The 125,802-nt window shown below is 41.0% G+C and overlaps 3 protein-coding genes across 6 annotated transcripts; 2 read left to right on the plus strand and 1 right to left on the minus strand.

Annotated features, from left to right (window-relative positions):
* The first annotated feature begins 1,709 nt into the window (after nt 1–1,709).
* YES1 (YES proto-oncogene 1, Src family tyrosine kinase) lies at nt 1,710–67,739 on the plus strand. The gene is made up of 12 exons (XM_045527896.1): nt 1,710–1,963; nt 43,208–43,459; nt 45,591–45,690; nt 48,418–48,516; nt 49,869–49,972; nt 50,066–50,215; nt 52,354–52,509; nt 52,675–52,854; nt 56,261–56,337; nt 57,664–57,817; nt 59,508–59,639; nt 65,148–67,739. The coding sequence occupies exons 2-12, from the start codon at nt 43,216–43,218 to the stop codon at nt 65,354–65,356; spliced, it is 1,605 nt and encodes a 534-aa protein (XP_045383852.1). The 5' UTR covers nt 1,710–1,963; nt 43,208–43,215; the 3' UTR covers nt 65,357–67,739.
* A 9,902-nt stretch (nt 67,740–77,641) lies between these two features.
* On the plus strand, nt 77,642–108,286 carry ENOSF1 (enolase superfamily member 1). 4 transcript variants are annotated; one of them, XM_045527897.1, is made up of 16 exons: nt 77,644–77,782; nt 83,131–83,239; nt 88,989–89,104; nt 90,786–90,872; nt 91,218–91,244; nt 93,656–93,728; nt 93,845–93,883; nt 94,340–94,422; nt 96,099–96,133; nt 98,467–98,554; nt 100,304–100,438; nt 104,100–104,141; nt 104,952–105,081; nt 105,371–105,470; nt 107,177–107,258; nt 107,889–108,286. In XM_045527897.1, exons 1-16 carry the CDS (start codon nt 77,699–77,701, stop codon nt 107,988–107,990), a joined length of 1,332 nt encoding a protein of 443 aa, XP_045383853.1. In that variant the 5' UTR covers nt 77,644–77,698; the 3' UTR covers nt 107,991–108,286. The 4 variants fall into 4 exon arrangements, 3 of the variants coding, with proteins under 3 accessions (XP_045383853.1, XP_045383855.1, XP_045383854.1); XM_045527898.1 differs by lacking the exons at nt 77,644–77,782; nt 88,989–89,104 and having other exon boundaries at nt 83,177–83,239; XR_006729301.1 differs by lacking the exons at nt 105,371–105,470; nt 107,177–107,258; nt 107,889–108,286 and having other exon boundaries at nt 77,642–77,782; nt 104,100–104,848; nt 104,952–105,044.
* A 466-nt stretch (nt 108,287–108,752) lies between these two features.
* On the minus strand, nt 108,753–119,170 carry TYMS (thymidylate synthetase). Its single transcript, XM_045527900.1, has 7 exons — nt 118,877–119,170; nt 116,560–116,633; nt 114,351–114,525; nt 112,004–112,105; nt 111,101–111,276; nt 110,656–110,727; nt 108,753–109,349 (listed from the first exon to the last, which is right to left on the minus strand). Exons 1-7 carry the CDS (start codon nt 119,079–119,081, stop codon nt 109,212–109,214), a joined length of 942 nt encoding a protein of 313 aa, XP_045383856.1. The 5' UTR covers nt 119,082–119,170; the 3' UTR covers nt 108,753–109,211.
* Between the last annotated feature and the right edge of the window lie 6,632 nt (nt 119,171–125,802).

Here is a 125,802-nt window from a genome sequence, read left to right on the forward strand (position 1 = left end):
CATGTAAGACTGAAAACTTTCCAGGTTATTTACAAACTGAAGCTTAGCACCAGATAATGAATATTTTAAACAAGAAAACAGGGAATGAGGTAATAAAAATCAAGATGAGGGTGACTCAATAAGTCAATGTAACCTATAACTTGTAGGTCAGATTTTGACACCCCCTCCCCACCCTGAAAACGCCATACAGAACGTCTTCAAAGGTACCTCACTCCTTAAACTGGGGTGAACTAGTATTTTAGAGCTGATTTTTTGAGACTGAGAGTTTAGGAAAACAACAAATATTATCTCTATTTTATTTAGAAGTTTAATAGCTCAAGGAATTTATTTTCTAGTTTTAAGAAAAGTTGAATATAAATCTACATGAAAATTTTAATGTTCAAGACAGTCAGTGGCAAATGAAGTTTTGAGAGCCAAATAAAATAAAGCACTGTTCCACATTATTATATGTACCTTTATGTTCATCTGAATGCCTATGCCTACCTTTGGCTCACGTGGTGAGCTGAAGAAAAATTTTTTCAAACCTTTATATGCATTTCCTTAAGTTCCTAGAATAGCACAATACTGACACGATTCTGCTGTTTCATATTTGTTGAAGATGATTCTGATTTCACTAAAAACCACAGACAAAGGAAACCAACAGTCCCACAATAATTTTGATAACCCTACCAAAGAGGAAACACAGAGAGGAAATTACTCTAGAGTCTGGCAGGGCAGAAGTGACTTCAGTAGAAGAGCCTCGAGGTTGAGCCCACGCAGACCTTGACTAACCCTCATCTTTACCCCAGTTCTGCATCCTCCCCCTTCTTCTTCAGCGACTGGCTCCAAGGCTAAGGGGAAAAGTGCATGGATTCGGATGAACACGATTCTAGTTGTGGCTGTTCCACTTTTGGGGTTGCAGTCTCAGTTTCTGCGGCTGTCAAGCAGGATACCTGTCCCAGTTTCCTCACTGGGATGTTGCCAGGATCATATAAGAATACGCTGTCCCAACATAAGCCCAAGCCACCATTACTGGGATAGTCGCCAACAAAACTCAGCTTCGGTTTCCCTCCGGCAAGGCTGGTTCGACCTACAGTCAACAGGAAGCGCCCGGGCCGGGGCCAGGCTCCCTGCCTAGGAAGGAGGCCAGACGCAAGCGTTTTTGGACGGCGTTCAGGGCGGTGATGGGGGTGTGAGTAACGCCCCCCGGCTCACGCGGTGGGGCCGAGATTTTACTACCAACGACAAAGGGTGAGGAAGCACAGTACCGACAAGCGAACAGCCAGCCAAGAAAACTCAACCCTGTCCTCCGCCACAAAAACAAAGCCCCAGAGCCCTGGGCACCACGGGGCGCCGGGCGAGGCTGAGGGGCGGAATCAGTGCGCCCCAGTCAGGACCCGCGCAGCCCGGCGGGCGGCCCGAGGGTCTGCGGGCGCGCGGGTGGGCAGCGGCGCCGTGGGCCTGCCCTCGGGGTGGAGAAGCGCCTCCTCCTCACGCCCCCTCAGCCTGCGCCGCCCCGGGAATCCGCCCCGGCCCCTGCCGCCATGTTGGGTCGGGAGAAGTGACTGGGACCGGCCGCCGACCCGGACGGCCGCGCGGCGGCCCGGAGCCCGCGGAGGGGACGCGGCGGGGCGCCGGCGCCGGAAAGCGAGGGGCGCGGGAGCCCGGCCGGCGCGGCGCGAGTTCCGGTGCGCGGGCGGCCGCGCGCAGGTAGCCGCGGCCCCCGCCTCCGCGAGGAGCGCAGGGGCGGAGCCGGCGGGAGAGGAGGTGGAGAGCCGGGCCGAGGGGAGGGCAGCCCGGGAATTCCCTCCTCCCGAAGTAGCGAGTCCCGGGCCGGCTGTGCCGTCGTCGCCGCTGCCGGGCGCCCCGGGACGAGGAGGTGGAGGAGGGAGAGGGCCCGTGGGCCTCGCCTCCGTCCGCCGCCCCCTCCCCGCCAGCCCGAGCCGCCGCAGCCCCGACTCATGAGAGCGCGGCCGGAGGGCAGGTAAGGACCTGGTGGGGCTCCGCGGGCGGAGGCGGCCGACCCCAGCCCGCGCAGCGCTAGGCCCCGGCGCCCGGAGGCGCCGCCGCTCCCCGCCCCTTCCAGCCCGGAGTCGGGAAGTTGGGGAGAAACTTCTCCCCTCCCCCGGCCCGGCTTGCCCGGCGGGCGTGTCTCCTCCTCGGCGCTACCTGCTCGCCCCTACTCGGTCTCCGCCCTAGTCCGGCTTGGGATCCTCAGAGCGCGGGGACTACCCCCCACCTCCCGCCCTCGTCTTCAAAGTAGTGTGGGCCCCCGGTGAGGTGGAGGCGAGGCTTATTTTTGTCCCTACAGCCCGAAGTACGGGGCGAGGGCAGTGGCCCCCTTCTGTCCTAGGGGTTGGGGGTCTGCGTGTCGGCTGACGACGGTGGCAGCTGCGCTGGGAGGACGAGGGTGCACGGGGCGAGTGGGAGAGCCTCTGGCTTCACTTGGTTTGATTGAAAACCGCAACATGTTAAAGTTTTCCTTTGTTTTGGATTGGGGGTTGGGAAATATACTATTCAGCGTCCACTTTTACAGTATCATGCCGCTCTGCCTCCCATTTGGTTCCGTTCTCTGCCCACATGTGTTAAAGAAAATTTTGGTTTAAAGTGTGTTTTCCTTGATAATTGCTTCCAGCTTTTGCTTTATTAGGCGTGGGCAGAGTTTTAAGCAGCTCTTCGAAAGTCGGGTCTGATATAGGGACTGCTTTAGTTTTTGTTTGTAGTGAGTAGGACACAACTTAATTCTGATTTGGTTGGATTATTTCCCGCATAATTAATTGAAACGGGCATGTAATGATATAGGGTCTAATCATTTATAAGCTATTAAAGTAAATAATGAAAATCTTTAGTAGAATGACAACTTTCTGCCGTTTATTCCACTGGTGTGTGTTTTCACGTAGATGATTTCACTTATATAGGATATGATTGCATTACTAGTATATTTGCTCGTTATAATTGTAGGATTATAGCGCCAAAGATATCTTGATAATTTTTAGTGTTTTTAAACCATCCTGTTAAATTTCTAAAGTTAAATTACACACTAAGGAAATTCGTACTAAATGTGTACATGTGACTGTACATTGAAGGAAAAGTACATGGTAAATTTCTAATAACTATCACAATGCTTGGCACACAGTGAACAGGAAACAGTTTGAATGGCTAGGTAATAAAGGAGTGTCTTGTATTAGAAGCCAAGGATCTTGTATGCATCACAGATGATTTTCGTATATTGTACTGTAAGAAAGTTTTATTTTACTAAGCCATTTATATGTTTTTTTTTTCCTTACAAATATGTGAGACCCCTGCCATAGTTGACATTTAAGAAAAGGAAATTAAATTGTGTTTTAATTTTTGGACATTAGCTAAACTTCAGTGGAGATTTTAAACACAGGTTGACAATTTAGAGGGTCCTAAATTTGAAAAAGACAATTGCTTTTGATGTGAATCTAAATTCAAGACAGTTTATATCCATGTTTCCAGGATTAAAGATAAAAGAGCTCTTAAAATATCTACCCTGCTGTAACCACTGTAATGTTATAATAGCTTTAATTTTGCAGTTAGTTTTTGCTGACTTCATAAACCACAAAATTGACTCCTTTCTGGTCAACTGAAAGTGAAATTACAGCTTTGACCTATCTTCCTGGGATAGGTGGAATTTGTCTTAACGGTTGAAGTATAATATTAATATATGGTCTCTTTTTTTTTAGTTCAGGAAATTCTCAAGCTAAAAAATCAATGTTCATGCAAATAAAACTCTTCTGTGGTATGTAATGGTAAGAGAATAAATGTGCTAAAAGAATACCAATGACCCAGTATAAGTGAAATATTACCAACCCGTGGTATGAGACTTGTTCATCAGAGTGCAAATTTGCATCATTTTAGGCAGTAAATAATTTATTATGATGGATTATTTTTCTTTTCTTTGTTTCTTCCTTTCTTTGAGATGGGTGGGGTCTTACTATATCACCCAGGCTGATCTGCACCTCCTGGGCTCCAGTGATCCCCTGGCCTCCCAAGTAGCCAGGACTACAGGTGCACATCACTACACCTGACTTTGGGTAATTTTTCTTTACAAATTCAGTGTAGGCATCATTTATTAGTTTTGTTAGCATTATATTAAGAAAGAAGCCTAATATAAAAAAATTTTTTAAGCAATTCTAAGCTCTGGTGTGTAAGAATGCGAGCTTGGGTGATAAAACTATATATTTTTTAAAAACCTGCAAGGAAATGATTCTGTAAAAGTGAAAATATGAGGTAAGGGAGTAGATTGTGATTGGGACCTGGCTTCTGAAGTGGTGGCAAAGTTCTTTTAACCTGGTGAGGGTTGCAGGGGTGTTGGTCTTAGTTCATGAAGCCATACATGCGTTTCTATGTGTGTGTTTTATTTTACGTGAACCTTTTTTTAAAAGACGTTTCTGTGTAATGTACTATATAAGGTGCTTGGATTAAGAATTTAATATTTGGTGACTGACTTTAGAACACTGCCTAGGCTGTCCTTTGCAAACAGGATTAGACTTACTAAATCATGATTGTCATATACCAGCTAGTATATAAGACTACCTCGAAAAAGTTACGTACTCGCTTCCAAATGTACAATAGCTAGAGAATTTTGAAAACAAAATTTTACATGAAGTTCTACTTGGTTTTCCTTAATATGTTAATTTGATAGAAGACATCAGGTTTTAATTATTTTAAATACTCTTCAGCTTGTATGTTGTAAGTGACAAATAGGTAATCAAAATATGTTGAGTGAATGGATACTGTTCTGTCATCAAATACCCTGTTTTTCAGAAGATTGTGTAACATAGCAGTTAAAACTCAATTATGGCATAAAGGTAGTAAATCTTGACTTTTATCCATTTCAGTTTACTAGGGCAGTAATTTTTTACATCAGTAATTTCAGCCTTAGTTTTTATATTCTTAAGGATGTCATGAAATTCTCAGCATAAAATAAGTTTTTGTTTAAGATTTATGAAGATGGATAGCACCTGAAGGAAGAATATGTTTTGTTTCAAAAGAAAACAAATGACAGTATGGTGCTGGAGTTTCAGAAATGCAGAGAATCATTGCTTTATGCTGTTTTACTTGCTTTACGTAATGGCTTGCTGTTTTAGTTACTGGTGTTGCTTTGCATTGTTGTAATGTAGAGTTGAAGAAATCACATCTGTGCCAAATTCTTATATCACAGGAACTGTCAGTCATGTTATAAAGTGATGTTTGTGGCTCTGGCTTTGTTGTGTGAATATTTACAGGAAGTTTCAGTAAGATCATCTATTGTTCAGAACCCTACATGGTTTAGGTCACCTTCAGTTCACATTTAAACAGGTTTATGATATAAATACAAGTTCTCTAGCGAGGTACAACTGCTGTTCTTTAAAGGAAATAATCTGTTCCTGTTAAAGTATCTTGACATCTTATTGGTAGTGTGCACGGCAGTTTGTGTATGGCTATGGTAGGGTATGTATTATCTCTTTTCTTCCTCTCAGCTGCTTCAGTGCCACAATTAGGCTGAGTATTGCTCAGCTGCAGCTGCTGGGTGATTATGAACCATCCAACTCCTGTCTAAACTCAGAGGCAGATTTAGCAAAAGGAGCTATAGTAACAGCAGAGGGTGAAAGAGAAGAGCCGGTGCTGCTGCCAATACCATTTTAACATGTTTGTATGCCAAGGAATCCTTGGCTGCAGCAGCACTACTGTTGTCTTGGAACTAGCAGACTCGGCAGTATATCCTGCTTTGGATTGGGTTTACCTTTAAGATCTGGAAGCCCACTCCAGGAAAGACAGAATCATGCAATTTCAGATTATAGAATGATGTACTATTGACGTACTAATGGACTGACTTACAAACCTCTGTGTCTCAACTCCCCCTAACCCCAACCTGGAGTAGCAGTGCCTTTCAGTTTCTGTTGCTTGAATGTACAGTAAGCTGTGAGACCGAAGGTTCCTTGAAGCATATAGCATATACTCCATTTTGCTTTAACCTCTGATTCTTAGAATTGCTGCTGTTACTGTTGTTTGGGGACTGGTAGGATTGCTGACATGCAGGTTCTCTGGACTCCGTACTTTCTCCTAGGAAGTGGAAGGCTCTCGAGGGATTATTTCTAGAACTGTAGTTACTTACACATTGGATATCCCCTGTGGCTACCTGAATTTTGCAGGTAGGAACCCTGCATTCTTTTCCTTTTGTTCTTTCTTTATTTCTGGTGTTTGAGAAGATGGACATCAACAATTGCAGATATAGTATCAGCTATATATGGCAAACCCCAGCCTGGAAGATGCCACAGGCAAATTTTGCTGCTTCTGAAATGTTGCTCCGTTTATAAACATGCCAAGCAGATAGCAGCAGCATGTTGTCCTCTCTCTTACCAGTACTGACTACTGAAAATCTAAAGACAACTTCTTTTACTAATGCTGGCTTTGAAACTTGGTGGTTCAGGGTTTGGCTGATTTGGGATGGGGCTTAAAGAGTATGAGAGAAGCAGCACTCACACTTGTGTAACCAGAAGGAAGAAAGAGGTACAGGAAGACTATACACTTGAACATTAATAAATATACATTGTCATTGTGGCACACACTTAGCAAGACATTGGCGTGATGACCTCTTTGTGCTCTCACAAAAGCCCATGTCAGAGCACCCTTCTCCTTGCATTGTAATTACTTCCATGCTTGTCTGTGATTTTTGACCTAGTGTTCACTGTGGTGAGAAGCTGTTTTATAGTAATCTTTGAGAACAGCCCCTTGCACAATAAATATTAAATAAATTTTGAATTATATATGGGGATGTGGTTCTGGGTGTATTTATATGACTTTATAACTATAGTCTTTTTCTATATACAACAAATACTTTAAGTACACTTCTACTAAAATATTGTAAAACTAGCTTAGTGCTTTTGCATAGGTTGAAGTTAAATAAATTCTTTAGATTTTGTTCTGAAGGTTTTGTTCTAGACGGAAGATGATTTTATAAAATAGTTTAAACAATCTTGCAAATGTGAATTTAAAGGTCATTTTGATATTCCTAATATAAACTGGAAACTCTTTGTAGTTGAAGTTAAATTAGTCTTTAATAAGATTTATTTTAAATAAATCTTTTTTACTATTTTAGTGAATAAAGAAGGTCCAGATTATGCAAAGGAAAAAAAATCCTAGATTTTTAAGAAATGGATTTGCTACACAGTAGTGACAGTCATTACAATTCTAATTATGACTTATGTTTGTGTCCACCTAGAACAAAAAGAAGTCCCGATTTTCTTGCTGTAATGTGTATAAAGGAATACATAGTTTGTAGGATAAGACTGCTGGGTTATTGGGGGTGAGAGTAGGGACAGGAAGGAAGTGCTAGGAGGAAAGTACTGACCACTGAAACTTCATGCTTGTCTGGTTTTCAGCCTCTGTTCCTAACAGTATGTGGAGTCTAGGTTTTCTTTAGCTGACTGACGAGGATCTTCATTTCTCTGATTTTTTAATATAAGTTTCATTTCTTAGCATTAAGTGGAATTTGGGGTGAGGTGGAAAAAGTTGATGGTTATTATGTATAAGTTAATACTTAACATTGTTTCATGGCAAGTTTATTGATTTCTAACATTTGTTCTGATGTGACTGGTATTTTACAGAGAAGGATAATTATAAAATAATAGCAATCAGGCATTTGGAAAGAAGCAGAGAAGGCAACATGGTGAAATAAGGAAAAAACTAGAAGGTAGAAGACCATCTGGATTTTAATTCCATTTCTGACAGTGAAGAGCTACATGGCCTTGGGCAGTTCAGTAAACTCATTAGGCCTCTGTTTTGTGATTTGAAACGAGAGGTAGTTGGGCCAGATATTTTCTAGTAGTTTTTCAGCCTATATAACTGTGTGCTTCCACTACACAATCAAAGATTTTGTAATGCAGTCATGCACTCTGTCTCACTCTGTCACCCAGGCTGGAGTGCAGTGGCACGATCATAGCTCACTGCAACCTTGAACTCCAGAGCTCAAATGATTCTCCTGCCTCAGCCTCCTGAGTAGCTGGGACAACAGGCACGTACCACCACCACACCCAGCTAATTTTAAATTTTTGTAGAGATGGGGTCTTCCTTTGTTGCCCAGGCTGGTGTTGAACTCTCGGCCTCGAGCGGTCCTACTGCCTCGGTCTCCCACAGTGCTGGGATTACAGGTGTGAGACACAGCCCAGCCATTTTTTAATCTTTTGTACTGTATCTTTCTGTACCTTTCCTAAGTTTAGATGTGTTTAGATAAACAATACTTACTGTTGTGTTAGAATTGCCTGCAGTATTCAATACAATAGCACGCTGTACAGTTTTGTAGCCTGGGAGCAATAGGCTATACCTTATAGCCTAGGTGTGTAGTAGGCTATACCATCCAGGTTTGTATAAGAACAGTTTATGATCACACAATGGCAAAATCACCTAACACATTTCTCAGAATGTATTTCTGTCATTAAGCAACACATAACTGAATTGATAAAACTGTAAGGAAGTGTTTCAGAGTCTAGAATTTGGAATAAAATTAGATATCAAATAAGTAAAAATTGTAGTAAAAAACTGACCCATGGACTTGGCATTGAACTTTCTCAGACAAACACAGTGTTATTCCACTCATTAAGCAAACATTTATTAAACCTATGGTGTGATGTTGTAAAAATGATTAAGGCATGACTGCTGCCCTCTAGGATTCCACGGTTGAGGTGGAACTGGCTATGATTATCAGGCTGTTAGAAGTTTTGTAGATTGGTAGATCTTTTTAGTGTGATAATCCATTATAATACTTTTGGGTTTTGATGGCATTAAGTGTGTCATACCTCTGAAACTGTAATAAATCCCTTTGCACTGGAAGGATTTAGCCTCGAGTAAATGGATTCAGTTCTCTAGGCAGAAAACTTGATTTAATATTTTTCTAGACATTAGTTCATTGCAGATGTTTTTGATGCAGATATACAGGCTCCACAACACTTACACAGAGGTTTTATTATGAGAAGACAAATTTGAAATCAAGGCTTTTTAAAAATATTTCAGACTCTTGCAATAAAATTAGAAAAATAACATACTGAAGTAGATAGTTATGATGTCACTTAACAGGTAAGCATGGCTATTTGGATGACAACTTTTCTACATTGTGTCAAGAAAATAGCCACTATCATGAAAACTCGCTTTTTTTTTTTTTTTTTTTAGGACAAGGTTTTACTCGGTTGTAACAGCTGGAGTGCACTGGCTCCATCATAGCTCAGTGATCCTCCTACCTCAGCCTCCTGAGTGGCTGGGACTACAGGTGCGTGCCACCATGCCCACTTGGCTCACTTTTTAAATTTTTTTGTAGAAACATGTTTTTGCAATATTGCCTAGGCTGGTCTCAAACTCCTGGCCTCAAAATGATACTCCACCTTAGCCTCCCAGAGTGCTAGGATTACAGACATGAGCCACCACCGCACCAGGCCTCAAAACTCACATTTAGTTTTTTTTTAATTGACAAAAGCATAGACTACTTGTTCTAGATATTTGCCTTTAATACGTATACGTAATATTTAGAACAAACAGGCAGGAGCATTTGAAAATGGTTAGCTTTTTAAGGTTTGTAAAATAGATTTTCTAAAAAGAAAGAAGAAAAGGAACAAACTAGAATTATAGGTAGATTGTGTTCTGAAAATTTATCAATTCTCTGAAAATCAAAATCTATTTTCCCAGAGAAAGTCTTTTCTGTAATGTAAGCCTTTTGATTTGATTTCTAGGCACCCCACTGCACTTAACCTATAAAAACCCAACAAAGAGGTGTAATAATGTTTTGGTGGTAAAATGTGTTCTGATCAAGTTTTAGTTTTTGTTTTTTTAAGTCTTCTCAGCTCTTTGGACAAGTAAGTGCTTTGGCCTACAAGTGCTATGATTATGAGGTGGAGGAACTGATAGCCTTGCTAATCACCCTCCCTCCCCACCTTCCTAGCTCCTCCCTATTTAAAAATCGCTCTGTTATGACTTCCATACTGGTATGCTTAGACTGTCTCAATGAGACATTGCTGTTAAGCTGAAGTTAAGTACAGAAGCCTCCCTGATTTCTCCCACCTGCTTGCTAGGCATTTATGAAACCTACCTCCTGCTCTAACCCTACAGGAGATAGTGTGAGTGATAGAAGAGCTTCAAAAGATTGAAAGTGAGAAACAAAAATAAGGCTTGGGAAAATGAGGAGTGATGTAATATGGAGTTAATAACTTTACCTTCTGTGTCCTTTTTATTTTCTACCCATTTACTCCCTCTGTTAGGCATGGGATAGGGAAAGAAGAAAGCCTGTCCTGTGACAGGTGCTGTGCTGTATTTTCATATGCATTTCCACATTTAACTTGAATCTTTGAAATGTGTTTCCAGAATACATAGGAAAGTCATAGACAAGATAGGTGTTTATTACAGATGAAGAAACTGAGGATCAGAAAGTATGTGTCGTTTGCTAAGGTCACATAACTAGTGGTTGGATAGAACTGGGATCTGAATCTGAGGCTGACTGACTACAAGCCTGTTCCCTATACCATGTACCTTTCTTAGGAATAAGGAGCAATGGTGGAAAGGGCATTTTGTATCTTTTACCTTCTCCATTAAACCATACATTTGAATTGTTGGCAAAGAATTTTCAATTATACTTTGTAATGGAAGTGGCTTTGTGGTACATGTTTCATAATAGATGTCAGATATTAATTAAGGTCAGATATTAATGATATTCATTAGCTGAAAGAGATGAGTTATCACACTAATAAAACTGTAGCAAATGTTGTTCTTTTGTAAGTTTGGGTTTATTATGTAATGGAAAAGATAGTATATACTAAGTCCAAAGCATTCTTTATCTTTTTATAAAATAAGATATTCAACCCAGATTAACAGAGTGTAAGCATGTTTTCCTAATCAAGTTTCTTTTTTCTCATCTTTTTAAATATATACAACTGACCTCGTGTCATCTTTTTCTATCTAAATTTAATTCATCAAATGAATGAAGCAACATGCAAAGGATGGGTTATTGCACTAACTAAACTATAGCAAATGCTGCCCATTTGTAGGTTTGTGTTTGTAAAGTCTGTATACAGTTAGTGTCTCCTTGTGTCTCTCTATATATACACTATATATTCTCACATAATAATATATGTATATATAGTTTGTACTCAAATCTGAGTCTTCTGCCTCAAAAGCTGGATGAAATGGCTACTGTACAATATTGCCTTCATTTCTGCTAATTATATCATTTATTCCTAGGTGAGTTAGTACAAATAAATGAAAGGTCTTTGTTGCTTAATGATTCTCTGTCACATTTCAGACACATGCTGCAGGAGAACCACTTTGTAATTTGCCCTGTCAGCAGATAGCAATTTCCTATGCCTCCGTACAGACTCAACAACCATTCAAGGCTGCACTTCCTTCTGGAGGAGACAATAGGATTCTTCCATACTGGCTTGTTCCTCATTATTATAGTGTTTCATACTGCTTTGTTCCTATAAATCTTACTGTAACATAAACGCCTCCCTTGTGGAAGAGTCTGTCTCATCTAAAGCTCAAAGTTAAGAATTTTATTTGCTATTCTTTTGCCACTGTGTCAAGTTCTTGCATTGACAATGATTTCCTTTACCACCTTCCAAGCCTTTTCTTCTTACGCTTCCTTTTATTCTTCAGTTGTATCCAAGAATGTACCCTTTGTCCTCCCTAATAAGTTGGAGCATTGTTTTCTAGTGGGAATACTAGCTTGATTTTGTAGCATTATTATCCCACAGAGGAGGATAATCTACAGTACAGCTCCTTCCATGTCATTCCAACAGTTTATCATTGCCCGTGTTTATTAAGCCCTCACATAAAGGTTGGCAGATAGGTTTTAAACTGTTGTTGTGCCAACTCTAAATGACTGGTATATCTGACACTGGAATTTAAGCTTCATTAGGGTAGGGATCTTTGTTTTGGTTACTGAAGTTACTCTAAGTGTCTAGAACAATGACACATAGTAGACACTTATTAAATATTTTTGAATGTAGGAACTGATACATGGTAGACACTTACCTTTGAATTCAGGAATGTGCAAAAGTCAGCAGGTAATGTGTGCCTTCCATGGGCATTGGGAGAAAGGAATATAAACAAGTACCTCCTCACTAAAAACTCACGCATTAACCACAGATGTTTTTTACTCAAGACTCCTTGGAGGCCAGGCACGGTGGCTCACGCCTGTAATCCTAGCACTCTGGGAGGCCGAGGCGGGTGGATCGCTCGAGGTCAGGAGTTCGAGACCAGCCTGAGCAAGAGCGAGACCTTGTCTCTACTAAAAATAGAAAGAAATTATCTGGCCAACTAAAAATATATATAGAAAAAATTAGCCAGGCATGGTGGCGCATGCCTGTAGTTCCAGCTACCCGGGAGGCTGAGGCAGTAGGATCGCTAAAGCCCAGGAGTTTGAGGTTGCTGTGAGCTAGGCTGACGCCACGGCACTCACTCTAGCCCGGGCAACAAAGTGAGACTCTGTCTCAAAAAAAAAAAAAAGACTCCTTGGAGTGGCAGGCCTAGTGCTACACTAGTACCATTAATGACCAGGATGAATTCAAATAAGGATTTTACTTGAGTCTGTTCGAGAAACTGAGGTTTAATATGTCAGTGACTTGTAAATGTGAAAGAGCAGTACTCAACTATCCCTAAGGATGGTTAACCCGCTTACAATAAGGGGGTTCTGTTTCTTTATATCATAATCTATAAATACATGTCAAGCAACCATGCTTCTTAAAAACTAGTGCACATGCTTCTTAAAAACTATGTTACATTGATGTAAACAAGTCATATGGATATATCTGGGTATAAGGAGAACTGGGAAAAGTAGTCCCTGGCAGGACAGCTATTTCCCAGTGAGAATTTTGTGTCATAGAAGGAAAGAATGGATTTGTGGTGAATTAGTGGCTGTCTTTGCCACAGGAGGGGACAGGAAGTAACCCAGTAGTTGAACAAGTTAGACATTTATATGGAAATACATTATTTGGTTGTACAAATGTGGTTAGAATATTTATTTGGAAGGTGGGGGCATAGATGATACCATCTTAATTCAAGCTACAATATTGGTATAAAAGCAAACTATTAAATAGTTATGATGGAAGTCTTCAAATATCCTGACGTAGTAAGAGTATGGTTTAAGATTCAAATGGGCAGTGTACCACTGAAAGGAATGAAAAGTCTGAAAATGCTCCAAACCTTTTACATGAAAAGTTTAGGAAGCATTCTGGTGGGAGAAGGGGTCAGAATAGAACCAGGAGTATATTTACATTTACATAGTACTTCCAGTGACTGAGGAAAGATATTAATTAGCCATATCACAGAATTTGGTGGGGTAGCGGCAGGTAGAAATTAGGGTGGAGCTAAAGCCCAATCCCCACCCCAAGTCACCTCACCACCTCCTCTTTTTCCCCACCCTCAACCCCATGGCTACTTCTACTGGGGCTTCGTTTTTGTTTTGTTTTATTTTAATGAATAGAGTGTATAAGTCATAAGGAGGAACTGATAATAAAGATCAAGTAGAAGAGAGGGCCATGAACCTCTTAGGATATTGTCAGAGGATAAATAGGATTTTTAGAATGACTGATGTTTAGAAGGAAGAACTAATGACAGTATAGATGATTCTTACAGATAAATTCACAGCTGGAATAAGAAGGAAATCATGAATCTTCAGTTTAGGAAAGTTAAAATAATAGATGACAGAGAATACTTAGCATATTTCCTTTTTGTCTTCTAACTTATGTAACAAGAGGTTGCCTTTTATTTTAAGTTTATTTTATTTAAGTAATTAATTTTTTTTTTTTTTTTTTAAACAGAGTCTTGCTCTGTTGCCCTGGGTAGAATGCAGTAGGTGTCATTGTAGCTCACTGCAACCTCAAACTCCTGGGCTCAAGTGATAAAAGATTGCTCTTTAAATTAGATAAACTAGAACAAAGAATAAGAAAATAGACAGTAAGAGGTCATCTAGTTTTAAATGATTTCAAGTCTCCAGGTCCAGAAGAATTATATGCCAAGGTTCTGAATGACATTTCTGATACTCCTAGGGCCCCACCAGTAACAGAGAAATCATGAAGATGGGTTGACATCCCAGAAAAATGATTAAGTGATGCCTTAAAGGGTGAATTTTAATAAATGCAGGCACTGAAAGTTGCATTTGATTCCTGACAGAATTCTAAAACAGTTTGCCAAACAGATGTTTGTTATTATTTATAAGCAATTGGAAGATTATAAAGAAGTAAATTTTAACAGTTACTTGTCCAGCAGTGCTTTTTTAAATCATTGAACCGTCTTATCTCTGGAGTACACTGCATATAGATCATTTGTCAGTGGTGTTTTCTTGTGTTGGTGAGTGGTCAGACCTGATAAGCTTAGCTTCCTTCTAACAGTATGGTTCACTGATTCCTTTTCTACTTTTTTTTTTTTTTGATCTGTTTTATCTTCCTCTTTCTATAATGAAGTCTTCTAATAACATGATAGTTATTGCTTTATCTTTTTGGTAATATTCAAAGCCAGGCATAGTAACAGGCTTAAAGTTCTTTTTATGTCTTTCCAGTTTTTTCATTTAGGGTGTTGAACTGGAATATATAAACGTGATTGTTTATCCATAAAATCTGTGAACATTGTTTTTTTTAGTTATATGTACAAATAAAGATACCTTAAAGTTATTTTAATTCACTTTTTGAATTGAAGACTACTGTGCATCTGACCATGTGGTGAACTGCTTATTCATAACCTTTGCCATAACCTATAAGAAAAAGACAAATAACCCAATAGTCCATAATAAAAATTTTCCAATTGTCCTAATAATGTCCTTTATAACAAAAATACAAAATCCAATCTAGAAACACATGTTGCATTTAGTTGTCATGTCTCTTTAGTCTCCTTTAATCTGAACAGTTCTTTATCTTTCATAACACTGGTATTTTTGAAAAGTAAGACTGCTTGTTTTGTATAATGTACATCAATGAGAATTTGTCTGATGCTTCCTCAAGAGTAGATTTAGATTATGGGATTGGGGCAGGAGTACCACATAAGGGGTATTGTGTCCTTCCTAGGACAGCACACCAGGAGGCACTGCATGTTAGTCTGTTCCATTAATGGCAGTATTAACTTTGATTGCTTAGTGAAGGTGATATCTGTCAGATTTTTTCACTGTAAGATTAACATTTTTCTTTTTAATTATTAAGTTGTAGGTGGGGAAACAGTTTTAGCTTTAATTGATGATTCTTGCCTGAATTAATTGTTACAGTAATAGTTGCAAAAATAACACTTTTCTGACTATCTTACTCCTATATATTTTTTTCTTTTTTTTCCTTAATTTTTTTTCCAATTTCTTTTTTTTTTTTTCCTATTCTTCACAGGCAGATTTCATGATGGAATTCTTCTATATTTATTAGGTGGGATTCTGTAAGTGAGAACCTTCCCTTCTCTCTCATTTATTATCACAATGACTTAAGGAGTCTTCTAGTCAACAGGTCATAATCTATTAGTGTCACTATTTTTTTATGCTCAAATTTATTCTGTATTTGGCCACCAAGAGCCTCTTCAAACTGAGGAAGGCAGAAGAGTCAAAGAAATGTAATAACAAAGCAGGATCAGAAAGAGACAACATAGCTGGCTTTAAAGATGGAGGAAGAAGACCATGAGCAAAGGAATGCAGACAGTACCTAGAAACTAGAAAAGGGCAAGGAAACTTAATCTCTTTGAATTACCAGAATGAAATGCAGCTCTGCTAATGACACCTTGATTTTAACTCAGCGAGACCTGTGTCAGACTTCTGAACTGTCAGATTTTAATAAATTTGTATTAAGCTACTAAATTTGTGGTAATTTGTTTTGTTATGGCTGCAATAGAAAATTAATGGACACTGAGACAAGATCTCCTGAGCTCACACACAACTCAGACTCTGCCACTTACTAATTTGTGACGTAGAACCAAAACCTACTTCACTTCTCAGGCCTAAGTTTCCTCATCTGTAAAACAGGGATGATAATAACACATATTATTGTCTATATTAAATGTTAGTGCATCTAATGCATTTACTAATATATAACTGTATTATTTAAATTTTAATATGGTGAGCATATAGGAAATTTGCAGTTAAAAAGAACAATGAAAACTTTTACTGGAAGGCTGAGGCTGGAGGATTGCTTGAGCTCAGGAGTTCAAGACCAGCCTAAACAACAGCAAGACCCTGTCTCTACTAAAAATAGGAAAAATTAGCCAGGCATTGAGGTGGGCACCTGTAGTATCAGCTGCTCAGGAGCCTGAGGCAAGAGGATCACTTGAGCCCAGGGGTTTGAGGTTGCAGTGAGCTACGATGATGCTACTGCTCTCTAGCCTAGGGGACAGAGCAAGATTCTGTGTAAAACAAAAAAAAAAAAAACAAACTTTTAATTTGAGAAGAAATTAGGCATTATATTTAGTAAATGTCCTATGGACATTTAGAATTCCAAGAAAAGTTTTGTCCATATGTGTGATAAAATATATCTTAAAATGAGCATTTTTTTTGTTAATCTGAAATTTGATTAGGAAAATTCCATCAATACCATGCCTATTTTATTTAATGTAAGAAAATGAATCTTTTCATTATCCTCAAAGGAAAGAGCTGAGTAACTTTTAGTGTTAATTGTATGTTACAAATGTTAATACCAGGTGAAAAATTAACAGCATGTGATACATATATAGAAGCTTAGAAAAATCTGTCGGAGTGGGGGATGGGAAGCAGATATGCTGTGAGCTCACTGGCTTCTTACTGTTTTATCCTGTTTTTTTTCAATTCAACTAACTTGAGCTTTTAGATTGTTATAACACTGCATCTATATTTACTGCTACAGTGCTATAAAAGGTTATATGATGATTTTTCCCACTTTTTTTTCCACTTTATTTAAAAGAGATTTCTTTTCTGTTTGGTTTAGAACAAGAGTTGGGGAAGAGATTTAGAGTGTGCTAGCTGAAGTTTTAAAATGTATTTTTGAGATCTTTTCCCAGCTTTCTCTTTGGGTCTTTAACTAAGCTAAAGTATGCTGTATGAGTCTTAACATTTTTAGAATGTCCTTAAGTCTTTTTCTTTTAAAAAAAAAAAAAAGTTTGCCTTTGTAGTCTGTTTTGCAGCATTAGCTATTGAGATTAGAAATTTAGAAAGATTTTTTTTTTTTTTTTTTTTTTGAGACAGAGTCTTGCTTTGTCCCCCAGGCTAGAGTACAGTGGCATCATGGTAGCTTGCTGAAACCTCGAACTCTTGGGCCCACGTCATCCTCCTGCCTCAACCTCCCAAGCAGCTGGGACTGCAGGCACATGCCACCACACCTGGCTGATTTCTTCTATTTTTGGTGGAGACGCTGCTTGCTGTTGTTTAGGTTGATTTTAAACTCCTGACCTTGAGTGATCCTCCCACCTCAGCCTCCTAGAGTGCTAGGATTACAGGCATGAGCCACCAGGCCCAGCCTAGAAAGATAAAATTAATGAGGAAAAAAATGATCCTTTTTACATGTTCTATGTTGATATCACACATTTTCCATTAATATAAAATTTCAAATCATAGAAGTATAAATTTAAACTTGTGACTAATTGCTAATATATTCTTATTGTAGCTAATTCACTTAAGTAAAGTAATTCTCTTGAAATGTTAATAATTTTCACTGAATAGATGGAGTAGTGAGCCCTAAATGTTTTGATTGCCTAGACTTTCTCATTTTTAGGAACTTTCCCACCATCTTCTGGTAAAAATGGGATCTGCCATGTTCCAGCAGTGATCTTGCTTCTTGGGATCCCAGAAAGGGGCAGCTGACCCAAGGCACACCAAAGTCCTTTAGGAATTTGGAATTGATACTTAGAGTCCCTCAGTGTGGCTCTAAAATGAAGATCATAACTCTAGAACTGTTGGCAGGCATGTTTTACCATGTGAAGTAAAGAGCCAAAAAAGTGCCACAGAAGAGAAGCAGATGAGCATAGTAGCAAAGATGAAAGATGCAGAGAGACAAACGTATGGAGGGCTTGGAGGAGAGATGGGAGGGAGGTGGGGGGACCAAATAGTTGGGGACGGGAGAGGATATGGGGAAGGCAGAGAGTGATGGATTAGGAGAAGGAGAGAATGAACAAACTATTGTAAATTTCTAGTACTCAGGTTTCTGGATCTGGTTTTCTCTTACGACCTTGAATTCAGTGAGACACTCCTATAACCTTTATAATAATTCCCCCCCCCCCTTTTTTTTAACCTACCTCCAGTCAGTTTTTTTCCTTGCAGGCAGAAGTCTTAACCAATGCAAACACCTGCTTTTGTTAGGGTATGTGCTGATTGCTTTGCATACGATATCAGTTAATACTTACAACCTTGCAAGATAGGAATTATTATTCCTGAAAAAAAAATGAGAAAATTCAGGCTTAGGAGAGGTTAAGTAATTTGTTCAAGGATTACAGTAGCTAATAAGTGACGGAACCAGAATTGAAATGTAGATCTAACTCCACAGTTTGTTTTCATGAACTCTGAAAATATTTATTGGGCATCACCTATGGGCCAGACACTAGGCTAAGCAGCCAGAGAGACAAAAACATTTTGCTGTCCCACAGCTTACAGTTCAGAGGAGGATAGAAACAAACAGGCAGTGACAATTCAGTATAGTAAATGCTGTGGGGGAGGAAATAAAATGTGCTATAAGAGCACATGGGAGGTCAGGAAAGATCATTGAACTTTTAAGCTCAAACCTGAAGGTTGTGTAGTCATAAGCCAAGCATAAGCAAAGAGGTAGGTTGTGCCAAGTATTTATGAAAACAATATGGTGCATTTGAAAATCTAAAAGAAATTTAGTATGCCAGAAACGTTAGACTGCAAGGAGAGGAAAAGAAAAGAGCCAGGAGAGGTAAGTAAAGCAAATCATGCAGGACCTACTATTTTATGCTAATGAGTTTGGATTTTATTTGGGAAGGAAGGTGGGGGCCAGGCTGATAATCAGATTTTCTTTTTTAGAAAACACAAACATTCTTCACATTACAGCCAGAAAAGATTGAAGAACTAACAGCAGAGGCATGGAAATCAGTTAAGAAGGCTTTTGCAATAAACCAGATAGTAAACGATAGTAGCCAAGGGAAGTTGTGACTAGTTGGGGGAGAAGTGGAAGAATTTTAGAGATTGCGGGGCAGTATGGCCAGATCTTGGTAACTGATTGGACACATGGGGCATAGGAGGGTGTCTTAGTTCATTTTCTGTTGCTTATGATATAATAACGCCTGAAACTGGATAATTTATAAAGAAAAGGAATTCATTTATTACAGTTCCGGGGACTCAGAAGTCCAGGTTCTAGGGGCCACATCTGCGAGGGTCTTCTTGCTGGTAGGGACTCTGCTACAGAGTCCTGAGGTGGCACATGGCAAGGGAGCTGAGCATATCAAGATGCTAAGCTGTCATCGTCATCTTATAAATCCACCAGTTCCACTCTCATGATAACTCATTAATCCATTAGCCCTTTCATCAATTAATCTATAAATGGATTAATCCATTTATGAGAGTAGAGCCTCATGATCCAGTCACCTCTTAAAAAGGCCCCACCTCTCAATACTGCCACGTTGGGGATTAAGTTTCAACATGAGTTTTGGAAGGGACATTCAAACCATAGCAGAGAGGTAGGAGTTAAAAATGACCCTCAGGTTTCTAAGGCAGTAGGGTGGATGGGATCCCTGTCCTTACCATTCACTGAGACATGGGTAACAAAGGATGAGTGGATTATGGTGGGAAAGATGACAGGTCCCATTTGGGACATGGTAAATTGGAGATTCCTAATAGATACCCAGTAGACAGCTGTACCAGGTAAAAGAGCCTTCTATAAAGTGTATCTTTTGACAAACAAGAGCTAACCTTTCATCATTGTCCTTTTGATTCCTAGAAAAGAATGTCTGTGGGCATCTAGTAAGTTTTGATATTTTAGAAGGTTGGAGAGACTTTTTCCAGGAATTTAAGAAGTATGGTCATGTTCTTTCCCAACAAATTGCTAGAAAATCATTGGTTGTCTTTGCCATTGTACTGTGTAATTACCATTATTTTGTAGACTTTTATTTTTAGGAGGAAAAACAGGCATATTTAAAAAGCAGAATTGGTACTTGCATATCCTCTTACCTAGTAGGTATCCATGGGATTATACTGGAATTGTTTGAATGAAACAAGTTAAGAAAATTGCATAGTGAATATTGAATACCTAGTGTATGGTTATTGATCTCTTGTCAGATGTGTAGTTTGCAGATACTTTCTCCCATTCTGTGAGTTGTCTCTTCACTTTTGTTGGTTGTTTCCTTTGCTGTGCAGAAGCTTTTTAGCTTGATGTGATCTCATTTGTCCTATTTTGCTTTGGTTGTCTGTGCTTTGGGGGTATTACTCAATAAATCTTTGCCCAGACCAATCTCCTAGAGAATTTCCCGAATGTTTTCTTTTAGTAGTTTGATAGTTTCAGGTCTTAGATTTAAGTCTTTAATCCATTTTGATTAGATTTTTGTCTGTGGTGAGAGATAGGGATCTAGTTTCATTCTTCTGCATATGGATATCAAGTTTTCTCAGCATGATTTATTGACGAGACCATCCTTCCGCCAGTGTATGTTCTTGACACCTTTGTTAAAAATTAGTTCACTGTGGATGTGTGGATTTATTTTAGGGTTCTCTATTCTGTTCCATTGCTATATGTGTCTGTTTTTATGTCAGTACTATGCTGTTTTGGTTACTGTAGCTCTGTAGTATCATTTGAAGTTAGGTAATGTGATTCTTTCTTCCAGTCCCCCCCCCCCCAGGATGGCTTTAGCTATCCTGGGTCTTCTGTGGTTCCATGTAAACTTTAGGGTTATTTTTTCTATTTCTGTGAAGCATGTCAGTGGTATTTTGATAGGGATTGCATTGAATCTGTAGATTGCTTTGGGTAGTATGTACATTTTAACGATATTGGTTCTTCCAGTTCATGAACTTGCATATCTATTTCTTTGTGTCCTCTTCAGACAATTAAAATTTTGAAGCAAACATTTTTAAACTTTGTATTAAACTGTAAAAAACCAAAATAAACTATTTGTTTCATGTAATGATATGATATTTTGCTTGAGAAGGAAGGGATACTAGGTAGCAAAATGAGCTATAAAGGACAGTGTTTTTAAAGAGCAGTTCAGTTGCCCTCTTAGTGTAACTGGAAGCACACTGGTCTCATAAAAGTGTGGTTATAACTCTTCTGTATATTTAAAATTATTTCAAAATAAACAGTTTTTTAATAACTGGAAAAAATGATTTTAAAAGGCTTTACATTAATTTGGAAGTTATTTTTATGCACAAGTTACAATTACATTCTTGGATACCAATCAGTTCTTTTATTTTTTTAGACAAGTCAAGCACAGCAATGAGAAGGGGGAAAAGCGTAATTAACTGTGAACCATCAATTGAAATAACTCACTACCTTCAGGCCAGCTAGGACTTGAGGATGAGAGAAATATTAGCTTGAGGATGCCAATTCCTGAAAAGAGGCTAGTGCTTTAGCAAAATGTAAGACCTGCACCAAAAGATACCAGAGGTCCGAAAGGACTGTAGTCTTTGATAGGTATAACAGATTAAACTGATTGACTTCTTGCCTTGCCTCCCCAAACTTATCTCCAGCCATGCTTTCCATCATGTGACTTATTTTGGTTTCTGAAACACACCTGGCTATTCCTTGCTTGCTGCTTTTTTTTTTTTTTTTTTTTTGAGATAGAGTCTTGCTCTGTCACCGAGGTAGAGTGCAGTGGCATCATCATCATAGCTTACTGCAACCTCAAACTCCTGGGCTCCAGGGATCCTCCTGCCTCAGCCTCCTGAGTAGCTGGGACTATAGGCTCATGCCAGTACGCCTGGCTACTTTTTCTATTTTTAGTAGAGATGGGGTCTTGCTCTTGCTCAGGCTTGTCTCAAACTCCTGGCCTCAAGCAATCCTCCCACCTCATCCTCCCCGAGTACTAGGATTACAGGCTTGAGGGAGCCACTGTGCCAGCTGCTTGTTGCTTTTATTGCTGAAAACTTCTTCCCAGATCTGTTATTTTCTTGTTATGGATTATAGTAATATTAACAAAAACCTACAAATTGTGCTTACATTTGTATAATTTGATTTTATATCAATTAAGCTTTTAAGTTTTAAATCTATTAAATAAAACATACACTGAAACTCAAGATTTTTTTTTTTTTTAGACAGAGTCTTGCTCTGTTGCCCAGGCAAGAGTGCCGTGGCGTCAGCCTAGCTCACAGCAACCTCAAACTCCTGGGCTCAGGCAATCCTTCTGCCTCAGCCTCCCAAGTAGCTGGGACTACAGGCATGTACCACAATGCCCGTCTAATTTTTTCTACGTATTTTAAGTTGTCCAGCTAATTTCTTTCTTTTTTTCTTTCTTTTTTTTTCTTTTTTAGTAGAGATGGGATCTCGCTCTTGCTCAGGCTGGTCTCGAACTCCTGAGCTCAAACGATCCTCCTGCCTCGGCCTCCCAGAGTGCTAGGATTACAGGCATGAACCACCACGCAAGGCCGAAACTCAAGATGTTATAGCAAAAGCATGGTGGAAACAAAGTAAATATCACAAGAATTTGGGGAAAATTAAAGAGTTTGGGGTCAATTTTATAAACTAAATCTAATTTATTCTGCTCTTTTTAGTCTTAAAAAGATTTTCTAAAACAGCAGAAGAGAGAAATACATTGTTGTAGAAATAGTAGCATGGTGTGTTTTTAAGTTTTAAAACCCCAGTTAAAGAAGAGTCCATGCAGTGTCTGAGGAACATTTAATTGACATAAGGACTTGAAAGTGGTATCTAATTATTCGCTGTAATTGCTGGTCAGAAATATAGACAAAAGACAGAAGGTAATGTGTGCAAATCTGAAAGGATAAAAATTCTTAAGGCAGGTGTAAGGTCAGCTTACTTTTTCAATAGTTGACTGGATTTGTGTAGGGGATGATGCCTAATAGTACTTTATAAATGCGTTTCTACCAACAAGCTGTCTTTAATAATTGCCTAATGTGGCTAAAAATAATTAACTGTTTCCTGGGATCTTCATAATTCAGAATTGTTCTATGTTAAATTTATTGTTTTTTTAAATCTTGAGGCTTCGCATTCATTTGTAAGTTATTTTTTATTACTATAATCCATAATAAAAAAGTTTATTGACAATTCTTTACATATTTTTTACATCAGGCTCTTCTCATGGCTGATCTAATAATGCCAGTCTTCTGAAGAAACCATGAGGCTCCAGGAATTTAGAATGAGGCTTGCTTTTTCTTTAAGGTCCGTTGTTTATTTATCTAAAGGGCAAAAAAAGAAAAGAAAAAAAGATGGTAGAAAATTGCTACCATTAGTGAGCCCTGCAAACTCAGTTTTCCATTGCTCACATTTTCTATTCTTTGACTCTTGGAAAATTAAGTTCTTTGTTTGCTTTTACAAGGCAAAGTGTGTGCCCTTTAACATAGTGCTGCTTCCTCCTCTGTTTTCTCTTCTTTCATGGTCCTGCCTACCTTTTGTGCTTTATGCTAAAGGGAGGGGATTTAAAAATGAAAGTTCGAGAAAAATCATTGGCCACATTTGTGGCCTGTCGAGCCCTGTGACCTATGGAGATTGTTCATTTCATATCTTATAAAATTACGTCTATAAAGTTATTTCTCTAAGATTTCTTAAAAATTTAAAACTTATTTGTAAATGGGAGCCATCTGGGCAAAATGCCAAACTAGGGCTTTTTTCCCCCCTAACTGAATAAAGCATGTAATGTCACAGTTGGTTAGCTTGTTAGTTTATAGAGATTATGTACATTTAAATTTTTTTAAAAGTTCAAAAATATGTTAAATCATTTGAGAATTTTTAATCAATAATAATGCAACATGGTCATGTGAGGGGCGGGGGGGGGCTATTTCCAATGTTAGTAGACTTGTACTGTAGGTTGAGCAGTGGAGCCATTATTTTGGCAGCATGTAGCCTCTTCCCCTTGAGCAAGACACTTAACCTTCCTCAGCTTTAGGTTCTTCAACTGTAAGATGTAGAGATTATACCTACTTGTCCTGGTTAACATATCAGGATTATTATGGGATCAAATTAAATAATAATAACGAAGTACTTTGGAGATATAAAGTACTGACAAAATGTAAAACATTATTAAAACAAAATACCTTAACAGTGTAATATACATCATAATGTATTAACTACTAATGATTGAGCCACATGCATTGAAAACTTATTTCAAATTTCTTCCAGCTTTGCTAAACATACTGTTATAAAGCAGGTTCTGATATAGGCAATTCTGATAGATGACTACTTAATATAAAGTTGAAAATTTTTCATATGACTTATGGAATTGGAATTGATAAGTTACGAAATAGGTGGGAAATCTACAAGTATTTCTAGAACTTTTGCTATGCTTGGATTTTTGGAGGGGTTGGGGGATATAAATGTTAGGCAGGTTGTTGGATAGAACTAATCAGAATCAAGTTACAACTTAGTGATTCTTTTAACAAAAATTAAGTGAATGCCCATATACATACAAAAGGCAGTTTGTGTTAAGGAGAAGGAAATATAAGATCCTTGTTCCCTGTTGCTGTATATTCTGTCCTCATCTTTCCCCTTCTTACTCTTTTATGTTGTGCTTCACCAGCACTGAACTATGTATGGTTTAAAAACCCTCTTTGTTCTCTCTTGACTGTTGGCTTTTGCACATCCTGCTATCTCTGCTTGAAAGACGCTTTCTGCCCCCTGATTTTTGTAGTTAATGTCTAACTGGCCTTTTTGTCTTCCCTGCCCCCAAGTCTGTGTGTTGGAAGATTAGCAGGTAGAGTTAACTTGGACTACCAAGTTAAGGGTTGAGATTTTTATTCTGTAAGTAGTAGGAAGCCATCGAAAGATTTATCCAGGAGACAGAGTTCTACTTTATAAAGATTATTAGACAGTCAACATGTTAGAACCTCCTTGGGCTGGATTGGAGGTTAGTAATACATTGTGAGATTATGAGGCAGAGTTGTTGAAATTGGGATGATTAGGATCTGAAGGAAAACAGAGCCAAGCCTTCATTCATTTAAAAAAAAATTTATTGACGCTTATTATATTCCAAGCCCTGTTCTAGGTTCTGGGGATACAGAAGTGAAGGGGATAAAAATCTTACTCCTTCAGTATATAGAAAAAATATATAAAGAATGCCTCACAAATCAATAAGAAAAGAACAGACAATCCTTTAGAAAAAGGAATGTGTCTTGAACAGACCTTTCACAAAATAGACTAGCTAATAAACATATGTAAATGTGCTCATTTGATGAGTAATTATTAATAAACATAAAATTAGAATCACAATGGGAAACCACCACACACCTACCAGAATAGATACATTTTAAAAGATTGGATATACCAAGTATTGATAAAGCTCCCATACTCTGCTGTTGAGAGTATAAACTAGTATAGCCCTTCTGGAAAACTGTTCAGCAGTGTAAACACTTTGGCCCTGCACAGTGCATTTCCAGTGGAGTGGCACACGTGTACCAAGAGAGAGCTCAGGAATGTCCATTACTATCATTATAATAATAGCAAGAAACTGGAAACAAATCTCTTACCTGTGGTATATTCATATAAAAGAATGCTACACAGCAATGAAAATGAGTGAAGTATAGCTACACAAGATACTGTAGATGAGCTTCACAAATGTCATTAAGTGAAAGAGGCCAAACACAAAAGAAGGCATAATATATGATTCCATTTATAAGAAGCCTCAGAAACAGGCAAAACTAAACTCTAGTCAAGCTAGTAGTTACATAAGAGGAACAGAGTGGGGTAAGATGAGTAGCTTGGGTCCTGGCAATAATATGTGTCTTGATCTGAGTGGTGACTACCTTGCCATTCAGTTTGTGTTATCCACTGAGCTGTACATTTGTTATGTGTGTTTTTCTGTATGCATGTTCTATTTCAATACAATTAAAAAAATTTTCCCCATCCTTACATTCTAGAAAAGAGAGAGCTGTCATTATCATCAGAGTCATCACTATCATAGCAAACAGTGTTTAATATGTGCCAGGCACTGTTAGGTACGTTACATTTATTAATCTATTTAATTTTTACAACTCTGTGAAACTTTTATTATCCCCATTTTACAGGTGAGGAAGCTGGGGCACAGAAAAGTTGAGTAGTTTGCTGTAGCTTTCCCAGCTAGTAAGTGGTAGACTCAGACTTTGAACCCAAACATGCTGTCTCTAATGTCTGTGCTCTTAACTGCTGTACTGTACATTAAGAAATAACAAAACAGTCTGCTCTCAACCACTACGCTTTACGTAGTCATAAATGCTATGGAGACAAAGAAAGCAGGTAAAGGGGAGTAGGCGGTGCTCTGAGCAATGTTGTAGTGCTGACTTACATAGGTCAGAAAGGATCTCATTGAGAAGGTGATGATAGCCAAGGACCTAAAAAGAAAGTGAGAGGATAGACCATGCCTGCAGGTGTGTGTCAGAAGAGCTTTCCAGCAGAGAGAAGAAAGTGCGATGGATGGCTCCTTGGTCTGTCTGAAGGATGGCAAGAAGGCCAGTGTAGCAGAAGTGGGACAAGGAAGGGCACAGTAGTAGGAGATGAGGGCAGAGAGGTCATGGGGGCTACATAGTAGGATTTTGGATCTCGAAGGCCATTGCAAAACTTTAGCTTTTACTGTAAGTGCTGTGGGAAACCTTTGGACAGATAATGGCAGAGGAGTGATGTGAAACGATTTATGTTTTGAAAAGATTACTCTGATACTTTGAGAAAAGCCTATAAAAGGTACAGCGGCAGGAACTGGGAGACCAGTTAGGCTATTATAGTAATCCAATATTATTGAATTAGTGAGAGAGATGATATGACTTAGACTAAGGGTAGGAGTGGAGGTGGGGAGAAGTTTTCAGATTCTGCATATATTTTGAAAATACAGCCAAGGGATTTACTGAGGAATTGGGAGGGTGTGAAATAAAGAGATAACAATGATGACTTCAGAGTTTTTGGGCTGAACACTGGAAGAATGGCATTTACTGAGATGGGAAAGATTGCAGGAGCTGGTTTGGGGAGGAAGATTAGGAGTCTTGGAAATGGTAAATTTGAAATGCTTTTAGACATCCTAGTGGGGATACTGAGTACATATTTAAAAAACTAATCTGGAGTTCAAGTGAGAGAAGTCCAAAAGTCCATAAAGATATGAATTTGGTAATCATCAATTTATAAATGGTATTTAAAGGTATTAGACTGGGTACTATCAAAGGAATGAATGTAAACAGAGAAGTCCTTCCTGCAATACTCCAGGAAGATGAGGAAGCAGCAGCAAAGGAGACTGAGAAAGAACAGTCAGTAAGATGGGGGGAAACTAAGAGAGTAATGTCTTAAAAAGCAGGTGGGAAAGGTGTTTTAGGGAAGAGAGAGTGATCTCCTGTGTTGAATGTAGCTAACAAGGCAAGTAAGTTGAGAGGACTGAAAATTGGCCACGGGATTTAGCAATGTGGAGTTATTTGGGGACCTGATGGGCAGTTCTAATATAGTTGAAACAGCAAGCACAGTCAGAAATCTTTATTTATAATCTAAAATATAATTCAGATTATATTTTAAGTGAGTGTGAAAAACACAGGAAAACTGGAATAAAGTTTGCTAAAAGAAGTGGAATATGTGGAAAGAAAAGAAGTGGGAAAGTTGCAATGGACAGGCTTACGAAAGGCCAGAGGTCTGACAAGAGGAGAATGCCTGCTCATCTTAAATACTGGTAGCATTTTATTAGTACTGTCACTATCTTACTCACCTATTATTTCCCACAGGCTTTTGAAACAAAAGACAAATATAATGGCTCAGGTTTTGGAGTTTTGGAGTACAGTGATTTTACCTTCTTTGTTTTGTGGGGTGGGGTTGACAAGACGGCCATATAAGAAATAGGAAAGGGACCTGAGAACTTGCCCTATCACAAAGCTCTGTCTATTCCTCTCTGTCTCCTTTTGGCCATTATCCAGGAAGGTCAGAAAGTAATTCGGGTGTGAGGAGAAAGCAAGATAAAGCTTTCTGTGTACTGACCTGACTCTTCCCTCTGGTAATGGCAAGTGACTTAGTGGAGCTAGGTCAGCATTAAACACGAATCTTCCAGATCTCTGACGTCATCTCCATTAAAGAAAAACATCTAATGTAGAAATTTGTTTCAGTTTGAAAAGTTTTTACTTCTAGTGTTTTTTGCTAAAGTGTTTATCTACACTAACTATTAAAGCAAGACCTATCCAGGAGACCTTTTATGTTAAGAAGAATTTAAGCTAAACAGACCAGTCAGCATGGTACCTTCAGTCTCTTAGCCAACAGCCAAACCATAACTGGTCAGCTGGTTTGGGCAATTAGATACTAATTTATATTCTTTTGCTTTTACTCTTGTTCATGTGAATGCAAACTCAGAAACAGGCAAATCAGGCAATGGCTATGGAAGATTGAAGGAACCTGGGGTAGACCACAAATGAATAAAAATTATGAGTAAGTAGAAGTTACGAGGTAGGGAATAGCTGTACCGGTAAAGAGTGAAGTAGCTGGTTACAAACATCAGAAGTACAGAAATAGAGATGCTGAGTCCACATTATGGTAGGGAAGCAGTACGCTCCTGGCAATAAAGCAATGATTATTTAGTATCAGGACCTGCATTCAAATTTTAACATGATTTGGGCATTAATCTGGGTGATCAGTAGTTTCTGATTTTTATGAGAGTCTTTCCTCTTCCTTATTACCATTTTTATCTTTACAATAGAACTCCAAAAGAGCCTAACATTAAACCAAGTATTTAGACTTACCAAGCAGACATAATCCATAAGGAAATACTTTTTTTTTTTTTTTTTTTGAGACAGAGTCTCACTTTTGTTGCCCGGGCTAGAGTGAGTGCCGTGGCGTCAGCCTAGCTCACAGCAACCTCAAACTCCTGGGCTTAAGCGATCCTACTGCCTCAGCCTCCCGAGAAGCTGGGACTACAAGCATACACCACCATGCCCGGCTAATTTTTTTTTTTTTCTATATATATTTTAGTTGGCCAGATAATTTCTTTCTATTTTTAGTAGAGACGGGGTCTCACTCTTGCTCAGGCTGGTCTCGAACTCCTGACCTCGAGCGATCCACCCGCCTCGGCCTCCCAGAGTGCTAGGATTACAGGCGTGAGCCACCGCGCCTGGCAGAGGAAATACTTTTTTAAATGTTTTCTTTCTTAAAATTATACAAAAGAAAAATGCCACAGAGTACTTTAACAGATTGTAATAAAACACAAAAATGTTTATTTGAAGGTGATCATTAAGTAATAAATATTTTATCTGTTATGTAAACTGAAGTATAAATTTATTTTGGAAATTAATACCCTTTGCACTGTAATGATATTAAAACCAAAGAATGAAATGTTTTTCTAGGTTCTAACTTTCCAGAACATTTTAAGTGATCCTGATAGATTTACCATCCCTAACCCCCCCCCAAAAAAAAACCCCACAAGAAAACCTTGAAAATCTGGACAAAATAAACCAAGCAATGTTTTTTAGACATTGGACAACAGCAATGCAGGACTCTGTTCCCTGAAAAAAGGGGAAACACGGTGAGCTGTTCAGTCAGCTGACTACCCCAGCTTTCTACCTGGAGGCACATTCCAAATTGCAAAGCAAGGACAAGGAATCTTGGGCAAAGAACTGTGGTCTTACAGAATTGAAGAGATAGAGATCAGAATTTATGGAAGCGGAGGCAGCTGGAAGTTGTAGGGCAAAGTTCCAGCAGAAGGATACTATGTCAAAAAATAATGCTAAAAGTGTATATAGAAGTCTCTTTGACTTTTTGCTCAATTCTAGAATGTACATGCTCTACAGAGTATGTATACAGAGCTCTATAGAGTAAAACTATAAAGCCAGACAAGGAATGACCAGGTTGATGTGAGCTGACAAATATCAGAGGTCACAGAGGGATGGGGAGGAGTTTGAGTTTTTATTAGCTGTAGGGGAAAGTCTTTGTTAATCACTCAGGACATTTAGTGGAAACCCCCAAAGGGCCATGGGCCTTAGTGGAGAGGATGGGGCTAAACTAGATCAAAAAAGGAAGGTTACGAACAACTTTATGCTAATATTAATTTAACAACTTGAATGAATTGGGCCAATCCTTGAAAGATACAAGTTACCAACGTAACACGAGAAAAAAATCAAGAATATTAGTAGCCCTATATTTTACAGATAATGAATTTGTAATTGAAAACTGCAGGCCCAGATAGCCTCACTGGTGAATTCATTTGAACATTAAAGGAAGAAGTAATACCAAACTTAAACTTTTTAAAAGAAATAGATGAGAAAGAGAACACTTCTTAACTCATTTTATGAGGCTGACGTTACCCTGATACCAAAAGCAAATTCAGAAATTATAAGAAAATAAAACTAAAAAATAATATACCTTTTGACCATAGACATAAAAATATTTAACAAAATATTAGCTTTCAGGAATATATTAAAAGGGTAATAATATACCACACCCAAATGTATTTTACCCCAAGAATGCAAAGGTGCCATGGTTGATTTAACATTCAAAAATCAATTTATATAATTCATTATAGCAACTGAATAGAAGAGAAAACCTATATGGTCATCTAAGTATGTGCAGAAAAGCTTTTGACAAAATTCAACACCCATTTATTATAAAATTCAGCAAACAAAGAATTATAATAGAAGGGAACTTTCCTCTGCCTGTTGAAGATCAGCTACAAAAAATCCTATAGCCAGTGTCGTACTTAATGGTGATAGACTGAATGTTTTCCCCTTGAGATCAGAAACCAAAGCAAACATGTTGTTTCTTATCACTTCTATTCAACACTGTACTGGAGTTTTTATTAGCTAGAGGGGAAAGTCCTTGTTAATCAGGACATTTAGTGGAAACCCTCAAAGGCCCATGGGCCATGGAGAGGGTGGGGCTAAACTAGATCAAAAGTCAGTGCAATAAGGTCAGGGAAAGAAAAATATTCACATAGGAAAGGAAAGAGTAAAACAGTTTTTATTTGTACACGTGATCTTAAATGTAGAAAATACTATGGAACCCATAAAAAAAGCTACTAGAACTGATGAGTGAGTTTATCAGGGTCGCGAGAATAAAGTCAGTATACAAATACCAAGTGTGCATATGGTCATGTGACACTTTAAAGATGGGGATATGTTCTGAGAAATACGTCATTAGATGATTTCTTCATTGTGTGAATATCATAGATTATACTTACACCAACCTAGATGGTATAGCCTACTGTACACCTAGGCTATATAGTATAACCTATTGCTCCTCGGCTGCAAACTTATACAGCATGTTACTGTATTGAATACTGTAGGCAGCTGTATCACAGTAGTATTTGTGTATCTAAACATAGAATTTGAGTAAAAATGCGGTATTATAATTTTATGGGACCACCATCATATATGTGGTCCATCCTTGACCAAAATGTTATTAGGCCCCACATCTGTATATATTAGCAATGAATAATTAGAAACAAAGTAATGCCATTTATAATGACATAAAAAAAAACATGAAATGCCTAGAGATAAATATAACAAAAATTGGACAAGACCTCCACACTGAAAACTATAAAACATTGCTAAGAAAAGTCTTTAAAGTCCTAAATAGACGAGATACTACATTCATGGATCAGGATGTAAATATTTTTAAGATGTCAGTTCTCCTCACATTGATCTGTAGATTCAGAATAATCCCAGTCAAAATCCTAGCAGGCATTTTGGTAGAGATTGACAAATTAATTCTAAAATTTGTATAGAAATGCAAAGACCCTAGTGCATGGTTTGGCAAACTGCAACTTGCAGACCAAATCTGGTCCACTGCCTGTTTTTGGAAATTGTTTTATTTTAACATTGCCATACTTAATGTGTTTGTGTATAGTCTATAGCTGCTTTTGCAATAAAATGGCAGAGTGGAGTAGTTGTTACAGAGACCATATGGTCCACAAAGCTTAACATATTTTACAGAAAAAGTTTACTGACCACTGCCCTAGAGTATCCAAAGCAATCTTGAAAAAGAAGAAAAAAGACTGGAGGACTTAACAACTATCTAATTTCAAGACTTACTGTACAGCTGCAGTATGGTAATTGACATAAGCATAGACATATAAGACAGTGGAACAAATATTTTGAAACAGAGTCTCACTCTGTTGCCTGGGCTATGGGCCAGAGTGCAGTGGCGTCATCATAGCTCACTGCAACCTCAAACTCCTGTGCTCAAGTGATCCTCCTGCCTCAGCCTCCCAAGTTGCTAGGGCTGTAGGCACACACCACCATGCCCAGCTAATTTTTCTATTTTTTGTAGAAACAGGCTCTTGCTGGTTGCACAGGCTGGTCTCAAACTCCTGGCCTCAAGCAATCTTCCCACCTTGGCCTCCCAACGTGCTAGGATTACAGGAGTGAACCACAACACCTGGCCTGGATATCAAGTTTTGAAAAATTAAACCTCAGACTTCACAACATATACAAAAATTAGCTTAAAATGGCTCAGTAGGCCAGATGTAATAGCTCAAACTTCTAGATGAAAACATAAGAGGAAATCTTCTGGTGAGGAAGTCTCTCAGGACACATAAAGCACAAACCATAAAATTAAAAATTTTTAATCAGACTTTATCAAAATTAAAAAAACATGTCCAAGGATACTGTTATAAAAATGCAAAGGCAACCTATAGACTGGAAGAAAATATTATAATATATACATCTGATGAAGAACTCGATTCCAGAATGTATAAAGAATATAATAGTGTTATGTTCTGGAAACAGGAACACTTACCACTATAACAAAAAGAACATAGCTCAATTAAAATGCTGATTTGATCCTGAATCTGGTTTGGTGTAAAAAAAAAAGAAAAGAAAATTGAACAGATACTTCACCAGACTAAGTAAGGGTAGCAAATAGCACATGAAAACATGCTCAATATCAGGTGCTTAGTCATTAGGGAAGTATAAAAAACACAAGGAAATATGCCTACACACCTATTAGAATGACTTTTTAAAAAAACTGATAATAACAAGTGTTGAGGATGTGAAGCAGCTGGAACTCTTACTTAGATGGTGAGAATGCAAAATGTTAAAGCCGCTTTGGAAAAGTTTTGTAGTTTCTCATAAAGGAATACACATGTTTCCCATACAACCCAGCAGTTTCCTTCCTAGATGTTTACTCTAGTGAAATGAAAACTATGTTCACAGAAAAACTTACAGGTATATGCTCATAGTGGCTCTATTTGTGATTTTCAAAACCTGGAAACAACTCAAATGTCAACTGAGGAATGAGTAGACAAACTGCAGTATATGCGTGCAGTGGAATAGTACTCAGCAGTCAAAAGGAATGAACTGCTGATACCTGCAGAAACATGAATGGCTCTCAGGTGCATTATGGTAAGTCAGAGAAGCCAGAATCAAGAAAGCATACTATATGATTCCACTCATGTGGTATCTGGAAAAGGCAAAACTACAAGAACAGAAAAACAGAGCGTGGTTGCCTGGGGTTAGGAGGAGAGGTTAACTACAAAGGGGCACGGAGGAATCCTGGGGGTGATGGAACTGCTTTATGTTCATTGTCGTGGTAGTCGCACAAATGTATGCATTTGTCAAAACCCGCAGACCTGAACATTAATAAGGGTGAATTTTACTTGGGTAAATTATGCTTTAATTTTTTAAATGAGATTTTAAAAGGTAAAACTGACCCACTGAAGCATTACAAATGTGAGAGAATCCTCATGGTGTCTGAGTAATATGCAGTCTTACTTAGCTTACCATTGAATCTAATCTAAGTGAAGAAATAAATGTATTTGAAAGAATAGGCTTGTCACTGAGATGCTCTTGATGGGTTTTGGCAAATTAGACAGTAGTAAAGATGTTTGGCACTTACCCAGGTTCTGACCGTTATTTCTATCAGTGAACTAGAAATCGGTGGTTAATTTGCAGTTTTTATGATTTTGTGTTGTAAATGTGTGTAGCATCAACTCAGCCAATTGCATTTTATGTGGCCAGCTACCTTTTGATATCAGTAGATTTCAATTGCCAAAGCTTTCTAGATAGAATAAAATGGAAAAGATAGCTGTACAGAATATTTGGATCTTATCCAGACCCATGTGAACATATGGGTTTCTGAAAGAGAAAAGAAGGACTTAGAAGTGTTACTGAGGATGTGGAGTAACTGAAATTCACATTCATTGCTGGTGGGATGCAAAATTGTACAGCTACTACTGAAAATAGTTTAGCAGCAGCTTTTTTTTTTTTTTTTGGAGACAGAGTCTCACTCTGTTGCCCAGGCTAGAGTGCCGTGGCATCAGCCTAGCTCACAGCAACCTCAAACTCCTGGGCTCAAGCAATCCTTCTGCCCCAACCTCCCGAGTAGCTGGGACTACAGGCATGCGCCACCATGCCCGGCTCATTTTTTCTATATATATTTTTAGCTGTCCATATAATTTCTTTCTATTTTTAGTAGAGACGGGGTCTCGTTCTTGCTCAGGCTGGTCTCAAACTCCTGAACTCAAATGATCCACCCACTCGGCCTCCCAGAGTGCTAGGATTACAGGCGTGAGCCACCGTGCCCGGCCTAGTAGCTTTTTATGGTAAGAATATGTTTTAACTTTATGTGACCAAGCAGTTGCATTCCTAGGTATTGCTTGGGGTGGGGTGGGGAATGACACATGTCCACCCACCCAAAGATTTGTTGAAATGTTTATAGCAACTTTATTTATAATGGTCCCAAACTAGAACAGCCCAAAAAACCCATCAACAAGTGATTGGACGAACAAATGGGCATGTGATTGAATTCTTTTTTTTTTTTTTTTTTTTGAGACAGAGTCTCACTTTGTTGCCTGGGCTAGAGTGAGTGCCGTGGCATCAGCCTAGCTCACAGCAACCTCAAACTCCTGGGCTTAAGCGATCCTACTGCCTCAGCCTCCCAAGTAGCTGGGACTACAGGCATGTGCCACCATGCCCGGCTAATTTTTTTCTATATATACTTTTAGTTGTCCAGATAATTTCTTTCTATTTTTAGTAGAGACAGGGTCTCACTCTTGCTCAGGCTGGTCTGGAACTCCTAACCTCGAGCGATCCACCCGCCTCAGCCTCCCAGAGTGCTAGGATTACAGGTGTGAGTCACCATGCCCGGCCATGTAATTGAATTCTTAACAATAAATTAAAGAACTGTTGATATATGCAACAATATCGAAGTCTCTCAGATATACAGTATTTAGCAAAAACCAGATACAGAAGACTACATATCATATGATTCTGTATAATATATGAAACTCTAGAAAAGGTAAATCTTTAGTTAGAGATAACAAATCAGTGGTTGCCTAGGGCTAGGGTTGGGGATTGACTGGGAAAAGGTATAACAACCTTCTGGGGATGATCAAAACATTCTGTATTGTAATTGTAGTGTCAGTTGCAGTTCTATACCTTTGCCAAAACTCATTGAACTATATACTTAAAATGAATGCATTTTATTATACATAAATTATACCTCAAAGTTGATTTTTTATAAAGCAAGAACGTTTTAGGTAGAGAATTTTTGATAGTGTCTGAAAGATTTGCATAATTTTAATTTTTAAATAAACTCAGATTACTCGAAAAATCTTTAGAATCGCAGTAATATTCAAATTGACAATTAAAGCCTTGTTTTTCAGCAAATATTCATGCACATATCAGTATAAAATCATTTGCTATTGATTTTACTATTACCTTATAGGCTATGAATTTTATAATTTTAAGGGTATCTTAGATTTATGTAAACACTTTGAGGGAAGTTTGGGATTTTTTTTTTTTTCTTTTTTTAAGAGAGAGTCTCTGTTGCCCAGGCTGGAGTACAGTAGTGCCATTAATAGCATACTACAACTTCAAACTCCTGGGGTTAAGCAATCCTCCTACTTAAGCCTCCTGAGTAGCTGGCACTGCAGGCATGTACCACCACACGTGGCTAATGTTTTTTTAATTTTTTGTAAAGGTGGGGTCTCGCTGTGTTGCCCAGGCTGGTCTCAAACTCCTGGCCTCAGGCAATCCTCCTGCCTTGGCCTCCCAGAGCATTGGGATTATAGGTGTGAGCCACCACGCCCAGCAACTTCGAGATTTTTGTTGTTTTTGTTCAGCTATCGAATCCTGACATGTTGAAAAGGGATTTAATATATGAACCATTGTCATGTGATTTGAATAGTATATTATTAATATTTAAGATCCTTTCAGCTGTAACATAGAACCAAACTAAAACTGGCTTATACAGTAGGCATTTGTTATCTCACATAAGATTTCTGAAGCTAAAGTGTATTTCAGCGTTATATAATTTAATACTTGAGCAACATTATCAAGGACCTAAGTTCCTTCCATCTTTCTGCCCTTCCATTTTTAGTACACTGGTGCACTCCCCTCTGAAGGGCACTTGGTGATGTCTGGATGATTGCCCCAGATTTAGGCATCACAGATAACATCTGTGGAAGGAAAATGGAATATTCCTGTCATATTCCTTTTTGGAAATTGAGGAAAACCTCCTAGAAGCTCATGCTCAGGGCTCAACCAGCTGACAAAGGAAATATAAGACTAAGTAAGTGGCTTAAATAAATCATTATTTACTACCTAGGGCTGGATGGGTACCCAGCCTTCCCCAAAGGACTTGGCAGATGGAAGGAAGGTAAACAAAATCAGAGTTCTATGATCAAAGAAGAGGGAGAATGGCTGTTGAGTAACCAAGTTTCTGCTGTACTAGATTACACTAAGACTGAAGGAGAGGAACAGTGACCTAGACAAAGAAATGACAGCAAACGTCTTGATAATAACTACGTGTTCCTAACTTACAAAGATGTTATGTACCAAACTCATTAATTTGTTCTTCAGATTACTGCAGTCTAGCTTTTGTCTTCATGACATTAATAAAAGCTCTTGCTGAAGTCACCAGTGAGCTCCTAATTACTAATCAGCTGGCCTTTTAAAAGCAGTTGAAATGCCACTGGACTTCATTTTGGTCTTTAACCCTGTAAGCCATTTTCTTCCTGAAAGTCTGTCCTTTATTCCCACTATGCTATTTTTCTTCTTATTAAAAATTTGTTAAATTATACTTCAAACAAACAAAAATATTTATTATCCACAATTAACACATTAACATTTTTCTCTATTTGCTTTATATTTCTTTTAAGGTAAAAAATGCTACAGATCTATCTATTGTACTGTCTTGAAGTTGATTGTTATCTTTCTAACTATGTTTTTATCTTTGTAGAAGTATTTCCAACTCTAATTGCTGCTTCCTGATTTCTTTCCCTGTCCATCTTTGTATGTAAATGTCCTCCAACATTGTATTAATTCTTTGCTTGCCTCTAAATCTGTACCTTGGTTGAGTTTCATTATTTCAAAAGGTTCAGTTAAACTGTGAAAATGTTTTCATTTAATTTTTCTCTGGTTTCCATGTTTTTCTGAACTTTAAACATATTATCAACCCCCCCACTAGAATTCACAACATGATATTTAACAGCTACCTAAAATGCATCTGTAGTGGTCCAAAAAAACCTGTTCCTTTCTCTTGTGCCTCAGTTATGGTGTCACTTTCCACTTGGTTCAAACTAGAAGCTTTGGAGTCAGCCAACCTTTAACAAACAGATAGTAACTGTTTGTCACTTTAAATACTCAATACATGCTGTAGAGTAAATAAATGACTCCTTTTTCTTCATGTCTCTTCTTCCCATGTTCAACTGATCATTAATCCTGATTATTCTGCTTACTGTATACCTCTCATTTTCCCCCTCATTGTTGGCTCCACTGCTTTTGTCTTTTCTCACATGGGTCATTGTAATAGTTTTACAACTTGTGTAACTGCTGTTGTCATTTTTTCTTCTTTCCAGTCTATTTGATCCTTTGTCATAGTTATTCTGAAACACATTTCTTCTGCTATTCACCTAAAAAGAAATCCTTGAATAACTTCCTAATTATTCTCCCTGGATAAAGTCTAAAAGTTATTGCATAGCAAATAATCCTCTTTATAAATTCTCCTCTACCTCTAACTACCTCCGCTACCATGCTCACAAATAGCCTCTGACACTCCTGCAACAGAGTAGTTTTCTGTTCCCCAAATAAACTATGCTTTTTCAAGCATCTGAGCCACTCTGCATACTTTTCATTCTTCCTGGGAATCTCGCATTTTCTCTTCCCTAAATCTCCAACTGTTCAAGACCCAGCTCGGATGCAACTTCCTTTACAAAACTTTCTTTCCTAACACTTAAGGCAGAGCTGATAACTCATGTTGCATTCCCATGGTATTTTGTACATACCTCTACTCTAGCATTTCTTTACACTAGCAGTTTTCACATTTTATAAAAGTATTTGTTTCTTACACTTATTTATGACTTTTTAAAGAAAAGGGACCATTTCTTGTCATCCCCTGCTCCTTTTACAGTGTCTAATATACATTGTTAATAAATACATATCTGTAAGTCAGTAGCTTGGAACTTGGAAGAGACTTTCCCATATAAATGTTTTAAAAATACAACCCATAAAAATTGGTTTAACTCATATTGCACCTAGAGTTTGCTTAAAAATGTAAATCACATCTGACAATAATTATATTTCTAAATGAAATGGGCAGCAGTGATAGCTCCTAGGCAATGATAACTTGGGTGCTTTTGAAACTAGACTGAAAACGATGGTCTGTCCTGGAGCTATTGGAAAGAGTAAGTGGGTGGATGTGAGGAGTCCGAAGACTCCTCACATTAAAATTAAGAAAAAGCAGCTGGAGGACAGATTAAGCATAATAATGGAAGACTTGATAGCATGGGGAAAAAAGGTGTGACTTTTGGAAAAAGAGGACTTGAAGTTAGGAGTATTGTCTTGCAAGAAAGTTACTGGGTAAAGAAGAAGGTGAGGATGAGGAATTAAGGAAGCTGGGGGCTGGGCACAGTGGCTCATGCCTGTAATCCTAGCACTCTGGGAGGCCGAGGCAGGAGAATCACTTGAGGTTAGGAGTTCGAGACCAGCCTGAGCCCTGAGCAAGAGCAAGACCCCATCTGTATGACAAATAGAAAAAATTAGCCAGGGACTACTCGCCTGTAATCCCAGCTACTCCAGAGGCTAAGGCAAGAGGATCGCTTGAGCCCCGGAGTCTGAGGTTGCTGTGAGCTGTTAGGCTGACTCCACGCCACTCTAGCCCAGGTGACAGAGCGAGACTCCGCCTCAAAAAAAAAAAATGAAATCAGGTAGATGGGTAACTATAGGAACTTCTGTTGTGGATTGACATGGTATTTCATAGTTAGCCTGCTATCATTTAAAATAAATTACAGTAGTTATTGTCTTTCCCTCGTAATTTTTTTCTCATTCACACAACTGGCATTCTTTCAAAATCTAATTTATGTTATAGTTAATAATATTTCCTTAATATTTAGGCTTTGGATATTGGTGGTTTTGCAAATTCTTCCCACTGATTTTGTAATTTAACATATTTTGTGGATATATTTTGATTGTTAAATTCTCCCTTCAGCCTTGAGAATTGAGTCAAAATTTTCCAATCTGATAATCAAAAAAGGATCTTTTAATTTGCATTTATTAGAAGACTAGGAAGGTTGGATAAATTTTAATATATTAACTGGCCTATTTCTTTTGTGAATTGCCTCGATAGGTTTTCCTCTGGTGTCTTTTTCTTTTCATACATAAGAGTTGTCTGTATTAAGAATGTCGACCAGAATTCACATGTGTACAGTTTTGTGTGTATTGAGAGAGCAAGAAAGAGCACAAGCAAGTACAAAGGTGTTTTCCCTGTTTTTCTTTAATAAGCTTTTGTTCCCCCCACCCCCAAATGGAATTTACATAATCTATTAGTCTTTTCCTTTGAAGTTTCTACTTTTATACTATACTTTAAAGGACTTGGCTGGGTGCGGTGGCTCATGCCTATAATCCTAGCACTCTGGGAGGCCGAGGCGGATGGATCATTTGAGCTCAGGAGTTCGAGACCAGCCTGAGCAAGAGCGAGACCCCCGTCTCTACTAAAAATAGAAATAAATTATATGGACAACTAAAAATATATGTGGAAAATAATTAGCCGGGCATGGTAACACATGCCTGTAGTCCCAGCTACTTGGGAGGCTGAGGCAGTAAGATTGCTTGAGCCCAGGAGTTTGAGGTTGCTGTGAGCTAGGCTGATGCCACAGCACTCTAGCCTGGGCAGCAGAGTGAGACTCTGTCTCAAAAAAAAAAAAAAAGTAAAAGACTTTTCCAACCCTAGATTATGAAACTACTTACCTTTAGTTTTTTCTAATACTTTTAGAAGCAATTGCCTTTTACATGTTTATCTTATAAATCTCTCATAGGATTTTTATTTTATTTTATTATTTATTTATTTTTAGAGTCAAGATCTCACTCTGTCATCCAGCCTGGAGTGCAGTGGTGCAATCGTAGCTCACTGCAGCCTCAAATTCCTGGACTCAAGCGATCTTCCCACCTCAGCCTCCTGAGTAGCTAGGACTACAGGTGCACACCACCACACCTGACTAATTTTTCTCATTTTTTTTTTTTTGAGACAGTGTCTCACTCTGTTGCCCGATCTAGAGTGAGTGCCGTGGCGTCACCCTAGCTCACAGCAACCTCAGACTCCTGGACTTCAGCGATCCTCCTGCCTCAGCCTCCCGAGTAGCTGGGACTACAGGCATGTGCCACCATGCCCGGCTAATTTTTTCTGTATATATATTTTAGTTGTCCAGATAATTTCTTTCTATTATTAGTAGAGACGGGGTCTCACTCTTGCTCAGGCTGGTCTCGAACTCCTGACCTTGAGCGATCCACCTGCCTCGGCCTCCCAGAGGGCTAGGATTACAGGCATGAGCCACCGCGCCCGGCCTAATTTTTCTTATTTTTTTGTAGAGATAGGGTCTTGCTATGTTTCCCAGGCTGGTCTCCAACTCCTGGGCTCAAGCAATCTGCCAGCCTCAGCCTCCCAAAATATGCTGGGATTACAGGAGTGAGCCACAGCACCCAGCCACCTCATAGTATTTTCAGTATACAGTCTTCCCTCAGTATCTGTGGGAGATAGGTTCCAGGACTTTCTGTGGATACCAAAATCCTCAGATGCTCAAGTACCTGATAAAACCTATCCACATCCTCCTGTATACTTTAAATCTTCTCTAAATTATAATATGTAATACAATGTAAATAGTTGTTATACTGTATTTTAGGGAATAATGACAAGGAAAAAAGTCTGTACGTGTTGAGTACGGATACATTTTTTATCTATTCTAATATTTATAGCTACATTTTAATATATAGCTGAAGTTGTAAATGTTCAGTCTTTCAGAAGCTATGAGGCAGTCATCACTCACCTACTTCCTTTTGAATGTCATAGGAAGGGAAAAACTATACAAATAAGAATGACCTTTAAAAGTAAGTGAATTAATTAAATCTACATTAGTGCTTCTGTAGGAAGTAAATAGAATAATGCAGATTTTGTAATTTTAGTAAACCTATAAGCAAGTGACATTGGTAGATGGACGATATAGTGGGTAAAAGATGAATAAAGCACAACTCTTGCTTTGAAGGAATGTGTATTGCCATTAATTTGAAGGTGGGTTGGGAATTAAGCCAGTAAGCAAAAAACAATATACAAATTGGAATAAAGTAAGAGTCTTGGATTAAAAATCTCCAAAAGCACAATTTTACCAATTATAGGGAAAGCTTGAATGGAAAAGTAACATTTGTGATGACCCTTAGTGAATGGATGGGATATTAGCAGCTAGAGATGTGGGAGAGTATTTTGAACAGAGGCAATTTTAGGAGGAAGCACCCCAAAATGGAGAAGCACGGGGCATATGTATTAGGGAAACAGGATTGCATGTGTGTGTGAGAGCATAAGTATGAGAAAATAGAAGGAGATAAAGTTGGAAAGCTTGGAAAGGTAGGTTGGGGTCAAATTGTATAAGCATTGGGGGGTGTATCTATTGATAGGGAAGGGAAAAGGTATAGATCTACTTTGTCCTATGTGGTAGCCACTAGCTACATACAGCCACTAGGCCCTTGAAATGTGTCTAGTCCAAATTGAGATGTGCTGCAAGCATAAAATACATAGTGGATTTCTAAGACTTAGTAGGAAAAAATAAACATCTCATTAAAAATTTTATATTGATTACATGTTGAAATAATTATATTTTAGGTATATTGGGTTAAATAAAATATTAAAGTTAATTTCACCTGTTTGTACTTTTTAAATATGGCTACATTAAAAAATTATAAAATTAAAATCTTATATGTGCCTCACATTTGTGACTTAGATCATATTTCCATCGCATAGTGCTGGTATAGATAGAAAGAATACAACAGTATTTGCTAGTACCCTCTATGTGTGCCAGATTGTTTAGAACTTGTACTAAGGTTAAGTTAATCCTCTTCATAAACCTTGTGAGGTAGATGATGCCTTTTTTCTTTTTTTTTTTTTGCCAAGGAAGAAAGGAATTATTTATTTTTTTAATTTTGTTTGAGAATATTACAGAGGTACAAATGTTTTGGTTACGTCAATTGCTTTTGTACCGTTTAAGTCAAAGTTATGTGTGTCCATCACTCAGATAGTGTGCATTGTACTTGTTAGATGTGAATTTACTCATCCCTTCCTTCCCCATCCCGCCTGCTTGATTTCCAATGAGTTTTATTTCCATATGTGCACATAAGTGTTCAATTAGTTCCAATTTAATGATAAGTACATGTGGTACTTATCATTTGTGTTTCCATTCCTGTGATACTTCACTTAGAATGGTTTCCAGTTCCATCCAGGTTAATACAAAAGGTATTAGTTCACCATTTTTTATGGCTGTGTATACTCCATGGTATACATATACCACATTTTATTAATCCACTCATGTATTGATGGGCACTTGGGTTGTTTCCACATCTTTGCAATTGGGTAGATGATACTTTTTCAGGTAACTCGGGTGCAGGGAGGTTAAGCAACACACCTGAAATCACTCCCCTACTTAGGAAGCTAGGATTCAAATTTAGGCCTCTCTAGCTTCAGAGTCCATGGTTTTCCCAACATACTGTGGCATGTTATCATTGGACTGTTAAAAGTGATTGAGTTGGAGAATGATGTGATTGGAGTGGGGCTTTAGTAGAATTGTGATAAAGATAAATGAGGGGAAGAGACTTCACTTTCAGCTGTTTGGGTTTTTTTTTTGTTGTTGTTAATGTTATTTTCTTTGGGGGGGATGCCTTGTTTAAAGTCAACTTTTGAATTGTATCTTTTTGAAGTATCCTGTATGTTAACTGATTCTCAAAATATTTGCCTTATCGCCTCTGTAGATTTGATAATGGGCTGCATTAAAAGTAAAGAAAACAAAAGTCCAGCCATTAAATACAGAACTGAAAACACTCCAGAGCCTGTCAGTACAAGTGTCAGCCATTATGGAGCAGAACCTTCAGCAAAGGGAACATCGGTTAATTTCAGCAGTCTTTCCATAACACCATTTGGAGGATCCTCAGGGGTGACACCTTTTGGAGGAGCATCTTCCTCATTTTCAGTGGTGCCAAGTTCATATCCTACTGGTTTAACAGGTGAGCTTTAAATGAACAATTATGTTGTCTGTCTCAGAGTATAACCTTGGATAATACATACTTAAAGATTTGTTAGCTTTTAAGAAAAATATCTTACTGGAGGACTTTTCAAATAATTATGTTTGAAAATTAAAGTCTCCAACAGAAAAATTACGTCTTATTGTATACATGAGTATGGTTCTGGGAAATTTGGTGATAATCAGATGGTAATTATGTACTGGGCTATATCATTAATTATTTCATTAACTCATTATTCAAATAATTATGGAGCCCCTACTGTGTGGCAGGCACTGGGAATATAAAGATTAAAAACATATGACTTTCCCTCAAGAATTTTCCAACTTCTCAGGATTGTAAAGTGCTATCCAGTATTAAGGTATCATGGTAGTTAGTAATAAGTGTTAATTAAATGACAATGTAGTAATGATAATAGAGTGTTTCTGTCAGATACTACTGATTTTAAGAAGAAAACTCCTGGGGCTCAGAGAGTGTAAATGATTTTCCCCCCAGAGTCGCAGATAGTAAGTAGGAGAGATCAGATTTAATGCCCCATTCCTGAACTCCATTTATTACATTATCATATCCATTCAGAGAATGGCAAGAAATCATAGCTAACAATCTTTCATGGAGACAGAACACTCCAAAAAAGTAGATGGAAAAACTTTTTGAGGCTAGGCGTGGTGGCTCACGCCTGTAATCGTAGCACTCTGGGAGGCTGAGGTGGGAGGATTGCTCGAGGTCAGGAGTTCAAGACCAGCCTGAGCAAGAGCAAGACCCCATCTCTACTAAAAATAGAAAGAAATTATATGGACAGCTAAAAATATATATAGAAAAATTAGCCGGGCGTGGTGGCACATGCCTATAGTCCCAGCTACTCGGGAGGCTGAGGCAGTAGGATCGCTTGAGCCCAGGAGTTCGAGGTTGCTGTGAGCTAGGCTGACGCCACGGCACTCTAGCTTGGGCAACAGAGTGAGACCCTGTCTCAAAAAAAAAAAAAAAAACTTTTTGAAAAAAGAAAATGAGCTCTTTTGTAAAGTGTCCCATATCAGGAAGCCTTTTCATTGAAGTAACAAAGTACAGCTGCTTAAAAAGGTAGGGTGAGCTCCAGGATCCTGTGATAGAGCAGTTCCATGACGTCATCAAGGACTCGGGTTTCTTGGCGTGTCGGCTTTATCCTTAAGCTTGGCAAAACAGCTGCTAGCATCAAACTGAGCAACTTACATCCCTGTTTGCAGCCAGTGGGGGCAGAAGAGAAATTTCTTCTACAAGCATGGAGTATAAATTTGTCTCTTCAGTCTGCTCGCCTCTGGACCAATAACAGTGGTCAGAGGACTGCTGTACACTGGTTCTGTTATACTCCATTTGGGGAGTTATGGACGTCAGAGTCAATTACAATCTTAATTCCAGCTCGCTAACTCTAAATACTTCAGTAATAGATGGTCGTTATGGTATTTCTCAGTCATTAGTAAAAGTTTAAATTATTTTTTGGATTATGTTTGGGAAAGATAGTAATACAAAATGATTAAAATAAATGTTGATACTTAAACACATACTTTAGTTACCTAAAGCAATTTACTTATGCAAAATACTCCATTCAGGAGTGTTCATTTATTAACTCAACAAATATGATGTACCTGTGTACCAGGTATAGAAAGATGAGCAAGACAAATGAGGTTTCTGCCCATAGCTTACATTATAATGAGGGTTGGACAGTAATTAGTAAATAAACAACTAAACAGGCTGATGAATGCTTCTTAAATGCTATGAAGAAACTAACTAGAATGATTGGTGATGGCCCTGTAGTTGGTCAGGGAAAGCTACCTCAAGAAGAAATTATTTGACCTGCGATTTAATTAATGAGAATGACCTATGTGCAGAGCTAGAAAAAGAGCTTTCTAGAGAGAGAGAATAACAAATGCAAAGTTCAAGAGATACAGATGGACTTGGAAGTTTTGAGGATTAGTGGAGAGGCCATTGTAGACAGAGGGGAGAATTGTGTGATATGGGATTGAACAGTTAGGAGACCATAGTTACTCAGTAATCGTTTTTTTGCTGGCAGTAGTTCTTTTTTTTTTTTTTTTTTTGTTAATTTATCTATATAATTTACCTTGGTCTTTCTTTCCTCTGATAGGTGGTGTTACTATATTTGTGGCCTTATATGATTATGAAGCTAGAACTACAGAAGACCTTTCATTTAAAAAGGGTGAAAGATTTCAAATAATTAACAATACGTAAGTGTCGTGAATATTTTGTGAGGGAGAAATACTGACAGAAACCTGGTCTTTTCACTGAAACCACTGAGCTAGTTAATGATCCAGACATGAGAGAGGTGGGACGTGGGTCTCTGCGCACGGGGTTTTACGATGCCTTTGGCTTCTGTAGAAACCAAGCATACTACTGCTGTAGCCAGAAGTTACGATTTCTGTAGATTGTGCTGCTATGGTTCTGCCATAAACAGTAGTGTTCTAAGAATGGATAGTTATTGAAGGGGTACGTGCAAGTTTATTACTTATAAAAAAAACTTTATAAAGAGAATATTCTCTTTTCCTATTTATCTAAGTATCAGATGATTTAAGATCCTATCTCTTTAAAAAAGGAAGGGAAGAAGTTAGGTGAGGAACCCCTGTATTCCCAAACTGAACATATTAGGTTGCTTTTTGTTTATATGATCTTAGACTTCTTGTCATCTGGTGGCCCAACACAGAAAATATGATGCTTTTTATAGAAAACAGATCCCATAATTTCATTAGCAAGCATAGTGACCACTTCGTAACTAACTTCTCAGAATATATGTTTATGGTCTCTTTGCTTCCAGTAATGTTTCCTTTCCTCCTTTTCCTTCCTTCTGCCACTAGTTATTGTTCCAAAACATAAAATATGGTCATGTCTCTCTGTTTTAAAATTCTTCAGTAGCTACAAGTTGCCATCAAGATAAAAGGAAAACAACAATAATAGTAGCCATCATTCACTGAGAATTTACTGTGTGCTTCTCCCCCTTCCTCACTCCACCACCCAGCCATATGGAATTACTTGCAGTTTTCTCAGTCCACCAAAGTTTCTCATACTCTTCAGGCCTTCACACATACTATTTCTTTTTTCTGGAATGTGACTTCCCGTCTCTTCATTTCTTTCCTTTGTCTAGCTAGCTGTACTCATCCTTCAAAATATAGTTCATGTCATTTCTTAAGGGTGCCTTTCTTTACCTTCTTCCTCTCCTGCCTGGCCCAGTCTCCACCACCTCCTGGATTAAGTGTCTCTCTCAGGTGTTCACATAGCAACCTGTGCAAACCTCACTCTCAGCTCTCATCAAATTTAGAATTATAAATTGTCACTTGCTTGTCATTCTTTTAGACCAGTGGTTCTCAACCTGGGACAAAATCCCAGAGAACATTTGGCCAATGTCTGGAGACATTTTTGGTTGTCACAGTTGGGGTGCTGCTAGTGGGTAGAGGCCAGAGATATTGGTAAACATCGTACAATGCACCCGACAGTCCCCCACAACAAAGATTTATCAAGCCCAAAGTGTTAGTAGTGCTGAGGTTGCAAAACCACCTCTAGACTGTGAGTTCCTTGAGGTCAAGGACTGTCTTTTGACCTTTGTTTCCAGCACACCCTATTGTAAAGCCTTTCATTTAATAGATACTCAGTAAATGTTGGAATCAATCAGTACATGCTTAGCAGGATCAAATACAAAGTTTCCAGTTTGTATATCTGGAAGTACTTACATACTAGGAAACCACAAACCAAGTGTATGAGTTTCTAAATATTTGAATCACCAAAGGATTTTTTCATTCATTTTCTAGAGAGCAAATTCACCTCAAGCATTTATAAAATTTCAATTTAGACAGTACATTTTCGATACTTATCTCCAGCAAAGCAAAACATGAATTTTTGTAGTGAATCCCCTATATATCTTCCTTATTAAAGACTGATAATATTTGTTGTTTTCATATTAATTTTGGGAAATTCAGGGCTTATATATTATAAACCACATATAGTTCTCATGTTCTGAATTGTAATTTTAGTCTTACTGGGATATTTATGGATAACATTTTTATGAATATGTATCATTCTAGAAATTCAATTTTTAATTTTATTCTTCATTGTTAATTGTTTGGCTGCAGGAGTGCTAGGGCATTGTGATGGTTTTTTTTTTTCCTGAAATGCCTGAAAAAGAACATTACAGTTTTATGTGCTGTTAAAAGCATTTGGCAACAAAAAAAGAATGAACTACTGATACATGCTACAACATAGGTGACCCTTGAAAAAATTATGCTAAGTGAAAGAAACCAGTCACAAAAGACCATATATTGTACGATTCCATTTGTATGAAATGCCCACAGTAGACATACCCATGGAGAAAGAAAGCAGATTAGTGGTTGACAGTGATAGAGATGGAAGGGTGGTGGGAGTGAGGAGTGACGGCTAATGGGTACAGAGTTTCTTTTTGGGTGATGAAAATGTTCTAAAACTGATTGTGGTAATGGTTGTACAACTCTGAATATGTTAAAAACCACTAAACTGTACATCTTAAATGGGGGAATTTTATGGTATGCAAATTATATCTCAGTAAAGCTGTTAAAAAAGATAACATTCGATCAAAACTGAACACTTTGAAAGATTTACCTCCCAAATTGCTTTATTCAATATGGTTTATTGTCTTTGCTTAGGGAATTATGTGAAAACAATATATTATAACTAAAAGTGTGTAGTGTCTTTGGGGTGTTTTTTTTTGGTTTGGAGCAGAAGTATACAATTGTGCTTTCATTTAGTCTTATTACCTTAATTGATGTAACCTATTTTATAATATTGTTCTTTGAGTTTAATTCTTGTTCAAATAAATGCATAGATAGAAAATGGAATACCTATTGTCTACATCAGGTACAAGACGACAATGCAATATATTGTACCTTGGGCAGTAGTCTACCTTGTGGTGATTGTTGTTTTATGTGTTGCAGGGAAGGAGACTGGTGGGAAGCAAGATCAATTGCTACAGGAAAGAATGGTTATATCCCTAGCAATTATGTAGCACCTGCAGATTCCATTCAGGCAGAAGAGTATGGCACTACTTCATATTTTATTAATTCTTTTGATTTTAAAAATGTTTTAATGCACATTCTACTTAGCCACAACTTTATACACACGGAATTACATACCAGTCTTAATACAGCTAACTTAATAGCTAATGTATCATATTAATAGATGTTACTTGAAAATTAATAATTAATGTCATAGTATCCACTTAGAGTAGGATCATAGATGAATCTGCATCAATCATTCTGCTTTATGCCTAGTCTCTCTCCATTATTTTTCTACTTTAAAAAAAAATGTTAACCCTTTGGATATTTTGCAGACTCTCACTTCAAAAATGTACTTTCAGTGTAGTATTGTATCAGCGTTAACTTCTTGATTTAGGCACTTGCAGTGTGGTGCCATGTAGGAGGGTATACTTACCTTTTAGGAAGTACACACTGAAGTATTTGGTATAATAATTCAGCATGATTGCAACTTACAGTCAGTTCAGGAAAAAATACATATACATGCACACACATATATATTCATATATATACAGAGAGAATATATATAATATTTAGAGAGAGAGAAGGATAATGACAAAGCAAAATGTTAACAGGGAACCTGGTTGTGGGGTATATATGGAAGTTCTGTGTTCTATTTTTACACCTTTTAGAAAGTCACAGTTCACCTTCAGTGACATACTACTTTTAGGTCAAACCAGTTTATCTGGCATTCATAAATACCATTTCATTTTTATAGTACAACACTTAATACGGTGTCTTGTAGTAGGTACTTTATTAGAATTTGTTTGCTTTTATGAATGATAAATAATTTGTTTCAATAACTCTGTTTTGCTTTGGTGCTTGTTATTTTCTTGTCTGTCTTCTCCAGTATTCTGTGAGCTCTTTCACAGCAGAGACTGTCATTTTTATTCACAAAACTACTAATCAAACCCACACGAATTTAGAGTTCCTAATAATTTGCATATGATATACTTGTATCTTACTGAATACAGATGATCACACTATTACCAAAGAACCACTTCTTTTCTTCCTATTATGGTGTTAATATTGCCATTTGTCACTGACAGAAAAGATCTGTTATTTGAATGCCTTCCCTTCTCCATTTACCGTTCCTGTGACTACCAGGTAGAATTTTAAGAGATATATGTTGAGTAGTCAATACATGGAAATACTATGAGAATATATTCTAACAGTAATATTTATAATAGTCCTATTTAATAAAAATCTTTAATTATGCTTTATTATATTTTAAGCTGTGTTCTATAGCTATTCTTTGTCATCCTCCGTATCTGACTCCATTCTTATTGATACTTGTGTATAATTTGTCTATCATACCTTTTCACTTCAAAATACTATTAATTTGTTTCCAGATGGTATTTTGGCAAAATGGGAAGAAAAGATGCTGAAAGATTACTTCTCAATCCTGGAAATCAACGAGGTATTTTCTTAGTAAGAGAGAGTGAAACTACTAAAGGTATGAACATTGTTATATTAATATAAGTATAAAAATTTATTGGGTCAATATTTTGAGAAAGATATAGTAAATAAGTATTCATTTTCTCCCTAGGTGCTTATTCCCTTTCCATTCGTGATTGGGATGAGGTAAGAGGTGACAATGTGAAACACTACAAAATTAGGAAACTTGACAATGGTGGATACTATATCACAACCAGAGCACAATTCGATACTCTGCAGAAATTGGTGAAACACTACACAGGTAGGTGAATATTTCAAAGTTAAAAATACTTCCTCATGTTCTATTTTATGAGGACAGAATCTATCTTCATTTCTCTTTAGGTTTAACACACTTCCTTACACACAGTGCATGTCCAATAAATGTCTGCTGTATTCTATTTTAAAATGAGGAACCAGGTAATACTTAGTGCTTGAATTGCGTTTTTGGATATAGTATGCCAAAAGCAGACTATCATCATTTGAGTCCTTTTATCTCATTGGTATAGTGTTCATGGTGGAGTTTTATTTCCTAATATATAAATACCAAGATAGATTATGGAAATAAACATAAAAGCAAATACTTTATTTATGGACATATATTATATTGATAAAACTAAACACTTAACATAAAAAGCTATGTCAGATTTTTATTTGGATTACCTTGCCTGTATGGGCTGGATCACCTGAGATTTCCTAAAGTATAAATCTAATGAAATTTGGTTTGAAGTTACATTTTCCTTATTCTGGAAAATTAACCTATAGCAACTATATGGACATTCTTGTCTTTCAAGGACCTCTGAAAGGTACTTAATATTAGTCATCTGTCTCAAAAATTTTCTGTCTCAAAAATTTTTGTTATGAATGAATGAATCTGAAAGTCTTTTAAATGATTAATACCAAGGGAGGGGAAGTTTCCATGGTAATTTCTTTTTCAGTGACAGCTAGCTGCAAACTGAGTCTGTCAAGTCAACCAGCAGTCTTGACATTGATCAAACATGTTATCAAGCAGTTGTATCACTTGTAATTGCCTTTGTTAAAATGAGAATTTGCGTGGTTGCTTAGAGTAGGAGGAACTGTGTCTCATTTACAATAAGAAAGATTATATAAGCAAGGATTCACAAGCCAAGCCATTGTGAATCTGGGGTTACCAGCCTTTGTGTCTCCCTTATTTAAAAATCAATCTCCCAAATGAAGTTTTTTTCTAGATTTTTGGTATGCCTCTTACAAATTAGTTGTTATTAGTATAATAATTAATGACAGCATTCACTTTGGGAATAAAGCTCTGTGGCCAAAAGCAGAACTTAGGAGGCAGATCGTCCTGGGGTTGAATCCCATCTCCACCACTTACTAACTGTGGGACTTTGGGAAAGTTGTATAAGTTTTCCAAGCTTCATTTATATGAGATGTTTGTAAAATGCTGAATTAGCACAATAATAAATAATAACTTTAAATTGTATTGTAAAGTTTTACTTATATATAGTTTATTTTGCTTCTTATGGACAATTTCATTTTTGTGGCCAGGTATAGTGGCTCACGCCTGTAATCCTAACACTCTGGGAGGCCAAGGCAAGAGGATCGCTTGAGCTCAAGAGTTCGACACCAGCCTGATCAAGAGCAAGACCCTGTCTCTACTAAAAATAGAAAAAATTAGCCATGTGCACCGGTAGTCCCAGCTACTTGGGAGGCTGAGGCAGGAGAATTGCTGGAGCCCAGGGGTGTGAGGTTGCTGTGAGCTAGGCTAATGCCACGCCACTCATCCGGGCAACAAGAGTAAGCCTCTGTCTCAAAAAAACACAAAAACAAACAAAAAAACAAAAACAGTTTCCTTTTCGTGTTTATGTTTTTAGAATAAAACTGATAGGACATTATGTTTTCGTTTTTCTACAGTTAACTTTTTATTTTTTTTTTTTAATTTTTACTTTTTTTTTTTTTTTTTTTTTGAGACAGAGTCTCACTCTGTTGCCCAGGCTAGAGTGCCGTGGTGTCAGCCTAGCTCACAGCAACGTCAAACTCCTGGGCTCAAGCAGTCCTCCCGTCTCAGCCTCCCGAGTAGCTGGGACTGAAAGCATGCGCCACCATGCCCGGCTAGTTTTTAATATATATATATATGCATATATATATATATTTTATTTATTTATTTATTTATTTTTAGTTGTCCAGCTAATTTTTCTTTTTTTCTTTTTTTTTTTTTTTTTTAGTAGAGATAGGGGTCTTGCACTTGCTCAGGCTGGTCTCAAACTCCTGACCTTGAGCGATCCTCCCGCCTCTGCCTCCCATAGTGCTAGGATTATAGGTATGAGCCATCTCGCCCTGCCTAACTTTTTAAAACATCGATACACTACATGTCCTTTAATTTTTGTAAGTAATTGATTTCACAGTGTAGTTTATTCATTTATCTAGAACATGCTGATGGATTATGTCACAAGTTAACAACTGTGTGTCCAACTGTGAAACCTCAGACTCAAGGTCTAGCAAAAGATGCTTGGGAAATCCCTCGAGAATCTTTACGACTAGAGGTTAAACTAGGACAAGGATGTTTTGGTGAAGTATGGATGGGTAAGAAGCCTGAACTTTTGTTTTCTGTCATTGTTTAGCCATAGGTTAAAGTGCCACAATTAACGATAACATGTTTAAATGTTTAATGTAACTGCTGGTCTCTGAATTTTGGTTTAAACTCCCTTAAAATATAAATTAAAATAGTAAAACGCATTGTTTTTTTAGGAACATGGAATGGAACCACAAAAGTAGCAATCAAAACACTAAAACCAGGTACAATGATGCCAGAAGCTTTTCTTCAAGAAGCTCAGATAATGAAAAAATTAAGACATGACAAACTTGTTCCACTTTATGCTGTTGTTTCTGAAGAGCCAATTTACATTGTCACTGAATTTATGTCAAAAGGTATGTGTATATTAGTACCTCCAAAGGTATTCATGTTGATAAATGACCTGTTTTTTTAAAAACCAGGTCTTCATTTCTATTTTTTGCATATAGGCTTTTATTGTATAGTGTTTTCTAATTCAATATTTTTATGTAGACATTTAAAAAGAAGAAATCTAACATTTTGTTTAAAGGGATGCTTAGTGATTAGTTGCAGTTATTCCAGAAGATAGTATAAACTTTAAAAGGAAAATTAGGCAGGCTGAATGTATTTTGAAAGTAGGTTTGACTAAAGGAAATAAAATAGCTAGGAAAGTGAAAGATAGGAAAAAAAGGTGTTTATACAAATTGAATTGAAATGATAAAATCAGGCCAGGCGCAGTGGCTCATGCCTATAATCCTAACACTCTGTGAGGCCAAGGTGGGTGGATTGCTTGAGCTCAGGAGTTCGAGACCAGCCTGAGCAAGAGCGAGACCCTGTCTCTACTAAAAATAGAAAGAAATTATATGGGCAACTAAAAATATATATAGAAAATATTAGCCGGGCATGGTGGCGCGTGCCTTAAGTCCCAGCTACTCCGGAGGCTGAGGCAGGAGAATCGCTTGAGCCCAGGAGTTTGAAGTTGCTGTGAGCTAGGCTGAGGCCGCGGCACTCTAGCCCAGGCAACAGAGAGACTCTGTCTCAAAAATAAAATAAAAACAGAAAGATACATCTTTAGTACTAAAGCAAAGAAATAAGGTAAAGTTAAAATAAATTAGTTTTATCGCATTTTAATATAAATATAATCTCCATACTTAGGACCTCTAGAGACTTTTTTCCCCTATTACTATCAGTTAAAATCTGTCCATTCTCCCAAACTCCAGACTGCAAGGTGGAATCTTCAGTGACAGGGTTAGTTAGGGCAAGAGGATAGTGAGAAGAGAAGGTTGATATTCTTTCTTTCTTTTCTTTCTTTTTTTTTTTTCCCCTCTTTTTTTGAGACAGTCTTGCTCTGTTGCCTGGGCTAGAGTGCAGTGGCCCAATCATAGCTCACTGCAACCTCAAACTTCTGGGTTCAAGTGATCCTCCTGCCTCAGCCTCTCAAGTAGCTGGGACCACAGGTGCGCACCACCATGCCCAGCTAATTTTTATTTTTTTGTAGAGGTGGAGTCTCACTTGTTGCCCAGGCTTGTCTTGAAGTCCCAGTCTGAAGCAGCAACCCTCCCATCTCAGCCTTCCAAAGTACTAGGATTGCAGGTGTGAGCCACCACCCCTGGCTTCTTCTCTTTTTTTCCCTGTGCAAATGATGCTTTAGAAGAACCAATAAGTCCATAAATAGGGCTATAGGCCTGATACTCATCCATTTTGAATTTGATCCCCTTCTTTTTTTTTTTAATCTCTTGAGTCAGTAGTGTATAAAGTCACTGATTATGTTACCCTCTCCAGTAGTCTATCTTGACCAGTGATGTAGTTCCATCTAGTGGTGACAAGGCTAACTACAAGCTTCACATTTGCTATAGGAAAATTTCTTTTCTCTCAAAAGGGACTGAAACCAAAAGCTAAGAACTGACACAGCCTAATAATTAATAGCCAAAACATAACTAAAGTCCCAAAGCACTCTTTCAAAACAATTTCTACTGCAACAACAGCCAAATATGCCTTGTCAAAGAGTGCATTGAATGAACCAGAAGAGGAAGGGAGAAACAAGAAGTTTCAATCAAGATATTGGTAGCTTAAAAAAAGATAATGGAGGGGCCAGGCATAGTGACTCATGCCTGTAATCTCAGCACTTTGGGAGGATTGCTTGAGGCCAGGAGTTCAAGACCAGCCTGGGCAACGTAGCAAGACCCTTTCACTACAAAAAAATAAAATAAAAAAATTAGCCGGGTATGGTGGCATGCTTCTGTAGTACTAGCTACATTTGGGATGCCTTGAGCCCAGCAGGAGTTGGATGTTTGCAGTGGGCTATTATCATGCCACTGCACTTCAGCCTGGGAGACAGAGTGAGACCCTGTCTCTAATTAATAAATACATGTATGTATGTAAAGGAAGTAAGAGGCTAATGATCCATCTAGCCATTTAGCTCTGTATATTGATTTCAAGAATTATTTAATTGGGAGAACGTGGTAAAATTCTGTATCGTCAGACCACTGGGTAGGATTATTCGCAGATCGGAAATTTAGCATACAAGATAACAAAAGTCCTTTCTAGTTTTAAAACTCTGTAATTTGTGCCAGGCACGGTAGCTTGAGCCTGTAATCCTAGCACTCTGGGAGGCCAAGGCAGAAGGATTGCTTGAGCTCAGGCATCAGAGACCAGCCTAAGCAAGAGCGAGACCCAATCTTTACTAAAAATAGAAAAATTAGCCAGGCATCACGGTATGTGCCTATAGTCCCAGCTACTTTGAAGGCTGAGGCAGAAGGATTGCTGGAGCCCAGGAGTTTGAGGTTGTAGTGAGCTATGATGACACCACTGCACTCTACATGTGGTGACAGAGATGCTGTCTCAAAAAAAACAAAACAAAAAGAAAACTCTGTCTTACTTCGATATTCAGTTACTTAGCAGTTGACCCGCCTCGTGTACTCCAACATAAACCCACTATTCTAGACAGATCTTCGTGTTGCCCCTGTTTCCCTGATTTTGTTGATGTTATTTCCTTCACTTGGTATTTCGGATTTCCTTATCTCTTGACCAGTCCACCAACTACACTTCCCTAATCAGTCTGTAGTCATGCGTTGCATTTACATGTCGTTTCTCTTTACTTTTCTTTAATCTGGAGCCATTCTGCAGCCTTTCTTTGTCCTTCATAGTATTGTTATGTTTGAAGAGAACAGTCCAGTTTTATGTTTTATAAAATGTGCCTTAATTTGCATTTGCCTGATGTTTTTTCTTGATTAAATTCGAATACATAAGTAAGCTTTTAACCAGTAATAGGGAGGCAGCAATTAGACTTCCTTTCTAGCCTTATGTTTGCTGCTATTCACAGTACTTTGCTGTTCAGTGGTACCTTCTGCCAAAATTGAGAGAAGCTGATCAGGGCAGCACTTCCACCACAGCTCATTTAGTTACCTAAATTTAGTTTTAACCATCCCAAGATATTCCCAGTTGTCTGACTTACTGATTGAAAGTGATTTAAAAGTATGTATCTAATACTACTTTTTGAATCAAAATTCGGATATTGATCAAAGCAAGGAAAATGCCTTTCATCTGGTAAAGTTAATGCATTTTCGCCTTTTCATATGTTATCAGGAGTTTTCAAATTTTCAGTTTAAGGACCTCTTCTAGAATCAAGATTATTATTCAGAAATTCCAAAACTGCAAAAAAAAAAAAATGAAAAAATGAAAAGCTAAGAAGTTTTATGTTGTGGTGCGGGGTGGAAGACTATTTGTTTCAGTCCTAATGTAAGATTTGATTAGTTTTCATGAATATTGTGCTGTCTTTTACAGGGAGCTTATTAGATTTCCTTAAGGAAGGAGATGGAAAGTATTTGAAGCTTCCACAACTAGTCGATATGGCTGCTCAGGTATTTGTATATATACATGTATCAATTTGGATTGAAAGTATACATTAAAATGTAGAATAATCTTAGTGGAATATTATAGCTTATAAAGTGAACTAATGAAATTTTAGAACTGGAAGGAACATTAGAGATGATCCAATGTGAGCTCCTAATGTTAAAAATATTGTGGTATCTAAAGACCAAAGGCATCTAAAATTGTGACTTGTTAGTAGCAGAACCAATATTAGAACCAGCTCTCTAACTCCCCATCTAGTGCTGTCCTGTATCATATGGCCTTTTAGAAAATATGGAAGATACATGCTTCACAAATATAAAGTCTATATGTATTTATTTTTCAACAGATGAATTTTAAGAAAATTAAAATGGATGAATGCTATTCCAAAGAAAATATTAGTAATCTAAAGTGTATGCTGAATTTTTTATTTAACATAGTCCAAAACAGGAATTGTTATAAGATGGCAATATATAGTTTAAAATGGGACTTTTTAACTCTTCAACTTTTTGTTTAAAATATACAGTGAAAACTATTAAAAGTTCCTATCCATACATGTGATAAGTGTTCTAAGGGCCTTTTATTGGCTTTGGTTGACATGCTGGTTCCGGAACTCTTACTTCTCAGTGAACATCCACATGTCCACAGATCTGTCTATTTAGACAGACTTCATGCTGAGAAACTATACATATGAACATATAGCAGGCCTGTTTTGTGCTCTTAGACACTATAGTAGTGGGGGTCGGCAAACCATTTTTTTGTGAACAACCAGGTAAATGTTTTAGGCTTGGTAAGCCACATAAAATCTCTCGTACCTTTTTTTCATCTTTTTTTTTTTTACACAACCCTTTAAAAATGTGAACACCATTTTTAGTTCTCAGGCCACAGAGGCTGAAGGCCACATTTGGCCTATAAGCTGTAGTTTACCAACCTCTACCTTTTGGTTAATACCATTATCACCTGGATATCTTAGATTGTGTCTGACAATGGACTTTGATGGGCTATGTCCAGAGGGACTAAATAACCCTGTGATTTATCTTTTCTACCACTGACAGAAGAAGACATGAGGACGTTATGCTGTTAATGGTGATTCGGTATACTGTGAGGTTAAAAATCTTGGCCTCCAGAGCAGTGTCAGATTTTTGAAATCTGGATTTAGCTTGCTTTTTTTATTATAATGTTTTCTATTTTTCTTATTATTTCCTAGACTATGCCCTGTTACCATCATCTCCTTTTGAGATATATGGTTATAAGTGATTTCATTAAACATTAGCCAAAATTGTCTTCTCTCTGCTTCCCTTTGTAGCATATGTTTTGTGTTTTTTTTTCTTTCTAAGATTGCTGATGGTATGGCATATATCGAAAGAATGAACTATATTCACCGAGATCTTCGGGCTGCTAACATTCTTGTAGGAGAAAATCTTGTGTGCAAAATAGCAGATTTTGGTTTAGCAAGATTAATTGAAGACAATGAATACACGGCAAGACAAGGTAAATTTTATTATTTATTTATTTATTTATTTATTAGCACTTAATAGTTTCAACAAGGACAAGGTAAAGTTACTTTTACATAAATGCTGTGGTCTGGCACGGTGGCCCATTCCTATAATCCCAGCGCTTTGGAAGGCCAGGGTGGGAGGATTGCTTGAGACCCGAAGTTCAAGACCAGCTTGGGCAACGTAGAAAGACCCCATCTCTAAATTAGCCAGGTGTGGTGGCACTCACGTGTACTCCTACTTGGGAGGCTGAGGCAGGAGGATGACTTGAGCCCTAGGAGTTCAAGGTTACAGTGAGCTGTGATCCTGTCACTGCATTCCAACCTGGGCAACAGAGAAAGACCCTGTCTTTAGTGGATAGAGGCCAGGCATACCACTAAACATCCTACAATGTGCAGGGATGTACAGGCTAGACACCCCACACAAAGAATTATCAGGTCCAAAATGTCAGTGATGCCAAGGTTGAGAAACCCTGCTTTTAGACACAGTGCTTTTTTTCCCAGCCTCTATACCTTAGTGCAGTTACCTCCAGCTGGGTTATCCTTCTATTGTTCCATAATCTTTACCTATAAAAACCCAAACCATTCTTTAAGGCTTAATTTAGGTACCACTTTTTTTGTTTTTATTTTTGTATTTTTTTTTGAGAGAGTCTCACTCTGTTGCTTGGGCCAGAGTGCAGTGGTGTCGTCATAGCTCACTGCAACCTCAAACTCCTGGGTTCAAGCGATCCTCCTGCCTCAGCCTCCCAAAGTGCTAGGATTAAAGGTACATTCTACCATGCCCAGCCAAGGTGCCACTTTTCAGATGAAATCTGTTGTGCTTATTCTGAGGAAAACTGATCTTCTGTTTGTCGAATTATCTAAAGAATTCTATTTTACAACACTGTATACACACAAATACAAATAACTTCAAGTATGTAAAACACCTGTAATCTTATTTCCACTGTGTTAAACTTTATCAATGCCATGCTTATGTTCCTATAATTAGCATAATGCTTTATACCTAAAAAGCATACACTAAATATTTGAATAGTACAATAAAACTTTGCAGAAAGACATCATAAACTAGAAAAGAGATTATGGTCAAAAACCAGTAGACGTTAGAACTCAATAGAATATACTTTCATAAACCAATAGTTAGCTACAGCTGTTAGGTGCCAGACTGCACTTAAAAGTTACAGATCCTATAATCCTGCGGTCCCCAACCCCCGGGCTATAGACTGGTTTTGGTCCCTGGCCTGTTATGAACCAGGCCACAGAGCAGGAGGCGAGGAGCAAAGCTTCATCTGTATTTGTAGCTGCTCCCCTGTCACTGGCATCACCGCCTGAGCTCTGCCTCCCCCATCCATGGAAAAATTGTCTTCCATGAAACCAGTCCATGGTGCCAAAAAGGTAGAGACTGCTGCTATAGTCCATATTTTTGGCTTACTAGAGCCTCTGCCTCTACTTTCTTCAATAAATTACTGTCCCCACCACCAGTTGTCTTTTTTATATCATTGAATACCTCATTAGGAAGAAATGTTATTTATTTTAATATAAATTCTATGTATCTTGTGTTTGAAGAATTTGACACTGATGCCACATACAGTAGGGATATTGACAGAATATTAGCCCTTCTTATGTTATGTTTATACAGATAGACTTTTTAAACAATTGATTTAAGCAATATGGTCAATATTGTTTTAGGTGCAAAATTTCCAATCAAATGGACAGCTCCTGAGGCTGCACTATATGGTCGATTTACAATAAAGTCTGATGTGTGGTCATTTGGAATTCTGCAAACAGAACTGGTAACAAAGGGCAGAGTGCCATATCCAGGTAAGCCTACATTTTACTAGGTCTTGGTTATCCCATCAGTGACTTTATCAGGAGTTTATTAGGAACAAAAATATAAGGGAGGGAAAGGGCCTTTATTTCTTCTCTTTCCGTCTCCCTGCCCCTTCTGTTTACTTTGGCGGCGAGTAGACAGCAGCCAGTGAGAGCCACAGTCCTTGACAGGGTGAGCACGTGAGGTGTGCCCTGCATGCACCTGAGCTTTCCCACATGGGACGTCTTCCTGAGGGGCGTTTTATCTGTACTGTGTGCTAAGATAATAAGCCTACCTTAAATATCCTGGGTCATTTCTGCTGCCCGTCCTCCCCACCAAAGTAATCCTGGGTCATCTCTACTCCCCCGAAAGTAATTTCTAGTATTGTGACTGGTGTATTTTTCTAAATATATATTTGCCCTGTTTTATCAATAGACTATTTTGAGATCTTTTTCTTGTTTTACTTCTCCTAACAAAGCATATTTATAAATCATTACTTTAAGAATTGTATCTGTCATTAATAAAGAGGAAAAATAAAAATGTTTCCCTCTCAACAATAAGATTATATAGCTTCTGGGGGGAAGGGGATATTTTAGCTCACTTGAAATTCAGCTACAATTAAATATTCTTTTAGTCTGTTACTTCTCAAACTTTTCTACTGAAATTTCCTAATAGTTGAAGAGAATAAAAACCTGTAAAATCCAATATTCAGGAAAAACTGTTATGCTAATCTTACAGTTTTTGCATATTATCTAGCATATTCCTCCTGCCTGATACCTCCAACTGTGGATCTGGTGCCATCAAATTTTATCACCCACTTTCCCTTGTTGCTGTTTTTGCTGATACTCACTATTTAAGTTCTTCATACTTAATAATGACTCACCATTGCCCTCTTTAATAAGACTCCACTCCTGTCTTAATTCATGGTCATCTTAATACACATATCCATGATTTTTCCATTTCCCTGGTCACTTGTTGTTTGGACTCTTCTCCTCCATGATCTTATCTTCCATTCTACCTTTGCCAGTCTTCCCATGTTCATATCTTAAACCTTAACGTTATCAATAACTGCAGTCCTCTCATAATCTCAGCTTCATGTATCCACTCTCTACTCACCACCTCCCATCTTCCCAGCTAACTCTCTCTACCCCAACCCTAGCAATTTTCTGACACTACCAGGATCTTTAATCCATTGATTCTGCCACCTTTTCCTGCCTCTCCCCTCTTCATGAAACCACTCTAATCCTTACATTCCATGGTCAAGCAGTATAATTATTCCCTTGCATTTACACTTGCCCTTTGCCCTTCTCTCATTTCATCACCATTGCATAGCAAAATCACTGCACTAGGTAAATCCAGCTCCACCTACTCATACCTGCAAACATGACTGGAGGGGGAAAAAACCAGCCATGCTAAGTATTTCACTTTAAGTCTACAGTCATGAGGAACTTTCAGTCTTGGCCGTGACAGAGTGACTAATATCCAGCTTATTGTCCTACTACAAACTACTACAAAAGTTAGAATGTGTAAAAGAACTGTTTTAACATTGCACAGCAACTGATGAAGGCCACAATCCTTAAACAGGGAAAGCACGTGAGATAAACCCTAAATTTATATCAGCTTTCTCCCTGAAAGCATTTTTCTAAAAGGGTATATGGCAGATAAGCCCAGACAGCATCATTCTTGGTGAGCAAAACAGAGATCCAAGTGCTGGGGTCTGGAGGCCAGGGTCCCAGAGAGGAAGGAGCCACAGGGAAAGAACTCTAAAATTCTGCTTAAAAATTCCCCTCAGTACCCTGGGAGGCTGAGGTGGGAGGATTGCTTGAGGCCAGGAGTTTAAGACCAGCCTGAGCAAGAATGAGACCTCATCTCTACTAAAAATAGAAAAATTAGCTGGGCATGGTGGTGCAAGCCTATAGTCCCAGCTACTCAGGAGGCTGAGGCAGGAGGATCACTTGAGCCCAGGAGTTTGAGGTTGCAGTGGGCTATGGTGAAGCCACTGCACTCTTGCCCAGGCACCCTGTCTAAAAAAAAAAAAAAAAAATTCCCTCAGGTCCTTGATCAACTCCTAATCTGCATATATGAAGGGAGAAGCTCTGGGAGACCTAACAGGAAATAGCCACTGGGAGGCTGGGGATTTGAGCATGGTTCAGAGTCTACAGAGTGCTGGGGAGTTCTTGCTCAGCTGAGGTGAATAGACGGGGAATACTCTATACTTTTTGTTGAGACACCAGAAGGGCCATGCCCTAGGAGAAAGGGCAAAACTGGACTAACCTAAAACCAAGCCTTGACTTACTGGCAGATCTGAGTGATCAACCAGTAAAAATTAACTACAAGTAGGATGAAACTTAACATCCTTTAGGAAAAGATAACATGATCCAGATAATCTACAATGTATGATTCAAAATGTTTGGCATAAAAAGTTACTAGACATATGAAGAAGGAAAGAGATGACTGATTATTAAGAGTTCCAAATCAATAGAAGCAGACCCGGACATGATCTCCATCTTGGAGTTAGCAAAGGACTTCAAAATAGTGATATTTAAAATGTTAAAGTAGAAAAGTTTGGCAAAATGATGAAAAACAAAAATTTCAACAGATTTGGAATCTATAAAAAAGAAATGGAAATTTTAGAACTGTAAAACATAATATGAAATTAAGAACTCATTAGATGGGTAGAATAGCAAGATTAGTGGATTCAAAGACACGTTGACAGAAAACACCCAAAGTAATCCATAGATAAAAAAGAATGAAAGAAAACCCAGAACTTTGAAACAAGTGAAACATAGTGAAAAGGTCTAATTTATATGTAATTGGAGTCCCAGAAGGAGAGGAGAGAGAAAATGAAATAGCAGTAATATTTGAAAAAAGTAATGTAAAAAACCTTCCAAATATGATAAAAAGAACCTACCCACAGATTCAGTAAACTCATTGAACCTCAAGCAGAATAAATAAACTCGATGAACTTCAAGCAAGCATATTATGGTCAAATTACAAAAATCTAAATCAAGCAGCCATAAGGAGGTGGTACAGTGTGTATCCCTAATCCAAAAATCCAAAATACAGAACTTTTTGAGCACTGACATGATACCACCACAAGTGGAAAATTCCATACTTGACCTTATGTGATGGGTCACAAAATACAGTCAAAATTTTTTTCATGCACAAAACTATTAAAAATACTGCGTAAAATTACCTTCAGGCTGTGTGTCTTAGGTGTATATAAAACATAAATGAATTTTATGTTTAAACTTGAGTGCCATCCCCAAGATATCTCATTATGTATATGCAAATATTCCAAAATCTGAAACATTTCTGGTCCCAAGCATTTCAAATGAGGGATACTTAGACTGTATATTATCTACACAGAAACAACCGACAGCTGACTTTTCCTCAGGATATGGAAGCCAGAAAAGAATGAAATTATGTCTTTAAAGTATTTCAGGGGAAACTGCTGATCTAAAGCACCAACAATAAAAATATCTTACTGAACTTAAAATGTTTATAAAAATAGATTCTATGACAATAATAACAGAAAAAGGCAGAGGAGATGAAGGAGTAACAGATAAACTGTTCCATGTTTCTTTTGTTTGGAAGGTGTGAAAGTGCTTATTTAAAGTATAATAAGCCAAAGACATATTGTAATCTCAGTGATGACCACTAAAGTAATAAAAGATGGTAACATAAAAAGCTAATAGAAAAAATGGAATGATGAAGGATGCTGGCTTAATCACAATAAAAAGCAAGAGAAGAAAAAAGAATAGATGAGACAAATAGTTTATTTATATAATAGTTTATGTAATAGTTTAGTTATTTATGTATTTCCATTGTTGGTGAAATGTACTGGATTTCAGGATGGTAGAGTTTAGCCCAACTACATCTATAATTATATTACATCTAAGTGCACTACACATTTCAATTAAAAGACAGATTAGACTGGATTTTAAATATACATAAATGCTATAAGAGACACACTTTGTGTAAGGTATTCAAAATGATTGAAATTAAAAGGATGGAAAAAGATACTCTGTAAATGCTAACTGAAAGAAAGCCTGTGGAAAAGATTTTAAGGCATGAAATATCTCTAGAGACAAAAAGACATGTTTCATTAAGGATAAAAAGGGTCAGTTCAACAGGGAAACATCAAAATACATAAAAATTAATATAATTGGGTTATTCTAGTTAAGTGTTCAGATAAGAATCAGAGTTTGTACATTGACAGTCTTTACAGAAGAAAAAGATACCTAAGCATCATTGTCTTTTTTTGATGATTAGAAGAGGATTCAGAAAGGCTTTTCCCACAGCAGGCTGTCCATTTCAAAGCAACAGCTTCTGTTTACTAGGCTTATTTTGGGACAATAATAAACCTTGGCAAATGCAGACAAGTATGTAATGTTTAAAATTATTGACAGAGTGAGAGCTATAGGAAGTACCATTGGATTTTAGGTATTGACAGTCTTATAATCTTTCAAGTCTCCTTTTTTTTTTTTTTTTTGCTTTTATAACTGAGGAGTGGAAGGGAGAGACCTGATTCCCTCTGTGCTCAGGGAGTTGTATCTTATTTGCAAGTTCAGAAATTCCCTTACAGGGCACAGTTTTCTTCCTGAATAGAGGGTATTTCCATTAGATGCCATTTTTGCCATATTTTACTTTCATAACTGTTGGTATAAAATAATTTAATAGTTCTGGTTGTCATAATTATGAAGGATCAAGTTTTGAATGAAAGATTATTGGTGATTAGAAGTTATTTTTGTAGGTTCAGGTATATTTCAGTTGATCTTAACAGTCAATTAAAATAATAAAGAAGCATAAAATAAAAGAACAAAGGCATAAAAGTGGAGAAAAAAGTTCTTCAGTTATAGTAAGCTCTCATTGAATATTAATTCCCTTGTTCCTTTTCTGCTTCTCCCTAACAACTTCTGGTTATATTTCCATGGTTGGCAAAATGTACTGGATTTCACTTATGAAGGTGATACTACCTACCTAGATGAAAAGCTCAAAATATAATACTCATACAGTTTTTTTTAATAGAAAAAAAATGTAGGCCAGGTATAGTGGCTCACACCTGTAATCCTAGCCCTCTGGGAGGCCAAGGCAGGAGGATCGCTTGAGGCCAGGAGTTCGAGACCAGCCTGAACAAGAGTGAGACCCCATGTCTACCAAAAATAGAAAAAATTAAGCTACTCAGGAGGCTGAGGCAGGAGGATTGCTTGAGCCCAGGAACTGAGCTTGCAGTGAGTTATGATGATGCCACTGCACTCTAGCCTGGGTGACAGAGCCAGACTCTGCTTCAAGGGGAAAAAAAGAAAAAAATTAGATATGTGAAAACATAGATTAGCATTTCCTAAGCTCTTCTTGATATACTCTGATGTTTAGAATTTATTTACTTTCTCTGTTGAAAGAATCATTTCACTAAATAAACTTAATATACCTTGAATCAGTTAGTGTAAGAAATTTGTTTTTTCTTTTGCTAGTAGTGGTAGGACCATTTTTTAAATGTCTGACTCTTGTGTGGGTAGGTATGGTAAACCGAGAAGTGCTGGAGCAGGTGGAACGAGGATACAGGATGCCCTGCCCTCAGGGCTGTCCAGAATCCCTCCATGACTTGATGAATCAGTGTTGGAAGAAGGACCCTGATGAAAGACCGACGTTTGAATATATTCAGTCCTTCTTGGAAGACTACTTCACTGCTACAGAGCCACAGTACCAGCCAGGAGAAAATTTATAATCCAAGTAGCCTATTTTATATGCAGAAATCTGCCAAAATGTAAAGAACTTGTGTAGAGTTTCTCACTTATGTACAGGAATCAAAAGAAGAAAATCTTCTTTACTCTGCATGTTTTTAATGGTAAACTGGAATTCCAGATATGGTTGCACAAAACCACTTTTTTCCCTCATGTGTTAAACTCTAAAGAACCAGTGATGAATTTTCCAACTTATTTCAGGGTCCAAAGAAAACAGAACTAAGATACTAATGACAGTAGGGGTGATAGCATGGTAATGAAGAACAGCAAGGCTACTGCTTAAAAATCATTTCCTTTCTTCCCCAAACTCAGAATTGTTAAGGGAAAATTATTTATTGTTATAGACAAAACTTGGGAGATAAAAAGTTATACCATAATAAAATCTAAAATTAAGAAACGTCATAGGACCAAATAATTCCATTCCAGTTTTTGAAAATTTCTTCAATTTATCATTTTCAAAAGTTTTTCATTAAACAGTATGCAATCTTAATATATATGCCTCCTCTTGCATGGAAATGGGCCAGGGTTTTCAGAAACTTAGGAATATAAACAGCATCTAAAACTTGATTAAATGTTAGACCACAACAGTGGAATTTGAAAGTATAATGCACTATGTTATCACTCATATTCATGGAACCGGAAAGTAGAATAAGAAAATTTTCGGTTCAGTCATTTTCTGAATAGTTCAATTTGGAATAATGAAGGTAACTAGAAAATGAGTTAGTCTTTTATAGGGTTGCCTTGATTTTTTTTTAAGGTAATATATAATTGAAATTGAACTATCCAAGCCAAGGGGAAATCTTTTAATCTTTCAAGAGCATGAAAAGTAAGACCCAGCTTTTAATTAAATAGTCCTTTTGTTAAAAAAAAAAAAATAGACTTGGTACCGTGAGATGTTGCTATTATGTTTTTACGGTGATGGGTGCCACACATAGAAACTATCACAAGATCCAGGGACTTAAATGCACTTTTGATTGTATTGAATATAGACAGAGAGGAAAACGTATTTAAAAGAATTATGGGAAAAGAAAATGTGAAAGTTTTACAGGTAGAGGGATGGAATGTAATGTTTAATGTTGATGCCATGGAGTGACAAAATAGCTTTGCTGGCACTCAAAGCTCCTCACTTAGCTATTTTCTGAGACTTTAAGAGTTATAAGGTAGGACTATAAAACTAATTTTTCTTAACATGTACACTAAATGAGTGTCATAGCCTCAAAATAGTGAAGTTAAGCCTTCACACTAATTCCAGTGAGACACAGTTTTATGCAAAGCATTTTTAGAACTCCAGTTTCCAAATCCCTGTTTGAATCTACAGTCACTTTTTAAATACACTTTACTGGTGATCATTTTTTCCCTTTTAGATTATAGTTTATTTGGGGAGGAAAAATTATTCTGAATAGTAACAGTAGTGAAAAGGGGAACAATTTTTGCCCATTTCAAGTGCAAAAGTGAAACATACAAAATAAGATTGATTTTTATGATTAAATCAGAAAGCAATTCCAAAATATGAATTCAAATAGCAGTATTCTGCTTTAAGTGTCTAAGGAATGGAAGAAGTGAATCTGATAAATAAAAGTCTGGTATTTGTGTTTTTAAAATATTCCTTTATAGTCCACACTTTAAATAAAGCATTATGTCAGGTTCCTATATTTTCAGGGTATCATTTTTAACTACCGTCACTTACCTGATTTAATGAATAACTTTAAAATTCTGTGCCATGGTATATGTGTTCAAATTCAAAGTATTTTAAAATGTGACAAATGAACATCATGCAAGTTGGCAATGGTTTTGGTACTAAAAATTGTGGTGGTTATTTCTGTTTACGTAACCTGCTTAGTATTGAATTCCTCTATCAAGGGGGTCTTCGTAAGAGGAGTATCATCATAATTTACCCTTAACATCTACAATTTGTGACAGATTTTTAAAAGGCTTTATGTAAACTATGATATTGTAATTTTTCTAAGCATTTTTAAAAAGGTAACAAATTATGTACTAATTATGATCAGAAAAATAAGCCAGGAAAAGTTGATGGTGTTCATTAGGTTTTAACTGAATGGAACAGTTCCTTATAATAACAATTGTATAGTAAGGATAAAACACTAACTTAATGTGTATTCATTTTAAGTTGTTATGTATTTTTAAATTGCCAAGAAAAATAAACAACTTTGTACATTTGAAGATTTCTTCCAACAGCTTTTTGTTTTCAGTGTCTTAAGTGGAACTTAACCTTTACCAAAAAAGGAAGTTGTCAAAAACAGCCTAGCACACTTTTTTTAATGAATAATGGTAGCCTAAAACTTAATATTTTTATAAAGTATTGTAATATTTTGTGGATAATTGAAATAAAAATTCTCATTGAATGCACCTATTTATCTTTTTAGTTGTTATTCATATTTTCTCATTAGTTTTTAAAAATTTGGTATATTCTGAATTTATTCTGCCATTGAAAAAAATGTTCAGTTACTTGTAACTCCTAAACAGAGTTAAATTAATTCTTTATTAAATTCAGAACATTATTAAACTCATCCTATGTAGTTAATCTTCCATGTCAGGTGAGTGACATTATTTTTACAAGTATTTTCTTTCTTTTTTTTAAAATTATACCAGCAAGTACAGTTAATAGAGAAACCTAAGTGATTTGAGTAAAGCTATTTATAGAGAATCTATGTGAAGGATATAAAATAGAATGACCACTTTTGACCATAAAGGAGTTAATTTTCTAAAAATGAAAAATGCTATTAAATTTGAATGGCCAAAAGTATTTGCTATTTTCAATAAGGTAATAGTGTTAATTACCTTTTACTTTTTTATCATCTAAAATTGTTAATAACTTTTTCCTGGATTTCCAAAAAGTAACATTTAATCAACGCAAACACTTCATTTAGTAAACATTTACTTAGTATTTTTTTTTTTTGAGACAGAGTCTCGCTTTGTTGCCCAGGCTAGAATGAGTGCCGTGGCGTCAGCCTAGCTCACAGCAACCTCAGACTCCTGGACTCGAGCGATCCTCCTGCCTCAGCCTCCCAAGTAGCTGGGACTACAGGCATGAGCCACCATGCCCGGCTAATTTTTTCTATATATTTTTATTTGTCCAGATAATTTCTTTCTATTTTTTTAGTAGAGACGGGGTCTCACTCTTGCTCAGGCTGGTCTCGAACTCCTGACCTCGAGCAATCCACCCGCCTCGGCCTCCCAGAGTGCTAGGATTACAGGCGTGAGCCACCACGCCCGGCCTACTTAGTATTTTTGTAGTGTAGTAATACTTTCTCAATTTAAGAATGTTTTCTAGTTTGCTGTTTGCCTTAACTTCACATGTAATTTTTTTTTTTTTTTGAGACAGTCTAGCTGCCCTGGGTAGAGTGCAGTGGTGTCATCATAGCTCACTGCAACCTCAAACTCCTCCTGAGCTCCAGTGATCCTCCTGTCCCAGCCTCCCCAGTAGCAGGGACTATGGGCGTGTGCCATGACACCCGGCTAATTTTTCTACTTTTAGTAGAGACGGGATCTCACTCTTGCTCAGGCTGGTCTTGAACTCCTGGCCTCCCAGAATGCTAGGATTACAGGCGTGAGCCACTGCACCTGGCCTTAAATGTAATTATTGACATTTACGTCATTCATTTCTATGTTGTCAAGTCTATTCTTTTTTAAGCTTAGAAAGTCCTTATCACCCCAAGATTAAATATTTACCTCATCTATATTAATGTTTATGCTACTTTCTTTTTAATGTTTCAATTTGTTTGGAAGTTGAATATAGAATATGACTTAAGGGCCTAGCATAATTTTTTTTCCCCCATATAATTTTCCTAGCACCAATTATTGGTTATCCGTTCCCACCCCATTGGTTTGGATTCCTGCATTTATTATACACATCTACACACATGTTCAATTAACTTGTCATTTCTTCCATCAACATACTTTTAATTACTATCCCTTGATAATCTAATAATCAGTAGGGCAAGTTCCTTTTGCTATTTTTTTTAATCTTGGTATCCTGACAAATTCTTGAACAAGTGTAGACTTCTATTTTTCATATTCCAAAAAAATTCAAATGATATTTTGGTTGGGATTATATTATGCTTATAAACTAATTTGGTAAGAATTAGCATTTTCCAAATCAGTCTTCCCATCCCATTTATGCAAATCTTCATTTAGACCTCATGGTAAAGTTCTCCAAACTTTCTGTGTGGAGTTGGGAGATGGGTCTCATCTCCTGTCTGATTGCACTGCTGTGAGGATGCCATTCCGGTGCTGCTGCAGACCAGATCCCCATTTGGTTACAAAAGAAATTAACGTGCGAGTTGAGAAACAGGATGTTTGCCCAGCGGCATTTATTTCCCTAAAATCAGCTCTTCCCTGCCCTTCCTTCAGTGTCTGCTTTTTTTGTTTAAACTATATCAAGTTGAGTTTTTGTCACAAGCAACCAAAGTACTGAGTAATTAACATTCAAATTGTTATTTGAGAAAGGAATACTTCTTTCTGATTAAAATAAGCAACGTGTGCCCAATATTATGTTTGCCCTCCACATCCAGGGAGGACTCTGCCCTGCTTCTGCTGGAAGGCTGACCTGTCCTTACCAGATGGTTCCCCTGTTCTCTGGATTCCTGTGGTGTCAGGCCAGTGAGGAGCTCTGGCAGAAGACTGGAGGAAACCGGAAAGAGAGAGGCCAAGGTATTTATCCTCGGGCTCCCTCCCTGTGAGTTTGGGCTGGCTATGCCCTTCAGCCAACCATTCGGCCCTCTCACTATGGCCTCTCCTGCATTGCCCGCTCTCTCCTTTTGAGGACTGGTAGCAGCTCCCATTACATATCTTTTCTGTTTTAGGGGTGTTGACAATTTTGCTGTTACTAATTCCACCTACTGTATCAATCCCTATGGTTCCCCTCTACTGCACACCTCTTTGTAAATATCTTTGATTTATCTTAATTTGACTGTGCCATCTGTTTCCAGTTTGCGCCCTGACTGATACTCATCATATGTAATACCAACAACTGTATCAGTAGAAAATAGTTAATAGGAAACTATTATATCAAAAGTGACAGTTTATACAAAAACATTTTCAGTACAGTAGCAACATACACAATATTATATTAAAAATAAGATTATAAGACTTTATTAACTATGGAGAGAATATACCAAATCTTGAGAATATTCAAAACTCCAAAACTGGAATCTTTAAAAGAGTTTTAAAATTAAATTTATATAGATACATATTTAGAGACAAGGTCTTGCTGGGTTGCGCAGGCTGGAGTGCAGCGGCTATTCACAGACTATAGCCTTGAGCTCCTTGCCTCAAGTGATGCCCCCACGTCAGCCCCCTGAGTAGCTGGGACTATATAGGCATGCCACTTCACCCAGCTCCTAAATTTATATTTTTAAAAAAATAAACCACATGTGGTAACTCCATTAAACAGAATATTTGATTAGCTGTAACACCCCAATTCAAGAATGAATAGGTTATTTGGTTCATGAATTGAGGTGGTGCTAAGAAGAGGAAATGGAATGAAAAAAAAAAAAAAAAAGGTTATCTGGGCCAAGAGTGGTGGCTCACACCTACGAACCCAGTGCTTTGGTAGGCTGAGGTGGGAGTCTACCAAAAAAAAAAAAAAAAAAAAGCAGCCAGGCATGGTGGTATGCACTTGTAGTCCTAGCCACTGGGGAGTCTGGTTAGGGAGGGTGTGATCATGCCACTGCACTCCAGCTTGGGCTACAGAGAGAGACCCTGGCTCTAAGAAAAAGAAAAAGTATCCAGAAACTTAGTAAAACATCAGAAGTTAAACAGACAATGTGAAAATTCCCCAGTAGCAGGAATAGTCCCCAGACCTTTAAGAAACACACAAATGTCTATTATATTAGGATGCTTGCAGGGCCCTCCTTGGTTACTGACAACCTTTCTTCAAATCTGAGCTACACTCAGCTATGGGTCAGTGACCTTTAGGGAAGTAAAGGGATTGGGGTAACGGCCAAAAGGAATAGTGACAAAGCACAAAAAAGGGTAGGGAGTGGATTTCACACCCTAGTTTAAATACAGTGAGAAAATGAATAAATCAGCAAAAACAGAAACTGAATTGAGTGAGGAAGAGAAAAATGAGTCCACCAAGTACTTCCAGAGATACTTGGAGGGACACTGGATTTCTCACATACGAGTGGCAGGGGTTCAATCCAGCCCCACTTAGATCTTAAAGGTCAAGTTAACTTGAACAAGCTGGAGGACTTTGAGAATCCAAAGTACAAAATTCCCTCTAGCCTAAGTGATGATAGGGATGAGAGAAATAAAAAACAAAACTTTGCAGTTGGCCAAAAGGATTGACAATGATACTAATAAAAAAAAAAGTGGTGTGTTCCTTAAAGGTTATATAATTCCTTTTTTTAACTCATAATTGCACTATTTTTTAAGGAAAGCGCTTGTCTCTTAAAATATTGAGAAGATACACTGTGGGGACTAGATGGCAAATGAAATACATGCTTTTATGTTTCCTTCCATCCTAAATGCCTTGAAATCACCAAAGGGTTGTTAGTTTGGTTGGTTGTTTTTGTAATCCTTTCTATTGCTAGAAAATTAGAAACGGGTGGCATCAGTCCAGCAGAAATTTTGAGAAACACCTGGAACCAGAAGAAACCCGGTCCAAAGGAAATACAAGAGAAAATCCTTGCAGATTTTTAAGTGCAATTCCAGAGAGTTCAAACTTAGAATCAACAAATTCAAAGAGGAGGAGAGAGCCCTAAAGCTACATTTTTGTTTGTTTTATTGAGGTATAATTTACATACAATAAAATTCACCATCTTAAGTATACAATTAGATGAGTTTTGATGAATGTATGCAGTCATGAAACCACTACCACAATCATGATATAGAACATTCTCATTATTCCAGAAAGTTCCATTATGCCCCCTGACAATCTCCTCCATTCACCCCTGACTTCTGGCAACCACTGAGTGTTTTCTGTCACAAGTTTTACATTTCTAGGATTTCTCATCAATGGAATCACTGGCACTGTGTCTGGTATCTTTCATTTAGCATTATGCTTTTGAGATTCACCTTGTCATGGCTTAGTAACATTCCATTGTGTGGCTACTGTATGGAATGGATATGACATACAACAACTGGTTTTGTCCATTTACCAGGTGACAGATGTTTAGGTTTCTAGTTTATGGCTATCATGAATAAAGCTTCTGTGAACATTCAAGTACAAGTTGTTAAGTGTACATAGGTTTTAAATCCTCTTGGATAAATACATAGGCATAGGATTACTGAATTGTATGGTACATGTATATTTAACTTTCTAAGAAGCTGCCAAGCTTTTTTCCAAAGAAGCTGTGCCATTTTATACTCCTACCAGCAATGTATGTGAGTTCCAGGTGCTTCATGTCCTTGCCAATACTTGGTATTGCCGGTCATTGCAATTGTAGCCATTCTAGTGGGTGTTAGTAGTACATCATTGTGGTTTCAGTATGCATTTCCCTAGTGACTAATAATGTTACGAGTCTTTTCATATGCTTATTGGAAATTCATATATCTTCTTTGGTGGAATGTCTAATCTTTTGCCTGTTTTTTTATTGAGTAGTTTGTCATCTTATCGAGTTGTCAATATTCTGAATACAAGTCCCTTATCAGATAAATGCTTTGTAAATATTTTTGTCCCAATCTGCAGCTTGGTTTTTCATTTCTTTAATGGTTTCCGTTGAAGAGAAAACAATTTTAATTTTGATGAAGTCCAATTATTTTTTCCCTTTTATGATTCAGGCTTTTTATGTCCTAAGAAAATTTGCCTTACCCAAGTTCACAAAGATTGTCTTCTATGTTTTCTTTAGAAACTTTATAATTTTACCTCCTGATATTTACTGCATTTTGAGATAATTCATAAGGTAAGGGTCCAGTGTTAGTTTGTTCCAATTGGATATCCAATTGCTCCAGCACCATTGGTTGGAAAGACTGTCCTACCCATTGAATTTCCTTGGCATCTGTTTTAAAAAATCAACTGACTACATATGTGTGGGTCTACTTCAGGACTCTCCTGTGTTTCATTGATCTACATGTCTGTCGTATTGACTTGATTAGTGGAGCTTTATATAAGTCTTGAAATCAGGTAGTTTAAGTTCTTCAGCTTTGTTCCTTTTCAAGATTGTTTTGGCTATTCAAATTTCCACATTTATTTTAGAATCAACTTGTCAATTTCTTCAAAAATTCCTGCTGGGGATTCACATGACATTACATTGAATCTATAGTCAATTTGAGAAAAACTGATATTTTAACAATATTGAATCTTCCAATCCAAGAATATAAAATTTCTCTACATTTATTTAGGTCTTCTTTAAGTGTCCTCAGCAATGCTTTATAGTTTTCAGTACACAGATCTTACATATTTTTTGTTAAATTTGTCCTAAGTATTTCATATTTTTGGTACAATTTTAAGAGGTATTGTTTTCTGATTTCAATTTCTAATTTTTGATTACTAGCATATCAAATATAGTTGATTTTAAATTGACTTTGTATCCTGCAAATTTGCTAAACTCCATATTAGTTCTAGTAGCTTTTTTTGTAAATTCCCCAAAGACAATTTTCTACAAAGATTATCAATCATGTCATCTAACAATAAACAGGTTTATTTCTTCCTTTTCAATCTGCCTTTTATTTCTTTTCTTGCCGTATTACACTAGCAAGGACCTGCAGTATTATGTTGAATAGAAGTGGTGAAAGCAGACATCCTTTCCTTGTCCCCAGTCTTAGGGGGAAAACATTAATCTTTCACCTTGAAGTCTGCTGGTAGCTGTTTCTATCTTCTGAAAGAGATTGTAGGGAATTGGTATAATTTCTTCATTAAATGTTTGGTAGAATTCATCAGTGAAAATCGTCTGGGTTTCATGCTTCCTATTTGGAATGTTATTAATTATTGAGTCACTTTCTTTAATAGATATAGGCCTATTCAGATTGTCTGTTTCTTGTGTGAGTTTTGGAAGCTTGTATCTTTCAACAAATTGGTCCATTTTATCTAGGTTACAAAATTTGTGGGCACAGAGTTGTTCATAGTGTTCTGTTATTATAGTTTTAATGTACATTGTATCTGTAGTGATGTTTACTCTTTCACCCCTGATAGTAATTTGTGTTCACTCTTTTTCTTAGTCTGGTTAGAGGTTTATTGATTTTATTGATCTTTTCAAAGAACCAACTTTTGTTTTCATTGATTTTTTTCTGTTGATTTCCTGTCTTCAATTTCATAAATTCTCCAATTTTTATTTCTTTTCTTCTGCTTACTTTGGATTTAATTTGATTTCCTTTTCCTAGTTTCCTAAAGTTGAAGCTTAGATGATTGATTTTAGGTCTTTCTTGTCTAAAATATGCATTCAATGTTATAAATTTCCCTCTAAGCACTGCTTTCACTGCATCCCACAAAACTGATAGGTTGTGTTTTCATTTACTTAAGAATATTTTTAGACTGGGTACAGTGGTTCATGCCTGTAATCCCAGTACTTTGGGGAGGCCAAAGCAGGAGGATTGCTTGAGGCCAGGAGTTTGACACCAGCCTGGGCAAAGTAGCAAGACCTTGTCTTTACAAAAAATAAGAAAACTCAGTTGAGCACAGTACCACACACCTGTAGTCCTAGCTACTGGAGAGACTGAGGCAAGAGTATTGCTTGAACCCAGGAATTTGAGACTACCGTGAGCTATGATCATGCCACTGCATTCCAGCCTGGGTGACAGAAAGACCCTGTCTCTAAAAAAATTTCTTTTAATTTTAATTTCTCTTGATTTCCTCTTTAACCCATGTGTTATTTAGAAGTATAAGTATATTATTTAATTTCCATGTATTTTGGGACTTTCTAGTTATCCTTTCATTTCTAGGTCAATTCCATTGTAATCTGAGAGCAGACATCATATTATTTTTATTCTTTTAAATTTGTTAAGGTGTGTTTTATAGTCCAAAATGCGGTCTGTCCTTGGGAATGTTCTATGTGAGCTTGAAAGAATGTGTATTCTGCTGTTGTTGGATAAAGTCATCTATAGATGTTGATTATATATCCAGTTGATTGATGGTGATATTAGATTTGCCCATTTCTGATACAGGTGTATTGAAGTCTCCAACTGCAATAATCGACTCGTCTATTTTTCCTTGTAGTTATATAAGTTTTTGTCTGTTTATTTTGATGCTCTGTTGTTAGGCGTATACACATTAAGGATTGTGTGTCTTCTTGGAGAATTAACCCCTTTATTATTAGGCCCCTCTTTGTCCTTGATAACCTTTCTTTGCTTTGAAGTCTGCTGTCTGAAATAAATATAGCTACTTCTGCTTACTTTTTATTAGTGTTAGTATGGTATCTCTTTGTCCATTTGTCTCAGTCCATTTGTACTGTTATAACAAAATACCACAGATTGAGTAATTTATAAAGAACAGAAATTTATTTCTTCATAGTTCTGGGGGCTGGGAAGTCCAAGATCAAGGTACAAGTTCAATGTCTGGTGAGGACCAGGATCTCTGCTTCCAAGATGGTGGTGCCTTGAACACTGTGTCCTCAGATGGAGGAAGGAATGGAAGGGCAAAAGGGGATGAATGCTGTTCTTTCCAGCCCTTTTTATAAGGTAACTAATCTCATTCATAACAACTCTGCCCTCATGACTTAATTACCTCATAATCCCACCTTTTTTTTTTTTGAGATAGTCTCACTATGTTGCCCTGGGTAGAGTGTCGTGGTGTGTCAGCCTAGCTCACAGCAACCTCTAACTCCTGGGCTCAAGCGATCCTCCTGCCTCAGCCTCCTGAGTAGCTGGGACTACAGGCGTATACCATGATGCCCAGCTAATTTTTTTTTTTTTTTTATGTTTTTGGTAGAGACGAGGTCTCGCTCTTGCTCAGGCTGTTCTCGAACTCCTGAGCTCAAGCAATCCTTCCACCTCGGCCTCCCAGAGGATTACAGGCGTGAGCCACCGTGCCCAGCCCTGTATCTTTTCTTTAGCTGTAAAATGGAATAGATCATCCCTGCTTACTTCACAGAGTTGTTAGGAGGTTTGGATAAATGATATACCTGTACTCTCCACTGTGCTACCCAAATTACTTATTTTGAGAGGACCTTTAGGTTCTTTCCATCAGTGATTGATTAAAACTTGATCTCAGAAATAAACTTCCAGACCCTGAGGCAAATATGACTGATGACAATTAAAGGGTTAATTCCCCAGGTGAATGTCTATTATTATATTGAGAGACAAAATCCAGTCAGGACAAGCAGGCAGCCAGCAAGCCATGGGGGGCCGCAGAACTGTTTTGTTTCACCTGCCCAGTGTTTTGGGGAAAAGAAATTAAGTTAAATGCTAATGTTTAGAAATCAGGATATTTCAGCCGGGGAGGAGGGGGGATCGCTTGAGGTCAGGAGTTCAAGACAGCAAGATCCTGTGTCTACTAAAAATAGAAAAAAAGTAGCGGAGCAACTAAAAATAGAAAAAAAAAAAATTAGCCAGGTGTGGTGGTGCACGCTAGCAATCCCAGCTACTTGGGAGGCTGAGGCAGGATGATTGCTTGAGCCCAGGAGTTTGAGGTTGCTGTGAGCTAGCCCCAGCAACAGTGCTCCTCTCTCAAAAATAAAATAAAATAAAATTAATAAAATAAAATAGAAATCAGGATATTTCATATTGACATTTGGATTTCAGACTTCTGGAAAATGAGAAGATACAGCAACCCGGGGCTCTGATTCTCACAGGACCACCATCAGCTGGACCGAGGACCTGGCTACCCCTTAAAAGAGCAAGGGCCCTGGGGGCAAGGTTGGGCGGATAAGAGGTAAGGTATTTAAAGCACTCTGCAAAAAACAGGGGTGTACTGACGACCTGCTGCTTAATTCATCGGGTGGCAAACTGAGGCGGAGGGCCCTTACAGAGACCTGGGATTGTCTAGCCCACCGCTCTCCGGGGTGCGCGGGCGGCGACCGGAGGACTCGGGGTCAGGAGTTGAGCCACTGGCCGGAATGTGCGTCTAGGCGAACGCGCTCCGCCAGTCCCTGCTGCTTCCTCCAGGCCGCTCCGGGGCAGTCGCCGATCCGGGCGCGGGGCCTCCTCCTCGGCCAGGGTCGGGGTGACCCTGAGCGAACCCGCCAGGGGGCAGCGCCAGCCAGTGCCGGGGCACACGGCGGGAAAGTTGAGCGTCTAAGGAGGAGCCGGGAGAGAGGCCTGCCCCCCCCCCCACCGCGGGGCTGAAGTCCCAGGAGCGGCGGCGCCCGCCCCGCAGCCAATCAGCGCTCGGCCGCCCCCGCCCCGCGGCCAATCAGCGCTCGGCCGCCTCCCCCGCGCCCCGGCCGCCGGGCACCCGGGACCCGACCCGGACGCGAGCCCACAGTGCGGGCATGGCGCGCGGCAGGGTCTCCCGCCTCTCGGTCCGCGACGTGCGCTTCCCCACGTCGCTGGGGGGCCACGGCTCGGACGCCATGGTAAGCCGACCGACGGCCGGGCCGCTTAGGCGCGGGGCCCGCGGGGCCCGGGGAGGCTCCCAGCTTTGGAAGTGGCGTTTCCGTGAAGTGGGAGGCGGGCGTGGGGTGAGACAGACGGTGTAAGTATCCAGGAACTCGCGCCCTCCTGGGTTTGCTCCTTTTCGTTTTTTTTTCTTTGTCGGCGTTTAGAATGTCCTGGTTTTACATTTATGATTCACATTTTGCTGCAAACGGTAGATACATAATATGCAACAGCAGCAAAACGGTTTTGTTGGGTCCCCACCAATGAAACCCTAGAATACGGCGCTGGCTGCCTCCGTACCGAGGACTTGGTGGGCTCGCAGTGATGGAAACCAGGAAGCCCCGGGCTGGGCGTTTTGAGTGGTGATCCTGCCTTCGCCACAGCTTGCTGTGGGGCTTAGAGAAGACGCAAACCTCTCTGGGTGTCACAGTGGGGCTGGTACACCAAGCACATGGTAACTCTGGGTCACGTGAGACGGCGCCCACGCAAAATTACCTACAAACGTGGGAAGGATTTGTCACTGTAAAGAGTTATGCAAATGTCAGCTAGTCTTAAGAGAAGGAATAAGTAACTTTGACTCTGGGACTTTGATTCCTACCTAATTGCTGAAGAGCTTTTGTGCTCACTGAGAACTTTGGAAAGATCCTCTCCCGCCTCCTCCCACCTCTCCATCCAAATACAGTAGGAGAGTTCTGTGCAGGGTCTTAGGGGGCCTGTTGCCCTCTGGCCCCTAGTGACAAACATCAATGTCAGGAAAATGGTCCTGTAGGGAGGAGAGGGGAATGGGGTCAGGGAGGGGTCCCCAAGGACTCTAATTCACACTGTAATGTTTTACTTCCTAAGCTGAGTGGATGGCAAACTGGTGTTCATTACATTATCTATGCTCTTTGTGGACCCAAAATGTTTTATAAAGAAAGGCCTCTCATTAAAATGTGCTAAATAAGCAAAGTTATTAAGGGCAAAAAAATGTCCTTTTTCTGAGATTAAGTTCTTCCTGCTTTTTTTTTCCTCCATAGTCCTCTTCCTGCTTTTTAAAATCCTTATGTGTCCTTTCTTATAGAATATTATGGTAAATGACTTTTAAAAAATACCCAGTGGGCAATCTTTCATGGAACTCCAAGTGTTTGAAATTTTACTGGCTTGTAAACTCCAAACACCTGATCTAGTGCAACTGTGGATGCCCCTGCTGAGCCTTAGCAGCTGTGGGTAAGCCACACTCTCCAAGCCTAGGTTTTCTCATCTGTACAATGGGTATAATAATCTTCACTTCATACATGAAAATGAGATGCCCATAAAGAGCCTGACACAGAGAAGACCCTCAATAAGAATTGTCTATAATTACTATTTACAGATGAGGAAATTGAAACAGAAGGAACTCTGACCTAGACTTGACTTTGAGTCTGTAAAGTGTTAAGACAGCCTGGTTGACTGTGGAATAATTTAAGAAATGGAATTTGTCTATGGCCCTGAGTGGTATATGACCTCTGGGTGAGGGGAGATTGTCTGATACCTGTATTGCAAGCTCATAAATAGTTAACCATTTATCTTCGGGAGATAGGGTGCATGTCATATGCTGGTTCTCGAGTTGCCTTCTTGATAGAATGTGCTACTTTGCAATTCTCCGTGGTGATGGCTTCATGCACCCTCATGGTGTACTGGACAACGTTTGGCACTTAGCAGCAGAGTTTGCCTCCCTGATCAGAAGCAGGATATTTTCATGAAGGAGCCCTGAAACTATTGTCAAAATCTCCTAAAGGTTCCTGCTATGGTTTCTTAATCACCTTGTTAGAAACGTGGAGCACTCAGGCCTGTGGGCATTCAGTAGTTGCTCACTTGTCCAGGCACTCACCAAGCTTCCAGAGAGCTGCAGGGCTGTGAGCTCACAGCCTAGCTCCAGCGGACCCCTGGCCACCTCCCAGCAATACGTTTCCTCTTTTCTCATTGTCTGTGAGCTCCCTGGGGTGGCTCTTCGAGACCCTTCTCTCCCCTCCATCCCCTAGTCCTGTACCCTCAGCAGTTGGAAGATGTTGTCCAGTGCATCACTGAGAAGACCGAAGACAAATGCACCCTCATCCTTTCCTTTATTCACCAAGTCATGTCCTGCTGCAAGGATAATCTATTCTCCTGTGTCCTGCCTCCCCTTCTTGACTCCAGAGGCTCGCATTCTCATCTCCTGCTTCAGCGTTTTTGTCTACAGCCTCTCCTTTTCCCATGGTTCCTTCTCCATCCCACACAGGCAGGGCTTCCCATTTTGGAACAGTCTGTACTTGCCCCTAACACCTCTCTAGCTGCCTTCTGTGTCTGCCCCTCCTTCCCAAACTCGAAATTACTGGTCCATGCCTGTTGCTGCCATCCTTTCCTCTGCTTCCTCCTTAATCTGAAATCAGCTTCTGTTTCCTTCCTTCTCTTGGAATTGTCCTTGTTATTTCTGCTTCCAGTGTCCTTCAGCCTCGGCTACATTTATGCTGTCTGCCGCCTTCTCTCCCTGCCATTTCTCCGGACCAGTGTCCTGTCCTTCTTACTGCTGCTTCTTCTGACGCCGACCCCTTCTTCCCTCTCTAAGGGTCAGGCCTCAGTGTCTCTCTTGTCTCCTGGCACACTCCTATTAAGGGCCCTTTCCTTGTTCTTGGCTTCAAGCGCCTGCCTTTATGCCGGAGACCCCCAGATCTCATACAGAGCTGCCATCTCGCCTCAAGTCCGGCTGCCACCTGGAACCTTCCTGTTGGGCTTCTCACCTTCATGCTAAACATGGCTGTGCAGACTGGAACTCACCATCTTCCGCAGCCTGCCGCTGTCGCCCTCACCTTCTGGGCTCATTCTGCCAGTCACAGGGACTCAGCAGCTTCAAGTCACTTTGGGCTCATCTCGTCCTTCACGTGACCTTCAGGGAAAGGTGTCCTCTTTCCATCGCTTCCCCTCCTTGTAACCCAGAAACTTCCGATAGCTCTTTAATTCTTGGAGTTTCCTTGTCAGCCTCATCTCAGCCCCACCTCGGGAGCCCAGTGGCTGGGCCATACCCGGTGGTCACCAGCCCTCACCACACTCTGGTCCTTCCCTTGCTTTTCCCTTCTGCTACCTGCACTGCACTGCACTGCCACCTCGCCTAAGATGTTCTTCCCGCCCAGGTCCTTTGTGCCCCCTTCCCACTGCCGAAAGCTCCCCCTCCTTGACCTGCCAGCTCAGATGCTGACTTCGTCATGAAGCCTTCTCCAGTGTCACGTGCATTCAGCCAGTGCTCTCGGCCTGTCTGTCTTAGTCTGCATCTCTCCCAGGGACTCAGCATGTTCTGCCTTATATAGAGTTGTTGTAGCCATGTCTTCTCAACTATAACTTCCTCCTGGCGGGCGTGTCTGTACCCCCGCAGCAAGCTATGCCATCTCTGGTACCTAGTTGGTGCTCAGCAATGCCTGACACCAAATTCCCACCACTGGACTCTGACACCAGACTCTTGTCCATCATGGTCGCCTCCCTCTCCCCCACCTACCCTCAAATACACGGATTTGAATTCTGCTTCCATAACTTACTGTGATATGACCTTGAACAAGTTACTAGACCATTTAAAATTCCATTTCCTCCTTTCTAAGATAGGGATGATAGCACCTACTTTATAATACTATTGTGAGGATTAAATTAAACCATGTAAAGCTCTTAGAATAGTATGCCTGGCACAATAAATAATTTTAATAATAGTAACGGTAATAAATTGTTTGCCATAGCTTTATGCAAAACTCTTTAATAGTTACATCCTACATCCCTTATTAACACATTCAGATCTTCTGCCTGGGAAGCCAGGCAAGGTGGCACACACCTGTAATCCTAGCAGTTTGGGAGGCTGAGGTGGGAGGATCACTTGAGGCCAGGAGTTCGAGACCAGCCTGAACAAGAGCGAGACCCCCGTCTCTACTGAAAATAGAAAAAAAATTAGCCAGGCAACTAAAACTAGAAAAAAATTAGCTGGGTGTGTTGGCATGTGCCTGTAGTCCCAGCTACTCAGGAGGCTGAGGCAGGAGGATCGCTTAAGCCCAGGAGTTTGAGGTTGCTGTGAGCTAGGCTGATGCCATGGCACTCTAGCCCGGGCAACAGAGTAAGACTCTGTCGCAAAAAAAAAAAAGAAAAAAAAAAAAAAAAAGCAAATCTTCTGCCTGGTTTTCTGGGATCTCTGTTATCTGGCCCCACGCTACTTATCCGATCTTGTGCCTTCACAGGCCTTTTGTTTCTCTGTCCCACAAAGACCTCTGGATTTTGTATTGTTATCCCTTCCGTGGGTGCTTTCATCTGCCTCTTTGCCCCCTCAGGAATTCCCTCCAGTTTTGCTTCCTTTTTGCTCTTCCTCCACCTTGAACGTCTACACTCCTTACAAGCACCCACACTTCAGCACGGAACCTTGTACTCTTAGCTTGTTCTCACCTGGTTCTGTGAGTTAGCTTTTTCTCCCCACTGTATGATAAATCTCTGGAGACAGACTTGTTTTTTCAAAAAAAACTTCTGTATCTCCCGTATCAATAAGTGGCATTGAGTTTCATAACAGTTGATCAATAAACACTTGTTATCAAAATACTGTTTGATAGTAGAAAGTTAACAAACACATTGCCACACTAGAAAAAAAATTTTTTTCCTTGGGGCCACGGTGTTTTATTACGAAAAGAGAGTAAAAACTTTGAAAACAAAACAATCTGTTCTAATTTAATGAAAAAATTTTTATTTTTTATTGTTTTCTGTGTGTGACTTATATGCTCCCAAGATAAAGAGATGTGTGAGTTACGTATGCTTCATGAGGCCCCGGGCTCAAAACTAGTGTGAGTTAAATACAACTCACGTGGCAGTTAATGTGTTAGAGTAACATAGAACAAAAAAAAAAAAATGGATTAATTGGTCTCAAAGCTTTACTTCTTCATTTTTCTCTAGTGGTCTCTGAACTGATGCCATTGTATTTTCAGCTCTGCTACAAACTGCTGCAAGGGAAATCAGTCCAGCTTTATGTAAGAGCTTCCTGAAACCTTGGCTTGTTCAATGTGGAGCGACTTGTAAATGTAACTCTGTTCAAAGAACTGACAGAGCTAGCTGAGAGCGAAAACTCCTGGGTTTAAAATCGAGCCCCAATTTTTGACCTAACTGCACCTGTTGAAATAATTTGGATCCTTCAGGAGGGCATCCTTTTGTCCATTCAGAGCTCCTGTGTTCTCTGGGGTACATCAATGGTTCCGTCAGTTGGAACTGTTCTTGCATAGCCCCTGAGGCACTGTCTATCCTCATGTGGTATCATTCTCATAGTATCTCAGGGTTTCTCATGTTTGCGTTGCTTGGGTTGGGGGCCTCTCTCCTGCAGCACACGGACCCTGACTACTCGGCTGCCTATGTCGTCATAGAGACGGATGCGGAAGATGGACTCAAGGGTTATGGAATTACCTTCACGCTGGGCAGAGGCACTGAAGTTGGTGAGTTGACGATTCCCTTACAGTTCCCAAATGCTTAATTTTCACTTAGAGTTCAGTTCTGACCTTTATTTTTTCTCTGTACACTGCTCAAAGTGAGTAAAAACGGTGTTTCATGGTTTGGTGTTTATTTAGCTGGGAGAAATTAGAAAATGGCAGAGTTTGGCCTCTCTCCCTACGGTCATCTATAGACTGGTGCTACAAAATCCTTGGATCTCTGTCCATTTCTCTGTGTCAGATGATAACTATGGGGATGTTGTTCACCTGCTTTTAGCCTCAGCCTCTGTAGAGCATTTACAACCTGAAATAGCTGAGTAACCCAGGGTGCCGAGAGGGAGGAGATGTGAGCTTATGTAGCGAGCTTACTGTGGTGTCCACAGTCTACTCGCTTTTCAAAATATTTCAACTTTTGGAGTTGGTTTCATCTTCACTTATTTTCACGGCAGAAAAGGCCTTTGGCCCTGCCCAGTCTCAGAGGTCTCGTGTGGGGAAGAGCAGACTCTTTAGGATACACGCTGAGCCATATATAAGTCGTTCTTTTTTCTTTTTCCTATTTTCTTAAACTGAAGAGACTGAATATGATGTAACCTTTCTCAGAGCTGGGTGAGATCTCAGTGGTGCTCTTGGGCTCCCTCATTTTTAGAGGTAAGGAAACTGAAGCCCAGACAGCTACTTAGCAAGTCACAGCAGAACCTCCTGACTGCCTGAAGCACTTTCTCTTCAGAACTTTTAAATGCAACTTTTTTTGAATACATACGACATGCACATGGTTCAGACTTCAAGAAGTCCATAAAGGTGACCTTTGCCAGATCAATTTTAATAAATCATTAGGGGCCGAAGCCAGATGATGATAGATTGAAGAGTAGGTTTCTGGGAAGGAGAGACACAGATTCTCTAATTTTGCTGATGACGGGAGACAGACCTCTCCCATGGATATTTGCCCTCTCGCTAGTTGTAGAATAAAAGTCTTGCCCAACTGAGAGATTTTAATATTGTCGAGCAGATAGAAGAAGTGTAAGTGTGTGTGTGAATGACAAGGGAACCTTTCTTGAACTTTCACTGGATACCACCACGGTGGCTGCTGTTCCAGCTCTGATGGTCGGTCGTGCACCAAGTCAGTCCTTCACAGACATCTCTTGAGTGTTCCTGTGTCTCAGGTGCTCTGCTGGGCACCCGGCGAAGTAATTTTAAAAAGAGAGAGAGGTATAGAAGACAGAATCCCCCATACAAGGAACATGCAAACTTAATGGGGAAACAGACATAAAAGAAATGATCACATTCTGGGAGGCCGAGGTGGGTGGATCATTTGAGCTCAGGAGTTCGAGACCCCGTCTCTACTAAAAATAGAAAGAAATTATATGGACAGCTAAAAATATATATAGAAAAAATTAGCCGGGCATGGTGGCGCATGCCTGTAGTCCCAGCTACTTGGGAGGCTGAGGCAGTAGGATCGCTTGAGCCCAGGAGTTTGAGGTTGCTGTGAGCTAGGCTGACACCACGACACTCACTCTAGCCCGGGCAACAGAGAGAGACTCTGTCTCAGAAAAAAAAGAAAGAAAGAAATGATCATAGTGCAGTGTGAGAATTACTGTTTTTAAAAAGTCTGTACAAGTTACACAGAGAAAAGGGATTTCTTCACTCTGTCCAGGAATCTCAGAGAAGGTTTCAGAGCAGTGGTAGTGCTTTGAGGTGAGTCTCGAAGAATAAATAGAAATTTATCAGGCAGATGGAGGAGACCAGGCTATGATTCAGTCCCTCCTGCCTTCCCCCCCATTAAGTCAATAATTTACTGTTAAAGTTTTCCCCAAAGTAGTAACCGCCAACCAAGATAGATTTGTGAGCTGTGTTTCAGCCTATTCTGCGACTTTAATTGTCCCCTGGTTGTAAGTTGAGTACTTTATGAAGCTGCTGCCTTTCCCCTTACTGCGAACCCTACAGCATGGCCCTCAAAGGTGGCATAAAACTCAGGGAACTTACAAAATATATTACAGGATAGGCCATTGGAACCACTATCTGTTAACAGCCAAGACTTTGAACTTTGCTGACTTGGGCACACATAGAAGGACCCTGACCACTGAGACAGACAAGAAACTCTTCTGGGATGGTAGCTGAGCTCAGGACTTGGGGCCTTTACTGACCCTCCTTCTCTCCCAGCCCCACCCAGCTGTCCTGGTGGACAACTCCGGCAGGGGCAAATCAATATCCATCTCTTCATCACTTTAATAAATGGCCCTTGTGTGATAATGATGTTGGCTTCCGCCTTTTTCAGACCACAACATGACAGGACCCATTTTAGCTGTAACCTTGTTACATATTTCAGGTGACTCATTGCAGTCTCACTAAATGTGTTACTTGGCACTCGTGCTAAAGATGAAAAATTCCATTAGCTCGTCCTGGTTCTCCTATGGCCTTTATTAGCTTACTTACCTAATCATTCTTTTATGATCCAAAAAAAAAAGAAAAGAGAAAAATAGTGCTCTCTTCCCTGCTGTGGAGAGAGTGCTCGTGTGTGTGTGTGTGTGTGTGTGTGTGTGTGTGTGTGTGTGTGTGTGTGTGTGTGTGAGAGAGAGAGGGAGAGAGAGAAGGTTGTTTTTTAAATGTATAGAAAATGTGTAGAATGCCCCAGGCACGGTGGCTCACGCCTGTAATCCTAGCACTCTGGGAGGCCGAGGCGGGAGGATCGCTCGAGGTCAGGAGTTCGAGACCAGCCTGAGCAAGAGCGAGACCCCCGTCTCTACTAAAAATAGAAATTATCTGGACAACTGAAAATATATATAGAAAAAACTAGCTGGACATGGTGGCACATGCCTGTAGTCCCAGCTACTTGGGAGGCTGAGGCAGGAGGATTGCTTGAGCCCAGGAGTTTGAGGTTGCTGTGAGGTAGGCTGATGCCACGGCACTCTAGCCCGGGCAACAGAGTGAGACTCTGTATTAAAAAAAAGAAAAGAAAGAAAAGAAAATGTATAGAATAGACCAATGTAGGTTTTTTTTTGTTATTGTTGTTCCCACAAGCCCAGCCATGTTCCCAGCATGCCCTGGGGGTCCCACAAGCCCTCAGCAAGCAGGGCCTCCCCTCCCCACCCCAGGGCCTACCGTCCCCACCCACCTGTGATCCCAGCATCCAATTTAGGTTTTTGTTGGGTATTTTTTTTTTAAGTTCATGTTTTTGTTAAATTTACTTAACTGTCATAATATTCATTTTCTCCTTCTTTCTTTATGGATTTTTTAACACTTTATTTTTTAGAGCAGTTTTAGCATTGCAGCAAAATAGAGTGGAAGTTAAAGAGATTTCCCATATACCCCCGTCCACAAACACGCCCGGCCTCCCACACTATCAGCGTTCCCACAGAATGAACCACTGGTTACAAGTGACATGTCATAATCACCCAGAGTCCATAGGTAACAATAGATTTACTCTTGATGTTGTACATTCTATGGGTTTGGACACATTTAATGACATGTACAATGTAGACCAAGTTAATTTAAAAAAAAAAAAAAGGAAAAGAAAAAGAAGTGAAAAAGGAAGAATTTTTAAGTAGACCAAAAAGAAAGCCTTAAGGGCTTATGTCACCACTCAGGCTCAGACACCCCCAGGTCATCCAGAGGCTTTACTGAATGTCCTTCCAGTGCTGGAAGGTGCCAGGGATCTCAGGTCTCTGGGCAGATAGAGTCACAAGAGAAAACTCGAGGATTTAATCAGTAAGAAGCTGCCTTCAAGGGCCAGTTTTTTCCAGATGAATTTCCCACCCGTCCTATCACACATGCAAACCTGAAATGGCCTGTTGTCCACACTGGAGTCAGACCACCACAACCCAAATTTCTATTGAGTGTAGCACATTTTAGTTAACTTCTTACAGCAGCCTCATGTTGAGCAAGGAAAATCCACATTCTATAGATGAATGAATACATTAGTGCTGCTTGCGCATCTCTTAGAGCCATAAAAGATGAGATCATCCTTAGCTTTTGTTAAATGCACTTGTTATTGTCATGCAAACAAGAGGTGTGCTTCAGTCAGGGATTTATATCAACAATCGAATCCAAGAGACCAAGGTTTGATGTAGAGAATAACATACTCCTATGAGTCACTGACTTACTCTGCAGGTTTTCTTTAATACAAGAGCTTGACCATCAAGGAGTGAAGAGGATTTTGTCTCCTCACAATTCTAGGGAATGAATGAATGGAATGGAATGATGGCATATCCCATTAACAAAAGCCCTAGAGAACCTGGAATGGCTGGTTTAGCCCTAAATGCTACATCCAATAGCAAGTCCACAATCTGAGAGTTATCTCATGCAAAGGCCACACTTGCCCTAGGAGCATGTGGTTCTACTTTCAGAATGTCTTTCCCTTGGGATCTGATTACACCTCTGCAACTATCCTATTAAATGACCTAAAAATTTTACTATTGAAGCAATAGCAACACCAAACAAGTTTATCAAAACGTTTTATAATAAATTATTTGCTTTGAAGCTAAGTCAGTGACTTGATCTAATTATTTTGGTCATATACACATAGACTAGATGTTTTTTAGTTTGGCCAAAGGATCGAAGGGTCTTTCCCATACTGTGTGCTACTTATTCTTCATCTTAAATAACACAATAAAGCCTTTTAAAGTAAAGCACCAAAAATGAAATAATTGATGGTAATGCTGACCCAAATTAAGTTTAACCTTCCAACTACTTACGAAAAATGTAGTATATCACAAGTAAATCAATAGTAAGAAACTTAATGTTTGTGAAAAGTGTTTTCATGGACTTTAACATTTTATATTTAAGTATTATGCTAATTGTAATTCATTTAATTTAATTAATTAATTTTTTTTTTGAGATAGGGTCTCACTCTGTGGCCAGGGATAGAGTGCAGTGGCATCATTGTAGCTCACTACAACCTCACACTCCTGGGCCCAAGCGATCCTCCTGCCTCAGCCTTCCAAGTACCTGGGACTGACTACAGGCATGCCACACCACACCTGGCTAATTTTTCTATTTTTTGTAGAGACGGATCTTGCTCTTGCTCAGGCTGATCTCAAACTCCTGACTTAAAGCAATCTTCCAGCCTCGGCCTCCCAGCATGCTAGGATTATAGGCATGAGCCACCACACAGGCCTCATTTAATCTTTAATAGTGTGTTATGTTGTTAATTCATGGCATTTTCTATATTTGTCAATAATGAAAAGGCATTTCTTTTCTCTTCTTTTCTCTTTTTAATTCTGTAAATCAAGGCTGGGTGTGGTGGCTCATGCCTGTAATTCCAGTGCTTTGAGAGGCTGAAGCAGGAGGATCACTTGAGCCCAGGAGTTCGAGGTTGCAGTGAGCTATGATTGTGCTCCAGTCTGGGTGACAGAGCAAGACTCTGTCTCTTAAAAAGTCAGTTTTCTTATTTCTTAGGAACAATGAACTACCATGAGTTGGCTTTTGATCTGATTGTCCAAACACTTTACAAAGTGAACAGGAAGATAATTTGGGAACATTATTTAAACTTGCAGATCAATGGTGGTTGTTCAGTGACAACTAATCAAAATGTGTTTCCTCTACTCAGGAAATTTAGCTCAGTATATGGATTATTAGCTATTCTACTTGTGTGATATTTGTTGGGACAACCACAAAAGACATATTTGGAGCAGTTTTAAAAAGCATATACCTTTTACATTTAAATTTTTTTCATAAAATTTTCACATTAGTTTGTGGTGTTTTCATGTCTAAATTTATTGATTTCATATTCAAACATAAGAACTAAATCCTTTTTTAATAGTTGTCTGTGCTGTGAATGCCCTCGCCCACCATGTGCTTAACAAGGACCTCAGGGACATTGTTGGTGACTTCAGAGGCTTCTACAGGCAGCTCACAAGTGATGGGCAGCTCAGATGGGTAAGGGACCTATTTTATAAAATGCTTTTATAAGTAGTATTACTAAGGTTTAAGAAAATTTTGAAGTAAAACATTTTATTCAGATAAATGAGAGCTTGAGCTATTTAGATCGTCAGTGTTTTAAGCTGATCAGCTCCCGTCTGTAAGACTTCAATCTGCTGTGTTTGGATCCTGAGAGCTCGCTCTGCTCGTAAGGACCTCATCTCTCACTCCCTAAATTGGAAAACGTGGTCTAGTGGATAATACTGAATGGACAGCCTTGTTCAGAGATAATGTGAGTAGTACTGGAGATGTGGGGGGAGGTTGTTAGGGAGAGAAACATAAGAGCAAAGTTAAAAAGATGGACGCCCACAGCACCTGTTATGTGTGTAGGTTGGCATTTGAACCGTCAGTTCAAGGCATGAAAACGTGAGGTTCTAGAGAAAAGATTCTAACACAGTGAAATAACACTAAAAACCTGGACTTTGCCTTTGTCTTATGATACCAGGTGTATCTTTCTCTGACTCTGCTTGGCCTCCCGTCCATGCGCAGAGGAGGGCACAGGCAAATGCACTTTCCATATTGCCTTAGATTTCATTTTTGACTTTCTGCAAAGCAAGTTAAACTGGCCTTGAGAGGTGTCACCTTGAAGAAGTTCCTCCTAGCTGAATCTGGGACAATTCAAGCATCAAAATAAATACGATAGTAGTGGCTTATAACCTATTGAATAAAATAAGAATCCACAAGTATATTCAGACAATAAATAAGAATGGAAAGCCCATCATTACAGTAGAATACAAACTAATAAATATAAGGGGAATGATAATATTAGAAAATCACCATATTGCAGCCAGCACAGCTATAATTAATTGAGACAGGAGTCATCAATGGATGCTCAAATTTGGGGGCAATAGTTACTTCTACTTAGAAAAGGAAATGGTAACCTCACAGTGGAGACTGCAAATGGACACTAACTTACCTAAGTGGTAAAAGTTAATAGCCCTAATGATATTAATAAAACAAAATGACATCATCATCTATGTAGTATTTATGCCAAAAAGTGCATAACCTGAATCTAATCCTGAAGGAAGTTCCGACCAACCCAAATTGAAGGATGCTGTACAGTCAACTGCCTGTACTCTTTAGAAATGTCAATTACATTTAAAAAAAGAAGAAAAATTGTTCTAGGTAAAAAGACTAAAGAGACATGACAATTCAATGCAGTACGTGATCCTGGATGGGAGACAGATTAGGGTAATATAAACTATATCATTGGGAAAATTGGCAACATTTGATTATGGACTGTCTTTTACATAGCAGTGCTCTATCAATGTTATATTCCCTGAATGCCGTCATTGTACTATGGATATGTAAGAGGATGTCCTCATTTTTAGGAACTAGACACTGAAGCATTTGGGGTTAAAAGAGCATGATATCACAACTTTACTTTCAAATGGTTCAGAAAAAAGAAGTAAGTGTGTGTGTGTGTGTATTTATACACATATATATAAATAGCGGAAAAGACAGGAGTTTTTCCTGCTAGTTTTGCTACTCTTGTGTAGGTTAGAAACTGGTTTTTAAAAACCCTAACCTTTAGGTCAGTTTCTGTTGCTGCCTTTTAATTCTTGACATGTGTCCCTGGCTAGAAGATCTAACTATCTTTTCCATTTCTATGTGTTGTTGCGCTTTGCTTCCCAACCAGATTGGTCCAGAGAAAGGCGTGGTGCATCTGGCGACTGCGGCCGTTCTCAATGCGGTGTGGGACCTGTGGGCCAAGCAGGAGGGAAAGGTGACTCATCTCTCAGCCACCCCTGTGGCTGGGGGAGCAGCAGGCACTGACTTTCTCTGTAACCAGCCGTCAGACAAACACACGCCAGGCCCCCAAAAGGAAATACAAAGAATTGCTTTGACTTTTTCTCCCTGGGAAGATACTGGCAGTAGTTAGGAAATTGTAGGCGCGGGAGAAGGAGGAGGGACAGTGGAAGGGACAGACAGCCTGAGAGCAAGGGCGGGTGGCCGGGCCAGATGTCTGACACCCAGAGTTTGTCACTAGCTCATTTACTGTTAGGAGAAAAATGGGTTCTTCACACATACATTTTACAAATCTTTTTTTTTTTTTTTTTTTTTATTCAAGCCTCTCTGGAAGTTGCTTGTGGACATGGTAAGTAGAATGTTTAATATTGCAACTATTTCTGTAAATGAAATGGATTTCATGGGTTACCTGCCTTTTGATAATCAGTAAATATATTCAGGATTGTCTATTGATCATTGTAGTGGTAATAAACCAAAAAAAAAAAAAAAACCCCAGTAAAATACAATATTGCTTTCCTGATATTAGAACAGATGGCTGTGCTCAGGCAGGTGGTGCGGTGGGACACCTCCTCCCCCATCTGTAACACGTGATGCAAATTCCTAATATGAAAAGAGAATCATCATAACTTCTCTAAGAACCTCCTAGAATTAAAGACCAAATGAGAAAAGTGCTTCACAAACTCTGGAAAGCAAGATGTTACTATTAAGATATCATCGGGTCACGCTGACTCCAAAAGCACGCTCAGACGGTTACAGTCCCTGCCAGACGGTTCCAGCAGGGAAAGAGCTTAACACTGAGTTCTAAAGATACGCACTTGGCCACCTTCTTTCCCCTTGGCCTATTTATAGCAGGGACGAGCACCTGGCTGCTGAGGAGGAGAAAACTCAGAGCAAGTTAAAGAGTAGTGAGCTTCAGACCCGGGCAGAGCTGGCTTGAATCTGGGCTTCACGACTAAGTAGCTGAGTGACCGTGAGCATGTGACTTACCCACTCTGAGCTTCAGCTGCCTCAGCATGGTGTCTTGGATGGTCGCCAAACCCCTGGTGGTCCACAAATGAAGGCCCTTGTTATTAATTGGCAGCAAAATTAAGCAAAAACAAAGAACACCTTGGCCTTGAAGACCGTTGGGCCAGTAGACCTCGCTCCTCCCCTGGAGGACAGTGAAGACAGTGAAGTCACGTCGTCTCTCTGGCGTGGCTGAGGGTGGCCTGGGGGCCATCTGAAGGAGAAGGATGTGGACCTCTTGAGCTGCTGTCCAGGCTCAAAATGAGCTGTTCACAGACGTGCAGGAGGTGGCCACCAAAAGGGAGTGATCTGAGGGCCACCAGAAAGGTGCCAGGGATCCCACCTGTGGACTTCCTGTTTTGGGGATTCTGTTCCCTGTTTCAATGCCAACACTTTTTTTTTTTTTTTTTATTTTTTTGAGACAGAGTCTCGCTCTGTTGCCCGGGCTAGAGTGAGTGCCATGGCGTCAGCCTAGCTCACAGCAACCTCAAACTCCTGGGCTCAAGCAATCCTACTGCCTCAGCCTCCCGAGCAGCTGGGACTACAGGCATGCGCCACCATGCCCGGCTAATTTTTTCTATATATTTTTATAGTTGGCCAAATAATTTCTTTCTATTTTTAGTAGAGACGGGGTCTCGCTCTTGCTCAGGCTGGTCTCGAACTCCTGACCTCAAGCGATCCTCCCACCTTGGCCTCCCAGAGTGCTAGGATTACAGGCGTGAGCCACCATGCCCAGCCTCCAACACTCTTAAAAGAAGCAGAATGTCAGGATTGAAAGAGCGTTTAAGACTTTTGACAGGCTGAGCACAGTGGCCCACACCTGTAATCCCAGCACTTTGGGAGGCCGAGGCAGGAGTTTCACTTGAGCCCAAGAGTTGGAGACCAGCCTGAACAATGTAGTGAGAGCCTGTCTCTACAAAACAATAGAAAAATTACCCAGAAATTGTGGCACACAGCTATAGCCCCAGCTTCTAGGGAGGCTGAGCCAGGAGGATCACTTGAACCGAGGAGTTTGAGGTTGCTGTGAGCTGTGATGACACCACTGTACTCCAGCCCAGGCAACAGAGCAAGACCCTGTCTCAAAAAAAAAAAAAGGAAGACTTTTGACAGCTATAGTAGAGTATTCCTGGCAGCATAAGACATTAGTGGGAAAGGAGCTACCAGTTATTTTCTAGCCGACTGTTGTGTCAGGGTGGGGAGAGGTCTTGTTTCCAGTCCCAGCAGAGATGTCAGCCTGGTGGGCTGGTTCACTCCGGGATCATCGGCTCCATTCCTGTCAGGGAAACCCATTATCCCCGTTTGGCAGGAGAGGAAGTGGCCCCAGGCCATGCTGCCAGTGAGCGGTAGGCCCACGGCTGCCCTGGGTGGCCTGGCGCAGAGAACAGCCTCTTCCCTGCGCAGCTGAGCCGCGCCAGTCCTGCCCTCTGCCCTTGTAGCTCAGACAGCCCTGAGGGGCGGAGCAGGTGTGCAGAGGGACACAGGCCTTCTTGCCTACTCGTTTAACTCGCTCTGAGTGTTGGCCTGGTGCCAGGTCCTCCTTAGGGCAGCCATGGCAGTAGGACAGGCTAGGAGTGTGCGAGGGGTCAGCAGGAGGGAGGACTCTGCCCTGAGGAATGACAGAATCAGACAGCTTAACACAGTCCCAACGGCCCCTCCAGGAAAGGGTGAGCCCCGTGCATCAGGGGAAGCAGCTTCTCAGAAACATAATCAGCCTCTGCGTCGACTCAGGCCTTTCCCCTCCTGTCGCACCGCCAGGACCCCAGGACGCTGGTATCCTGCATAGATTTCAGGTACATCACCGACGTCCTGACTGAGGAGGATGCCTACGGTGAGTTGTGCTTAAGCGACGGAACTGGGAGCTTTCTGGTCCATACTGCTGTGCGCACACAGTGATGGCGCGCTTTGTCGTCAGAAAGGGTGAGTGATGCTTTTTATCTTTTCCAGAAATACTGCAGAAAGGTCAAGTTGGTAAAAAAGAAAGAGGTGGGTTGTGAGAAGATGTTCTTCCTTGTTTTGCTAATGTTGTCCACGTTTGAGTATCCCTGTCCTTGGGGGTGCACATTGTCATCCCCAGCGCCCTGTGCCGGGCACCTGGGCCCTCAGACAGACATTCAGGTTGTGGGATGAAGCGTCCTGGGTGTGACCTCTGACTGCAGAGTTTGCTTTAGCCACTGCCACAGGAAGTTTGGCTTGAGGGTTACACTGTAGGATCCAGGAGGGCCCTCGGGGAGGGGGACAGTGGAGAGGGTGTCCTAGTCACCCGGGTTTGACAACCTCAGAATTTCCATGACTGTGAGTGTGGTCAGGGGCTGGGCTGGTGGCTGGGTGCATGTCAGGAGAACAGCCGGGTTCTCCACGGCAGCGGCTTGGCTGCAGGCAGTTCTGATCCTGAAGGTCCCTGGAAAGTGCAAACTGCCCACGAGTGTCGTGTTTTCACAGAGGAGCACATGCTGACAGGCGGCTACCCTGCCTACACGACGTCGTGTGCCTGGCTGGGCTACTCAGATGACACGTTGAAGCAGGTGGGCATTGGGACCTGGTTTCGTGGAGAGGCTGAACAGAAGACGGTCTTCCCTTCCGCACTCACACTGCTGCTGTACTCAGTACTTCACTGCTGACACCAGATACGTGTGGTTTTGTCCCACACAGCTAATTCTCCAGTTTTCTGTAGATACCACCTGGGGGTCCTGTTCACTCAATTCTGACACTGTCTACCTAGAGCTAGCATCAGACCCCACAGGTTAGGGGCTCAGTCCCCCAGGACTGCGCCGTCAGGCACCAGTGGCAAGGTCGGGACCTGTGCTTCTGACCAAGCGGCTGTAGCCTGGAGATTCCCACAAGCCCTCCTTGGAGTTCAGTCATTCGCTAGCGTAGCTCACAGACCTCAGGGAAACACTTCACGTGTGTTTACCCGTTTGTTATAAGGGGTACAACTTAGGGACAGCCGAATGGAAGAGATGTAGGGCGATGCATGGGGAGGGGTGCGGAGCTTTCCTGTCCCCTCCAGGTACGCCGCCCTCCCAACACCGTCCACAGGTTCACCAGCCCCGAAGCCTTGGGTTGTCATGGGTGCTTCATGACGTAGGCACGACTGATTAAATCACGGCCACTGGTGGTCAACTCAACCTTCACCCCCTGTCCCCTCCCAACCCGAGGTCTGAGGACGGGGCTAAAATTGCCAACCTGCAGTCTGCAGTCATGGCTTGGTCTTTCTGGTGACCAGCCCCCATCTGGAAGCTACCGAGGGGCCTTCAGGAGGGTCGTCTCATTCTCGTACAAAAGACATTCATCACTCAGGAAATGCCAAGGTTTTTAGGAGCTGTGTGCCAGGAAATGGGGGCAGGGCAGAGACCAAATACATATTTAGTCTTATGTCACACAGGCTTTAATGTTTTCTTATTAGCCTTTCTAATCAGTTTGGATCCAAGGCCTGATTCTGAAAGTGTTTCTGCATGAGCAAAAGCAAAGCTGTTCACCTTGTGGACACGGGAACTCTGTGACTTAGTTCCACCTTGGGCTCTGGAAGGTGACAGCCTAGGATTTGACTCCCAGGCAGAGCCAGCTATGTAACATTGTACAAGTCACTTAACCGTGCCGAGCCTCAGTTTCCTCACTGTGAAATGGGGAAGTAATTCCTATCTCCTGGGGTAGTTTTGAGGATTCAAATAAACGCTGTAAGTTATGTGATGCTCAGAGCACCATGGCGGGCATAGGGCCTGCAGTCAGCACACGGTGGATCTCTTCCTCATCGTGCTGTACTCGCCTGGAGCTCAGAAAGCAGGAGATGGGGAGAGAGAAAGAAGGAGACAGGAGAAGGAAAGAGACGGAGAGGGAGGAGAGAAAGGCTGGCTTCTGCTTGTTACTCTTACATCCATTCTGTGGTTCTACGGGAACCACAGAATATTCTAGCTTTAAAAAGAGGGATGTTAACGCTACATTCCCCTCCAGGAGTGTTGTGACAATTACAGAAGTGGTTCCCATAGAGATGAGGAAAGAAAGTCACCCTATAAGTAGAAAAAGTTACGCTCTACTGGCCAAGCTGTTTCTGTTGTTAATTTCAACAGCATGTAGTTGTTCCTCTGGTTTATGCTCTGAGCATAATGGTTGTGAAACTCCGATCAAAAAAACGACTGACATCATGGTCAGACCCTGGGGAGCTGTCCCGTGTGTGATGTTGTCTGTGCTCCTCTCCCCGCAGCTCTGCCAGGAGGCGCTGAAGGATGGCTGGACCAGGTAAGTCACCCGTGGTGATAGTGGCCTTGGCTTCCCTGTTAGCAGCAGGAGAGACTCAGTGGACGGGAGGCGGGGGGCAAAGGGCACTGATGAGGCCGGAATCAGCCAGGCACGTGGGGCGCATACAAGACGTTTCCTCCCAGGCCAGCTCTCTCTCTACAGACCAGGTGCGAGTCCTAGTTAGAATTCCAGGGCATCAGAGTGGAAAGAGACCTTGGAGGTTTCAAGCACCCATCTGGAATAGAAATCCACCCTTGACTGTCAGTAACAAGCCTTGATTCAGCTTCTGCTTGGACATCTGCAGGGGCAGCGAGCTTAGCTTTGTGGAGCACTTTCTGTTGTTTGAGGGCTCTAAGTGTTAGGTCTTTAATTTGGGGAATGCTTGGCTTCCATGTAACTTCCAGCCACTGATCCCAGCTCTACTCCATGGAGTGACCAAGAGCCAGGCTCCTCCTCCCTCGCCCCAGCCTGACCATCTGCGCTCCATCTCTCGGGTGTGGTTGGAGACCCCGGTGTCCTAGGATCTTCCTCTGAATGAGCCACAATTGTCAGTGACCCCAGATCATGCCGCAGTGCAGGACACAGAGGACCATCTTCTCTCTTGAGTCAGTCACCATGAGTCCAGCAGAGCAGTTCAAGGTGGCACGTTGCCTGCGATACATCACCAGGGTTCCTACCTGACTTGCAGCCAGTCTGGTCACCGAGCCTCCTGCCACTCAGGGTGGTCTGTGGACTGGGAGCGCCAGCATCACCTGGGTGTGTCAGAAGTGCAGTCTCAGGCTTCTCCCCAGACCTGCTGCCTGGGAATCTGCATTTTAACAAGATCCCTGTGTTATTTATATGCACGTTCAAGTTTGAGAGGCACCAAATTCTTAACAATGACTCAGCTAAATAAGGGATTGAAGAGTGAGAATTTTTTTTTTTTTGAGACAGGGTCTTGCTCTGTCTCCCAGGTTAGAGTGCAGTGGCATCATCATAGCTCACTGCAGCCTCAAACTCCTGGGCTCAAGTGATCCTCCTTGGCCTCCCAAAGTGCTAGGATTACAGGTGTGGCCACCGTGTCTGGCTGGGAGTGAGCACTTGAAGGAGGCAGCCTAAAGTAGTGGAAAGAGGCTTTGGCATCTCATAGAACTGGAATCAAATCTTGCCTTTTCTCATCCCCTGCAAGCACTCGCTGTGTGATCATGGGCAAATTGCTAAACCTCTCTGAACCTCAGTTTCTCTCCACGAATAGAAGTAATATTAACTCATGGTTTTCCTCAAAGTTGCCATAACTGACAAGGAGCAGCACAGGCAGGATTCAGAGCAGATGTTCAGAAAGTGCTGGCTTCCTGCCCTCCCTCTGCGTACCAGGGGAGACTGGAACACTGTATCTGGTGAGTCTGAAAAGGCTGTGGAGAGATTTCCAGGGCCTCCCAGGACAGGAAGCCTGGGCCCACATCCCAAGAGAATAGCTGGACATCAAAACAGACTAAAGAGCTCCCTGCAAGTGGCCAGAGGTGGTGTCACAGAGGCTCAAGCTGCACCCTGCTGCTCCTTCGCTGTGTGACCAAGTCACTTTCCCGCCCCAGCCTCAGGCCCCTGCACCGTGGGAAACAGACCATTTCTGTGGCCTTGCTCTCATACAGCCCCCGTGTAAGGGCCGTACAAATGTAGACACTTTATCAACCAGGCTGTTGGGGGTGGCTCACTTGGCACCCTTATCAGCCCCTGTTCAATTCTGACTGTGGCTTTTTTGTACTTACTTACTTTTTATGGCTCGGCAAAAACTCAGTGAGTTGTTTGTTTGTTTTTGAGACAGAGTCTCACTTTGTTGCCCGGGCTAGAGTGAGTGCCATGGCGTCAGCCTTAAGCAATCCTACTGCCTCAGCCTCCCGAGTAGCTGGGACTACAGGCATGCGCCACCATGCCCGGCTAGTTTTTTCTATATATATATTTTAGTTGTCCAGATAATTTATTTCTATTTTTAGTAGAGACGGGGTCTCGTTCAGGCTGGTCTCGAACTCCTGACCTCGAGCGATCCTCCCGCCTCGGCCTCCCAGAGGGCTGGGATTACAGGCGTGAGCCACCGCGCCCGGCAGCGAGTTGTTTTAATCTCACTGCTCTCTCCAGTTCCTGCAAGTCTGCAGGTGGTTGAGAGTCACCGCCCGGCCACTGAGGAAAGAGAGAAAGTTCACAGGTTGATTTTCAAGTGACTTGTCTGAAGATTGAGAAAAAGAGCAAAAGGCCACTAGGAAACGAGGTCTGTGAGCTAGAGACGGCCGCTTGTGCAGAAAATCCAGGTGCCTGCCGAGGCAGGGCCGGGGCTGAACCCGAACAAACGTGTTTCATAGGTTTAAAGTGAAGGTTGGCGCTGACGTGCAGGACGACGTGCGGAGGTGCCGACTCATCAGAGACATGATTGGACCAGAGAAAACTTTGGTAAATATCCTCCCACACCACCGAGAAATATTCCAGAAGCCTCGGCCCCGGCCCAAAATACAACTCCTTTCAAGCACGGGTTACAGACTTATTGTCAGAGGAAGTACAGCTCTATGCTCTTGCAGTAGGTGAACTCTTAAAAAAAACTGAGGGTACTAATAGTTGTAAATTTTTTAATTCTGCAAAAGTAGTTAAATAAGACTAGGGTTAGGGATCAGTCCTTCTTGCTAACTCGGGTGCCCCTGAGCAAACTGGCCTCCCATTGGGGCCCTGGTGTGTCAATCATTTCATCTCCCTCCCACCTCAGGTGGGCGGGTGTCCGGGAGCGACTGCTGCAGACACGTGGGACTGTGGCCCAGAGACACGTGACGATCAGTCTTTCCTGACTTGGTATTTTTACAAAACAGTTTTTATTATGTGTAAAACACTTTCATAAAAGAAACTCACAAGATATTTTTATGAAGTTTTATGGGCTTGTTTTCATAAATTAAAATAGAAGTTTGAGGTCCTTGACCTAGGATCAGAAGTTCCATTATTTGTACATGAATTAATGCTGCTTTTGTTTTATGAGGTCATCCTCATCCAAACAACTTATGATAAACACTTATCCTGAATATACTGTCCCCTGGTTCTCATAGCGTCATGTGAGGGAGCTCTTACCACCTGGCACGTTCTATGGAGATTTCGAAGTCTGTGTCCGTCTGATCCAAGTGTGATGAGGTCGGGGGTGGAGGGGCTCTCTCTTAAGCCAGCACAGCCAGAACCAACCTGGCTTCTAGGAGGGGGGAGCCAGGGCCTGGGACAAGAGAGGACTGGACTCGAACTCCCTGTTGACTTGTTGTTCTTGAGTAAGTTAACTTCTCTACATGTCAGTTTTCTCATTTGTAAAATGGCTTAATATGAACTGCCTCATGGAGTTATTATAAATAACAAATCGGGCAAAATTCATGAGGTGCCCAGCGGAGCAGGTGCTTTGTTAATGGTAAAGTTTGGGTAACTTATTGTGCCAGCCACATAGTGGGCAATGGCCAATAAATGACTATTAAACAAACTTAGGGTTGACTGTGCATAATGGTTCAGCATGTGATAAAAAACAGTTCCTACACACAGAACCAACACTGCAAAACACATGTGTTTGGGTGACATTTAAAGGCAGATGGGGAGCCAGGCGCGGTGGCTCACGCCTGTAATCCTAGCACTCTGGGAGGCCGTGGCGGGTGGAATGTTTGAGCTCAGGAGTTTGAGACCAGCCTGAGCAAGAGCCAGACCCCGTCTCTACTAAAAATAGAAAGAAATTATCTGGCCAACTAAAATATACATATAGAAAAAATTAGCTGGGCATGGTGGCGCATGCCTGTAGTCCCAGCAACTTGGGAGGCTGAGGCAGTAGGATCGTTTAAGCCCAGGAGTTTGAGGTTGCTGTGAGCTAGGCCGACGCCATGGCACTCACTCTAGCCCGGGCAACACAGCGAGACTCTGTCTCAAAAAAAAAAAAAAGGCAGATGGGGTCAGAGCCCTTCTTGGGCTGCCCAGGGCACTTCTGCACATTCAGCAGCTCTGCAAACAATTCTCATCTCCTCCAAAAGACAGAAGCCCCAGGCTGCTCTTTGTCTCCTTTTGTTCACGCTGCCTGTGGGGCTTCAGCAGAGGAAATGTTAGGGGAGCCTTACTCAGCAGTGGGTGGCACTGAGCCACAGCACCTTCTCCCTGGGAGCCGCATACCTCACCATGAAGGGCCTCTCCTTGCAGATGATGGATGCCAACCAACGCTGGGATGTGCCCGAGGCGGTGGAGTGGATGTCCAAGCTGGCCGAGTTCAAGCCATTGTGGATTGAGGAGCCAACCTCCCCCGATGACATTCTGGGGTATGCTGCCATTTCCAAGGTAGAACTGCTGCCTTTTTTTGTTTAGTTTTCCAGAGTGTTGGTGACAGATCCTAAAATGTTTTTGCTTGTTCCCTTTTATATTTCCTGATGAGCTAGCTGCAATAATTGTAATGCGTGGGTGGCTCACGCCTGTAATCCTAGCATTCTGGGAGGCTGAGACAGGAGGATTGCTTGAGCTCTGGAGTTTGAGGTTGCAGTGAGCTACAGTGATGCCACTGCATTCGACACTGGGCGACAAAGCAATACTCTGTCTAAAAAAAAAAAATTGTAATGTGTGACAAGTGTGGGAGTTACAGACCTGGCATTCTTCCATCAACTTCAGCTTGTACATCCTTCTTATTTCTGTTTGTTTTAGAGAAAGTAAGTTGCCAAAAATTAAAAGGCTACCAGCAATTTGAAGGTTAATAGACACAGTTCCCATACTTTGTATAATAAATGTAGAAATCACGTGACTGATACTAAAATACTTCGTTTACCCAGAATGAAACAAAGAGTGTAGATTTCTCTGGATGACTTGGAAGAAAAAGTTTGCTTAACTAATGTCAAGGTTGGGCCTCCCCCAGACAGGCAGCCTGTTTTCCCAAGAGCCCTGAAGACACAGCCACTGTAATCAGGGCTGTCTCTCTCCTCCTGGTTTAAAAAGAACCTGATATGTCAGAACATCTGAGAAACATTCAGCATCCCGGGGGCAGACTCTCATTACTCCGGTTTACAGCGCTCATCCACAAGGCCAGAATGCCAGTTGGTTAATTTATAAAGAGAACTATCACTTCTGACCAGAGCAAGCTGCATGAGAAGCCGTAGAAAGTCAGGCTGCTGGATGAGTGAGAAGTCAGGGCAGGGATTGGTTATGGGATTTGAATATGCAACAGTATCAGACTGTGATGGCCCAAAACGTCCATCTTTAAGCTCTTTACACCCGTTTCTGGCCCCAGATGTGTAGAGTCTTAAAGCCTCATCCTTCCCCCGTGGGCACAGGCCTGGCCAATGTTTGCCTCTGAAGCACCCTTTGTATTGTCATCTAATAACCCTTTCCCTCTACACACTAACTGGGTTAGGACGGTCACGTGCTGCATAACGACGTTCAGTCAGCGAAGGACTGAGTTATACCACAGTGTCCCATAAGATTATAATGGAGCTGGAAAATTCCTATCTCCTAGTGACGTCATAGCTATTGCAATGTCACAGTGCAACACGTTACCTTTTCTATGTTTAAATATGTTTAGATACACAAATACTTACCCTGTGTTACAATCGCCCACAGTATTCATACCGTAACACCCCGGACGTGTGCAGTGCAGGTGTACAACGAACCCCCATCGTTAATAGATGCATGACTCTGTTCATCTGGCTTATGGTCGAGCCCTGCCTGCCTGGGAACATTTTTTTTCTGAGGTGCCTTTGCATAACTGTACTCGCGTCTTTTGTGTGTGTTTTTGTTTTGTTTTGTTTTGTTTGGAGACAGAGTCTCACTCTTTTTGCCCTTACTAGAGTGCCGTGTCAGCCTAGCTCACAGCAACCTCAAACTCCTGGGCTCAGGCAATCCTTCTGCCTCAGCCTCCCAAGTAGCTGGGACTACAGGCATGTGCCACCATGCCCAGCTAATTTTTTCCATATATTTTTATTTGTCCAGATAATTTCTTTCTATTTTTTTAGTAGAGACGGGGTCTCGCTCTTGCTCAGGCTGGTGTTGAACTCCTGACCTCGAGCGATCCTCCCACCTCGGCCTCCCAGAGTGCTAGGATTACAGGCATGAGCCACCGCGCCCGGCCTGTTGTGTGTTGATCTTAAAAACTTACCTCTGATGGCGGAGTCTTAGTCCCAGGTTCTAGGAGGGACACCTGCATAAACTCAAGGGTCCTACTGGGTGTGAGGTACGGGGCTCAGAGGCCAGTTCTCTGTTTCTTGCACATGATCTACCCCATGTCAGACACTCTACCAAAGCCGATGTAAGCAACGCCCTCCTGTCCCACTTCACAGCCTCGCCAGGGAGAGAAGCTGAGATACGGGCGGGCTCCTGTGCCAGGCGCCAAGTGGCGAGTGCAGTGGGAAAGAGTCCATGGACGGGAACAGAGTGTGGGCTGGGACTGGTCGGCCCCGTGGTGGGAGCCCAGAGCTGGCGCTGAAGGAAAGCTGAGCCACAGGTGAGGGAGGTGACAGGAACCACAAGCACCCACAGCCTTCTTTGTTTAAACAGAACCCAACCCTTCTGATGGGTGGACAAGACTTTCTTTCTTGAGTACCACCTGCCTATTCTCCTCGGGGTCCTTGCAGGGCGGCTGCCCTGCTGAATGCCAGCAGGCCCCCAACTAGACCTGACCTCTGTCCACCTGGAGAGTGTCCTCAGAAGCTTTTCCAGGCTTTAACCCTCCCAGGCTTTGCTTACATGGGGGAGGCCATCCCCCCAGCAGGCATCTGAGGAAGGGAGGCCCCTGTGGAGATGGCAGGGCCGGTGGAGATGCCCGAGGGAATGCAGGGGGCATGCCCAAGTGTCGGAAAGGCTGGCACAGGGCCACAGTGTGGGGTCCCTGCGCTCAGAGCGAGCACCCGAACACAGTGAGCCACTGCAGGGTCTCATGTGAGGGACTGGCATGGCGACGGCTGGGATTTCAGAAGATTTGATCATAGCAGCATGTGGTGGGGAACAAGGAAGGGCAAGGAAGAAACTGAGACAGGTGGGAGCCAGGAAGCTTTTCCAGTCATCTGGGACAGATGGAGGGAGAGGACAGCTCGAATGGAGCAGATTCAGGAAATATCAGGAAGAACAAAGTTTGTACCTAGTCAGTGCCAGAAACCTATAAGCTTTAAAATAGTGGAATGAGTAAGTCAAATGGCCCTTCCTCCACCTCCTCCTCCTCTTCTCCCTCTCTCCTCTGAGATAAAGCACCCTGGGTACTTAAAGTAGAAATTTCAGGAAGCATAAAATATGAGTGTGAAAAGGTACCTTGGAGACCATCTGCTCAAACTGAGACCTGCAGATGAGGAGGTCGAGGCTCTGGGTGGCACATGTGTGACTTGCCCAAAAAGATGTCTGAGGAGAGTAACTGCAGAGTCACAGTCCCAGTAGAGGCTGGAGGGGGTTGGCTAGACCAGGTGGTAGTGAGTGAGGTGGCCTTCAGGGCCAGGTGAGAGGACAGAGAGCAGCAGAGCTGTGTCCAGGTGGACAGTCCGGCACCTCACCAGGTGAGGCGCTCTCCAGGTGGGCCGTGGTCTCAGCAGAACCTGCAAAGTAGGCTCTAAAGCCACCCACTGAGCTGGAAGGGAGAGGGTTTTAGAATTGACAAAGGAAGGGGTTCTAGAATAGCCACTAAAGGAGGTTTATCAGGGAGACGAGGGAATAAAGGGAGTGGTGGCCCACAGGAAGGTGGCCTGGGCAGGGGAGGGGCCCAGACCGAGCACAGGCCAGGACACTGCTGGTCCGCAGAGCCATGCTCAGGAGGGGGCTGGTGGCGGTGTCTGGGCAGCGCTTGCCTTTTTCTGTGGATACCCACGGCCCTCCCACGTACACACATCTCCCTTGATGTCCTTCTGCCAGTCTTGAAACTTCACATGGCTCAACAGCAGGGACGTTTTCTTCTTCAGCTATAAATATTTTTAAACATTAGGAGTTGTAGTTCAAAACTTAGGAAGATAACGCCAGGCTGCCTTCTATTTTGTAGGCATTGGTCCCGTTAGGAATTGGCGTTGCCACAGGAGAGCAGGTAAGTGACACCTCCTCGGGGTCAGTACACGCTGACCACAGACTGAGGACACAGTCATACATTAGCCTCCGTCACCTGAGTTGGGAAGTTTTCATCATCTTAGAAAATGGGTCATTTCACAGCACTTCATTAAAGTCTGGAGTCAGATACAGTCAAAAGTTTATGGCTTCTTTTCCAGTTCATATGACTAAGGTCATGGATCTTTTTCAAAGTATCTAATCAAGATTGACAAGGCAGCAAGTTAAAGTTGCTATCACGAGGGCAGAAGATGGTTGTAAGAAAGCCAGCTTTCAAATGGAATAAACATGATTATGTTCACTTTTTGTGCTTACAAACTAAGCTTAGCAAGAGCTGCCAAAACCTGCTGCAGTCAGCCCACGAGCAAAGCAGCATGAGGGACAGATTCTGTTTTCCCCAAAAAAGGAGCAACACTACGGTGCCATGGTTCCGTTCTGTCATCTGACAGCCACCTGCTTATCGCTGTCACCGTATTTCATCCTGATGCTCCACTTCATCTCCCTCTTGCCTATGGATGTGAGTTATTCCTTAATAAATGGCCAGCTGGTGTGACTATACCTGACTCGCAGTGTGGCATTAGTGAATTTGTAGGAAAGTGAGCACAGGGTCCCCGCCCGCAGCAGCCGAGCTCACCCCATGCCCAGTGAGAACGAAGGAGAGACGCAGGCTGGGCTCCCCAAGGGCCCCTGGTGAGTTATGAGCGGTGTGGAACTGCTGCATCGAGCTGGCGTTAGACAGCCTGAAGGCCAAGGCTGACGATTCTGTTTGTGTTATTTTCAATTCTATTTCTAGTGCCACAATAGAGTGATATTTAAGCAACTCCTACAGGCGAACGCCCTGCAGTTCCTCCAGATTGACAGCTGCAGACTGGGAAGTGTCAATGAAAACCTCTCAGTGTTACTGATGGCCAAAAAGTTTGGAAGTAAGGGCGCCACGGAGGCCGCAGACCGGACCTCCCTTTCTCCGCCCGTCGGACGGGCGCCCGGGGATCCCTCGATGGTCTTTGCGATTCACACGAGTCTGCAGTGTGCCATTTTGATTTTCTTTCTAACTCTCATTTGGCCTTAATCGGAATATTTGATGATTTTTTACCCTAACTATTAACAAATGATTTAATCACCTACGGGCAATTAAGAAAAACAGGAAGGTTCTTTCACCCCTTCCTGCCTTTGCCCTCCTCTTGGCATTAAATAGAAACGCCTTCCTTTTAGTTCCTGTTTGCCCCCACGCTGGTGGAGTTGGCCTCTGTGAACTGGTCCAGCACTTGATCATATTTGACTACATATCTGTCTCTGCGAGCCTGGACAACAGGTCAGTAACGTGGCGTTAGCACTTTATGCTTCCATAGGGTCCCTCAGTCTAGGCCAGATCTTTCAGAATTCTGCTTTCATGACCAGAAACACTAAGAACTCTGTCTACTGGCACATCCTATAACGCACAGGTCAAGTTGGTTTTGTTTCCACTTCTTCATGTGGGGCAGTGACAACAGAGGCACCCCAGCAGGTAGTCATTTTTCCTTCCAGCAGGGTAGGTGCCTGGTGGCTGACTGTAAGCACATCGAAGGCGAGGTTTGCAACCAGACTCTCCCTCCACCAGCTCCTTTTTCATCATGTCTGGTCTCCTCTTCTGTCCAGTCTCCTCTTCCTGACACTGGAGTAGTCCATGGTCTGGCCGCATCCTCTAGCTTCATCTTCTCCCCATGGCCCAGGGGGCCTTCACATGAGGACAGTCTCCTGTTCATCTGCATGCATGTGGCTTTGCTTATTTTGCTGTTCCTGTCTCCTGGGATTAACTGTATTGCAGAAAGATCATACAAGCGTGCAGGGCAGGCAGGAAAACACGCATGGGAAAGGGAAACAGCAAATTCAGGACTGAGAGAGAGAAATGGGACCGTCACAGTACACAGAGGGTTTCGTTGTAATGGTTTCTTTCTTCAGCTGGGTATGAGTAGACAGGTGCTGCCTGTTACTATGCCTGAACTATTTTATACTGTAAAAAAAAAAAAATTAGATTGAAAGGAGGAAACCTGGGCCTGCTTAGTCCTGAAGTTGCCTCTGGTTACATGATCTCACTGTTCATCTGGAAAAGGTCGGGTCTAGATTATTTTTTTCCCTTCCAATTGATAATCTGATTCTATAATGAAGAAAATGGCCAATCCTAGGTTATCCTGCTTTTACCATCTCATTTCAGTTCTTGCCTTCAGGACTAAAGAGAGCTTCCACCAACCTTGAAAAGTCCTGCAATTCCTAAGGGATGGGACAGAGGGTCACCGCTGCCCCTTAGCGCACTGTGACACCCAGAGCGGGTGCTGGTGCCTGGTGCTCAGCTCTCTGCTTTGCCGTCTGCCAGTTCCCTGTTCATCTTTCAAGGCCCAGCTGTCCTCTCCCAGGTGGCTGGGTCTTCATCCCTACCTGTTCCGATGCCTTAGTGCCTGTGTCCACTGAAACCAGGAGGGCCTGTCCTGCCATTGCTCCGTGTCCCGAGGGCTGAGCACCCAGTCTGCCCCTCACAGCTGGTCATTAAAAAGTGGCTAAAGTCAGGTAGCAGTTAGGTCACTTGCCCCAGGCCTCAAAACTTTAAGTGGTTGACACAGAAGTTGAACATAAATTGATCTAATTCTGAAATTTGTGCTCTTCATCTAAATCATTTGTATAGCTGGAAGGAACCTCATCTGGTGATTTCAAGCTATTTATCTAACTTTTGGCCAAAGGCACCCAAATAATCCCAGATATTTGTGGAGTCTGAGTTGATGCTTTTAAAGGGCATCACAAAACCTTCAGAGCTAAAAGGGATTTCAAGGTTCGTCTAATCTAAGCCCCCACCCCACGTTGCTGTAGTTCAGATGAAGAGCACCTGAGGCCGGGTCAGGGCTCTGGCCAGAAACACACACACGGTAGCACAGCCAAGACTTGACCAAGTCCATTTCTTACGTGGCACTCTCCCCTTCTGCCTTAACAGCACCACAGGAATGACCTAAATTCAGGCATTATTGCCCCAATCTGATTCCTTCCTCCTAGGATGTGTGAGTATGTCGACCACCTGCACGAACATTTCAAGTATCCTGTGAGGATCCAGCAGGCTTCCTACATGCCTCCAATGGTGAGACTGGCCTGAGGGGGCCCTGCAGAGGAGACACTGCCAGCCACTGTTGTGCCCACTCTCATGAACCAGACTGTGGAGCACAGAGCTTTGTTTCACTCCTCAAGTTTATTTTCCAGTCTAGAAACAAATGGCTCTTTGGTTAGTCGGTATCAAAATTCTAAGGCCTGAAAGTCGGGGCTTGGAGGTCACATTGCTTCTGACAAGGCTTCTCTAACGCAAGCCTTTCCTCATGAGCTGAGACCTTAAAACCTGTACTCCTTGTGCAAAACCCCACCGCCCCCCCCAACCCTGGCACCATCTGGCAAGTCAGTGAACTTGTAGTCAGGTTTGACTACAGTCATGTTATTGGGGCCACTACCCTGATCATGTTCGAGATCAGAGCTCATTTTCACCAACAAAGGTTGCCCTGTTATCAAATGAAGTTTGGTGAGTTTAGATAACTAATCCTGGCAAGAAGCCAATAAAGTATGCCCCCTCTGCCCCATTTCAAACAATCTGAAAACTTGCTTTTAAAATATTAATACAGTTACCTCTGGCTTAGATTTAAAAGCATCTCTTGGAGCAGCAGAAATACATGGTTTTGTTCCAGGTGGTTATTAGCACATAGTAATTTTTTGTCTTTGATAGGATGCTGGCTATTCAACAGAAATGAAGGAGGAATCTGTAAAGAAACACCAGTATCCAGATGGTGAAGTTTGGAAGAAACTCCTTGCTGCTCAGAAAAATTAAGTGTTCAGTGCTAACATCTTTTTTCTTTAAGTGAAAAGGCTTGGGTATAGTTTTATGAAAATAGAAGAAAAAAATATCCTACCAATCAAGTTTAGCTGAAAGCCACATTAAACCTCAGGACTCAGCTCAATAATCATTATTGCTTGATTCTTTTAGCAAATCAATAGAAATCAATACATCTTCTATTTAATCCTTAAATTTAGATTTAACCAGCCCAAAGTCCAGAAAGATGTTCTTGCAAAATTACTGTCAAGTGCTGATACCCAGACATTAAACTGTACTTTGAAAATAAGCAACATGTTGCATAATTTGTTGGAACAATTCCTTATTCTATTTAATACTTGTCATAAATTAGCAGAATAAAAATAGTTCTGCAGCACCATGGGCTATCCGGTATGTAACAAAGGGAAAAAGATTTCACTGATTAACACTGAAGTGGTTTAGCATCCTTTTCTTGTTCAGTCTAAGCATACTAGAGAATTCACACCATACTGATGCTAAAAAGGGCAAAATATTATTTCATAGACTTTTTTATAATCCTGTAAAAATTATCCGTAACGGTCATTATATTTTAGTGATAAAATGCAGCTAGAATGAGATGAGTCATAGGAAAATAGGACAAAATGTAGTATAGTCAGCATTTCTAAAATATATCCAAACCAGAAATATACCATATGCTTACTTAGAAGCATTCAGTTACATCTATTTTAGGCAGGAACTGAGCAGATAAATGGCAATACAGAATGAAAAAACATGGACAAATGCAGAACACTTCTTTATTGTAACAATATATAAAATAAATTTAACTTTCCCACTACCTGTGATTGATGGTGTTATTCAGCTCACTCAGATTTAAAAGAATAGCTTGTAGAATCCTTGAAATTCTCCAATCTTCAGAAGACATGGGATTAAAATGTATGTACATGTTTTTGTTAAGAGCACACATATGTTCGTTCTTCATCATCTCAGCATTTTCATACATCTTCAGTGAGTTTACCAAACCCAAGACTTTTTATTACTGAAAGAAACAGCTCATTTATATTTGCCAGTAGCAACAGCCTTAAAAGTTAATAGCCTGAAAAGTTAATAACTGATAGGTTAATAACCAAAAGATTTTTGACCAAGTTCCTTTTTCCTTTAGAGCAGAAAGAACTTTCACCTGGGCATCCCGTGCAAACCCTAAAGACTGATAATGTTCTTCACACTCCTTTGGCAAGCACTCTAAAGAGCCATTTCCATTTTAATAGCTGGATGCGGATTATAACCTTCAATCTTAAAGTCTTCAGCTTTGAAATCATCAATTGTCTCAACTTTTCGAAGGATTTTGAGCTTCGGGAAAGGTCTTGGTTCTCGCTGAAGCTAAAAACAAAATACGATCATTATTTGCCTTTATTTGTACAACCTCTAATTCTGTTCCTCATGTCCCTTCATGAAACAAATACACAGTATTTGATCAACGAAGTATAATCTTACAGGGATGTAATCCTGTAAATATCTTGTTCCTGGTTATGTAATACCATAACCCCTCTGGTTCTCAAGAGTGAAGGGTTTTTATGACATTACACAGCATCAGGAGCCTGGTGGCTCATCAGGTGTAAGTACACATTTATAATCACTCTTGGTAAATTTATGTGTGTTGACAATTTACAGAAAAGGATTTCTGGGATGAACAGTGGCAATTAAGATGTGGACACATGTCACAACCTCCCATTATTATGTCCAAAATGACTGGAGCAGACAGCCAGAGAGAAGCACCTGAAGCCACCCTCGACTCAATAGCAGCCAAGCTCCTGCAAAGGAGTAACTTTCAAAACCCACATCTAGGCTGGATGCGGTGGCTCACGCCTGCAATCCTAACACTCTGAGAGGCCGAGGTGAGCGGATCATTTGAGCTCAGGAGTTCGACACCAGCCTGAGCAAGAGCGAGATCCCATATCTACTAAAAAAAAAAAAAATATAAAGAAGTTAGCTAGACAACTAAAAATATATAGAAAAAATTAGCCGGGCATGGTGGCGCATGCCTGTAGTCCCAGCTACTCGGGAGGCTGAGGCAGTAGGATTGCTTGAGCCCAGGAGTTGGAGGTTGCTGTGAGCTAGGCTGAAGCCACGGCACTCCAGCCCAGGCAACAGAGCAAGACTGTCTCAAAAAAAAAAAAAAAAAAAAAAATCCACATCTAATCTGGAAGAGGCTAAGTGGATTTGGTTCTAAATTTTTTTTTCCTGGGGCTCACAAAGCAGGTACACGTGTTTTTATTGCCATTTCAAATCATCATTTGGTGGCTGCTATAACTCAGGGACTTGAACAGACTTTTGAAAGTTCAGAAGTAAATACCATATTTGGCATCAAATTAAGAGAAAACATTTGCATTTTAATTCTCCTTCAAGTGAAAATACAAGTTAAAATGCCACCTCTGGGATGGTCCCAAATCCCCTAGCTCGAATGTGGCTCCTCTCTGGCTCTGATGCTTTAGTACCTTACAGCACCTGGCGTGAGAAATGCCTGTCACCGCCCACCTGCCACCACCCTCCCCAAACCGAAGCCCCGCAGTCGGAGCACAGTTGTCTTTATCTTAGAAACATCGAGCAGATGCCTGTTGCACAGAGGTTCCACAAATCAGCCTTTATCAAGAGAATACCAAACCCAAAAGGAACATATAATTCTTACCTGAATCTTCAGCGGCTCAATGTGATTCAGGTAAATATGTGCATCTCCCAAAGTATGTACAAAGTCACCTGGCTAAAATGCCATGGAAGAGCACAAAACAGTCATCGTTTTAGTTTCAATTCCTTTAAAACACATCATTTAAAGATACATTATATAGGGTATGCAGACACCCTGGGGCTTTACAAAAAAATAATTTAACCAGTGTAGCTTTTGAGAAAAGTCAATTCCTAAGTTATATTACAAACAACCTATGTGGACCTGTTCGTGTACATGGACCACTAGGACAGGAAGGTACAAAGTAAGCTGGTTCATGGCTCATTCACAAATATCAAATTTTAAAACCAATCAGAGACTGAACTCTCTGTAACTCGTTTTCCCACGTTCAAGAACTAAAGAGCTGAGGGCCTTACGCTGGTGCCAGCCGTCCCTCCAGAAAGCAGCCCACCTTTAGACCAGTGATGTGTGCGATCATGTACGTGAGCAGGGCGTAGCTGGCAATGTTGAACGGCACGCCCAGGCCCATGTCTCCCGACCGCTGGTACAGCTGGCAGGACAGCTCACCGTTCACCACATAGAACTGGCAGAGGGCGTGGCACGGAGGCAGCGCCATCAGAGGAAGATCTGAGGAACCAGCACAGAGGGGAGAGTAAGGAGTGGTTTGAGAGAACACAGCTAAAGTAAACCAGGAGGGAAGCAGAAGCCATCGTTGAGACCACGAGAGAGCCACTGGGCTGTAGGGACACGCACGGCCCACACCTCTCTGGAGACTGTCCGTAAGCACGAGATTTCTGCAGAGCTACCTTTACAGCTGGAACAATACTCTCCCATCTGAGCCAAAATGAAGGATTTGTGCCACCTTTGTGGCACCAAACTACAAATACAGCAGGAATCATTTCATTTGCAGGGACCACAGGAAACGCGTTTCAGACACACCCTCCTGTACTAAAAGTCTCTATTATAGATACAAACATTCCACTCTGGGTACTCAACACCCTGGTGGAGTTGAATTTTACAACATAATTACTAAAAATGTTCATAATTGGCAAGGTTGCAGTGACCTAAAACTTCACCTGCTCCAATTTAATTTAAAATGTTAAAATCTTACCTGTAGTTTCATAGGCAATTTAAAGCCCTTTTTGGAGTAAGAATGAGTATAAATACACCAATTAAGATCATCGAGGCCCAACCCCATGATCTAAAGTTGAAAACAGGGCAAAGTGTGACTTGCGTAAGGTCACAAAACTGTGTGGCCGGGGGCAGTGCCCAAGGTCCTGCCTCCCTCTGGGGACTCTGCACAATCCCTGTGCCAACAGTATGGTTAGAATGAAGATGACTAGGTCCTTCCAACCTTTTGGATTCCAAGCACACATGATGATTCTTCTGTCGTCAGGGTTGGTTTTGATGGTATCAATCACTTTTTGCAGTTGGTCAACTCCTTGACCTGAATAATCTGTAGAATTGTCAAAAAAGAGGACATGTACACATATTCATCACAGCACCTCATGAGATGGCCGCAGAGGTCATCTATTACAGCCTGTCACCCAGCATCCTCCCTTGACCGTGGCTGCAAGACAGCCAGTGCCTTCTGCAAATTCCCCAGATATCATGGCGCTGTCTGAGCTCCTGGGTCCATCCTTTGGAGCCATAACCAAGTCTATTTTCTCTTCCACGTAAGAGCCATTAAATGTGTCTGTCATGGGGCCACCTCCTTCCTCCCTCCCTCCCCCCATTGCTAACTCTTTCCAATCTCGACCATTTTAGTTCCTCCAGTCTCTAAGCCCATCAACCATTCTTGTCACAATTCCACTGCACAATCTGCCTTATCCTTGTCTCACAGGAGTACTGGATCCTAAGTAGACTATAGCATTCCACACATCCCAACTAACAGGAGATTCCCTTCTATGCCCCACGCAGTGTGCTTCCAACACTCCCACCTAAAATGACACCACACTTTGGCAGCTAAAGACACCACTGACTTACAACATCAGGAAACCTCTGTAATGATTACACCACCTCGTACTTTTCTCCCATTTCTGGTTTCTGGACTTTAATTCCTTGCCTTCCTTCTGAGCTAAAACTGGAAGCTGAGAAGTGATTTGGTAACTGCAGAGCAGAGCTTCAGTGTGTAATCTCCTCTGGTTAAACTTTTACTTATTGGTGTCAGACTATGTTCTGGTTCAGCAGTTCTCAAATATTTTTGGAGGAAAGTCCTCTCCCAGTCACAGTTCCAAAAGACATAGTATCAAAGAGTTTAAAAAGATGAACTGCGATGGAATAGTTCTGTACCTTGATTGTGGTGGGAGTTACATGAACCTACACATACATAAACAGCACGTAAAGCCAGCAGAATCTGATGACTTTGTGGATTACACCAATGTCAATTTATGCAACATGTCACCCAGGATAATACCTTTGAGGAAAACTGGGTTAAGGGTACAGGGGACTTCTCTGTACAGTTTTTTTCTCTTTTGCAATTCTCTGCAAATGTGTAATTATTTCAAAATAAAAACTTAAAAAAAAAAAAAAAAGACAAACTCCCTTACTGAAATCCAAGAGCTGAGCATTTATACAACTGCAAACTAAGGCCATAATTTTATTAGGGCCCTTAAGCAACAAGAAATAATCAAACGCCAGGCAGGAGTTAAGGCACCATTAAGCCAAGGGAGCAGCCTCATATCCTAAGAAAGATGCCCTAAGACACGGGGGCAGACTAACACCTACAGAACACTTACTTGCAGAAATTGTTTGGCCCACATAACTTTTTTCATTTTGATGAAGTATATGTACCATTAAATTTACCATTTTAGCCATTTTTAAGCATGCAATTCAGTGGCATTAAGTACATTCCTAATGTTATGCAACCATCACCACTATCCATCTCCCGAACTTTTCAACAGCCCTTATGGAAATTCCATACCCACTAAAACTTCCTATAGTTAAAAGATCTCATGATGGCACACAAAATGCAGATTTTAGGCTTTTATTGAAAACTTCTAATATGGGGCCCAAATCCCTCCAGCTGGCTGGAGGTGAGATGTGACTGTCACCTTTAGATGAGATGCATATTCTCCAGGTTGCTGGTTCCTGCCCAGCCAGTAAATTGTTTTTTCCTGAGCACACGCATACACATCCCAAGGTGGGCATTTGCTTCTCCTAAGGACAGGACAGGGGCTGGGCTCCGTGACACTCAGCAAGTGGCGTTACCGATAGTGATACAGGAAGGCAGAAGTGAGATGTTTCATCGTTCTTCCACCCCAGTGGAAAGGAAGGCAACCCAGGAACGGTGCTATCACACCAGCGCCACCTACAGTGTGCTGGCGGCTTAGCCTCCAAACAGGTGAGCAAAGCTGCCACAAGGCAATTGGGGCATCTTGTCCCACCAATGAGCTTCCTTCCTACCCTACTCTCCTACGCAAACCACAACCATGCAGCTATCTGCCGATGACACAGGTAAGGAAAGTGCCAAGCAAACACCCAATCGATGTTAATCACCAAGAGTGTGACACAACCCTAACCCTAAAAATTGGGATTGAGTTGTGGCTCCTCCACCTTACCTGGCACAGCCTCTCACAACATCCAAGTTAAACATCAGCACCCATGGCGCTGACTTATCACTCAGATTTTATCTGAAATGATGGAGCAGACTCATGCTAGGAAGGGCACTCAGGAAATGGGAGGCATTGCTGTCTCCTTACCTGAATCCATATCTTTGTATTCTGCCCCAAAATGCCTCCACTGGAAGCCATAAACTGGGCCCAAGTCCCCTTCCCCTCTGGTGGAGAATCCCAGGCCATCCAGAAAGCCTCGGGATCCATTGGCGTCCCAGATTTTCACTCCCTTGGAAGACAGTTCTTTAGCATTTGTGGATCCCTGGAAGAGATGGGTTGAATAGAGCATCAAGGGAATTCTGAGCAGCCGTGCTGATGTGACAGGCAGCCCACCACGTGGGGCCCATGCTGTCTTTCAGTAGGCTGGTCCCAGCCTAAACTTTGAAGGGCTTATAGGACAGTCTGATCCTTTCTTTGGAACCACCTCTCAAATCTTTTCTTCTATTCCCTTCAACTAAACTTTCTAAAACACCTCCAAGTCCTTTCTGTATGCCCACCTCATCTGACGGTTTTGTGTTTCTTAAATGAGTTCTGGGTCCAAGTGTGATACCCCAAAATGAATTTAATGCCTCATATGTAATGATTCATGCTATTTTATACTTGGCATGTAGGATATTTCTAATGATCAGACTAATCAGTATTAGCTTTTCTGGCAAGTGTATCAGTCACACTGAATTAAATGTGGACCCTAATTCATTCATATGCCATATTTGCCACTGTAAAGTTCTGTTTACCCCCGATCTATATACTTAATATTACAGTTAAGTTGTTCTATTTTGTTTTGGTTCCTTTGCCAAGTACAAAGCCTTATGTTTACTTCTCTTACATTTCATCCCATCAGATTTGGCCCCTGCCATCCTAACCTGTATCCAGGTCAGGACAGGCCTCTGGGTATGATGTGCTGTAACCAGCAGGAGCAAGGCTTTGGTGCCACATCCACCTGGCCCTTCTACCTACCTTCTCCTCTGACCCACTCCCTACCCACCCTGGCCTATCTATCTATAAAAGAGCACATTAGTACTCACCACATGATTACTGTGAGGAGACATGAGCTAGTGACCCTCCCTTCTCTCTTGCCCACCCATCCCTGGCTGCAGTGCAGGCACCTCTGACTCCTGTATTGGATCAAGTCACCCGTGGAATAACTCCACCTATCAGAGGTGAATCTAACATTCCTGGTAAGGACTTCTTAGAATCCCACATTCAACCTTTACGTTAAAACTGGTGACTGCATTTTATTTTTGGCATCTTGCTTCTTTGCTTTCTACTGCTGAGTCTCAGTTTTTTTACTTCCAACAAGTCATTTCTCAACTTTTCACATGTTGCTTCAAAAGTGTCCCCTTCCTACCCATCCAAACTGGCTCTATCTAGTTTAAGAATGTCCTCATCTGAGATTTCTGATGCTGCACTTTGAACCAAGGCTCACTATCAGTTGAGATAGGCCAGCACTGAACAAAACACCCCACAAATAGAGATTAAGGCAGACTGGACTGGATCCAAATCTCATCCCTTTCTAAGAGGGAATAGAAGTCTTGGGTCTGGTTTGGCCCAAGACTATCCAAACAACACCAAGTACTCTACAGAAGGGGTCACAACTTCCAGGATGGCCCAGAACCGAGCCTGTCTCACCAGCATTGGACAGAACATCACTGATTCTGGACATGACGGATGCTGGTAATCACCGCACTCTGGTTCTTGCCCAAGGTACCTACTTAGCCCTTTGGAAGAGGCATATCTTGTTACTGAAGAAACCCTTCTAGTTTATATGAACATGAGAAAACAGCTGGTATCTATGTCCAATGATCAATATATGTTGAGTCCTACTATGAGGTGGGCTGTTCTAGGCCCTGGGGATACAATAGTGAACAAGAGAAAGAAATTCTCTGCCCCCATGGAGCTTACAGCACAGTTCACTTATTTATTTATTGTCTCCTGCCCCCTTCTAATGGTGGAGGGGAAGGGCTGACATTACACATCAGATGATAATGTTTCTCTAGAGAGAAAAGCCAAGGAAGGTAGGGGGAGAACCACAGTCTTGGATTAGGAGATCTAGGAAGTCTCGCCAGCAAGATCAGGAAATCATGCTGCATGCTGGGGGGGAAAAGGTTGGCCAGGAGGGGCTGAGAGCAACAGCTAAGGCCAGAGCTGGAAAAGGGGTCTCATATGGGCCTTGGCTCCTACTGAGTGAAACGAGAGCCACTATGGGCTGAAGGGAGACATGATCTGACTTCTAAAAGGGTCTCAATAGCTACTGTGTTGGGAATAGACTGTCACCTTCCAACAGCAGCTTCTTTACCTTGATAAACCACAGCAACTCCTCCAAAACACCCTTCCAGAATACACGTTTGGTTGTCAGCAGAGGAAATTCATCTGAAAAACAGTTTGCCATACAGTTTAAAGACAGGAAGATAGACCAGGCCATCCAACTTTCTCTGTGGAAGAAAACTGTCCCCAGACATAAGGCTCTGGAGTGACCACAGGAGCAGCTGGAAAACTACCACTCCTAGGTGGGTGCCTGGAGTCAGGGGGGAGCCCCAGGCTGCAAGCCGAGTCAGTGACCCAATTTGGGCTGAGACCAGCCTCCTGCGCCCTGGTGACCACTGGACACAGGAACTCCACACTTCCTGTGGGCAGGGCAAAGATACCCGAGTGAAAAAAGGAAAGAGCTGCCACCCACTACCCAGTTAGCCCGAATCCTGTCACAAAGGTGTGAAGACAGCGCCTGAAATGTGGCCCAGGACAAAGCCCGAAAGCTCTCATGACTAATTCCATGATGATCCTGCCAGAGAAAACTTGCTCAGGACCAGGGGATGGTAGGTATCACACTGGCCAAGAGTAAAGAATACTTTTTAAATATTTGCAAAGCAAATTAATCTGTTATTTTAATATGCCAAAATAGCAACTGTTTAAACACTTTATCTGCACGTTCCTATTTTATCCTCCAAACAACCCTCCTTGAGGGGCCATTATGATGTCCACTTTATAGGCACCAGAGGCAATACCGAAGCTTGCACAGCTTAAGGGACAAAAGGAGAGGCATCAAGCTATAGAGAAATAAAAGTGAAAATACTCATCTTCAAATGTGGTACCTCTTCAGTCCACATTACCGCCTGTTTGGTGATATTCATGTAACAGGGAGAGATTTTTCAAGCACTTGCTTTTATCAGTATTGCCCACTGGGCATTATTTCCATTTTTAGCATATAAGGAAGCTATCTGAGAGGTAAAGTAACTTGCCCAATGTCTAAACAGAGGGGACCTGTTAAAATTTAAGTCTGCTACTCAGAGGCCTCTGAGGTTTGAGCTGAGGAAAGTGGACCCCTCTGCTCAGACGAAACTCCCCAAGCTGTCCAAGGTGGAGCAGCCACAGCAGCCGGTGTGTTTTTCAGTCTCTAGAACGGGGAAGGGGTGGAGGGTTTGCCCCTGAATACGGTGAATCTGCTTCCCCAATAGTGGGTTTCCCCACTCAGAACCACTCTTCACACCTGTGTCAAGGATGCTCTCCATTTACCGAAAAGGGAGCAATGTCAGCCCCCCGCCACACCTGTGTGAGGAGTCCCTCCCCCACAGCAGGCACTCGATCCAGGATGACAAGTTGGTCTGACTTCAGGGAAGGGCAATCAGCTGCCTAAATTCCTGTGCCCAGCCCCACCACTCTGTCCCCAGAAAGCCTGAGGGCTAACAACCTACAGGAGACACTTCTTCCCTGGGGCCATTCGGTTTTAATGACAAACAAGAAGGGAGGAATCAGAACTTCAACTTCTACTTGAGGCCAGGTGTGGTGGCTCAAGCCTACAATCCTAGCATTTTGGTAGGCACAGGCGGGAAGATCGCCTGAGGCCAGGAGTTGGACAACAGCCTGCGCAACACAGCAAGACCCCATCTCTATAAAAAGTTAAAAATTTAGCGGGGAGTGGTGGTGCATGCCTCGTAGTCCCCGCTACTCAGGAGGCTCAGGCAGCAGGATCGCGTAAGCAGAGTTTAATGTTACAGTGAGCTATGACGACGCCACTGCACTCCAGCCTGGGAGACAGAGCCAGACCCTGTCTAAAAACAAAAATTTCCCGTCGAACTCTCACGTTCTCTTTTCAAGGTTTAGGGGGAAAGCTGCTTCGTGGAGACTGGGAAGTGGGAAACCGTCAAGAAACACAAGTTCCTCCCTAGCCTCTCAGCTGTCTCCTTTCTCCCGCCACCGCTGCCCCGCCCACAGCATTTTCGCTCCAATTTTTGAAAACTTTGCAAAGCAGAACGGCCAACATGAGAAGGAAGAGGAGGGGCAAAGCCCGGGCTTCTAGACAAGCGCTTGGTCAAGCCCAGGCAACTCTCGCCCACTGTTTACTACAGGGCAACCCGCACTGGATCCTGCCCGCTCTGCAGGAGACAGCCCGCCTGGGTGATCGGGAGCCATTAGGACCCGGTTCACCTCCCAGCTGTCGCTCCTACCAGTGCGACCCTATGCAAATCATGCCTCTAACCCGAGCCTCAGTTTCGGCGTCCGGAAAGTGGGGGTGAGGATGCCTGCCCTCCCTCGTAGGCCGGAGGTTAGGGCTAAACGTGCAGCGCAGCTCGGAGCCCCCTGAGGCGCGCCCCCCGCCGCGTCCCGCCCCGGGTCACCTCTCAGGCTGTAGCGCGCCTGCATGCCGAACACCGACAGGGTGCCGGTGCCCGTGCGGTCGTCCTTCCTGGAGCCGTGGCGGAGGATGTGCTCGACCTGCCCCAGGTACTGCAGCTCCCCGTGGGGCGGCCGCGGCTCGGCGACTCGCTTCTGCGCGGGGGGCGGCGACGGCGGGCACAGCAGCTCGGAGCCGGCGGCGGGCATGGCGGGCACTGCGGGGACTGCGCGCGGCTGGCGGCCGAGACTGAAGGCGGCGCGGCGTGAGGGCGCGGAGGCCGGGCCCCTTCCGGGCGCCCTTTCCCGCCGCCTCCCGCGCCCCGCCCCTTCCGGCCGGCGGCCCCGGCGGGCGGGGGAAGCGTCTTAGCGGCTGCCCTCCCGCCTAGAAAGGGATCACGAAGCTTGTCCCGGTGCACCGGCCGAGAAAGGCCGCCCGGGGTGGAAAGTTTCGGCCAGCGGCGCCACCCTCTAAGCCAGAAGAGCTGGGACAGGCCGCCCAGGCTCGTGCAGCCCTAACAGCCCCGTTTCCCACCCCGGAGGGGATGCGCTAACACGGGGCTCGCGTTTCCGTGCTCTCCCGCCCTCACTGCAGGCCGCGGCGGGAGCAGGTGCAATAACGCGGCTTTTTCTTACTTGATTAATGATCGCCAGCACTTTCTCAAGTTAACTCACCACATTTTTCAATTTTACCGAACTGTTTCTAATGTAAACACTGATGAGGAGGAACTGTTTGATAATGAGTTTAATGTGTGCTAATTCATGTGTCGTACGTACATTAAGCAAGCAGTCTTTTGCATCCACTGTTAACTGACCACATAGGTGCTCTCAGCGTTTTGGGTGGGACTGTTCTTTGGGCTGGATTGTCCTGCATGTTGCAGGGGTCCAGCCTGCCTGCACAAAGCCAAACAAGTGCAACTGTTCTCCCCCACCCCACACCAACTCAAAAGTGTCCCTACACATTTTCAACCACCGGCAAGATCCCGGGCTAAAAATAACCCAGATTATCCAGCCGCACATTATCTCTGTGTTTATTTTCCTTGTGTTATTTAAGAAAAAAAATTTATTGATGTATAATTGTACATCCTTGTGTTATTTTGAGCCTGGGTTATTTGTTCCAGCCAAATATCAGCTGACTCACATCTCAAGATACAGGAGTAGGCACCGCCGCTCACATGGAGATTCCTCCTCCATTGCCTTCCTTGGAGTAACTTCGCTTGATAATAATAGGGAGAGAATGGTTCCTTTCAAAATGGCTGCTCCATAAATGTTGGTTAGAATGTATGGTTATCCCAGACAGACATCATTCATTCCTTCAAAACACATTTCTATCACAGTGCCTTCTACGCGTAAACAAGGAGCAAGACAGACAAGGTCCCTGTCTTCACAGAACTGATATTATAGCAGAGACACATAATACAAAAGTACCCAAACAAGATATCTGCAGATAGTGACAAGTCCTATGATAGCAAATTAAGCAGGTAAAGGGCTAGAGAGTGATTGGGTGGGGAATACTTTCGATCTGATCACCAGGCAAGACCTCATTGAGGAGATCACACTTGAGCTGAGACCTGAACACTGAAAAGAAACCAGCAGGAGAAGGTCTGGGGAAAGAGCATTCAAATCAGCAAGTGCTTTTATGCCAGCAGGTTCTACAGTGCTTGTGTCTATAAAACAAAAAAATAGAGATGGTATTGATACTGAATCCTGTCTCATTCTAGGAAGGAATAATAATTATTAATGGATACGTGAATTTACCAGGGGATAAAAAGCTCTTCCATCTCATTAAGAGATATATTTCTGTTAAAAATTTTACTTTTTAAACTCTTTATGTTTAATTGTCATAGGAATTTGTAATATATTTGTCATTTTGATCAATTACGTACAAAGAATTACAATGATCACTCAATCCAGAATGAATATTTGATACCTAGAATTTGGTGTCACAGGAAATTTTTAATTTTTAAAATTCAAAAATGTTTAATTTTATTGGTCAACAAAAGTGAAAGGACAGTATTGCTAATGAACTAACGGAAAGAAAGAGGAGTAAACTCACAGCACATAATTGCCCCTTTGAAGAAAAAACTCACCTTGCACAACTGCCCCTCTGTTTGATTAACCACCTGTAGTTTAACTCATTGTCTTTAAGATTAACCACCTGTGGCTTAACTTGTGGTCTCTAAGAGTTTGTTTTTTACAGCACTGGAGAAGAATTGAACAGGTAGAAGGAGCAGGGACCCCCAGTTCCTGCCAGACCACATTCCAAGGAGACTGATAAGCCAGGATCACAGAAGAGGGGAAAAAAGGAAAAAACAAACACAGCCACTTCCCAGCTGCCTTCTTGTATCAGCTGGCAGCAATAACTATTCTTTTTTTCTTCCTCTTTATCCCAATAAAAACCCCAAACCCCTTATCCTCGGGGCGGCACTTCTTCTTTTCTTTCTTTTGTGCTGTGCCTGTGTTATAGGAAAGTAAAATAAACTTTTTACTTCTTTTTATCCTAATCTTTCTGTTGAGAAGTCTTTCTTAGCCCTTGCTGTCAGTTCCCACCCTAACACAAAGACGTTTAAGCATAAAAGTGTATTACATTAGGATAAAATTCTCTAAGGAATGGAGATTGAAAATAAGAGTTTACAGAGAAAGTGGAATGAAATAAAATTTCTCACTGTTAAAAACTTGTTTGTATATTTCTTTAAATGGGTGATGCTGGGTATCTAATTGCTATGATATTTAGATTTCATTAAGCACAGTTTAAAGAGGGATAAACGTTTCTAATGCTAATATTTACAATGCCTGGGATATAAAAATTTCCTATTCTTTCCATTTGTATTGAAAAATCCCACTCAAGAGCGTATGCAACTTTTTCAGTTTCCTTCGAGGGAGGATGAGAGAACAAAAACATTTCAAGATTACTGATCTAGAAAAACCTTCTCCTTTTCTTTACACAACAAACTCTAAAAAGGTTGGTGAAATTAGGTAAAGGAGAGCAGCAAACTAACTTTTTGGCTCAACTATGAGTCAGATATTTCATAATATTATAATTTTTATCATTGTGGCTACCATTTATCGATGCTTATGCTTATCACTGTAACTACATCAGACCATCTGGCTCAATTTTTATGTAACAAAGTTGTGGGCTGCTTTTCAGCTGCCATGGACCCGCAGGTTGAAGGTCATGTAACCTGAGCATGCCCAGATGAACCAAGCGTGCAACCATAGGCAGAACCTAAGTGCTGCTCAGACTGAGGAGTGGGGACTAGATTAAGAAAGAACACCTCATGGCAGGATCCAGAATCCAGTCAGATTGAGCCCTGGCTTCACCCCATGGCAGGATGCAGTCAGATTGCAAGATCCTATCAGATTGCGCCTAATGATCCTGTGACTATAAAACCACCCCAACCCCCTTTTTAGGGGACACACTACTTTGGGAACTATCTCCGGTGTGCTCCTTACTTGTGCCAAGTAATAAAAACCCCTTTGCTATAACCAACTTTACTGTGTCTATTGACTTGATACCCATCAAGCAAATGAACCCCTCTGTTTGGGAGGTAAAACCATGAACCACATGTTGTGGATTAAGATAATTCTCACAACAGCCCTATAAAACAAAAGCGTTTACAGTAATCACCCCTTATTTACAAAGGATACATTCCAGGACCCCCAGTGGATGCCTGAAGTTGTAGATAGTACTGAACCCTGTCTATACTAAGCTTTTTCCTATGCATGCATACCTATGATAAAGTTGAATTGATAAATTAGGTTCAGTATGAGATCAAAAACAGTAACTAGGCCGGGCGCAGTGGCTCATGCCTGTAATCCTAGCTTTCTGGGAGGCCAAAGCGGGAGGATAGCTGCAGCTCAGGGGTTCAACACCAGCCTGAGCACAGTGAGACCCCATCTCTATTTAAAAAATAAATAAATAATAAAAACAGTAACTAATAATAAAATAGAACAATTATAACAATATGCCAGCATCCCTACTATTGCACTTTGGGGCCATTATAAAGTCAAATAAGGATTCCTTGAACACAAGCACTGAATACAGCTGATCTGATAACAGAGGTGGCTTCTAAGTGACTAATGGCCAGTAGGGGGTGTAGATAGTGAAGGGAAGGAGAGTGTAGATAGCATGGAGACATCAGAAAAAGGGAGGATTCACCTCCCTAGGGGAGGGAGCAGGGAATACATCAAGCTGCTCAGAATGGCATGCAACTAAAAACCTAAGAATTATGTATTTTTGGAATTTTCCATTTAATATTATCAAACCACAATTAACCTCATGTCACCGAAAGCTTGCAAAGTGAAACTGAGAATAAGGGAGGCACTACTGTACTTTTATTACTTTATACTGAAGACACTGAGCCTTGCTGAGGTTGAAGATCTTGCCTAAAGTTTCATACCTAAAAATTACAGTAGCCAGGATTAAAATCCAGGTCAGCCTGTACGCAGTCTTTTTTACCACTTAACTGCTTTGAGCCTGACTCTCCGCTTTCCCTTTCCACTTTACAAGTTTTTGATAGCTCATTGGATAGAAAATAGTCAGGTTCACTTAATAACTTATTTTCTGTCACTTTCTCTAACAAATATATGATATGTATGGACAAATAGGCTCTATTTATTTGAGATTTACCATACACCAAGGAATCCAGGATTCTAGCAATAGTTCCCATTTTTTATAGACTTTGGTTATGATTTAGGAAAAACTTTATCTTCATTTGGAGTTGATTATATTCAATTGGCAGCCTCTGAACTCTAACTTTCTCTGACAAACCTATCAAATAGGTCAAGACCCAGTGAAAAGTTTTTTAAAGGTTTAGAGTCCTCTCTTTCATTACACTTCTTTTTTTTTTTTTTTTTTGAGACAGAATCTCGCTTTGTTGCCCAGGCTAGAGTGAGTGCCGTGGCATCAGCCTAGCTCACAGCAACCCCCAACTCCTGGGCTCAAGTGATCCTCATGCCTCAGCCTCCTGAGTAGCTGGGACTACAGGCATGTGCCACCATGCCCAGCTAATATTTTCTCTCTATATATATTTTTAGTTGTCCAGCTAATTTCTTTCTATTTTTAGTAGAGACGGGGTCTCGCTCTTGCTCAGGCTGGTCTCGAACTCCTGACCTCGAGCCATCCTCCCTCCTCGGCCTCCCAGAGTGATAGGATGACAGGCGTGAGCCACCATGCCTGACCTGCCATGTTAATTTTAGAAAGAAACTATGCTGAGTGAGGTGGCTCATGCCTGTCATCCTAGCACTTTGGGAGGCAGAGGCGGGAGAATCAGCTGAGGCAAGGTGTTCGAGACCAGACTGAGCAACAGTGAGAGTCCATCTCTACAAAAAATTGAAAAATTAACTGGGCATGGTGGCACACGCCTACAGTCCCAACTAATCAGGAGGCTGAGGCAGGAGGATCACTTGAGCCCAGGAGTTCAAGGTTGCAGTGAGCTAGGATGAGGCCACTGCACTCTAGCTTGGGCAACAGAGTGAGACTCTCTCTCAAAAAAAAGCAAGGAAAGAAACTGTATACATCCATGTTCAAAGCAGCATTATTCAAAATAGCCAAAAGGTGAAAGCAACCCAAGTGTCCATGAATGGATGAATATATAAGTGAAATTAGGTATATATTAGAACCTTGAAGACATTATGCTAACTGAAATAAGACAGGCACAAAAGAAAAAATATTGTATGATTTCACTTATACGTGGTACCTAGCTAGAGCAGTCAAATTCATACAGACAGAAAGTACAATGGTGTTGGCTAAGGGCAGCGGGGCAGGGGAAATGGGGAGTTAGTGTTTAATGGGTGCAGAGTCTCAGTTTGGGAAGATGAAAAAAGTTCTAGAGATGGATAGTGGTGATGGTTGTACAACAATGTGAATGTACTTAATGCCACAAACTGTACACTCAAAATGGTAAACTTAATGCCATATATTAGGTCATTAAATATGCAATGTCCAATTTCAAATCAAAAGATGTAGTTTATTATATCTCAAACAAGAAGCAGTACAATTAATCAAAATATGTGCCTAAACTATCGACATAGTTTTGCCATCTTAACGGTAGCTTGTTTATGCCAGCAGTGAAGAAGCCTGGAGAGCAAGTGGTGATGAAATAGTGAAAGGCATTTTCCACAGCTTGGTAAGAATTGAATATTTTTCCTTGCAAGAAGGGGTCCAAGGCATGGAAGAAGTGGTAGTCATGTGCAAAGTCTGGTGAATATGGTGGATGACAGAGAGTTTCCAAGTCCAGCCTCTGTAGTTTGAGCAGTGTTGTTTGTGTGACATGTGGTTGAGCCTTGTCTTGCAAGAGGATTGGCCTGTCTCTGTTGCCCAATCTCGGCTGCTTAATTACAAACATCCTCATCATTTTGTCCAGTTGGTTGCAGTAGACATCCACTGTGATCGATTGACCAGGTTTCATGAAGCTGTAGTGGATAATACCAGCGCTGGTATACTATTAGCTTTTTTTTTTTTTGATGAATATTTGGTTTTGGACCGTGTTTGGGCACTTCACCTTTACCCAACCATTGTGCTGAACACTTGCAATTGTCAAAAAGAATCCATTTTTCATCACATGTAACAATATGGTGTAGAAATGGTTTGTCTTTATGTCATGACAGCAAAGAAAGACAAGCTTTTAGATGATTTCTCTTCTGACGCTCGTTTAATTCAAGCTGTACCCATCTATCCAGCTTCTTTACCTTGCTGATTTGTTTCAAATAGTCCAATATTATTGGAATAGTAACATCAAATCTTGCTTCTAATTCACGAGTAGGTTGAAATGGATTCACTTCCACTACAGCTTTCAGCTCATCATTATCCACCTTGGTCTCAGGTCACCCATGAGGCTCATTTTCAAGATTAAAATAGCCAGAACAGAACTTCTCAAACCATGGATGTCCTGTGCATTCATTAGCCACATCCTTCCCAAACACTTTATTC

The sequence above is a fragment of the Lemur catta genome, chromosome 16, assembly GCF_020740605.2.
Source record: "Lemur catta isolate mLemCat1 chromosome 16, mLemCat1.pri, whole genome shotgun sequence".
Classification (NCBI taxonomy): domain Eukaryota; kingdom Metazoa; phylum Chordata; class Mammalia; order Primates; family Lemuridae; genus Lemur; species Lemur catta.

Excerpts from the sequence above, each read along its gene's own strand:
- YES1 (XM_045527896.1), top strand. The coding sequence starts at position 43,216 with ATGGGCTGCATTAAAAGTAAAGAAAACAAAAGTCCAGCCATTAAATAC. Across the intron at positions 48,517-49,868 it reads GATTCCATTCAGGCAGAAGA|ATGGTATTTTGGCAAAATGG; the intron begins GTATGGCACTAC and ends ATTTGTTTCCAG. Across the intron at positions 52,510-52,674 it reads TTTTGGTGAAGTATGGATGG|GAACATGGAATGGAACCACA; the intron begins GTAAGAAGCCTG and ends TTGTTTTTTTAG.
- ENOSF1 (XM_045527897.1), top strand. The coding sequence starts at position 77,699 with ATGGCGCGCGGCAGGGTCTCCCGCCTCTCGGTCCGCGACGTGCGCTTC. Across the intron at positions 77,783-83,130 it reads GCCACGGCTCGGACGCCATG|CACACGGACCCTGACTACTC; the intron begins GTAAGCCGACCG and ends TCTCTCCTGCAG. Across the intron at positions 91,245-93,655 it reads GGAAGTTGCTTGTGGACATG|GACCCCAGGACGCTGGTATC; the intron begins GTAAGTAGAATG and ends TCGCACCGCCAG.
- TYMS (XM_045527900.1), bottom strand. The coding sequence starts at position 119,081 with ATGCCCGCCGCCGGCTCCGAGCTGCTGTGCCCGCCGTCGCCGCCCCCC. Across the intron at positions 116,634-118,876 it reads GGCGCGCTACAGCCTGAGAG|ATGAATTTCCTCTGCTGACA; the intron begins GTGACCCGGGGC and ends ACTGTTTTTCAG. Across the intron at positions 114,526-116,559 it reads AGTTGCTGTGGTTTATCAAG|GGATCCACAAATGCTAAAGA; the intron begins GTAAAGAAGCTG and ends CATCTCTTCCAG.